This window comes from Gopherus evgoodei, chromosome 5 (assembly GCF_007399415.2).
Source record: "Gopherus evgoodei ecotype Sinaloan lineage chromosome 5, rGopEvg1_v1.p, whole genome shotgun sequence".
NCBI lineage: Eukaryota > Metazoa > Chordata > Testudines > Testudinidae > Gopherus > Gopherus evgoodei.
The window spans coordinates 127,388,672-127,496,461 of record NC_044326.1 but is presented as its reverse complement, the minus strand read 5'-3'; the positions used below and the strand labels follow the sequence as shown (position 1 = coordinate 127,496,461).

Sequence of the window (107,790 nt, the reverse complement as noted above, 5' to 3'; positions counted from 1 at the left end):
TCTTCTCTTCTGCAGACTAAATAATTCAAGTTCCCTCAGCCTCTCCTCATAAAAGTCATGTGCTCCAGCCCCCTAATCATTTTTGTTGCCCTCTACTGGACTCTTTCCAATTTTTCCACATCCTTCTTGTTGTGTGAGGCCCAAAACTGGACACAGTACTCCAGATGCGGCCTCACCAATGCCGAACAGAAGGGAATGATCACGTCCCTTGATTGGCCAGCAATGCTCCTACTTATACAGCCCAAAATACTATTAGTCTTCTTGGCAACAAGGGCACACAGTTGACTCATATCCAGCCTGTTGTTCACCATAACCCCTAGGGTCAGGGGAAGGCAAACTTTTTGGCCTGAGGGCCGCATTGGGTTTTGTAAATTGTATGGAGGGCCAGTTAGGGGAGGGGGGTGACAGCGAGCGAGCTGAGGCTGTGGGGGAGGAGGGCGCCTGAGGGAATGGGCCGGGGGCTAGCCTCCCAGGTCAAGAGCTTGGGGGCCAGGCAGGACAATCCCGTGAGCCAGATGTGGCCTGTGGGCTGTAGTTTGCCCACCCCTGCCCTAGGTCCTTTTCTGCAGAACTGCTGTCTAGCCATTCAGTCCCTAGTGTGAAGCAGTGCATGGGATTCTTCCACCTTAAGTGCAGACTCTGCACTTGTCCTTGTTGAACCTCAGATTTCTTTTGGCCCAATCCTCTAAATTTGTCTAGGTCCCTCCGGACCCTATGCCTACCCTCCAGTTTAGTGTCATCTGCAAACTTGCTGAGAGTGCAATTCATGCCATCCTCCAGATGATTAATGAAGATATTGAACAAAACCAGCCCCAGGACTGACCCTTGGGGCACTCCACTTGATACCAGCTGCCAGCTAGACATGGAGCCATTGATCACTACCTGTTGAGCCCGACAATGTAGCCAGCTCTATCCACCTTATAGTGCAATACTACATGCATTTTCAGTAGGGAGCAACACACGAATGAAGCAGTCAACCTTCTATTTAAATTGCTTCCCTTTGCCAAGATCAGAAGTTTTCTTTTTTGCTCTGCACTTCAGACACAGCTTCTTCTCCCATTTCCTATCACAGCCAGAAATGGGAAAGTAGCTCACTCCCAAAGACCTAAGATTTGATACAAGCCAAAGGCGGGTCCATCCACAGTCACTCATCTAGCAGTTGTGTGCGCTGAACATTAACCAGGACAATGCTAGAATGCAACCTTCGTGGAATAAAGGGATCAATGAACACCCACTCAAAATCATTCTTTAAGATCTTTGATAGGACAGAGAAGTTACTTACCAGTAACTGCTATTCTTCAAGAATCACCACTATGCATTCACACTTGTGGGATATGGCACCTATGACACTGAGTTGTGGAACTGCCTTGAAAAGCAGTGTCTACTGAGGGGATAACAGAAGAGATCTCAGGTCAGTGACAGTTGTCATCCTAACTCTAGAGAAGTGCAGCACCTCAGTTTCTTCTCTTAAAGGACACAGTTCTGAAGTTACACAGAATTCTGAGGCAGAGGGAAAGGCAGCAGATAGTGTGAACGCACAGAGAACTCTCAAAGAACAGTTACTAGTAAGTATCCTCTCTCTCTTTTCTTGTAGGACCTGTGCGCATTCCCCAGTTGTGGGATTAGAAAGGAGTACTGTACCAGGTGAACAGTGGTCAAGGAGTTCTAAGCTAAATGTTCTGTAATACTGCTATCCCAAACTGGGCATCACAGCATAATGCTAACTCTAAGCGCAGGCCTATACTACTCGCCGGATCGGCAGGTAGTGTTCAATGTATCAGGGATCGATTTATCGCATCTGGACGTGATAAATCGATCCGCTAATAGATGCCCATACTCCACCTCAGCAGGAGGAGAAAGTGCAGTCAACGGGGACGCTGCGGCAGTCGGCTTGCCTCTGTGAGGACGGCCAGATAAGTTGAACTAAGGTACTTCAACTTCAGTGACACAAATATCATAGCTGAAGTTGCGTCACAAATATCATAGCTGAAGTTGCATATCTTAGTTCGAACCCTCCTGCTAGTGTAGCCCAGGCCTTAGGAGCAGAACCTAGTGGAAGCATGCACCAAACTCCACTTTGCAAATCTCCACTAGGGGAGCATGTCTAAGGGCTAGCACTGATATTACAGTGGCTATCATGGCATGGGTTTTTAAATCAGGAAAACATTAACTTCCTAGCTAAGATGCAGCAATGTTTTCTACTGTTCCTAAACCAGTGTGAAAGTCTGGCTGGTGATGGGTTCTCCCTGGCATCTCCTCCTATATGTTAGGGGGGAAAAAAAAAAAAAATCAAATAGGTTAAGAGCTTAGAGTTTTCCAGCTAAAAACAGAGCACCCTTTCTGCATCTAGGCCATGCCTCCCCTGGACGGAAATGATGTCTCAACACAACTGACAGGAGGGATATGCATTGAGAGAGATGGAAACCAGAGACCTAAGGCATGAAGCTGGGATGGGGCCTAGCTGACCACAGTACAAGGTGGTGCAGCCACCAAAACACTAAGCAGACATATTTGCTATCAAGAAAGTAGTTTAGATGGATAGATGCTTGAGAGAGGCTTGAGTAGGGGGTTCTCAAACTGGGGGTCGGGACCCCTCAGGGGGTCATGAGGCTATTACATGGGGGGGGTCGCAAGCTGTCAGCCTCCACCCCAAACCCCACATTGCCTCCAGTACTTATAATGGTGTCAAATATATAATGAAGTGTTTTTAAATTTATACTGGGGGGTCAGGAGGAGGGTGTCAGAGGCTTGCTATGTGAAAGGGATCACCAGTACAAAAGTTTGAGAACCACTGGGCTTGAGCAAAAGGCCCATAAGGAAGGCCCATTAGCTTCATTAGGAAAAGATTTAAGTTCCATGAGGGCAGAGATTCCCTAATGGGGGGAGGGAAGAAGCGGTGAATGCATTTACCATGCCCTTAAGGAACCTGGAGACTGTAGGGTTTGTCCTTAATACAGAAGAGGCAGATGACAAAAGCCCACAGGTAAGGTTAAGAAAGGCAACCTTGACAAGGGTTAGATGATGGGGAGGAAAGGTGGGGAGAAGAGACAGAAAATTACAATAGGATCATAGGAACAGCAAGAGGGAAATCAGTGGAAGAATCTGCTCATTGTATAGATATTTATACACAAATGCAAGTACAGGTATTAGTACATAAGCTAAATTACTCAACTGACGTCAGAGACTTCGGGGATAAATCTCATGACTGGAATACTGCTATTGAGGGGTATAGCTTGTTCAAGAAGAACAAGCAGGGGAAAAGGGAGGAGGTATTGCATTACACATCAGAACACATACACTTGTTGTGAGGTGCAGGAGGTTAGAGGCAGACCAGTTGGAAGTCTCTGGGTAAAAATAAAGAGGGGGGGAAAGGAAATAGAGATCAAATTAGGAAGGGGAGTGGATTAGGCATTTCAAGAACAGAAATATCCAAAACAACACACCTGCTAGTAAGGGAGGACTAATTACTCAGACATTTATTGAAAAAATAATAGTGCAAACCACAAAATTTCCAGTAAGTTTTTGCAATGTATTGGGGAAAACTTTGTTTCAGAAAGTAGAGGCAGTAACCGGGGAAACAGCCATTTTAGACTTGGACTGTGACCTACAAGGAGGAACTGGTTGCAAATCTGAAGTTGGAAGGTAGCTTGGGTGAAAGTGATGATGAAATGACAGATTTCACAATTCTAAGAAATGGAACAAGTGAGCACAGCAGAATAAGGACAAAGGATGTCAAAAAGGCAGGCTAAAAAACTTTCAACTTCATTCTTCTGATGGTTAGAAACCTTTGTCTAATTACAAGCCTAAACTTATTGATGGCCAGTTTATACCAGCTTGTTCTTTTGCGGGAAAGCAAGCATTAAGCTGGCTAGTAGTATTAACAAGTGGACCCCACTCCAACTAAGATGGCAGCAGTTATGGGGAATTAAACTGCAAGGAGTCCAAGTTAATTGATGCTGGAGCATCTAGCTCCAGAGGAGTGTGCAGAAGAGGTGACAGTGGCGCTCAACAATCTTCAAGCGACTGATGGGTCAGAGTACAAAAAAAGGGAAACTATCTTGGCAATGGTGTCAAGCATGGAACAGGTACTGAGGTTGGCACCTCCTGAGTTAGTGACAAGGCTATTGAGGTCTTGGTAGAAGGCACTGATCTTGTCTTCAGTGCCACTTTGGATACATTCAATGCTAAATGAGGGATCTGCTCCCAGTAGAGCACAGAGAAAATTATAACCTTGAATCTATGGTAGAACGTGTCATTAAGGCTGAAATGACACAGTGCATCTTGGGTCCAACATCTTGGCTCTAATGTCAGAGGATCTCAGCACAGAGGCTGGTCTTGGTAGCCTTCATGGGCCCATCAAGGTATCAGGCTGTAGGGCAGTGAGAAGCCAGATGAGCTTGGAACCTCATGTCTCCCACATCTGGTGCATGAAATGAATGTGCAACAGACCATAATGGCTTTACCAAATGGGCTTCACCCAGGCACAGGAGGCACCAAAAGTGAGTAAAAATCTTAAAGCCTCTGCAGGGATTAGGGCCCAACACATTTACAACAAAGGATAAGGAAAGGGTCATGTACACTGTACTAGCTTTTAGTGTGGTGTAGGTTAGTTAAGAAAGATTGAAGGTAGGCTATATGAAGATTTAGTGTGAGGACACAAAAGTAAGTTCCATTTGCTCTCTGTGGTGACAGATAATCGAAGGCAATTGGGAGGTTGACTCCCCATAAAATAGGACGAGCTCTCTTGTGAATCTTCCAGTGGGCACAGCTTTTCAAGGCGTTTCACAGTTCAACACCAGAGGTGGCATATAACAGAAGAGAAAATGTACAGAAGCCATCAAAATGAAGGGATAGTCACTGAAAAAACCTGCATATCCCAAGTGTGTACCAGCAACACGTATGGTCAACTGCTGCCATGAATACTAAATGTCAGAAACTCAAGATCAAGCCAAAAACCAGGTTTCTATGAGATCAGGGGAGTGAGCACAAGTATGGATATATTTTTGATTCCGGCTTCCAAGAGCTTAAACACTAAACATGATTTAAAATACCCGTGTAGGGCACTTTAAGTCATCTGATATCCCTTCTCACTGTACAAGTTTAAAACAGAAGTCTGGTAACACTTTGTATACAAAGCTCAGTACTTACTGCTATAGTCACCATATCCATAGTAGTTGTTGTAACCAGTGTAGTCATATCCTCCATAGCCACCGTACCCTGGGCTGTTGTAGCCATAGTTGCCATATCCCTGATTCCAGTAGTTGCTATATCCCTGGTTCCAGTTTTGACTGGGGCCTGAAGCACAGTAGTACATGGCCAAAAAATCAGAATACTGAAAGAGTATAGACACCTTTCTAAAATTAGTAAGAAGTTAAGTACAAACTTACCACCACCTCTTCCACGGGCTCTCCCAACAAATCCTCCTCTACTTCCCCATTGCTGTTGCTGCTGATACTGTTCCTTTGACATGGCTACTTTTATTTCACACTAGAAGACCAAAAGTTAAAATCAAACCTAATTGGGAAAAAAGCAGTCTTTAAAGTAATTTATAGCCAAATGATTGTAAGTCAGTACTTTAGTTAAGAGATGAACGTAGAATACAAAAATAGTCACACTGGAGACTTAGGAAAAACAACAAATAACTTCAAGCTAAACAGTTACCTACTCTAGTTCATAACATGTGAAAATTCAGTGTTTCATCACTTCTGGCATAGACACTAATTCTTAAAGGAACTGTTGAAAATAAAATTGAATCTAATCTTTCAGCTTTTCCTCTGGTTTACTGACTGTATAGCCTTAGAAAGTTTGGACCAGATTTGAATTATGAAAGCATCAGTAGTTTTATTCAGTTATGTTTTGAAAGCTCAATTCAGCTGTCAGTATATAAACAAACATGTAAAACTTAAGCTTTCATTTTTACATTATTTTTGCTATTGGCGATACTTACACAAGTGATGCAATTTCTGAACTATATAGTCCACGATTTGCTAGTAAGCATGTTTCCATTTTGCTTTAGTACCAGTTCGAGACAATTTTCACCGGCTTATACTCCACTTAAGTATTTTACTAACAAGAAAGCATTTGCAAGTGGTTGAACAGTTAAACCAGGATGCAAGTATGATATTGAGTCAAAGAAACAATCCATTCCAAAATTATAGACAAAGTATATGTGGTAGAAGAGGGCAGAGAAGGCTGTGGAAAGGAGAGAGATTCCAAGGTTCTTAAAGGAGGCTCTGGTGGGCCCTGAAGAAGATGAGGGGTAAGTCTCACCCTGAGGGGGGAGAGGGGAGGGAGAGGAGAGGAGAGAAGTTGGTGCACGGAGCCCTACCAGTGGGAATTCAGGGCTCTGGGGATAAGTGAGTGTGCTGAATGAAAAGGATGACAAAGCGTCTAAGGCCAAAACCTTGTTGGAAGCAAGACTGGCATAGGGCCCAGAGTCTCTGTTCCAGAGGAAGACATGAACAGTGGTCATGTCATCAAAAAAAATCTAGGCACACTTGGAGCTTATATAATACAAACACTGATGAGCTAAATACTTTGTATAGCTAGACCATACATGTCCAGGATACTATCACAAATAAAATGGAGGCAGCTCTTAATGTACTCCACACACAGGAAATTATTTGCTCTGTTACAACAAGCAATTTAAAATTCCTCTAGTAAGACTTTAACATACTTTACTAAGACCGACGTTGTGGTATTTTTTTTCCATTATTTTCTTCACTGGTTCTTCATCCTTGAAAGTAATAAAGCAGAATCCACGCCTTTTGTTGGTTTTGTTGTCCATAGGAAGCTCTATAGATTCCACCTGGTGAAAACAAGTTAGCATATTTCAATGTCAGTCTTTACCAAATAACCCTCCATACTTTGTTTAAAATCAGATAATCACATAAAGTTACATCTGCATAGCTCATATTAGTTAACTGAATATATTTAACCAATATATGCAGGTATCAAGTTTCCAGGCACAGGCATTTTGCTCTCACCATATATGGAAACTGAAAGTAATATATACCTATATATTTCATGTTCACATTCAAATTTAAGTTACATGTTTAAAGAGTCTTTAATAATTACAATCAGCATGATTTGCTTCACCATATTTTTCAATCAAGTATTTCTAATTTCCAGGAGATGTCGTTCCAGTTTCATGGCACCTATCCTGGCACTAAAACTATATTATAAAGAACAATTTTAGATCCTGAGTTTAAGAACTTGACTGCAAATATACCAGTGTAAGTAAGGAAATGTCCAACATATCTCCTTACCCAAGTTACAAAGTAGGTTCCAATTTAACACAGACCAGTTAAGGTCCACAGTACATTACAAAGTGAAACTACATTTGTAATCAGGGTAGAGCACAACTAGTTGGTGACCAGGTTTCTTGACTGTTGTGTTGATGTGGGCTGAAGGGTTCATGTTAGCAGGATATGCCAGGTCAGTGGGGAATAGGCAGCCATTTAAGCCAGCTTTATAGAATTTATGGAGGTTCACCAGCACAAAAGATACTTTTGCCTACATTTACCATGAAGATAAAGTTAGAAACTAAAGCAGAAGTATTTTACTCCCCTTTCAAAAAAAGGTCTTAGCCCACTGGGTGAACAGCATTTTCAAGGCAAATCTGAACTGCTTTAGAAACCAAGATTAGATTCCCACTTAGTCTGAAAAATTTCAAACACTCTGTAGTTAGGTCTAGAGTATACATTGGCCAGGCAAATGATGTTAAGCCTCAACATTTTAAAAACATGCTTTAAAGCAGTACCACTGTCAAAATTAGAATGTTTCAATGTCAGAAGCGACTCAAAATGGAAATGGATTAAACAGCTTTTGTCACATACCTCACCAAAACCTCCAAAATACTCCCTTATTTTCTCCTCAGGCGTATCTGGAGATAGTCCACCAACAAAAATCTTTTTAACAGGTTCTTTTGTTTTCATGGCTTTAGCTCTTTTTGGATCAATCACTTTTCCATTCAGTTTATGTTCTTTTTGGTCCATGACCTACAAAATTTGAAGTTAACAGCATTTTGACTTTTCAAACTAACTAAATACTTTACTGCAGTTTTTGGTGAAGTGTAATGCTAAAGATACAGCATTAACTAAAGATGGGCATAAACTGAGCACTTTTACAAGTGCATAACCAAGTAACAGGTCTGCAATATTGGCCAATATACACTATGTGTTTCCTCCCCAAACTCTTAATCTAAGCACTTATCACTTCAGAGCCGAGTGTCATAAAAGAAAGTTGAAGGCACCCTAAAAGGAAGTTTGAAAAAGATCAAACAACTTTCTTCTACCTTTATAGTTTGCGAACTACTATCTGGATCTGTTTAGACCACGTAAGCTCCAATATTCTTGCTGAGCACACGGTTCCACAGTACTGGATATTCAAGGCCCTTTGTTTTTTATATTGTCAAAAATTTCCCAGATCTCGATCAGTTTTATTACAAAAAATTAAAAATGGGTGAAAATTGGTGCAAAAAGTTGACTCACTTTCTGGGTAAATTTGAGTGTAAACATTGTGGGACCAGGTAGGCAACAAACAGAGAAAATAAGAGTACTGAAAGAGTCCAAACACAGTATAAAACTGTGGTTTATTTCAGGAACAGTGCATTAATAGTACATACACATGTGCGTATATTTTTCACAACATTAAATTACATTGCTTTAACAGAGCCTTGCATTTAGACTTAAGACTAATTTATTATCATTCGCGGTGTTGCTGTAGCCACGTTAGTCCCAGGATATTAAGAGAGAAATGCCAATAGACAGAGAAGCTCAAAAACTTGCCTTTCAGGAACAGAAACTGGCCAAATAAAAGATGTTAGCTCACTCACCTTGTCTTTTAAATTTATTATTAGCAAATACATCTACCTAACAATGTATTGGATTTTCTTAGTCATATATTCAGGTACTTGAATGATCCAATATTCAGGTTAAAATTAGTACACCTCTACCCCAATATAACACGAATTCGGATATAACACGGTAAAGCAGCGCTCCGGGGAGGGTGGGGCTGCGTGCTCCGGCGGCTCAAAGCAAGTTCAATATAATGCGGTTTCACCTATAACGCGGTAAGATTTTTTGGCTCCCGAGAACAGCGTTATATCGAGGCAGATGTGTATAAACCAAACAGTTTTTGTAAAATCCAGGACATTTTTGGTAAAAACCAGAAATGAAGGGCCGTATCAATATCTAAGGTTTTTTCAACAGCATTTAATACTGTAATGTCTGAGGTCTTGTCTACACTACAAAATTATGTCAACCTAAGTTACGTTGGCATACAGCAACTGCAGTTATTAAATCGTTTGCGCGCACACACACACTTTGCTCCTTGTGTCGGCAGTGTGTCCCCTCATCAGGAGCGTTGTAACAATTGTATTGTAAGTGTGGGATGGTTCCTGAAAGCCAGTAACAGTTGAGGTAAGCAATGCAGTGTCTACACTGACACTGCTTCAACTTAATTACATTGACTGTGACTCTACACTGCTCAGGGAGGTGGTGCTACTAAATCGGCGTAAAGAGGCACTTAGGTCAGTGGACACCAAATGTAAGTGAAGACACTTCCATAGCTAGGTCGATGTAAAGCAGATTACATCAACCTACCACTGTAGTGTACACAAGGACTAAGGTCTGACATGCTGAGAGAGATTTCCTTGCCATGAAGGACATGAGACCATGCTTCAAGAAATGCTGTTCATTGCCAATGAATTGGACAGGTCAGCTAGATGGCTGAAGTAAAATCATTTCAAAAAGCAGTCTCTGGAAAAATATTGCTTCGCAAAGCCATATCTTTCTAATAGATCATGTAGACAAGATGCACACATGAGCTTTATTACTAAGTTTCTTTACTGTTCATTTAAAGGTTAAATGAATTAATTAGATTAGAGAATAACACTACCTTATCTACACTCTCAGACTCTTTAAAAAGTACAAAGCCAAAACCCCTTGATCGCCCTGTGATAGGATCTAACTTCAGAGTGCAGTCTACGACTTCACCAAATTTGGAAAAGTAGTCCTTCAGATCTTTCTTTGTTGTGTCCCAGCTAAGGCCTCCAATGAACATTTTCCTGTAAAGACAAGATTAATAATTTGTTAATATCTATTCTAAAATTTGACATACAGGATTTCCCCCCCCCCATAAGAGCTCATTTTTCAAATTAGGGAACTTTGGTAGGATACTATCAGCAATACCCCTTTATACATCTGATCATCCTTCTACATTTCAGAAAGTGGTCCTGGTCAAATTTGTCACAAGTGCAAATATACCCTGAAAAAAATCTATGTAAAAGTGACATTTTGAGTTCCATATTTGTGTCTGTCATTTATTTAGGTTTACAAATAAGCCTTATTAAGCTGCCAGCCCTACAAAACTCAACGTGGGGGCTGAAAAGACAATGAGGATACTTCCTACTTCACATCACCACCACTAAAGATATTAACCACATTCTGTTCTCAGTTGCACTCACTCAGCCTCACAGGGGATCAAATTTTGATTAAGTTGTCATTATTCCATAGTTACTATTCAAAATAAATGCACAAAGTGAGTGCAGATTACCCACTGAGCCGTATGCGCCAGTCTGGGCTGGACAGGCACAAATGTGTCTGGTTTGCCATTACTTAAGTGGCTAGACAAAAACTCTACCAGGTTGGGGACAAATTACTCTACTCACACAGAAGAGAAGTAAGCAGTATTGGAACATGACTGTAAAGTTACGTGCTCAGACCAAGACCAATACTAATACTAAATTTATAAAATTTATACTGATGAGGCCATGTGTTTTTTCCCAAAATGTGTGCCCAAACAGGTTGTAAATCGATTGTTTTCCCAATCACACAGGCCATGCAACGTAATGTGAGTAGGCTCATCTAAGTTTGAGTTTCATTTTAATTGTCAATATGAGGTGGTACACTAGATAGTTTGGAATCAAGTCACTCTCTCTATGCAAAGAGTTGGGAAATGAGGGGTGAAAAGGCCAAACATCTTACCTCCTCAAAAAGGGAGCATTTTATTATTTTTGTCAACCTAAATTAACCAAGTGAAATTGTAAATGGAGTCTTTCTTAAAGCTATTAGACAAATGTTATTTGTACCTATTCAAGTGAAGAATCGTTTTTAAATAATTTTGCTTTATTTTGGCTCCAAAAGTCACAAGAGAAAACAAGATCCAGCCAGATCTGCAAAGACATTTCCTACAAGACCCGCTTCTCTTCACTGCCTCAACTAAAATGTACTTCCACAAGTTGGTATTCATTCTAGAAATCCCTAGAACAGGGGTGGGCATACTACAGCCCGCGGGCCGGATCCGGCCCAACAGGGCTTTGGATTGCTGGCCCTGTGTCACTGCTGGATGTGGCTGGCATCACATCCCTGCGGCCCCTGGAGAAGGAGGAGCAGAGGACTCTGTGCGCTGCCCTCGCCTCCAAGCACTCTGCCGCAGCTCCCACTGGCCAGGAACAGGGAACTGCAGCCAATGGGAGCTTCAGGGGAGAGTAGCGCACGGAGCCCTCTGAACCCCTCCTGTACCCTACACCCCAACCCCCTACCCTGAGCCCCTGCTGCACTCCACAACACCTGCGCCCCAACCCCCTGCCCTGAGCCACTTCCTGCACACCTGTACCCTCTTTCACACCCCGCACTCCCTCCCACACCCCAACCCCCTGCCCCAGCCCTACATTTATGGCCCTGCATGCAATTTTCCCACCCAGATGTGGCCCTCAGGCCAAAAAGTTTGCTCACCCCTGCCTAGAATGTTCCTCTGCACACAATATATATCCAAACTCCTCTGTTACACATGTGGAGAAAGTCACTTCAAAAAAATATATACCAGCACATCTATAGCATAAGTTATGTCACATCACTATATGCCAGACGACCTCTTTAAATCAAAGCTGCACATACAGATCGGAACATCAAGGCTACTCACTTCCAGGTCTTGCTACGTTAGTCATGGCCTTAGGAATGCATAGACTTTTGACATATTTATCTAATCCTTATGCACTCTGTGTCCACTGCAGTTGGCTTCAGCCTGCAGATGTTACATGCGTAACATCAGTGACTACACCATATCCCCCTGCCTCCCCCAACCAAAAAAAAATTCTGAATTAATCTCCAGCAGACCCACTCCTCTCCATCCATTCACATAGTATTCCAATAGCCTTTGCTCTCTACTACAGAGTACTAGAAGCTCTTCCCAGGATTAGTGCTTTCAAGACAAATATGAAGGGATTAGTTGGGCAACTGAGTGCTGCACCACCACATTAGTGGTGACAGACACTCAGAAGAGCTCTACACTCCAGAGATGCTTTAAAACACTGATATTCAGACTTTGGTGGTTCAGGAGTCAATTAGCAACCAACATTACCTAAAACAGGCCCAGTAGCATGACCTCTCTATTTTCCATTTTTATATATATTATTTTCACTGCAAAATGACTGACCAAGTATAATTATTTTATCAACTATAACAGGTTAATAAAAGCATCCTTATTGGTTAATAATCAAATCCTACGTGTTTTAATACGTGCTGCAAAGAGCCTCAGGAGACGCATTAAAGAGCCACTTACAGCTCGCAACCCTCAGTCTGAGTAGCACTGATTTAGGAGGACACATTTATGGGATAATTTCTTCAAGTTTTCAAGGTTTTCATAACAAAAGAAAAGGCTTAGTGTTTTACTCCTCAACATGCCACAGATATATGACTTCCCGACAAACTATTTGGGGAACTTTTTGCTGTATGAAGCAAGAAAAGAAAAAGACAACATGTTTACAGGACTCAATAAATGAGCAAATTATAGCAATGCAAACTTACCAAAACCTTCCCTTATATCATTATGCCCATGAAAAGGCTAAATAACTGGAAAACTTAAAGTACAAATCAAACATTTTATGTTTACTTCCATAAAATAAGCATAGCAATACTGTTTAGATTAAGACAGGCTATTAGCATGACTGGCAGTTTTAGCTCTTAAAGATGTTAAAGTACTCTAACCTACTGTAATATCTTTAAACTAGGGCTGTCAAGCAATTAAATTAATTGTGATTAATTTGTTTAACTGTATGATTAATCAAGATTAGTCACACGGTTAAACATAATACCATTTATTTTAAATATTTGTGGATGTTTACTACATTTTCAAATATATTAATGTCAATTACAACACAGAATACAAAGTGTACAGTGCTCACTTTATATTTATTTGATTAAAAATACTTGCAGTGTAAAAAACAAAAACATTGCGTTTTTCAATTCACCTCATCCAAGTACTGTAGTGTAATCTATACCATGAAAGTTGAATTTATAAATGTAGAATGATGTACAAAAAACTGCATTCAAATATGAGAATGTAAAACTTTAGAGTCCACTCAGTCCTACTTCTTGGTTAGCCAATCACTCAGACAAACAAGACTGCTTACAATTTGCAGGAGATAATGCTGCCCGCTTCTTGTTTACTAGGTCATCTGAAAGTGAGAACACATGTTTGCATGGAATTGTTGCAGCTGGTGTTGCAAGATATTTACGTGCCAGATGCGCTAAAGATTCATATATCCCTTCATGCTTCAACCATTATTCCAGAGGACATACTTCCATGCTGATGATGGGTTCTGCTTGATAATGATCTAAAGCAGTGTGGATTGATGCATGTTCATTTTCATCATCTGAGTCAGATGCCACCAGCAGGCTGATTCTCTTTTTTGGTGGTTTGGGTTCTGTAGTTTCCGCATCACAGTGTTGCTTTTTTAAGACTTCTAAGAGCATGCTCCACACCTTGTCCGTCCCAGATTTTGGATGGCACTTCAGATTCTTAAACCTAGGGTCAAGCGCTGTAGCTATTTTTAGAAATCTCACATCGATACCTTCTTTGCATTTTGTCAAATCTGCTGTGAAAGTGTTCTTAAAATGAACGTGCTGGGTCATCATCAGAGACTGCTATAACATTAAATATATGCAAAATGCAGGTAAATCAGAATAGGAGACATACAGTTCTCCTCCGTAACAAGTACAGTCACTAATTTAATTAACTTTTTTTTAAAAAAAGTGAGTATCAGCATGGAAGCACGTCCTCTGGAATGGTGGCTGACACGAGAGGGGGCATTTAGCATACCTGGCATGTAAATATCTTGCACCGCCGGCTACAAAAGTGCCATGCAAACACCTGTTCTCACTTTCAGGTGATACTGTAAATAAGAAGCAGGCAGCAGTATCTCCTGTCAGTGTAAAAACTTGTCTCTCTTAGCAATTGGCAGAATAAGAAGTAGGACTGAGTGAACTTGTAGGCTCTAACATTTTACAGTTTTGTTTTTGAGTGCAGTTATTTAACCAAAAAAAAAATTCTGCATTTGTAAGTTACACTTTCAGGATAAAGAGACTGCACTTCAGTACTTGTATGAGGTGAAATTTCTTTGATCATTTTTATAGTACATATATTTGTAATCAGAAATAGTAATATAAAGTGAGCACTGTGCACTTTGTATTGTGTGTTCTAATTGAAATCAATATTGAAAATGTAGAAAAACATCCAAAAATATTTAATAAATTTCAATTGGTATTCCACTGTTATAAGTGTGATTAATTGCAATTTATTTTTTTAACTCTGTGTGTGAGTTAACGGCAATTAATTGACAGCTCTACTTTAAACATTAAAAAGTTGTAAGAAAAGACTGTCTACTTGACAAAATGCATTGTACACCTCTACCCCAATATAATGTGACCCGATATAACACGAATTCAGATATAAAGCAGTAAAGTACCGCTCGGGGGGGGGGCGGGGGAGGGGAGGCACTCCAGAGAATGAAAGCAAGTTCGATATAACACAGTAAGATTTTTTGGCTCCCGAGGACAGCGTTATATTGGGGCAGAGGTGTATGTCTACTGAAGACTGAAGTTAACATGGTATTTACTCTTTTATATAAGAATAGCAATTTGGGTTTTTAATTTCCCACTTTCAAAGGAGTGTTTTACTTTTGGATTCCCTAGAATCTGGGCTTTTGTATTTCTCTCAGTGTTTAAATATTATGTTTGATGAGCAGTGAAAATACCCAGATCTTCCTTATTTTTGCCACTGTGAGGATTCCCTTTGGCTACACAGGATATCAGATGAATACTACACATCTCCCCCCATCCTACTATTTTTAAATTAATTTAAAGTTAGATGTTTGAATTTAAAAGATTTTAACTGTGTACACTCATTTAAAAGTGTATTTCACTTGAGATCCATCTTAAGGCCTCAAACAGTTTAAGTTAGTTATTAAAATGATTTTCAAGCGTTGGAATGGATAATTATGCTATGCATTACATGTTAATTTTGTAATAAAAAAAGCAGCAAAAAATCCTGTGGCACCTTATAGACTAACAGATGTTTTGGAGCATGAGTTTTCGTGGGTGAATACCCACTTCGTCAGATGTAATAAAAAGTTACTGAATTATTGATACAGAAATACACTGTATGAAATGCTCCATTTAAAACAGGTTAAATATGGGAAGCCTTGGGAAAAATCCACTAATGACATGAACTTGATGCTGCTGGTACAACCCAGCCCAGTCACTAATGTTATTTGAATAAGCAAGAGATCATGTCAATCTACCCAGCAAAATCAACCAACTTCCAACTCAAGTGCTAATAGCCATCTATTCTAGGATTTTATACTGCTGCGCATCGCTGTAGTATCTAAAAATCTTCCACTTAAAATCAACAGCAACAATAAATTCCCTAGCGGACTTCTTGTGGGCTATGGGTCCTTTCCCTTGGTGTAAAAACTCTGTTAAAAAGAAAAACAGCCCAAAACTTATTTGTAAAGATTATTAATTTTCTTTTTAAAATAGGCATTTAGTGGCAGTGCCGGATGTCCATGTTGTGTCATAACACTCATGCCCAGAACCATCAAGTGCCCCATCGAGTCCCTTCTCTTCAGGAGTATGAGGAAGCAGAGAGACTTTACACTGTGCCTCAAAAGCGAGGCTAGCTCTATCATCCAAACTGAGAGAGAAGTACTACGACAACCAGCTTGAGCACCTGAACTGATCTTAACTGTGGTGATTCACAGGTGGTATCTGGTAGGAATACAACTGGAACAGTTCACAGGATTTTTCTAAAAAAAGAGAGTACATTATTCCCACCAGCCAAAGTCCAGGAAATTTCATATTTGTAAAAATTATCCCAGTTACACAACACTGGGTTTTAGAAGTGGCAACTTGCATGTTGAAGTTTCAGATAAACAGGGTTTTTTTGGTATTTTTTAAAACACACACATACTGAGTACCCACACTACCAACTGAAGTCAATGGGTGCTAAAGGTGTTTAGCATCTCCAGGGGAAATGAGGCCTTCATAAACCCAGATGTTAAAGTTGAGTGGAATTAGCACCACAGAGTTTAAAAGACCTTATGCTAGCTATGGCATGGACTTCTGTATAACCACCCTGATGTACGGTGGGTATATATAGGTAGCCAGTAATGTATATAGTAGCCTGTGATGCAGTAATGTAAGAATGCAACAATTTCATAAGACTAATAAAGGCAGAAAAGCCTTCACTGCCAATGAAAGAGACTGCAGGAATATATTTTACAGGTACAATAAATAAGGTTAAGATTTTGTCATGGTTATTTTTAGTAAAAAAGCCACAGACATGTCACGGATAATAAATAAAAATTCACAGAAACTGTGACCTGTCTGTAACTTTTGCTGCTGTGGCTTCATGGTTTCTCCCACCACCATGGTGGCTGGGAGCTGTGGGGTTCCCCCTCTGGCCACGGCAGCTGGAAACTGCAGGGGGCCCCTCCTCCACCCATGGAAGCTGGGAGCTGCAGGGTGACCATATTTCCCAAAAAGAAAACAGAACATCCCCAGCCACTCGCCCGACGCATCCGCCTTGTGTGCGCACGAGGCTATTCCCTGTTGCTGGAACCCCGAGGCAGGCCTCCTCAGGAGTCTATCACCGGAACACTGCAAGGGGTTCCCTGTTGCCTGTCACTGCTGACGCCCGTTGCTGGAACCCTGCCAGGGTCCCGCTGGCTGCCAGCTCGAGTCCAATAACCCCTGAGGCTGAAGCAGAGTCATGGAGGTTTCTGGAAATCACAGCTTCCCTGACTTCTATGACCACCATGATAAACATAGCCTTAACAATGAACAATGTTAGCAATATGGCCTCTGGAAAAGTGGAGTCTCTTCAGAAGAGCATTGCCTAGGCAAATTACTAGAGAAAAATGCAGTATCAAACCAACTCACTAATGCACACAACACAAATTCTCTGGATATGCTGAATAAAGCCAAACTGACAATGTCTGACCAATGAACAAGAAAGAATCAAACTCCCTAAAAAAAACCCTTCAAAATACCTTTAGGAAGAATGACAGTATCAATAGTTTCCTCAGTACAGAGCATTTCCTATGTAATCAGTATGGCCCTACCAAATGCACAGTCCATTTTGGTCAATTTCACAGTCATAAGATTTTAAAAAAATAATAAATTTCCTTATTTCAGCTATTTAAAACTTAAATTTCAGTGTTGTAATTGGAAGGGTCCTGAGCCAAAAGAGTTGTGGGGTGGTCACAACGTTATTGTGGTGGAGAGCAGTGGCTGCTGGCCAGAAGCCCAGCTTTGAAGGGAGTACCACCAGGAGCAGAAGCACAGAAGTAAGGATGGCATGGTGTGGTATTGCCACCTTTACTTCACTGCTGCTGCCTGCACAACTGAGTCCTCAATCAGCAGCTGCCACTATCAGGCAGTGCAGAAGGGTGGCATGGTATTGCTACCCTTATTCTGTGCTGCTGCTGGCAGGGCACTGCCTTCAGAACCGGGCAGCTGGCCAACAGCTGCCACTCTCCAGCCACCCAGCTCTGAAAGCAGCGCAGAAGTAAGGGTAGCAATACTATGCCCCCCTAAAATAACCCTGCAACTCTGCTGCAACTCCCTTTTGGGTGAGGATCCCCCAATTTGAGAAACGCTGGTCTCTCCCATGAAATCTGTATAGTATAGGGTAAAAGCATACAAAAGAGCAGATTTCACGGGCCTTGACATGTTTTTCATGGTTGTGAATTTGGTAGGGCCCTAGTAATCAACTTGTGGTTTGGTGTTACCAATCCTCTGTAGAAACTTGGACCATCACCTCTTCCTACATAGTCACTAATTCCCAAGTAATGCACCCTCACAGTAGTGGTTCGGTGGATAACATGAGGCATGCTCAGAGACCTTGACTACAAATCAAGACTATACTCTGAATTTAGACTTCAGGAGCTTACTTTCAATATGAATTGAAATGAGAAAGCTATAACAACAAACATTTTGGGGGCCAGTCAATTCACATGGGTGGGAACCACTGCAGCCAGTCACTGTTGAATGTATCATAGAATCACAGAATATTAGAGTTGGAAGGGACCTCAGTAGGTCATCTAGTCCAACCCCCTGCTCAAAGCAGGACCAATCTCCAGATAGATTTTTACCCCAGTTCCCTAAATGACCCCCTCGAGGTTTGAACTCACAACCCTGGGTTTAACCAGCCAATGCTCAAACCACTGAGCACTCCCTCCCATAAACTTTCAGATGGCAGAAGCAGCATTTACAGGACAGACAGGAAGCCATGTCTTTCCAGCTCTCAGAAGAAGGGTTACAATGTCATGAAACTTTTACAAAGAAGAGATCTTGGAAACATCCCAGAAAACATAAGGATTGGAGACTCAAAACTGTACAGAAGTAGAAAAAAGGCAGAAAATACTGAGCAAATCACTAGAAAAAGGGTGGGGGGGGGGAAGAGACAGAGCTAAGAAGGTGACGGGTCTACCTTTAAAAGGCTGAGTTTATGACGGTCAATCAGTAGCCAAATAATTCAGAACATACTCAAACTTCAAAACTCTAGGGTAAGAAAAGCATAGTCACTAAGGCAGTTAAGTTTACAAACCAAGATTTCTAACATACACAGGCAAATAGGTAAGAAGATATACATTTTCATGATTACACCACATGATAAAGTGTAAGCAAGCCTTAACCAAAATATTTCAACATACATAGCACCCACTGAAATCTGATGTATGCGCTATATTTTTGCCAGGGACTGTTCCTGACCTCTTCTTGGAAGGAGGGTTTTTCTTTTTTAAAGATTAATCACTTCTGACTAGTGGAGCCTTATAAATTTAAAGATGCTGGAAGGGAAATCAGTTGGTCTCTACTCCCACCTCAGCAGCAGGTGTGTCTGTGGCAGATTCGGTCTCTGCTACTCTAACTTCACCAACCCCAGCGTTTCCCCTTGGATCATTCTCCCATACGAATATATCCACAATGCTTGCCTCTGCTGTTGCTCTGATCTTGCCCAAGCAGTAATGTGAAGATGACATGCTACCCGAGAGCTTCAGTGCTGTATACAAGGTTTTGAGTATCAGTAGAACTGAAGACTCTTGTTAAAGGAATAGTCATCTTGGGGAAAAAATCTCAGGAAGTCTTTAAACCTACTAGTTATTTGGAATGCTTTAATTTACGTAAAAAAGTTAGAACGCATTTTTTGATTAAATAACTTGGTGCATCTGACAGAACTTGTTTATGGACAATTTCTCCTCTGTGTATCCTTGCTGGAAAAAAGGCAGCTGTGTAAATGGGGGAGCAGAAGAACCCTTCTGAAGATTTATTTTTATTTACTATTTAAAGAAAGTTCTATCAGGAAGTGAAATTTTGGGAATGTAGTGAATTTCAAAATTTGAAGTTTACAAGCTCCCTTTAATTGTGCCTACAGACTTGGTAAAAAATACACTTCATCAGTTTACAACCAGATGACATTTGGAAGGTTACTGTCACAACTGCAAGAGCTTAAAACTGAGGCCAGATCTATATTACAAACTTTTGCAAGAATAACTATGGTGGTGAGAGATTTGATTTGCGAGTGACACACAACAATACTGGCAAAAACCCTTAATACACACATGGTTATGCTGGCAAAACTGCACTTTTGACCGATAACTAATTTTGCTCAGCGGAAGTGAGGGACTGGAATATGTTTACCAACAAAGCCTTCCATGTGTATAACTGGTTTAGAGGAAAGCTTAAATTCTGCAGAAACTGTTGGTGCTCGGATCCTCCTCTGTTCTGGGAGATTAGATCAACAACATCCTGAGGCTGAGGGAATTAATGCGATGTTACGGTGCAAGCATTACCTAGTACGTTCTGACACCACTCAGAAAAGTTACTCTTAAAGTCTAGGCTGAAAATCACGACCCTCCACAAAACCTCATCCACAACCTAGTCCCAACCCTCAACTGAGCATGCATTAGACAGCAAGGACATGGCAGAAACAACAGTTGCGAACTTTTAAGTCAAAGGAAAACAGGAAGATACTGTATGTAAATATTTACTTTGCCAATGCCAATGTGTTTGAAGTTTGTTTGTTTTTTTTTAAAAGAGGAAAAATATTTTTTCTGATTTGTCTCCCTGCTCTCAGTCAAGCCATTGTGGAAGCAGGGAGGGAAATCAGAAGGCTTCCAAGCATGTTTGCAGAGGGCAGGGAGACACATCTGCCATATGGAAGTTATCATCATCCAACAGGCCTGTCTTCTACTCTACCATTTGACTGGTATGTCACCCCCAGGAGGGGAGGGACTATTCTTAAGAGTAAGGGTACTTAAGAGAAAAGTATCTTGCTGCAGAGTCCGACTGTACTGGAGATCAAACATATTTAGGACTAAGCTTCAATGAATCCTGGTCTATTGCTATTGTGTTGTGTACAGAAACAGAAAGAAGGGTAATAGAAGGGTGAGTACTCAGTGCCTGATCTAAAAAGATCAGCATATTTAACATTCCTGGAAGGTATACTTAAACTGTTTACTTTAAAGGTACTTTGGATGCATTTAATTTCAATTACTAGGTAAGGTAAACTTTAATGAGATACTTAGCATACCTTATATTACTAATTCAAGGAAAGCTTTTAACTAACATTTCATTTCAAAATCGGTAGATTTGCTCATCTCACACCAAGCATTAGCAGTTGTCTTCTGAAGATTAAGGGCTAATTTTACTAAGAATATTTTCACGTAAGCAATCTAAGACAACCTTTGGTTACAGTAAATTCACTAAGATCTTTGCCTGTTCCAAGAGGATGGCCCTTATAATCCAACACTTTCTACTATTTAAAACAAAAGATTTACTTTCAGTAAACCTCACTTCATTTTACTTGGAAATGAAAAATGTAAATGCATTAGGATTAAAATCAGAAGGACATTACATCCATTTAACAACACTCAGTCAATATTTAGATATTCCTCCATTAATATAAAGGAACACTAATACAGTGCATCTTGTTTGACTAACTAGTAGTTACATACTCATAGAACACAAGCCATTTAAGTAACACAATTTTTTAAGCCTATACATTAGACCCTGCACATACAAAATTTTAGTTTCGCAGGTCATATATCCTATTATATATATATATAAGCAATAACCACCGGGAATTTGTCCTGGGGATTAAAAGTTGCCAGTTAGTGGCACAAGCTAGACAGGTGCCCCCCAAAATGCTTTTCAATTTATTGCTATCAGAGCCCTTGAGCATTTAGAAATAAATGTAAAGTTTTACCATTCTTCCCGCTGTGGCGCTGCCGCTTCAGAAAGCCATGGGGAGGAGTTTGAATTGCTAGAGAACAACCAACCAATACAGTAACTGATCAAAATTCAATTTTCAGCATTTGTTAGGATTACAATTTTAACTTATTTATACTTTTGATAAGCTTTAGTGTAATCACTGTAGCTAACTATCAAGCACAGATGTTTAAGTGTCTAAACAACTTGAAGATGAGCAAGAGCCCAGAGCAGCCATTAAAATGATACCAGCAAAGGGGCCAAAAACATTACAGGGAAAAACAAGCTAAAACAGCAATTGGCAGAGTACCCTATCAATAAGCTATAGATGGATGTTCACAGCTCAAGACTGCATCTCAGTAATAAATTATGCGCATGCCATAGTATCACACTTGGTAATACAACTAAAAATCTTGCACTTCTGTTATGGTTTAGTTTCTTGATGTTTATATCACCTTCCCAAAGACTAATTTTTTGTTCACCAACTAGAATCATTGGCTAAATTTTTCCAACATCAATGTCTATCTACAGTTAGGTACCTAAACAGAAGCAGCCTGATTTTCCAGAGCTACTAAGCAGATGCTCTCCAACAAGAGCAGCAATGGGCTCCCTGTTCTGAAATACAGGCCATTGATTTACAAGCCAAATATGGATTTAAAGATTTGTCTTGATTAGGAAAAGTTACGGTTATTTAATAAGTGTTACCTAACCACAACCAAATCTCAACCACTCAATCCACACAGACCCTAAATCTAGATTTAGGTATAGGTTTGAACACTCTTAACTTAAGTGTTCTGAACGGTATAAATTTTGGAGTGCAATTCTATTCTGAAAAATAGATAATGGCATTGTAAGGTTCCATATTACAAGTCCCGTAAAATCAATTAAAAAACAAAATAAAAACTATGTTCTTTTTGGCTTATGTACCATCACCAACAATAAAGATGGTGCAATTAGAATTTAGCAAATACTCCTGTCAAAACACAAGGAGAAATATAATCCATCTAACTTTTACTGGGTTGCCTATGTATGGCTTACAAGTGAAAAAAAGCAGTGAATGTTTATTTCAGGCAGCAATGAAAAGCAGATGTAACTGAAGGATAGACAACAGATTGGCTAAGTTAAGATGCCATTTCTGTTTCCTAAAAAGTGAGAATAAAAGCCTAAAAACAAACAAACAAAAATACTCTAGGCAGAGTTTTTATCCTGAGAAGAGTCAGAATCCATGAAATCCACTAAAGACTTTACTGTTGCTATTAATTTTTCGTAGAAGGCACTACAATGATAAGCAGAGCATAAAACCCTAAAATAGGGATTCAATTTATACTTCACACTAGATACTATAATTACCTCCTTTAAAGCTAAAGGCAGCAATAAATGTGAAAATACCACATTTTGAGCTGGGTGAGATCAGGGAAGAAGAGGTTTTCAGAAGAAGGAGACTGGGAGCTGTTGATGGCTCAAGTGTAGCTTACCTGGCAGAGTATAAGCTAACATGAAGGTGTGGGGAAGATGGGTTAGAGCAAGGGTTCTCAAACTGGTGGACAGGACCCCTCAGGGGGTCACGAGATTATTACATGGGCGGAGGATCATGAGCTGTCAGCCTCCACCCTAAACCCTGCTTTGCCTCCAGCATTTATAATAGTGTTAAATACATTAAAAAGATGGTTTTAATTTATAAGGGGGGGGTGTCGCACGCAGAGATTTGCTATGTGAAAGGAGTCACCAGTACAAAAGTTTGAGAACCACTGGGTTAGAGGAATACCAATAGTTCACAACACTAGCTGAGAGAGCACATTAAGTAGCAACTCCTGGATTCCATTCTGCCAGTACCTAACGGTGGGACCCTGAACAGTCACGTAAACACTGTCAACCTGAGATTAGTCAATTTTATTAAGGTATCATCCACAAGTGCAACAAGACTCAGGTACAGCGGCACTGCATTATCTAACCCAGCTCACAGCAGAACTAGCCGGTAACTGATGCAGTCAATGCACAAAGTAAACTGGAAACCAGAAGTATGCCTGATAGCTTTTCTGTTATAGCAATCTTAGGCGTCATCTGCCAGAGTAAAAAGTCCTCAGACAGAAGTGTGTCTAAATGCCTTTAGCGGTTGCGGGACGGAAAAAGCCTGCTGGGCCTATGGGGTTGAGGATTAGGGGCTCGATCCTGCAACCCGTGGGAGTGAAGTTATGGGGAACACTCGCCTCGGCAACAGCAGAGTGAGCGGGAGCTGGGAGCGGTCTGGCTAGTCAGTAGCTCAACTACTGGACTTTCCTGGGGCGGCCCGCAGCGCCCCAGCCAGCCTCGTTTCCCACTTGCACACGCACTAAGCCGCTGTCTCCCCGCACCGCTCTGCGGGGGAGCCAGCCGAGCAGGGGCGGTGACAATCGCGCGGCATCTCCTGACGCGGCCCGAGGCGCTTTACTGCTGCCAAGCTGCGGGCGGGCGGGGGCGGAGACAGGCAGCCCCGCCACAGGCACACAGGGCTCCCGCGCAAACTGCCCCCGGGCCGGGCTGTCACTGCGGGCCTCGGCGGGAAACCCCACCGCGCGGCCGGGGAACAGGCCGGGAGCCGCCTCCCCGCCCAGAGCGGCCGTTACTCACCCTTCATCCTCCTCGTTCTTGCTCGCGTCTATCTTGGCGCCCTCCGACTCGGCGCCGCCGCCACCGCCGCCTCCTCCTCCGCCGCCGCCTCCCCCTTCCGCTCCGCCCGCCCCAGCCATCCCCTCCTGCTGCTCCGCCTGCTCCGCCGAGCCGCCTCCCGCTCCGGCCGCCGAGTCCCCCCCGAACTGCTGCTCCGACATGACGCTGCCGCGCCCGAGGAGCCGCGGCGAGCACGAGACCGGCGCGCGCGGATGCCCGCTTCCGCCTGCCGGCTAAGACCGCGAGGGCTCGTACCCCAGCCGGCGGACCTAGCTACTGTGCTTCCTTCTCCCGCTTTAATGGCGCCGCCGCGAACCCCAACGTAAAATGGCGGGCGGAAAGAACGCAGGGTGATCACGTGACCCCGGTCCCTTCTCCATCCCGCCTTCCTCCCATTGTGTACACACTGTAGACACAGAGAGAGAGGAAGTGAGCGGGTAGAGCGGCTCAAGAGCATAGAGACGACAGAAAGAGAGTAGTCAACAGGATACTGTATCCCGCCCCCCCGTAGTACAGACGGGCGCTAAGCCACCCTGGGGATGGGGTCCCGCGAGGCAGCGGCGGTAGCGAGTCCCTGTGGCCGGTGACAACGGAACTGCGGGGCAGCAGCTGCCCTGGCTGAGGCAGCTTGGGCGGCAGCGAGCAGAGGTGGCGGAGGGAAGCTTAGTTACGCCCCTTCCCTGAGCTACCGGGTCGGGCTGCGCCCAGTGCAGGGCCGCCCTGTCTAAACGCTGGGTGGAGTCTAGCGGACCCCCACCAGGCCTGCGCAGCCCGAGGCTGACCAGATAGCAGGTGTGAGAAATCAGGACAGAGCTGGGGTAATAGGAGCCTATATAAGAAAAAGACCCAAATATTAGGACTGGTCCCTATAAAATCGGGACATCTCGTCCCCAGCCATTGTATAGTTGCTGATTGGCATGGCCCTAGTGTCCCTTACACACACAAGTAATGGTCCCTCAGCCCAGTCCTAAGAGGCAGGAAAAGCCCCCTCCCCCCCACAGCTCAGCCTTGGAGGTGGATTGTGCTCAATGCTTTAGGGCAGGAAGTGAAGAGTAGCAGCTCTAGACACCTTTCTTTTGAAAGGTGAACAATGAACTTACCTGTCCAGCCAGTCCTCCTCCTATGGCTAATGGAGAAGAGGTAAAAGGATTGCTTTAGAGAGGAAGAAAAATGCCTACCCCCTTCAAAAGGGAATGTTAGTCCTGGAAGGAGGAAGAGGTCCTTAGGAAAGCTGGTAGGAAAAAGGGTAAGTAGGTTTTGAAAAACTATTGCATTCAGTTTCATAAAGTTCTGTTAGCTGAAACACACCACTCATGACTTAGAACTTGCTTCCCCCTTTTCCACTGACTTTTTAAAAACATTTCAAAGTTGTTACTCTTTTCTTGAGACAGTGTCAAAAAACCAATTCATTGTTAAAACCCCCATCTTAAAACAAAAAGAAAATTGGTCAGGTGTTGGGCTATAGGAGTCCTTAGGTTTGGAGGACCATACGCTCTTTGGACCAAGAAATGTCATCTGGGGTTAAGTGTTAAAGACTGGGTGAAATCTTGGGTCCATAAACCAATAGCTGGGCTCTCATGATAAATTTCCTATTACTTGAATGGAGAGAGAGAATGAAATGCTATGTTCAATTGAATGTGGACTATTGCGACTAAGTGTAGCATCTGCAAGAAATCAGGTGAGGGTTGCAAATAACTCCACCCCAGCAGGTGTAGATTATCTTTTCTGAAGTCTGGACCACAGGGTAACAGTCCTTGTTTACCTTCAATTTATGTCTCTTGTGACCCTTCAGGAGCTCTTTTTTTTTTTTCAATGACTAAGAGGTTGCCTACTGTGGGCAGTCCTTATGAATAATCACATCCCATTTAAAAATTCATTTACTGTAATTTTTTTATATCTGACATTTCATTTCCCTCCCCCTCCCCTGTGCACCTAAACAGGTTCATTTTTGTATATAATAATTTAATACTAGCACATAATCAGAGAAGCACGTAAAAACGTTTTGATTCAAGAAAATCTCTACGTAAGATGAGAGATTTTAAAATCAAATTTGGTTCCACTAACTTCTGCTATTTCCCTTCAGTTAAAGTGTAAATACTCGAGAATAGAAAGTCTTAGCTGTTTACCAACTATACATTAGCAGAGATGCTGACTGCAATCCTAAAAAAAAAAAAATTAAAAAAAAATAGGATTAGTTAGTTGCCTTGATTTTTCAGCATTTGTCAAAAACTTTAGCCATCAGCATAGGTCAAGTGATTCAATGTCATTTTTTAAACTCCATAGAATCATAGATTAAAGTCAGAAGGGACCATTATGATCATCTAGTCTGAGCTCCTGCACAATGCAGGCCACAGAATCTCATCCACCCACTCCTGTATCAGACCTGTGTCTGAGCCACTGAAGTCCTCAAATCATGGTTTAAAGACTTCAGGGTGCAGAGAATCTTCCAGCAAGTGACTCGTGCCCCACACTGCAGAGGAAGGAGAAAAATCCCCAGGGCTTCTGCCAATCTGCCCTGGAGGAAAATTCCTTCCCAACCTCAAATATGGCAATCAGCTAAACCCCGAGCAAGACTCACCAGCCAGACACCCAGGAAAGAACTCCCTGTAGTAACTCAGATCCCACCCCATCTAACATCCCATTGGGCACATTTTCTACTAGACTAATTAACTGCCAAAATTAGGCTATCCCATTGTACCGTCCCCTCCATAAACGTATCAGGCTCAGTCTTGAAGCCAGATATGTCTTTTGCCCCCACTACTTCCCTTGGAAGGCTATTCCAGAACTTCACTCCTCTGATGGTTAGAAACCTTCATCTAATTTCAAGTCTAAACTTCCGGATGGCCAGTTTATATCCATTTGTTTTTGTGTCCACCTTGGTACTGAGCTTAAATAATTCCTCTCTCCCCCTGGTATTTATTCCTCTGATGTATTTATAGAGAACAATCATAGCACCCCTCTGCCTGCTTTTGGTAAGGCTAAACAAGCCAAGCTCTTTGAGTCTCTTCATATGATAGGTTTTCCATTCCTCAGATCATCCTAGTAGCCCTTCTCTGAACCTGTTCTAGTTTGAATTCATCCTTCTTAAGCATGGGAAACCAGAACTGCACACAGTATTCCAGATGAGGTCTCACCAGTGCCTTGTATAATAGTACTAACACCTCCTTATCTCTACTGGAAATACCTCACCTGATGCATCCCAAGACCATATTAGCTTTTTTCATGGCCATATCACATTGGCCTCAGTCATCCTGTGATCAACCAATACTTCGAGGTCCTTCTCCTCCTCTGTTACTTTCAACCGATGCCTCCCCAGCTTATAATAATAGTTCTTATTAATCCCTAAATGCATGACCTTGCACTTTTCACTATTAAAATTTCATCCTATTATTATTACTTCAGTTTACAAGGTCATCCAGATCTTCCTGTATGATATCCCAGTCCTTCTCTATATTGGCAATACCTCCCAGCTTTGTGTCATCCGCCAACTTGATTAGCGCATTCCCACTTTTTGTGCAAGGTCAGTAATAAAAAGATTAATTAAGATTGGTCCCCAAACCCATCCCTGAGGAACTCCACTAGTAACCTTGCTCCAGCTTGACAATTAACCTTTCAGTATGACCCTCTGTAGTCTCCCCTTTAAACAGTTCCTTATCCACCTTTCAATTTTCATATTGAGCCCCATCTTTTCCAATTTAGCTAATAATTCACCATATGGAACCATATCAAATGTTTTACTGAAATTGAGGTAGATTAGATCCACTGCATTTCCTTTGTCTAAAGAAAATTACCTTCTCAAAAAGGAGATCAGGTTGGTTTGGCATGGTCTACCTTTTGTAAAACCATGTTGTATTTTGTCCCAATTACCCTTGACCTCAATGTCCTTGACTACTTTTTACTTCAAAAATTTTTCTAAGACCTTGCATACTACAGATGTCAAACTGCCAGGCCTGTAATTGCCCAGATCACTTTTACCCCCCCCTTTCCTTAAAAGATAGGAACTATGTTAGCAATTCTCCAGTCATACAGTACCACCCTTGAGTTTACAGATTCATTAAAAATTCTTGCTAATGGGCTTGCAATTTCATGCACCAGTTCCTTTAAAATTCTTGGATGAAGATTATCTGGGCTCCCTGATTTTGTTCCATTAAGCTGTTCGAGTTTGGCTTCTACCTCTGATGTGGTAATATCTACTTCAGTATCCTCATTCCTAATTGTCATTCTACCATTATCCCTAAGCTCCTCATTAAAGACTGAGGCAAAGTATTTGTTTAGATATTGGGCCATGCCTAGATTATCCTTAACCTCCACTTCATCCTGTGTTTAGTGGTCCCACTTCTTTGTTTTTTTATTTATATGGCTATAGAACCTTTTACTATTGGTTTTAATTCCCTTTGCAAGGTCCAACTCTACATGGCTTTTGGCCCCTTTCACTTTATCCCTAAATGTATTGACCTCAATAAGTAGCTTTCCTTGCTGATCACTCTCATCTTCCATTCCTTGTAGGCTTTCTGCTTTTTCTTAATCACCTCTCAGATGCTTGCTCATCCAGCTTGGTCTACAACTCAGGCCTATATTTGTGTGGCTGCCTTCTGCTGGAGCACAACCACCACAGCTGAATGGATAAGTCAAAACCTACATTTAGTACAATGTAAAACTGCAGAAAGAAATCTAGATAGATACAACCAAAGAAAAATTAAGTGAAAAGGCTTACTTGGAGGGCAAGCAACTGTAAGGGAAAAAAAAGGCATAAAACTAGAACAAAAAGCAAAATGCTAACAAAATACCTCAAATAAGAGAGATGGGATGGGGGGCAAGTGAGACACATCACACTACAGCATACTAAAGGAAAGCTACAGTTGAACCTTACAAAAAAGAGAAACAGCTAAGACTACCTGGATGATGCAGTTTATACTTTTTCAAAGTGAGCATGATGATTGAGTTCATGTTCTTCAGACAGAGGCTAGCTGATTTTACTAATTGTTTTGTTCCACCCCCCCAGAAATGTCCATTAACATTGTTTGGAATCAACCTGTAAGTAACCCTGGGCCAGAGACAATCTTTTTATTTGGATTATGTATGAAGAACATATAATCAATGCTTAAAAATAATAAAGAGGGAAAAATAGGCCCCCCTTTTTATAATGGCTAGCCTCCTCTTTAGAAGAGCAAAACATCTGACCCAAACAGATCCACAGGAACTGCCAATTAAGTAGTCTGTAAACCTTGTAAAGCTATAGATTTTAGATGTACGATTCCCACTGACATTGTCTTAATTCTTGCTAAACACCCATGTTTCCAAGATCTGGCTCTTAAGTAACCCATATACTGGAGTAACAACTTCAAGCAGACTACTAGTCTAAGTTTACAGGATCAGTCCCCTAGAAAGAAGATACTTGCATTTCATGTGTCTGAAGTATTGATATAGCCAAGTACATTCTATAGCATCTTTCAACCAAAGGTGTTAATAGCCTTTTAAAAAAAAAGAAAGCCTTTTAAAATCCATTAGATGGGCGAAAAAATTTCTCATTTAGAGAGCAAACTGAGGCAGAGGATGAGTAATTTCCCAAAGGTCATACAAGAAGGGTATAGCCAGTTAACTACACATAATTGAAGATCTTGGATAATAGAGCAAGTTAAAGAAAGCCTTTAGATTGTAGGCCATTTTGGACTGTAGAATGACAAAGTAACAGAGCAAAAAAAAAAAAAAAGTGTCTTGAAAAATATGTTCACTTTAAAAATCCACTGAGAGGTACAATAGGGAGTAAACAGCTCTCTACCAGCCACCAGGTGTTAATTCAATTGCCAGCTTCATCAAGGTGAAGTTCAGCTGGGCCTTATTTTTAATGAGACTTTTTTCACACTATTGGTTTACCAGTGCACCAGGAGCAATTCTCTTAGTGGTAGTATACACTAGCTGAAATTACTTTTTCACCATGTGCAACATTAGATGTAGATAACTTACAGGCATCTTTACTACCATTCCTCCAACATTGCCAGCTCTGCTCGAGCTGCACCAGTGCTTGACCAACCAAAGGAGAATGTCTAAGTGACTCATTTTAGCATGGTATATCCACAGGAGAGAGATAAGATGGACAAGTGCAATGAGCAAATACATAGAAAAATAATACATCAAATGACATATGGATAGAACAGTACAGAAATGGAAAGGTTTATACTGCTATGGATAAAGTGCTCTCAGCTGTCTTCTAAATAAGGGTTTATTTTAGATCCATGATTGGACATATGAATGCACGTGTGCATGGCCATATTGAAAGAACAATGGAGAGCTGCAAAGCAAAGCCACACTGGAGGCTATGGTGACTGCCCAAGCATTCAGAACATGGACTCAAGTCTGTTCTACACTAATAAATTGACTTGTTACTAAAAAACAGTTGTTGGGAGCAGATCTCCTTGAACTGATGCTTTCCATATTGGGGCTGCAGTTATATGCTAGCCATTAAACCATTTTCAGCACTGGTTTAGAGGAATCTGTTAGTAAGTCATCTTTAGCAATGGGTAAAACACCAACCTCGAGGTAAAACTCACTCAAGAGTTGACTGCTTGGAATTCCCATTAAGTAACTATTTTAAATTTAACCAAGTGATACTGACCATCAATACACAGATGTAATGCATTATAGATTTTGGGAACACAAACCACAACTGAAAATGAAATATTTCTCCAAACTGTTTCAGGCACTATAGTAAGGTGAATTTTTAGAAGAAGTATTTGTTAACTGCTACATACAATAAAAGATGGGATTTTGACTTTTTGCTTTGTGGTGTCAAAATTCACTAGTTCCAAACTTGTCCCGTTATTCAGACTAAGCAATATAATGTAAAATCCTCAGGCTCTCTATACACATAGTAAACCCCCACCAGCTCAAAGTAATACATAGTAACCCCACCATGCCCCCAACAGGCCCAAACTGGAAAGTCAGTAAGCAACAACATACAACAGCAAGAAATATATGAAACGCTAACAAAAGATATTTGCCCCCCCCCCCAAAAAAAAGTTACTTGGGGGTGCATGGCAGGAAGAGGTAGCAAAGGTTGATTTCTAACATGTCTAAGGTAATCTTTGCATTTCTCTTACTGCAACTAGGAGCCACCACATTTAACAGCAGATTTTAAGTCTGGTGATAACACTTCAAAAAATAACCTCAGGCTCAGGGCAGATCTAGCAAGTTAGTGACCAGAGGGCATTCAAGGCACTATTCCAATACTGGCCATCTTTCCTCCCAATTGGAAAGATTGCTGTCCTTGTTATTGCTCAATTAAAAATTAAGCAGCAGACACAGGAAGACAGACTCACATACGTAAGCATTTATTCAAGAATCACTTAACATGAAATTATACAAATAAAATTTGTATAAAACAAATCCACATTGTGTCATAACACAGATGGCAAAAAGGAAAAAGTAAAAACCATAAAGAAAACTAATCAGCCGCTATATACAGTTGGACACTTGTGTCATACTCTAAAAAGTCTTTTGTAAAAGTCATCTCATGTCATGAGGACCACCCTCCATTCAATCCTGATGTTCTGCAAGATGACTTCGCTGTGGTATCTCCACCTAAAAACAAGACAAAACAACAATCAGATCTGTGCAACTTTTATAAGAATCGTTAAAAGGTCCATTTTCATGAACTGCTTTAAGTCCTCTATTTATTCCTTTCTTCACTGTTAAAGATCATATGCATATTTAACAAATTATCATCGAGTAACTAAAAATCTTTCATCTCCCCAAATATAGCAGTTCAGCCCATTCAGGAAGCTGTTTCAAAACAATGATTCTCCAAATTAGGCAAGAAGTTGCAAGGTCTGTGTCACAAACTGGGTTGTGGAAAAAGTTTCCATTAGAAACGCTGTTATGTAAGAAAACAATTTGTCTGCAACTTAATTCTTAAATGAATGAATATTGCCAAAAACGTGATTAGCCTGATATAGTTTGTGTGCATATGATCTTTAATTTTTTCCAGATTTAAAAGTTCGTTTTGGTTTGCAGATTTCACTATTAGCTATAAAAAGAAAAAGCAAGCATTAAATCTTAATGAATGCACACTTAAAATGAGGCTCCACAATTGAAATACAACACTAAACAGAAGACCAAAATGATTAAGCTGTAAAGGCATTTATGTACTTTAACTCCTGTAAAAAACCATTTAAGTTAAGACACTTAATCTTCAAAAAGATTAAAAAGAAGCCAAAGTCTGAAGTTTTCCACTTTAATCTTTACGCTGGTACATGAAGTTGGAAGAGACCATACCACAGGACAGCGTTTTCTGGTGTATGCCTTGCGCTCTGCCTGCAACGTGCGACCCCCAGAGATAGACGTGGTCAGGGTGACACACGGCCTGCAATGAAGTTCCCGCTGGCGGGTACAAACAAGGTATAATGTCAGAGTTAGAAGACAACATTCTTGTTTTCCTTAAGTTGTACCCATTTCAGTACTTTACCTGTTAATACTTCTAATAAGTTTAATTATTCCTCTAGACCACCTGGTACACAACGCAAACAGAAAAACTTTTAAGTTTTTCTGAAGTACTAAAGAAGATGAAATCACATTTTACAAAGTTAAAGATCTATAGACACTTCAGGCAAAGCATGTTTTAAAAAAAAATTTTAAGTTAACAAAGTTCAGTTAAAAAAGTCAGACTACACAAGAAAAATGTTTTTACTCATTTTAATTTGTCTATTGATCTTTAAATTAGATTAGACATACTGAAAGTGGTCCTTGCACTCATATACACACCTGCTGCCCCCCCGAGTACTATGTACTGCTTTAATATGGCTGGTAGTTGTTTTGGTGATTGCCGCCACCTCGGGATGCCTTTCCATATGTGCTTTGCTGACCTGTTGAGAGAATGGAAAATTAGTTTTCATAGGAAGTTTTGACTAGGATACAAGCCTCCCATGAGCCACCCCCGCAGTACACGGCATAGTAGTTTACAGCTTTATGCAATACTTTAATGTTTATCCACACTTACTTGTGGCATGCATCAATGAAATTTACTATACACTAGAATATTAGTCAGATTTTATTTTTAGTGTTCTACATCAATACTTATGTGGAGTTAAGTCAAACATTCTTACCACTGTAGTCTGCATATCCCTGTCCATATCCATAGCTTGGATAATTATAACCGGAATAATCATAGCCGCCATAACCACTGTAGCTTGGATCACTGTAAGTGCTGTTGTAATTTCCATATCCTTGATCATAATAGTTATTAAATCCTTGGTTCCAGTTTTGTCCCTGACCTGAAATAAAGCATAGCAATTAAGTTCCATCCCTCTTAAAAAAACAGGTATGTGAACTGTATGAAATGTGATCTGTACTGTAATGGCTAGAGAAAAAAGACTCCCATCACTCTGCAAGCATACAATGGTTTAAAAAAAAAAAAAAAAAGACAAACCAAGACATCTAATTTCAAAACATCACATGGGATGCAAATCTTGGGGTCTCTTTTCTTAATTTACTGTAATATGTTTCATCTTTCATTTATGTCACTGTCCTATTAATAAAAGTGCATGCGAACCGCACAAAGGGCAAGCACAACTTGCCTTTTGTCTGAAGACATTCCCATTTCCTTTAGAGTTCTTTTAATATGAATTTTAGTATCCTACATTATCTTAACGTTTAATTACAACATGAAGACTAGTTTTGTTCTGTTCCATTAACAGTGACTACATCTCAATACTTATCATTGCAAAGAAACAAACAAACAGTCTATGTATTCGTGATGTTGGCAAAACTGCTTTCCTTTCACAGGATTACTTATAATGCAGGATTGAAGATATCTGGCTTTCCTCTATTTGGCAACTATTTAAGAACTGTCAAAAAGACAATATTGCTCCCTTCCTCTATTTCAACAGAATGAATACATGCAACTTTCAAGTAAGTCTCAGACACATAAATTATGCATTTTAAAGAATAGCTTTTAAACTGAGGAATGTGCAACCTGTTGGCATTTTTAAACATAAGTAAAAAGGTGCACTACTAAATCAGTGCACTGTCAAGATTACAGTTTTTAAATGAGTTTTGGTTAAGTCAGCACAGAGCAATCCAGCTTATTTTCCACTCATTGGTTAGCCATAATCATATTTATTTTAAAAAAGGCTCCAAAACACAGAAACTAGAACTTAGAAATAAATACTCATATCCATACACATACAAGTGACAGAACACACTCACCCCTGCCACGCCCCCTGCCACCACCTCGGCCACCAGAAGAAGTGCCTCTTCCACCTTTCTGTTGTTGCTGCTGCTGCTGTCTATACACTTCTTTGGGCTGTGCTACTTTGATCTCACACTGTAAAAAAGACGACATTGTTTTAACTGTATGCAAGGACTGACAGGCACCATCAAAAAAAAAAAAAAAAAGACACTCTTGCTCTCAGGAACCCATACAAAAACCTAAAAGAACCATCAGCATTAACTTTCTAAAGAGAAACCAAATATCCATACATACCTTGCCAGAACCGATTTGATGGTATCTGCTTTCTAATAATTTTTTTACTGGCTCTTCATCTGTATATGTGATGAAACAAAAACCCCTCCTTTCATTTGTCTTTGTGTCCATGGGAAGTTCAATATTTTCAATCTGTAAACAAAGTTAAATATAAACCATATCTGCATTATACATCCCACATAAACACTGCAGTGGAAGTCAATGGTCAAAAGTTAAACGCCAACAGTAGAACCGTAATGGGGTTTTTTAAAAATAAACCATCCCACCTCCATTTATAAACTATCAAAATATTACAGAGCTATTTATACATTAATAAGGAACAGTTTTAGCACAACTCTGTTAGGCTAAGATGGCCCACCAGGATCCCAAGTTGCTCCTAATTACTTATTCTACTGCAGTATAACTTGTGCATCTTGTCCCAACAAAGCAGCTTTACAAACTTGCAGTTAACAAGGAAGCAGCCTTCTCACAACCACCATCTTTTCACATTTCAAATGAGACTGCCCTTTCTTTAATACCCTGCCACACTACCTCCTCCACGCCAAGACTGAACTTTAATGTCCAATACATATATGAAAGTATTACGAATGCAGTCATACCATACCTCTCCAAAAGCACCAAAATATTCTTTAATTTGTTCTTCAGATGTATCTGGACTCAGTCCACCAACAAACACTTTTTTGGGTGGCTCTTTTCCCTTCAGTGCTTTTGCCCTTTTAGGATCAATTAACTTGCCATCCAGTTTGTGTTCCTTCAGTTCTAATACCTAGAAAACCCACAGGACACAAGTGTTTCAGAAAGCCATGAAAAAACAAATGCATACAAGAACCAACTACACAGACCCTACATACCTTGTCAACACTGGCAGCATCTTTGAAGAGCACAAAGCCAAATCCCCTGGACCGCCCAGTCACTGGATCTGTTTTAATTGTGCAGTCCACAACCTCTCCAAACCGAGATAAATATTCTGTCAAGTCTTTCTTGCTTGTGTCCCAGCTGAGGCCTCCTATAAACATTTTACTACAATAGAAAAAGCATATAGTTAATTAAGAGCAGAATATTTTGCTAATCACTTCAAGTATCAAAAAAACTATAATACCCAAGTGGTAATTTTTCCAGCAAGATCAGCATCATGAATTGAAGAGACCCCACTCTCTGTTCACTAAACTGATTTTCAGGGCCTCAAAGCTGATCTTTACATAATTATACGAAACTAGATACATGTTATCAAGTTCCCCGACCCCGCAAAACGTTTGCGTGTCCGCTTAACTTTAATCCCATAAATCAGTTACACGGTAGTGAGACGAATCATGCCCACAAGCTTTTGCAGGGTGGGAGCTAGTTACGAAGTGACCCGAGTACCTCTGCTCTAATACCATCCACACACGAGGTTCTGGGCAGCCCGACTCGGCCCATTGCTAACGCACTCAGAGGCAGTGGCTCAGCTCCTCCCGGCCCTGATCTCCCCAGGGCGCCCGACAAGCTCCCGCCCGCTCCCCGCAGACACTGTCAGCCAGCGAGCTCCGCCCAGAGGCCCGGCCGCCCGCCCGCCCGCGCGACTCAGGAACGGGACTCGGGAGCAGCGTGGCATCGGCGCGCGCGCAGTCTGCCCCCAGCCCGCCCCAGGCAGCCCGCTCGCGCTCTGCCCCGCCTCCGATTGGCTCCCGGTTACGTCATGGCCCGGTGATTGACAACATCCCGCCCTTCGGAAAGCAGCTCGACGCGGAGACACAAAGACAACGCGAAACGTGCCCGAGTGGGACCCCCCGCAGGGAGGGGGGCGGGAAGGGCACCAGCGCCCCCCGGGCTGGGGCTGCAAGGCGGGGAAGGGGCGCCCTCCTCCCCCGCCGCCCGGCCCTTACCCATCGTCCTGCTGGTTCTTGCTGGCGTTGATCTTGGAGCCCTCGGCGAACTCCTCCAGGCCGCCGCTGTACTCGGTCATGTCCTCCATAGCGGGGGCAGGCTACGAGGGCTGGAGACGCGATAGAAAGCTGCGACCAGAAAGCGGGACAAAAAAATGGCGGCGGAAGAGATCCGGACACCGCCTGCGCTGCCTTTATATACCGTTTCCGGCAGCCAATCAGCGCAGGCCGGCAGCGCAGGCGCGATAGCGACTGCCGGAGGCCCAGGCGCCCGGGCTGCGGGGGGGCCGCACATTACCCCGTCTGATGGAGCAAGGCCGGGGAAAAGCGAAGGCAATGGCGGCTGCACGTGGGCTTAGGTGACCCGGGAGCGGAGTGGGTGACACCAGTCATCCCAGCCTCCCCGCTTGGCAGGGCATATGAGCACTCCACCCCCTGGAATCCCCTTGGCATTACACTCATCTCCCTAGCAGGCTGCAGTGCCTGTCTGTGCATCACTTGCCAGCGAGCCAGCCACGCTAAGCCCTGCGCTCCCTTCGCCAGCTGCTGCGACTATTGCAGGGAGCGTCTAGTGCATAACGAAATTCCTGTGTGTGCTTCAAAGAGACCCATCGCCCTCCTTCCCCATAGACCAACCCGCAAAGTCCAACCCCTTCCCCCGAGATGCGATATTCCTTCTCCCCTGTATACACACAGAGGGGGAGGTGATAGATGAAGACAGGCAGCAAATGCCCTCGGGCGCCTATCTCCACAGTTTAAGTAGCCGAGCAATCTAGGCAACCTCTCCCATCCCGCCCTCATTATTGCGGTAGCGGTCAGTTGGAGTGGGAAGCATCAGTCAGGAAGCCATGGCTGCAGCCAGCTGCTTCCCTGCCTTTCAGATCCTACTTTCTGATAAGGTGGAAATACAAACCTCTCATTATGCAACCATCGCTGTATTTCGACACAGCTGTGCAACTGGGAACCTACAACCTAGCAATCCATTTAATACAACCACCACGTCACTTCTGCCTAAAAGAAATTAAATCCACTAGAAAGGGATCTCCACGGGGCAGGAGACATTCAAGACCAAGTTTAGCCCCCGCGTTTGCGTGAAGAGCCGTCTGCACCTGCAAAGCCACAGACTGAACAAGAGCCAGCTCTTAGGTTGACGAGATAGGCTCCTCTTAATGATGCTTACTGGGCGTACAGCAGAAGGATAAGTATGGAGGAGAGGCCCGGCTTTATATGATTGCATGAGGTAGCCTTGAGCCCTATATACTACCTTTCCCCCGGGTATCAAGCATTTTATGCAACTCACCTTGTACTCGGCACCATGCACCCGATAGCTAATGCCATGCAATTTATTTGCACCCTATGTACCATACACCCCACATACTGTCCCTTTCTCGAAGCTGTTAGCCTTTCCCGCCCCACTTTTTTACGGCACTCTACAGATCATGCGATAAGCAGCTTCCCACACCGCACCCCAACACACCCCCCTCCCTCTCTTTCTCGCCGCCGCCCTACAGGCGCATTATGACGGCCAAGCCCCGCCCTTCTTTTCTGACCTGCCAATCAGACGGCAGTCAGTCCCTGGATTGGCGCAGCAGCTCCCCCTTCCACCCACGTGGGGCTGCCCGGGCTGCGCGCAGGTTCGGCCCGCGGCTCGCGCTCTCTGCCTTCCGCGCCTGCAGAGCCGAGCGGAGCTGCGGGGTGTCCGGCCGGGGGCGCGCGGCGCGGGCAGGGGCCTTGCCCACGGGTGGCAATGGTGGTGTTCGCGGTGCCTGCAGAAGTCGCTGTGATCCTGCTGGATATCGAAGGCACCACCACGCCTATTACCTATGTCAAGGTGAGCGCTCGCTGCGCGGGGAGGGCAGGCAACGGGGTCTGCAGTGGTCAGCAGAGACAGCGGGCAAACCAGTCCAAAGACCGGGCGAGTTTTTACAGGCTGGTGCTGGCTGCTGGAATCAGAGAGATGGGGGAGGTGGTGGGCTTGAGGCTGGCTCATTTCCTGGCTATCCGGCTGTTCATGTTAAATCGTGTTAGCAGGGTGACGCTGGGCGGACTGGAGGCAGCTTTCCCACAGTTGGCCCAATTAGAGCAGTTCTCTGATAGTTTTGCCTTTGCTGCTTGAGGGAACTGTAGCATGTGTAGGGTCTGTCTGAAGTGTTCATTTATTTTGCAACTTCACTAAACATTAAACTGAAGCAATTTGATATCACTGCCACGTCTACCCACATTAAATGTAAATATAGACACATTTAGAGAGACCACTAAATCTAGTCCACCCCTTGCTTCTCACAGAACACTTTCGTTTTAGGAATAACATCTTAATAGACTTTTGCCATCCAGCCACTGTTCTGCACCCTGCTACATAAATGCAATTTGTCGAATGTGAGTAGATTACTTTAACTAGAGTGCTAGCCTGCCACATCAGGTATTCAAGAAACCAGGTCATTTGAACATGCCTCAGGCCCAGTCTTGTTTGCTAAGCTCTACTGTGGCTTAGCATACAGAACAAGAATAGTGAATTGAAAATATTTTAGTGGTTTGGGGTGACTAGTATGGAATTCCTGCACAGCTGGTGGATATGTATTTTAGTTTATTTGATTGAGTTTTTAATATAAATGTTTGGATGTAGCATTAATCAGGTCATTTTAAGAACGTTGTCACTTTGGATCATAGTTCTAGTTCAAGGTTATTATGCATGCTACTCTGTCAGGCTAGTGCTCAGAACATAGATGTCTGCAAAATACATTAATTAAAAATGAAACAACCCTACTGTATATACAAGCCAAGATTTCTTCCTTGTTATTTTAACTGCTGCTGGCATGCACTGACAACACCATGATCAGAATTCTGATTCTAGAGCGTTACTTGCCGGCAAATCAGGACCTTATGAATGACATGAAGGCAAAACAGTTTAGTTTCAAAACACCTAAATAAAATGTACACCATTGTAAATGCAAAATAACTTCAGACTAATTAAAAATCCACCTTCTTATTCAGCAAAAGAAGGGCAGCCCTTGCTTATTAGAGGGGGTTTTAACATACCTGTATGCTAGTTTCAGTCAATCAAAATACTGAGTGGTTCCTTTTTTGTCCCGGTGTGCTTGTCTCTGCTGTTTGTGAAGCTGGCCCTTCATTATCAATCGTAACATAAAATACTCGTTTTTAAAGAAAACAGAATCAAGTTTCATCAGTCTTCTGACTGATTACCCCATCACCAGCACCACCTTTCACCCACTGGCTTTCATGTAGGTCACTCTCCTAAGATAATATAGGTTTATATGTTGGTATCTTTGTTTTTTACCATATGTAACATTTTTCTTCTCTGTAATTATGATTTTGATAGATTACTGGTATACAAGGTCAAAACCTTGGGTCTTTAAAAGGAAACTAACTTTCTAAATCTTAGATTATTAGGATTGGAAGGGACCTCAAGAAATCATCTAGTCCAACCCCTGCTCAAAGCAGAACCAATCCCTAAATGGCCCTCTCAAGGATTGAGCTCACAACCCTGGGTTTAGTAGACCAATGCTCAAACCATTGAGCTAGCCCTTCCTCCGAGTCTTGCTTGTGGGGACTATAGGTAGCAGCCTACTCTTTATTAGGCCTGGTCTGTACTTACAAATTTTGCTGACATAGGGCTTGGCTACACTGGAGAGTTGCAGCGCTGGTGGTGGCTTTACGGCGCTGCAGCTTACTCACCATCCACACTTGCAAGGCACACACAGTGCTGTATCTCCCTGGCTACAGCGCTGCATGTACTCCACATCTGCCTGGGGAATAACGACTGCAGTGCTGTGATGCAGCGCTGCTCCGCCAATGTGGCCACCAAAAGCGCTGTTGTTGGCCTCCAGAGGTATTTGGAGGTATCCCAGAATGCCTGTTCAGCCACTCTGCTCATCAGTTCGAACTCTACTGCCCTGGCCTCAGGTGACCCGCCCTTTAAATGCCCCAGGAATTTTAAAAATCCCCTTCCTGTTTGCTCAGCCAGGTGTGGAGTGCAATCAGTGAATCTTTCCAGGTGACCATGCCTCCACGCGCCAAATGAGCCCCAACATGGAGCAATGGCGAGTTGCTGGACCTCAGTGTTTGGGGGGAGGAAGCTGTGCAGTCCCAGCTGCGCTCCAGCCGTAGGAATTATGATAGCTATGGGCAGATATCAGGGGCCATGCTGGAAAGGGGCCATGACCGGGATGCACTGCAGTGCAGGGTTAAAATGAAGGAGCTGCGGAGTGCCTACTGCAAAGCCCATGAGGGAAACCGTCGCTGCCCCCACGACCTGCCATTTTTACAAAGAGCTGGACGCGATACTTGGGGGTGACCCCACCGCCAATCCGAGGACAACGATGGACACTTCAGAGTGGGGGGAGGAGGAAACTGAGAGTGAGGGTAGTGGGGTAGGGGGAGACACCCTGGAGTCCTAGGGGGCATGCAGCCAGGAGCTCTTCTCAAGCCAGGAGGAAGGCAGCCAGTCGCAGCAGCCGGTACTTGGTGAAGGACAAGCAGAGGAACGGGTTCTCGGTAAGCGGCTTTTATTTTCAGGATGGAAATGTTTCGGGAGAGGAGGGAGGATTAGGGCTGCATGCATGCCTAGATGTGGAATAGCCCATTGATGTGGTCTGTCATGTTGCGGTAATCTCTTCAAAAGTTTCAGCCAGAGTGTGGGCAATGCGCTTGTGCAAGTTTATAGGGAGAGCCACTGTGGTCTTTGTCCCCGTCAGGCTAACGCATCTGCGCCACTGTGCCGCAAGGGGTGGGGGGACCATTGCTGCGCACAGGCAAGCTGCATAGGGGCCAGGGTGGAATCCGCATTGCTGTAGAAGACCCTCCCGCTCTTCCCAGGTGACCCGCAGCAGCGAGATATCTTCCAGGATCAACTCCTGTGGAAAATGTTGGCAGAGTTTAGAAACCCCAGTACAGCCCTGAAGCAATTAGTCCCCCTTACTCACCATTTCGGGGCTCCTGTGGGTTATGTGTGCTCTCTTTGGTATGCGAAAATTATGCTAAAGTGAAGACTGTAAACTCCTTCACTGTGTGGGAATAACTGTCTGAGATATAAACAATGCTGTCTCTATTAAGTGTTGCCTTTTTGGCCTTTCCACAAGCAACCTTGTGTTCTCGGCTGCCCGTGTTATCAACAGCTCAAAGACTTCAAAATCTCCGGAAGAAGCCGCGAGAAAGCAAAGATGACCTGCTGCAAGCAATTATGGATCACTCTGCCAGAGAGAATCAAAAAGTGCAGGACTGGAGGGAAAGGGAAAGCAGGATCCGCCAGAGAAACGCAGCGGCCAGGAAGAAAAGCACAAAGCAGCTGATAAGCATCCTGGCACACCAAGCGGACTCTATCCAGGCGCTCGTAGCCATGCAGGCAGAGCACTACCGCGCCGCCGCCCCCCCCATCCCAAAGCTCTTTCCCTTGTGCCCCAATGTCAGCTCAAAACCCCCTTCCCCAGCATCTAGGTTCTTACTACCACCAGCTGCCTCCAACACCTATATGCTCACCAACCAGCCCTGAGAACTACGACTCTTACCCTTTGCACTCAACCCCCATCACCATGCAGTATTTTCATCCTGAAGTGCAGCAGTCATTGCACAGCACTCCAGACAGGACATATTCAAACCTGTGACTGTACAGTTCACCACCCCACCCCCCTGCCCTTTTAGGTTCCCAAAATGTTGTGTGTCTGTCAAGAAAGTTATTTTATTTTCAATAAATGAATTCTTGGCTTTGAAAACAGTCTTTATTATTGCAGAAAGTCAAAGATACCTTAGCCTAGGAAAGAAACAGGCACTGCAAATCAGCTTAGGAAAAACAGATTCCTACTAACATTGTAACCACTGCACTTCACTCCCATGCAAGGCTCCAAACATTACTGTTGGTTTTCAGCCTCAAATTCCTCCCTCAAGGCATCCCTAATCTTTGAAGCCCTGTGCTGGGCCTCTGTAGTAGCCCAGCTCTCTGGCTGTGCAAATTCAGCCTCCAGGCGTTGAACCTTGGAGGTCCATGCCCGATTGAATGTTTCACCCTTCCCTTCACAAATATTATGGAGGGTGCAGCACGTGGATATAACCGCAGGGATGCTGCTTTCCCCCAAGTCTAGCTTCCCATAAAGAGATAGCCTGCACCCTTTCAAATGGCCAAAAGCACACTCCACAGTCATTCGGCACCAGCTGAGCCTGTAGTTGAACCAGTCCTTGCACCTGTCAAGCTTCCCTGTAAACGGTTTCATGAGCCAAGGCATTAACGGGTAAGCGGGGTCTACAAGAATCACAATGGGCATTTCGACGTCCCCTACTGTGATCTTCCAGTCTGGGGAAAAAATCCCTACCTGCAGCTTCCTGAACAGGCCAGTGTTCCAAAAGATGTGTGCATCATGCACCTTTCCAGGCCAGCCTGTGTTAATGTCAATGAAATGCCCACGGTGATCCACAAGCGCCTGGAGAACCACAGAGAAATACCCCTACCAATTAACGTACTCGGATGCTAGGTGGGGTGGTGCCAGAATAGGAATATGCGTCCCATCTTTCTCCCCTCCACAGTTAGGGAAACCCATTTGTGCAAAGCCATCCACAATGTCCTGCACGTTCCCCAGAGTCACAGTTCTTCTTAGCAGGATGCGATTAATGGCCCTGCAAACTTGCATCAAAACGATTCCAGTGGTCGACTTTTCCACTCCAAACGGGTTCCCGACCGATTGGTAGCTGTCTGGAGTTGTCAGCTTCCAGATTGCAATAGCCACCCGCTTCTCCACTGGCAGGGCAACTCTCAATCTCGTGTCCTTGCGCCACAGGGTGGGGGCGAGTTCCACACACAGTCCCATGAAAGTGGCTTTTCTCATCCGAAAGTTCTGCAGCCACTGCTTGTCATCCCAGACATCCAGGACGATGTGATCCCACCACTCAGTGCTTGTTTCCCGAGCCCAAAAGCGGCGTTCCATGTTGCTGAGCATTTCCGTGAATGCCAGAAACAATTTCGTGTCGTACGCGTCAGGCAACTCGCTGTCATCGTCGGACTCCTCATCACTTTGGATCTTAAGGAACAGCTCAACTGCCAAACGTGATGTGCTGGTGAGACTTGTCAGCATACTCCTCAGCAGTTCAGGCTCCATTTCCCACAGAAATTGCACTGCACAGAAACCGTTGAGAGGGTCAAGATGGTGCCAATTGTGGACAGAAAAACAGGGATTGCTGGGATGTGAAGCGATGCATCACGAGGCGTTGGGACAGGAAGCAGAATGACCCACCCCCTCCCCACAACCCACGGTGCCAGAATGGGACGAGGTACTCTGTGGGATAACTGCCGACAATGCACCGCTCCCAACACCGCTGCAAGTGTGGCCACACTCCAGCGCTTTCCCTACACAGCTGTACGAAGACAGCTGTAACTCCCAGCGCTGCACACCTGCAAGTGTAGCCAAGCCCATAGTTATGTTGGTTGTGGTAATGGGTGTAGGTGTTCCTTACAACACAGGTATGCTGTCAAAAGGAAACCCTCCTACTGGAGTTACACTGGCAAAAGGCATTTTTGGCTGTCATAACTACATCTGTACAAGGATGGTTTTCTGGTATAGTTTTCAAAAGCTATTTTAACCACATTATATTTTCTATTCATCAGGGCAAGAGTGTTCCAAGAGAAACATTTTAAAAAGTATTCTGAGCATGTTGGCGGTTGGTTGGTTTGTTTCTCTCTGCGAGTGGTGGTGTAGGAGAGGGTTAACAAACACATGGAGGGCCCAAATTAGGTCTTTTCCCTAAGGGGGTTCAGCTTTCAAAAATTTGGTAAATGTTGATTAGGCCCTAAACCAAATAATAATAGAATATGAGATCTCCCATGTTTAGTTTGCCAGTTTTAAATCCCATCCAGGTTATCAGGAACCTGAAAATTACTTTTAAGGTGACTTATATGAACTGAATTACTGGTCTCTCTTCACTTTTTACCAGACAAGTGTCCACACGATAATTGAAAAAAGCCCTCCTTCTGTTAATCAAACAAACATTGTTATTCTAAGACCGCTCGTGAAAAGGGCCTGTGGAAAATAATTGCAGATTCAAAGATTTGGGATACTGTTTTCGTTATCTAACTTCACCTAACAGATTTACAGTCACACTGTAATATAAATAGTTTAACTATTCAAATATCTTAGTCACTTCTTAACATGTTAATCAATTATAAGAGTCTAACAGGTGAGTAGGTTGCTTAAGTTATAACCATTTAGAATGTATTTTGGTGATGTGTTAGTTACCATCAATAATATATGTGACTCAAGTCTCCTGACATGCCTGTAACCTCTACTGGCTCATTAACTAACCATTTATAAATCAAACCTTAATATACAGTGGGATTAGATTTTCTAGAATTTTCAATGAAAACTCAGCATGCTGGAAAGCTTCCAAATATTTTAAACAACTTATTTTATTCTGTCTTTCACTTGATTTGTATTATCTTTTAGTATCTCCTCAGTAGGTTCTATATTGCCCCTAACTATTCTCCCTCCCCCCCCAAGATTGGCTGTATTTTGTTACAATTTAAGCTGCACAGAAGTTACCCAGACTTTACTCTTTTCAGCTCCTCTCACCAGTCAGCAACTCCGAACCCAGCGTATATAACTTGTTTGTTTGGGCCTTCGTCCTTCAGCTCTCTGGGCCTTCATCCTCCAGCAACACATCAGGCAATGCAGAGTCTTTGTGAACATCTTGTGGAAATATTATTCTCTGAAAATGGGATAGCTCCCCAAATTTTCCAAGAATGCACCAATGCAAACATACTTGGGCCATGTAGTGGGTGTGGAGATGCACATTTGGTCAACAGTGGGTCCTGCTCTCTGGCTGCCACTTGGTTTTTATAGACAGGTCAGATAAGTGTCACAAATTGATTATTACAAATACAGCTGTAGTCTGCATGGGCACTTACACTGCTGAAGAATTGTAGGCCTGAGCCCTTATGATAGGAATTACTATTGAGCTTAGTGGCAGTTTTGCTTGGGAAGGAGTACAAAATTTGACCCCCCCCCCCCCCCCGGTGTTGTATGTCTCACAAACACTAAACAAAAGGCATTACTTTAGGGCCCACTGACACTACAAATACAGCCATGTTTGTTTTATAACTGATTTGACATTCATCTGACCTGGTTACAAACCACAAATGCTGTTGAGTTGTGTTCACACAACAGCTTTTTTCTTAACACAACCATTTTATTGCATCCACACCATAGGCCAGTGGTCCCCAACCTTGGGATCACTCTCAAGGACCGTAGTGGAAGACGAGCCTCCGCCAAAATGCCGCTGAAATTAGGCGGCATTTTGGCGGCAATGCCTCTGGATGACATTGGGGATCCCTGCCATAGTTGCTGGAACTGGGAGTGCAGAAGCACCCCCTGGCTTGAAGTGGATTCCATTATATACAGGATCCTCAGCACCACCACTGTAAAAAGTGTTTCAGCATCACTGGTCCACACCCACCGTGTTACCTAATTGTGTTTCTATCAGTGCACTTTTGGAAAAATCAGAGCAGTATCCCAAAATACTTCAGCAGGTGCCCAAAAGATGTGCACACGGAGCAGCACCATCCTCACATTGATCAATGCACTCTGGAAGTCTTACTGCACGGAGAGCTGGGAAGAAAGAGGGCCAGACAAACGTGTTATACGGATACAGTTAGGGTTACCTGCCAGATAAGCAAAATGATTATGAACTGGTTACAGGAAGACAGTTCGTTCCAGCTTAGGCCATTGACAAGGGTAAAATATAGTTAGCTACCCCTGTTACTTGAGCCTGGTCTACACTTAACCGACATAACTGGGCCGGCAAAAGCTCCAGTGCAGACTCGGGGCATGTCTACACTATAGACTTAAGTCATTATGTTAGGTCCACTTACAGCCCCCTCAGTAATTACGGATGTCCACACTACCCTCCTCCTGTCAGTGGTGTGCATCCTCGCCAGGGCTTCTCACCTCCGGTGGGGAGATTTGTGCCCAGAGTCCAGTCAGCTGCCGCTCTCTACACAGACACTGTGTCACCGCAGCTACATCGACTTAAGCCCCACGCCTCTCGTGCAGGTGGAGTTATGATGTTAGTGTAGTTGGGCACTTACGTCTGCGGGAGCAAGGCTGTCGTGTAGATATTGCCATAGTTCTCTTTTGCCAGTATACGCTGCATCTCTGTTAGGAAGGTTTGCCGGTATAACTGGTATAGTTATACCGGCAAACCCTTTCAAGCGTAGACAAGGCTATAGCCCTAACTACATGAAGTGCGGACACAATCTGTATCAACAGTTAACCAGGTTACTAATGGGCTACAAACCCAGCAGCGATCTGTTGCACCAGCAGGGTGAAGGTAACCATACTGATTTCCTGAAGAATAGAACAGTGGAATCTTTTACAAAAATTGCTTCCTGAGAGGTAATCTTCATTGAATGAAACGAGAATTGCCCCCAACAAAGTTGCTGCCTTTTAGGTTCAAGAAATGATATAGTGGGATCACTCTCAAGAAGCGTAAACCCATTTCTTCCTCATCCTGCCACTCATTCTTCTAGCTCTCCAAGGGCTTGTCTACATCACAAAGTTGCAGCGCTGGTGAGGGGGTTACAGCGCTGCAACTTAGGAGGTGTACACATCTGCAGGGCATCACCAGCGCTGCAACTCCCTGTTTGCAGCGCTGGCCGTACTCCCGTTTTGTCTCGGGTGTAGAGGATCCAGCGCTGGTGATCCAGCGCTGGTAATCAAATGTGGACACTTACCAGCGCTTTTCTTGACCTCCGTGGAATAAGCAGGTATCCCAGCATACCTGAGGAAGCCTCTGGTAATCAAGCTGGTCTCCTTCCCCGGTTTGCTCTCGCGTTCCCCGAACCCCAAGCAAGCAGGTCTCCTTCCCTGCGGTTTGCCCTGGGGTTCGGGGAACGCGAGAGCAAACCGCGGGGAAGCTGGTCTCCTTCCCTGGTTTGCTCTCGCGTTCCCCGAACAAGCAGGTCTCCTTCCCTGCGGTTTGCAGGGGGGTTCGGGGAACGCGAGAGCAAACCGCGGCAAAGCTGGTTTCCTTCCCCGGTTTGCTCTCGCGTTCCCCGAACAAGCAGGTCTCCTTCCCTGCGGTTTGCAGGGGGGTTCGGGGAACGCGAGAGCAAACCGCGGCGAAGCTGGTCTCCTTCCCCGGTTTGCTCTCGCGTTCCCCGAACCTCCGTGCAAGCAGGTCTCCTTCCCTGCGGTTTGCAGGGGGGTTCGGGGAACGCGAGAGCAAACCGCGGCGAAGCTGGTCTCCTTCCCCGGTTTGCTCTCGCGTTCCCCGAACCTCCGTGCAAGCAGGTCTCCTTCCCTGCGGTTTGCAGGGGGGTTCGGGGAACGCGAGAGCAAACCGCGGCGAAGCTGGTCTCCTTCCCCGGTTTGCTCTCGCGTTCCCCGAACCCTCCTTGAAGCCGCCCAACAGCGCTGCAGTATGGCCACATCTAACACCACTTGCAGCGCTGGTTGCTGTAAGTGTGGCCACTCTGCCGCGTTGGCCCTATACAGCTGTACTAATACAGCTGTAACAACCAGCGCTGCAAAATTGTAGATGTAGACATGGCCCAATTTTCCAAATGCCTGTATTGTATCTTTGGCCTTAGCTCATCCAGTGTGCCAGTACTACTTTTAAATGGTTTGTTTTCTTCTACTGCGTGTATTTTTAAAATCAAATAAATCTGCCACATGAAGTACACTTTGGATCTAATAAAGCTTCCTTTAATGGCTTTATTATGTTAATTATTGCAATATGGCACACATTACTCATTTTCCTCAAAGAAGCTTCTAAGCTGCATCTCCTTGCAACTTTAAGAATGGTTGCCACTACTCACTTATTCAATTCCATTCGCTTCCACTTCACTGATTAATTCATAGCTGGCCACTATAAATAGCTGCAAGAAGATTTTTTTCTGGTCTCAGTTGGATTCTCCAAAGAGTATTTTATTATAGAGTATCTAAGGAGTAAGCCATTTATATGTCCCATCATAGACTTCCCAATCTCCTTAGAGAATATTCAGATTCCTCTTGTGCTGTAATTTCAGCCGATGATATAAGTAATCTGCCTCCACTTCCATCACTTAATTCTCCAAACTCTTTTAATCTACAGAGAGTTTTCTAATCTTCTCTCATATTAGAATCCCATTAGTAAGGAGCTGAGCATTTCAGCATGCTTTAGGGATTTAGGATTTTTGCATGTCCTAGGGCAGGGTTGTCAGATTTATCCTCTGCATAGGGCTGACTTCAGATTTTAAATTCTGGTTCATGGGACATGGTATGAATTTGGGGTTATGCACTGTCCTCCACCCACAGCAGAACTTTAATTGATGTTATGAGAGGTTTGCATAAAGATCAAGGGTAGAATTTGCTCTTTATGTAATAACTAAGCATCTAATTTTAGTATTTTGTTTCTACTTTTGTTGTCCCATTCAATAGGAAGATAGTCTGCTAGTTTTGAGTTCTTTTTCTCTACCCTCCAAGTCTGTTCTCTCACTCTCTCTTTATATGTTGTCTTCATTCCCTTCGCTGCAACAACTAACCCTAGTTCTCAACCCCTTGAGCATCCTCCCATCCACTAGAATGATCAGCAGTGAATTAATCAATGCTAGCATTCACGTGTCACTGGACTTAAGGTAGCACCCCAATTAGATGAATGGGGTGTGGGGAATCATATTGATCATTGTTTCAGGCAGACTGCAGAATCAGGAAGACAGAACTGCAGTGTTCAATTTCTGTTTATATTTGGAAACCTTTCTTTGCAATCATGAGGGCTAGACACTTTAAAAAAAAAAAGCAGAGAGTTGAGATTTTGCATCATACAAATGTCATGGGGGATGCATAAAAACATCAAGCCACCTGCATCTTTGATACATCTGTCACAAAAGATACTTTTTATCCTGTTTTCCCTGTTGAATTTAAGTGGACATCAATTTGAAATCTAATCACTTTCTAAAAATGAGCTAAGTAGCTTCAGATATTACTCCTGACCAGATTCCCTTGGACATTTTTGTGATTTATAATATTTTTCTCTCACTTGCTGCTTGGAAAAACACACAATAGGGGAAATTGATTAGACAAAAGTTCTGTCCATTACAAAGTACTTTCAAGGGCACAGAGTAATCAAACTGAAGTTTCTTTCTTTTTTTTTTTTAGTTGTAGTAATCTTATAACAATAGTAAATAAAATAAATCAGACAAGGATTTTTTTTAATTGATAGTTTTGTTTTGTTTTGTTCTTAATTAAAACTTGAAAAGCTTCTTACTCACCTGGCTGTAAAGAGAATCTTCAGAGTATAATCCGATCCAATGTAGTCTAGATCAGTGGTTCTCAGCCTTTCCAGACTATTGTACCCCTATCAAGAGTCTGATTTGTCTTGTGTACCCCAAGTTTCAGCTCACTTAAACTTACAAAAATCAACATAAAAATACAAATGTGTCACAGCACGCTATTGCTGAAAAATTGCTTACTTTCTCTATTTTACCATGTAATTATAAAATAAATAATTGGAAAATAAAAAATATTGTACTTACACTTCAGTGTATAGTATACAGAGCAGTATAAACAAGCCATTGTCTGTATGCCATTTTAATTTGTACTGACTTCACTATTGCTTTTTACGTAACCTGTTGTAAAACTAGGCAAATATGTAGATGAGTTTATGTACCGCCTGGAAGACCTCCGAGTACCCCCAGGGGTACATGACCCCTGGTTGAGAACCACTGGTCTAGATACTGTCTGACTGAAACAGTTGCACCAAGAAATTAAGTCAACACTGATGACTAGTGATAAGAGTTTGAACAACATTGAAAGGGACATAAAAAGGAGGAATAATAATGGGCTTGGGCCCTCTTCTGCTGCTTCGATACATAAAGGCCTGAAAAGTTTAGTTAAAAATAAACTTTTTAAATAGTATCTCTGTACAACCACCAAAGACTCTCAGTGGTGATTGGAGAATGACAGACATAACTTGAGCCTGAAAGCAGAACCGTGGAGAAGGGAAGTTGTTCTTAGTCACACTCCTCAGAAAGCACTTGAGAGAGAGAGTGAGTTACTTTAAAGATAGAACACTCTCCCCATTCACAACAAACATCCCTGGCATACTCCTCTCTCCTCAGTCATCAATCACCCTGTGGTCTTTTAGCAAAATCAGGGTAGACCAGACTAGACTTTTGACATTCCTGACTTTTCCAAGGTAAAAACAAGCAGAAAAACCCACTTTCAGGCACTCCTCGTGAGGAAGGAAAGGAGCAAAACCTCATTTTAATTTTTTTTTCTGCATGTCACCTTTAACAACTTCACTGCTGATCATCGTATCAACAGTTTATTCAGCCAGTGCGCTTTTCTGTTGTTTTTGGCTCTTCCGTTCATTAAATGGACATTAACACAGGAATAAGGTTGAAGCGCTAACTATGCGATGTTGTGTCCAGTATGTTTCTCTCTCCCCAATTCTGTGCAAATTGGCCAGAGGTCCTTGTTTGTCAGGACCATGTTGGTTCTCTGGAGACACCATAAGGTCTTAGCAGATTGTATGAAACACACATTGTGCTTTGGTTGTAATAAGCCTCCCTTGCTCTTTGGGCCTTGCCTCCATTCTCTGTACTGCTCCCTCCCTATGTAGAAACAATTCAGGTCCCAACTTCCTCTACACTGGCCCCAGGGTCATACTCAAAAGGGAGGTAATGCTTGAAGAGAGTTCTGTAACCCAGTTGGGAGCCAAAAGAGGTCCCGTCTAGCCTTCCAAGATCAATGCAAGTGACCATTGTGCAGGCAGGTTGCAGGTGGTTTGTTCTGGGTAATGAGAGACTTTTAGAGTGAGGTACTGCATTGGGAGTGAAATAAACTACGGGAAGAACTTGGAAGCCAGAACGATGTGTTAAATAGGGAATTAATAGATGGGTTGTTGGGATGGGGGAGGTGTCATTTGCTTACTAGACCCTAGGCTTCCTGCTTTCCCTGCTAATTCATCTGGTGACCCATTATTGCATTAGTGAGGATTTTATAGTCCACTACTCTTCCCTTACAATAGTTAATGGGATGGTAAAGTCCAACTAGCTTTTGATCTGACATGTATTTCTTTCCTTAAGCCACCCTGGCTTAATGAATTTGTTTCTTCAACAGAGACAAGTGAAATGTTCTCAGTTCATACAGAATTTCAGGTATATTACCTTACATTCAGCCTTTCAATTGAAGTCAAGTATGGATATCTACTCAGGCCATGTCCAGACTAGATATTAAAATTGATTTTAGATACGCAACTTCAGCTACGGGAATAATGTAGCTGAAGTCGAATTTCTAAAATCGAGGTACTCACCCGTCTGGACGGCGCTGCATCGATGTCCGCGGGTCTCCGTGTCGATTCCGGAACTCCGTTCGGGTTGATGGAGTTCCGGAATCGATGTAAGCGTGCTCGGGAATCGATACACCGCGTCCAGACTAGACGCGATATATTGATCCCCGAGCAATCGATGTTAACCCGCCGATGCCGCGGGTTAGTCTGGACGAGGGCTCAGGCTGGCTCAGATTAATCAGTGTGCACTCAGTGCACTTATACAGGGCCCCTGATCACTAGGTGTGTGGGGAGGAAGCCATACACATACCCAAGCCCACCTGGGAAGGGTGGAGGGTCCACCTGTGGGCTGTGGTGAGAGCCAAGAGGCTGGAGCAGAGAGCCTCACAGGACGAACCACTGCAGGGTGAGTGCAGAGCGGGCTCACACTCCAAATCCAGGGATGCAACCACCCCTTCACCGGGGCAGAGAAAGTGGGGGGGGGACCCAATTGCCATAGTGCACTGCACAGAAGTCCAAAAATTCTTTAATCCATTATGGTACCCACGTGTCTCAGAGCCACAGATTTTTTGTTTGACACAAACATCACATAACTGAGATGTCACTTTCACCAGAACAAAGTACAGTAATCTGTCCAGCTGTTAGACATTGTGTGTTTAGATTATAATCTGACAGGGCGGGCACCATTTTTGTTGTATAGTTGTGCAGTGCCTAGCTCAGTGGGAGTGAAACCTCTAGATGTTACGCTACGGCAATACAAATAATAGTCTTAATGGTTTATTTGATGTGGAATTGGTATCATGATAGAGAAAGAAAAATGGTGGCAGTCAGCAAGGTCTTTTCTTTAAAAGTTAATGTTTGTAACAGGAAGGTGAAATAACTTAAACAGGGATAAACTTCCTGCTCCATCCAAGGACATTCTCTCCTCATCCCCATAGTCCTAACTGGGGTCTGTTGGTGCTACTGTAATAACATGATCAGTGATGAGAAGGCTCACTTGTGTTTCTGCTCACCCTTTAGATCCGATATGATGGCTGCAGTTCTCCTCTCACATTTTTTCTAAGCTTGCTTTATTTCACTTAGAATTCGAAATACTGTCCAGTAGAGCTCAATTGAAAGCCTAAATATATGGTGATGCAAGACTTTCTTAAAAGACTTGTTTAAAAATAGTATAATTCTCTAGCTCAAATCACAAGTTAAGTTTCATTTCTAGAATGACCTAAGAACAAGGGCCCCCTTTAAAATAGAAAAATAAATTCGTATAACTTGTTAGTTCTGAGCGTACGAGCAGTCAGCCTTGGACTCCTGTGCTTAGGAGTTGAAAGTCATGTCGTGTTATTTGAAAGATCTTCTCTGGGCATGCACTAAGATGTCAAATATGACACATCTTTTCATTTTCAGAATAGCTTGGCCATTATTAGCATAGCTGTATTTTAACTGGTCCCTCTGCTAATATTAAGTGATTGTGGGTACATAAGCACCTTTTTGATAAATCTGTATTCACCAGCTTGCTTAAGGGGGCACCATCAATTTGGAAAAGAAAAAAAAAAATCACATTTCTGCCAGAAAGATTTGTACCCACTAGTACTAGTGTTACATGTAACACCTGAGATCACTACAAGATAAAAAGATCAGCGAGGAAAAAAAAAAAAGTTATGCATCTTTTCAGTTCACTGCCTTTGTGCATTTGACAGAACAGCTTGATTCTCTATTCCCTTGTACAGTCAGCTATCCCATGGTGAAAAGACCCTTCTAAACATCAGCAAGAGATCAGAAAAAAACATTATGCTTTTTTACCCTTTAAAAAAAAAATTAGGACATATTGTTGGAAAGCAGCTCTATCAGAAATTGGATCAACTTCTGTTTTTGAAGTCTCTTCATTGTTAATAAAACAAGAATATCCATGTACATAATGCTTTCACTTGGTTTTCAATGACCTATCTAGTTCTAAGCACTTACTCGGATCACCTTGAGCCACACAGCACTTTGTGGTTCTGTTGGGTTCCTCTGTGCCATCTGGGTTGGTGTTTGTTTTAGTCATCGTTAACAATAGTTACCGAGCATTTTTATCCCTTTCATAGAGCTTTAATTGTTCAGTAATGCCTATGGTACACAAGGTGACTAATTATTTAAATCATATGTGCAGTATCGCAGTAAGGGAAACTTACATGACTGTAAGAGCACAACGTTAAATGAGTCCTGTGTGTTTGTGTTACCAGGACACACTATTTCCGTACATCAGAGATAATGTTCAAGAGTATCTGCGTGCGCACTGGGAAGAGGAGGAGTGCCAGCAGGACGTCAGCCTTTTGAGGAAACAGGTGAGCGATTGGAACCATGTTATGTCTTGCTAGAGTTTACTGCCTGTCAGGGACTTCAGGTCACTCACAGAGCTGTGGCTGTTTTTACTAATCGCATCATAGATTTGTGAAGTAGGAGAAGGAGTTATCACTTGTTTTTGAGGAGCACTTTCCTTCTTTCTGAGCGTATTTGTTTTTGAACTTACAGAGTGTGTCTGTCCCTCAGACATTCCATGGATGTATTTACCTAAAGTACACGTCTGCTGACCGATGCCAGCCATAAAGAGCTTCAAATCCCCACTTCCAGGGTACAGTAATGTGAACACAAACTAAACACACATTTTCCATCCCCATTCCTTAAAATGCCACACTGGCTCTGTTGGGCCAACACAGGAGTAAGGTCCAGAGCCTAGAGTCATCCACTGAGAGTCAGTGGTGCTCACATTGTACTGCGGTGGGTACAGTATAAAAACCTACATAGGTTGAACCAGCTGCCTCAAGCCCCCAGATGTTTAAATTCAAGGGCTGTTAGCTGATCTCTGTCACAACAGTTCACTGGTGGAGATGTAGTCTTCACCTCTGAAATTCAGCTGTACTGGAGCAGAACAGGAAGGCTAGCTCAATTCTAATCAGAGGCTGTGTGCTGTGAATCTGTTCTCGCTGAGAACGTTCTTTCTGTGAAAGCTCTTTGTGGAGATCTGGCTGTATATTTAGCAGCTGATCTAAGCAGATAAAATTTAAGGACTTATTTTGAAGGGTGCTGGGCATGCTGGCTCTGATCCAGTAAAGTTTAAGCACAGGAGTAGTCCCATGATGGGACTTCTTGTGCTAAAAGTTAAGCACGTGTTTAAGTGCTTTGCTGGATTGGGACCAGAGAGCTCAGCACTTAGTTTTGATAGGGCTCAATCCTGTGACCTTCCATTTGCAGCTGGTTATGATAATCGAGTCAGAAAATCTACCTCTATATCTAAGCTCACAGAGGAAATCAGTAACAGAGCTGAGATCTGACCCCAAAAGTTCCTGGCTCCTGGTCCTGTGCTTTGACCACTAGACAAGACTTCTCTCTCAAATTTGATACAGGGAGCACATAAATAGAATATTAACATCTGTTTGTCCAGGGCCAACATAACAGTAACTTTTTAGTTTTGTTTTTAAATGGTAGTGGTTAAATGTAGAATCTGAATGTATTTCTCACTACCCTGTAACTATTTTAAAATCTAATTTGAGGCTTTATGTATGAAACGTCTATTAAATATACACAGTCTTTATGCCACATTTTATGCATTCTCTTATTTTATTAAAGCTTGGAGAGGACTATATATTTCCCACAAATCATTGTGTTAATACTAATTTATATTTAGTATTAAAGCAGTGTTGAAAGCATTTAATGTGCAGTTCAAATGGTAAGTGTTGTTCTTTTTTTTAGAACCCATCTTATTAATAGATTCAGGAAATCTGACTTTGTCTAGCTGCTTAATGTAGGATTTAGGTGAAGCCATTTTATTCTAGCTCTTTGTTGGTGTACACTGAAATTTGTCCAGCTGGGACAGTATCTTATAGATGGAAAAAGGCTCCATATTTAGATGCAAGACCAAGATGTTTAACTAACGTCCAAAATGGTTTTGGTCAGTCAGTTATAAATACTTGGGGCCTTTATTTCACATTTTAAAAAATGAAGAATGTAAGATTAAATTTAAGTGTTTGAACTTAACTTATGTGCAACCTTACGTAGTAGGTGTTCAGATTAGGCTAGTGCAATTTACAATTAAAGTGCATGCTTCTAGACCCCAATTCTGGTAAAATTCCCTATTCAGGAAAGCTGTTAAGCACCTGTGTAAGCCTGATTGACTTCACGTTTGTAAAATTAAGGACGTATTCAAGTACTGTCCTGAATCGGGATGGGCTTATGTTCAACTGGTTTCCTGAAGCGGGGCCCTATTTAGCAATCTTGAGTCACCTTTTTTGTTCATAATTTCAAGGCTGAAGAGGATTCCAACTTGGATGGCGTTGTACCTATTCCTTTAGAAACTGGAAATGGAGAAGATGAAGTGGAACAGGTCATCCAGGCTGTAGTAGACAATGTGCACTGGCAGATGTCCCTGGACAGAAAGACCACAGCATTGAAACAGCTGCAGGGTCACATGTGGAGGGCAGCCTATGCAACTGGACACATGAAGGGAGAGTAAGTAACTCCTGGTCCTGAAAGTTTCCTTGAAGTAGATCTTTTATATTTTGCTGAGCTAAGTTTCTAGGGCATACGTTGGAGCCAAGTAATTACGTAGGGGCTGAAAAGTGACTAGTCGTAGCAGTGTAGTGCTATATAAAAATATAATCCAATTACTTCTTAGCTGAACAGTAAGCATGGATTACTATGGGGACTTGAGCACGGTCATGGAACCAAATTCAGTCAGTTTCACCTTTCACCTCGAATGCACAATGCAAAGCTAATTCATGATTTGTGGTTGATTTGACTGGTGGGATCTAGGGAGCAATATTGTAAATTGACTTTGGGAAATTGTCAGACCCTGGGATTCAGCTTAGTTTACAGTAGTCTTCCCAGTGAGTCATGGGAAAACTTGAGGGGCCAGGGAGTGCGATTTCCCACCTCTCCTCCCCCTCCCCCCCTGTAAAATGATCACTATGTTCAGCAGGTATGTGCTTACACATTTGAGCTCTTTGCTTTTGTCATCACCAGTAAACTGAAACCAAGGCAAGATGGCAGACACTAACTCTCAGGCTCTATGGGAAATACAGAACCTGAGCAATAGAAACTGTGAGAATACACATCATGAGGAAAGTGGAGCACGCAGTTCTGCTCACGTGATTAAGAGGGCTGTCTCGTTATGTTTGCAAAAATATGTAAGCTATATATCATATTCTTCAGCTGGTAAAACTGACTCATTCATTTAGCAAGGGAGATAGAAAGCACAAGTTTGTAATTCTCACAGTTTAGAGAACAGCCCTCCTTATTTCAAACCATTTATCTAACAGTTACAATTAACTCTGGGACAAGGTGGATAGACAAACCTAAACAAGAAACTGGAGAGGAGCTGGGGGAAGAGCATGAAAAGTGAGATTAACTCCCATCAGTCTTTGGGACAGGTACTTTCATTCCTAGGCATCTCACAGTTGCTGGGAGTGGAATGGCAAGTTGAGCTCTCCATCTCCACGGATACCTGTTGGTTTTTCCAGCAAACAGGTTGCTAAAATACTTCTGAAGTTCTGTGAAGAGTCAGGATAGCCTTTCAGTTGCAGTTCAGTATAGATATTTGACTACACTTAGTGTTTCAGTTCCATGGCCGAGTGAGAACGACCAGTCTCCAGGTGTTTTGGGTGTTCCTTGCACAGAGAAGAAGAGAAGGGAAAGAGAGCGCTCAAGGGAAAGGTAGAAATCTAGAAGACAAAGGAAAAGTATTGTAGTAAAAAGGAGGATGGGAAACAGGAAGAGACAGTGCAAGTCTGTGAAAGTGTTGAGATGGTTAACAAAGGACAAAACCCATTCAGCTGTTTATGAACTCTGCAGCATACCAGACTTTGTTTTGGTACAGTCACCTAATAAACACTTTCATTCAGGATCATGCTGAAAACTGGCTTTTGATTGACTGCCAAGATAAAGGCTAGGCACCACAATCCACAGAGGAGCCATTGTGGAGCAGACACTCACACCTTGCACACAGCCATCTTGTCCCCCGTCGTGTTAGCTATTACTGGTACCAAAGTTGAAGTTGCTGTACTTAAATGCCTTCTAATTAACCAGCAAATATTTTGTATAAACCCTCAAGTCATGTGGCGTATTGAGCATACGGTAGCAAAGAACTGGGAAGAAGAGGGAGCTACGCTCCTGTTAACGTAAACAAATGTTCAGAAGGAAAGTGTATTCCTTTCTGTCAGCTCAAAGTCCTCTATTTCTTCAGCTACCTAGCTCCCATTCCTGGGCGTGATATTGCCCTGTCTCGCATGCTGGGCAGTCGTTTGCACCTGTACCGTGTGGCTGTCAAGTGCTGTCATACTGACTCGAGACATTTTACAGCTGCACTGCACAGATATAAACCCAGTCCAAATGCAGCTGTACAGATCACTTTCCTCGCTCTTTGCTGCCACTAAATCATGCTGCTCTGTATCCCCCTCCCTCGATTCGTCTCCTTCATCCTATCAAACACACATTCTCTCTCTCTCCTGGGCTTAATTTGTAAGGGCCTTCCTGGCCCATCCCTGCCCTCTCTGGCATCTCCCATACACTATCAAGCTGTTGACCACACTCTGCCAGTAACACCAGCCATCTTCATCCACTTTACGTTTTTCCAACTTGCACCTTCGTGCTCTCTCACTGGCCACCTTCAACACGGAATGAGCTCCTCATCCACATCTGCAAAGCCACCTCATCACCCTCCTTCAAACTCTCTTCTGCTGCCATGCCGACAAAGAAAAAACTCTACAGTTATTGGGCAGCTGCTGGGCCGAGACCCCTGCTTATGCCAACCAGTAGAGTGTGGTTCCTTTTGCTCCACAAGTCAGTTTGTTGTATCCATCTGTCGTCTTGTACTCAGAGTGTAAGTGTTTGTACTGCACCCAGCACAATGGGGCCCAAACCTGTACCTTGCTATACATTATAATGATGTAAGGCAGCGGAGAAAGAGGCTATTGTCGAAGTCCTACCTGCATCATTAGTGGTTTTTTTCTGTTAATCTTAAAACTGATTATTCCGTTAACAACCTAAAAATCCAGTCACACAAGGCTGAAAGCTAACTCTGTTAAACTATCCCCTTTAACAAAACCTGCACTGATTTCGCCGTTTTCTTTTACCAAACTGATACAAAGCACCTTCTGATCATCAGACTAGGGAACTGATTGTAAAACAAAGCTTGGAGCTCTGCTGTGTGTCGCTCTTTGGAGAAGAGCGGATGTCGAATAAACACCGTTACAAAGGTGTGATACGGGAATACTTTGTCACCTACTGGTTGGTCAGATGGGCTCCACTCTCCTGTTGCTGTCGGTGTGGCTGTGATGATGGAAACACCATTGCATTTTTCAACCGTCCACAAAGCTGGAGTTTTGGGGCGGGGTTTTGGTGCTTAACTATCAATAGATATTCTGTCATTTCATCCCTGATGTAACTTTTGTCTTCAGTGGAGTTAAGCCAGGGATGAAATTGATCCATGATTATTACTGTAAAACGAAAGAACAAGTCCCCATAAATGGAGTAGGTCTGATCTGCATTTTTTTCCCTGATTTGTTTTTAACCCTGGACATTTCATAGGAGCTGCATCAACAGATCCCAGGGGGCTGCATTCTCATTTCATTTCCACTTTTGCCCCCCAACCTTTCCTGCTGCAAGTGTTCAGAACCAGGAAACTAAGCTGCTCTTTAATGGGTGGGAATGAGAGGGGGTTGCGCCTACTAATTACTACTTGAACGGGAATGAAAACTATTTTATGGGACAATCAGGCTTCATACTGTGAGAGGTCTGTTAACTTCCTTAATCCCTCCAAAGGTCAGGCTGGTGGGTGCAGAACATCTCTTTCCTCTAACATGTAATGAGCTGGAGAAGCCTCACCCAAGTGTCTGAAACAGATGTTTGTAGCTACTTGCTGTTCAGTGATCAGAATAGATTGCTCAATCATTTGGAGTTAAGAGTATATTATTTGTTACGGAAATAACTTCCCCAGTGGAGAAGCGCTGAGCAGCTTTTAAAACCACCACCCAAAAAAATCCATCTGGTAATAGAAATTTTTGCATGGGGCAGCACTATGTTTGTTAATACTGCAATTATTAATAATTATCCGCAAGTTGTTAATACTGCAATTATCCTTCACTGCAGATTCTTCCAGGACGTGGTTCCAGCCATTAGGAAGTGGAGGGAAGCAGGAATGAAAGTGTATATCTATTCTTCAGGGAGTGTGGAGGCCCAGAAGCTTCTGTTTGGATACTCGACAGAAGGTGATATTCTAGAGGTAGATAAGATTATATCCTTCTTTACAGCTTCTCCATCTGCAAAACAGGGATGGTAGCTACCCTCCCCGAGCTGGGGTGAGGATACACTGGTTCGTGCTGGCGATGTGCTAGCCATTAATATTCTTTGATGCTGCAATAAGTTACAGAAAAATTAGAAATGTATGAGGGGCGAAGAGAAAGTGGCTTGAGCTACAGTTGTCATGGCTGCTACAATTTCAGAGACTGCATTCCCATATTTGCTTTTTCAGTTGATATTGTGCACGGATATCGGCACAAGCCTTTCCAGTGTGATAGTGTCAACACAACAAAAAGATCTCGCTTTTCCCTGCTCCCCTCTTAAAAAGAAAGAGAATCCCCCCTAATTAAGCCACCTCTCCAGAAGAGCCTGGATACACTCACTGCAAGCCTTAGGCACTGTGCAAAGCCTATCTCCACAGCTTGTAAATTGATTTCTTTAGCCATTTTTAAGGAAAGGCGCTAAGAAAACTATGCAACTAATGGGGGCCCCCCGTGCTCTGGAGGCTCTTTCTGTTTGTTGTATCATTGAAAATGGTGCGTATTCTCTGGCTGTCCCGTGATCAGAGCCTTGTTTGTTAAATTCCCCTCACCGCATTGGTAGGAAGTGGGGATACCGATTAGGGTTCTGTAGTTCATTCTCTGGGTTCTAGAATTAGTATCTTCCTCCAAAAGCCATGCTGTCTTCCATCTTTCAGCTCTTCGATGGCCACTTCGATACCAAAATAGGTCACAAAGTAGAGAGTGAGAGTTACAGGAGGATTGCGTCCAGCATCGGGTGTTCAACTAACAATGTTCTCTTCCTGACGGATGTCACTCGAGGTAGGAGGTCTGGCTTTCCTGCTTTTCCCCACCTTGCAGCAGAGGTGGGATGTGCTCTCTAACTGTACAGCGTTAAGCACTTATCCCCTCCAGGGTCGGAATGTCTGCACGTCCATTAAACTTTCATCCCATCAGATAGCCTCACTTGGTGTGTAGGCTGTGTCAAGCCAAGGGAAATAGGGCAACTATTTAACCTGGGGCTTGTCTACGTGAACATTTGGTTTGTGGCAAGCTGGAGTATAAAGGGAGTAGATCAAAGTAGGCTAGGGAACTTTTAGTGCGCAGCAGCAGGGTCCAGATGGACACTTACTAGGGAGTAGATTTACACCCCAGCTTGCCACAATCTAGGTGTTCGGGTAGACAAACCCAGTCTATCACCAGGAGCCTAGCACAGGTCACTAAAACTGGGGTGCAAAGTAGTAAATCCGTGTCTATGTGCAGTTGACGAGTGTCTACAGGTGCACCGGCAGCCTAAAACTAAGAATGAGGGTTACTGTATTTTATGCTGCCGTTACAAGCACCCTCTTCAGAGGACCTGATTGCCTACAGTGCAGAGCAGAGAATCATTAACAACTGGTGACCTCACCCATCGTGAGGCAGTAGAACTGGGATCAGCAACCTTTGGCACGCAGCCCGTCAGGGAAAGCCACTGGTGGACCGGGACGGTTTGTTTACCTGTAGCATCTGCAGGTTTGGCCAATCGCAGCTCCCACTGGCTAGCACATCCCTTGGCCCATGCCGCTTCCTGCAGCCTCCATTGGCCTGGAATGGCAAACCGTGGCCAGTGGGAGTTGTGATCTGCCAAAGCTGCGGATGCTGCAGGTAAACAAACCATCCTCGCCCACCAGTGGATTTCCCTGATGGGCCATGTGCCAAAAGTTGCCGATTCCCTGCAGTAGAAAGTCAGGTCCAGAGAGCTTTTTTCACTTGCCTTTTTCCTTATATAAATATAGCATAGTTTCTAATGTTATATCAGCATAACCCCCCAAGTAACTTGGTTCAGAACATACCCCTTAGTATGTTTCAAAGGTAGCCCTAGATTAGGCCTCTAAGCAATGTATTCATTGTGGAACAAGTGAGTATATTTGTCAGTCAGAGAAAAGTACACTGAGGGGGGACCTGATAAGTCTTTTAAGGACTGTTACAAAGAGGACTATGATTAATTGTTCTCCTTGTCCAGCAAAGGTAGGATAAAAAGTAATGGGCTTAATCTGCAGCAAGGGAGGTTTAGGGGAGATATTAGGAAACCTTTCTAACTCTCAGGATAATTAAGCTCTGGGATAGGCTTCCAAGGGAGGTTGTGGAATCCCCACCATTGGAGGTTTTTAGGAACAGGTAGGACAAACCTGTCAGAGAGGGTCTAGGCTTACTTGGTCCTGCCTCAGCAGAGGGAGTTAGATTTTATGACTTTGAGGTCCCTGCCAGCGCTACACTTAAATAAAATTGCATTGCTGTATGGAGACCCAGTTTGATTCTCAACCTCCAGTCCCCTTATGCGTTCTAAGATGCCTCCCAAACCTGGGGAGGCAGAGGGGTTCAAGGAGGCACATTCTGACTTGCACACCAACATGAAACACCAAACTAACTGCATAAACCTTCTTGTTTCCTAAACTCTGGTCTTTCCACAGAGGCAAATGCTGCAGAAGAAGCAGACATGCACGTGGCTGTGGTCGTGAGGCCAGGCAATGCAGGGCTAACAGATGATGAGAAGTCGTATTACAGTCTGATCACATCTTTCAATGAACTGTTCCTGCCTTCCTCCACTTAGAACTTGTGCACCTGCACAAAAGACCAAACTACACCCACTGGAATGGTCCTTGCATAATCGTTAATTATATTGGTAATAATTTTAAAAAAGATATGTACAGGATCCATGACTGGCTGCAGAAATTGATTTAAGTATTTTGGAGGAGATTTTTAATGCAGTGAAATTAAGGCCTGTCAAAGTCTGTTGGAGTGGTGTGAGAAGCAGCATCCATGAAGCCTGTGTTTGATTAGCTTTCCTATCAGGGAATTTATTACTACAGGGTGACTGTTCTGCCAGCCAACCACTAGGTAATCTAGTTGTGAAAATCCACGTGACAATGTTTGTCACTTAAAAACAAAATATTCTGTGAACAAAGAACTTCTCATACTCCCACAGACTTGAAAGGAAATATGAATTTTCCCCTTCCAATAAGATCTGTAGCTCTCATGCTGGAAGTTAAATTAAGCAATATTAATTTCTTAAGAGGTTAGGACATGTATGTTGGGGATAGCCAAAGGTAAATATCAAATGTGGACCATGAAGTTTGGATACTGCAGCTTAGATCTGCCACAGAGGCCAAGTTAAATGTAAACCTGCTTGTGATATTGGGCTATACGCTCCAGGACCTGCTGCATGCTAAAGCCAGATTTCCATTCATTTCAGGAATGTAGCACTCCTAGCAATAATCCCTGAAATTTTCCTTAAGCAGCCAAGAAAAGGTTTCACTAACTCGTAATTCAGCTCAGCTATAACTAGACATTACAAAAGACAGTTCATGGCTTTAGCACTACCTGCTGCATTTGATATCAGTGAATGATTACAAAAATACAAACCATGTAACAGCACCACTTAACCTATGCCACTTTATATTATGTGGTAAATAAAAGTACAATTGTCTTCTGCCTAAAATTCCAGTATTTACATTATCCCACCAGTGGCCAGCCTCCAGCAGTGGTGGAAGGGTTTTCTTACCTGTAACCTGCTAGCTCTTTCCTTCAGTGCTGCAACGCCCTTCCCCATTGTTTCCTGCAGGCCATGTGAGCCCTCCTCTTGGAGAGGAATTAGTGTGTTACAATCAAAACCTTCCTTTGCTTTCAGTTGGAGTTCCATCCGTGTTAGGAGAGCAGGAGCAGGAAGTAGGCTACCTGTTGTTAACAGAAGTCAGCACAGATGTAGCACAGTGCCTAAGGGTCTGATTCATCACTACCTTTTACTTGTTATAGGTCCCTTGCACCTGTGGGTATAGAGCACTATCCAATCAGAATGGTGGTATCTACAGATGTGAAGAATGGGTGTAAAATAGCTTAAAGTGCAAGGCACTGGAGAATGGCATATAGGGGATCCTTTAACTCAAGGAAATCAAGCATTCCCAGTAAAATGTACACAAACCCCAGCGTCTCTTGCTTGTGCAGAAAGGGTAGCGATGGATGCTACTGCCTATTTGGGCATGTGCTTGTCTTTGTCCCTCACTGTGCATGTTTTACCAGCACAACTGGACTGCTTACGTTTTTTCTAGCTAATGGTCTGAAACATGTCAAGTTTAACAACTCTGTCTACTTAAACACTGTACGAGGAAACTACAGAAACACAGGCTTAAAGAAGCCAGAAATCCTTACCATCCTAGCAGCCCGTGCAAATTCATGAGCTGAACAGGAAGGAAGGAATTTTTTCATAGCGAATCTGTCTAACTCCCGGATTCCACATTGTCCGGGATCCTTTCTGCCTGTCTGGGATCAAAGAACATGTCTCTACCTAGCCTGTGTGTGGAGTGCCCCCCGCAGGGGAGAAAGTGACAGTTCTGATACCATGAGCCAGTGCTGGGGGCATTTGATTCTACCAGGACATGCTCCCTACAGGGAAGGGGAAAGATGCCATGTTCTGCCCTTAGGGACCTCCCATCCCAGAGAAAAACAGAAAGCAGCTATTCACTCTCTACAGCCTCCATGAATAGATCCAACAGCAGGACTAGGCCTTAAATGGAATGCCAAGATTAAGTCAACATTATAAATGCCCAAATCCATTTGTAAAATGCTGTGGCAGGTCAGTGTTACTAGTAACACAGAGATGGTCTTTGCAAAAAAATAAAATGCATCTTGACAGCACCTCCTTTTTAAACTGGGCTGGCACATCCTTCGGGAAGTAGCTGCCCAGCCTCGAGAGGGAGACCCAGCTAATCTGAACACATCTGTGGCCCACTGCTTAGTTAGAGTGATCTGAGCACACTACAGAACTGTACCAGATTCACAACCATACTGCTATAGCCGTAGCTGCATGACTGACTGGGCACTGGATTTAGGTAAAGTGGATGTATACCATTGTAGCACAATGCAAACTGAGTATCTGCTCACATCTTGTTCCATTTATCATAATGAAACTGTATATGGGGAAGAGAATAAAACTCACTATTTCCGTAAAAGAAGTTTATTTAGTGGTCATGTTTCAGTGTATATTAGTAATTGTTCAGCTGTACTGAAATGTGCTATTAGAAATACATTAAGAAATGTACAGTACATCACCAGAAGCCTGAAATTCAGCTCAGATTGCATATTGTCAGTGGAAAAAAAATTCACAAACTTCAATTTTTTCTTTGATAAAATTTCAAAATATAAAATGATAAAACAAAAGCATTATTTGATTTTAAAAAAATGTCTCAGTGGACTATTTACAGTAAACACTTTTTAAACAAAAACTTACTACTCTCTGCTCAATATGCACATGTGTGTGAGACTCTCCATTTATATGCGTTCCTACCAGTCTCACCTTCCCCTGGCAGTGAAGAAAAGGAAAAGATACGTGGATTGGCTTTGTTACTTCGAGTCTTCCCACCACTATTTCCATTTTAATGACTAACACACGCACACATTCCCTTCCCTGAAAGTGTCCTGCTAACTTTTTCATATTCTTAGATAATGTTTTCACCTCTTAGCTGAGAAGCGAGAAGGCCCAAATTCTGCAGCCAGGTGTAAACTCTGCATTCAGTGGAGTTACTCTGGAATTACACCAGGGTAACCAAGTGTAGAATCCGCCCCAAAGTAATCAGTTTCATAGGGCTGGTTGAAAATTTTCCATCAAAACTGTTTTTCAGTGGAAAATTGGGTTTTTGTCAAAATGAAATTGTTCGTGAAGCATGTCCTTTCTGCAGAAAATCTAGACTTTTCCTCAAAAAACAACTCCTCAAAGCCAAACAATTTTGATTTGGAAATGCTGGATTTTCAACCTGCTCTATAATTTGAGCTGTATTTATTTAACATTATGAACAGTCTCCTAGTTTTGGCCATTGACTCAAGATCATTGGCAGTTTAGCACTGTTCCTTTTAGGAATGGAATGAACGCTCTTCTGAGTTCTGTTGGGGTTTTTGTCTGGCCATCTCTACCTGTAGCTATTACTTTACTAGCCTGAACTTTCGAGGTGAATTCAGCCCCACATAGAGGGCCAGAGCTTGGCCAGTCCACCATTTAAGTCACACTTAAGCCCTATGATCCTGATCCTTCCACAAAGTCTGCACAGGTGGATTCCAGCGGCCATTGGCTTCAATGGGGCTCTGCAGGGATCCGACCCATCGGAGTCCGTTGCTGAATTGGGCACATAGGTAGGTAAGTTGAGGCAAAGGCCTCTGCAAAGGGTGAATTTCACCGTTAGTGCATAAGCAGTAAAATAAACCTGTATCCAGTAAAATCTGCCTGAATTTATGATATTCTGATCAGACATGAGCCAGAGTCTTCACTCAGACTAAGCTCAGACAAGGTTTCCCTTGTCAATGAGAAATGGTGATAAAAGCAGCTTTCTAAATATTATACACAGTATTTTATGGAAGCACTACAAATAAAAAAACCCCACCCTCTTGATCCCCACTGTGCAGAAGAAACATTCACATTTTAACCCAGTGCTGTTTGTGCCCGTGGGTCACAGCTGCTCAGACTATACCACACTGAGATGTAGCCCAGCCCCACCCATGCTGCGTTGGGATGCGTTTTCTATTTTCGCTTTGGTGCAGGTGGGCTGCCTCAGTACCACAACAAGGTGGGAAGTTGCTGACCACCACTGTCTGTTTCACTGCCTTTTTAGTTATCTAGTTTTTCCCAAACCAGGCCTCACCTTTACCTGCTTTCCAAACGGGAAGTAGTGCCTATCCTTAAGCAAGGGCCAGTATGTTTGTGCTCTCTTCTTCCACTGACTGATTCCAAGTCCAGCAGCCATGAAATCAGCTGGTAATTCTTCCTCACTTCACAACCAAGCTACCCCTGTCCAACAACGAGGCAATAAAAACCAGTTGAAACCTGAGAAAGTGCAGTCTAGTGGTCTGATTGCAGGAGAAGTCGTCTCCCCAGCTGTATAATGGGGATAATACGACCTACGTGACAGCGGCCTTGTGAGAATTAGGATGTTTCTAAGATGAATGGGACGGGTTGAGGGGAGAGACAGCTCTAGCACGAACTTAGCAGTCGGCCTTTCTTTACACATACATGGGTGTTTTCAGATTTGATCAGAAAGGTCCTTGCATTTTTGCCCTGCTGTTAAGCACCTGCCCTCAGAGCCCTTTGGCAATACATCTGTGACTGTACATGGAAAATGAACTTGTAAAAAAAAATGTAATGAGGTCGTGGGTTAAATCTCGTGACCATGCCAGCCCACCTGCCATGTAATGAGGGCAGGGCTACACCTGATCTGTTTGATACTCGGAGGCTTCAGATGGGCTTTCGGAGAAGCTCAGAAAGTTTTCCTGGTACTCGGAGCAAATGATCTCAAATCTGTAGTGTCTGAACTCCACAGCAAAGGTGCCGAAGTAGCAGAGGAAGCACATCACCAAGCCCCACTGGATCCTGGCTGCGTGCATATGGATTCCCTGTATCATCAGGATGAAGTCTGGAGAAGAGCTGTCAAGGAGAACATGTCGGAGCAGACTCAGTCCTGGATGAGAGGAGGTAGGGCAGCTCTGGGTTGTTTTTCAAATGCGTGAGGTGATAAAATCTTGCCTTCCTTTTACAATTAAATATAATCCACTGGATAGTGGCAACCAATGTGCAATTAATTAACGGTATTTAATAGAGAATCAGGGACAGGGTGAATGTCAACTATCTAGTTCAGCAGGAAACTGGACAAACCAGGGACATTTGCAAGCCTGTTACATGTGGCAACACTTCCATGTGGATCATGAACATGCTTCTATTTCCACTAAACTGTGCTTAGCTCTTGCACAGCACTGTTCACCTGTACATCTCAAAGCATTTGATAAAGAAGGGGAAGTATCATCCTCATGATGAAAAGGGCACAGAGAGATAAAGTCACTTGCTCAAGGCCAAACAGCCACTCAGTGGCAGAGCTGGGAACAGAACCCACTTCTGGGTCTCAGTTCAGTACCCTAGCCACAGACCATGCTGCCTCTCAGTGAGAACAGGATTAGTCCCATTCTGGGCTAAGGCTAAACCCACTTATTTCTCCTACCACCCTTTCCAGATCCTCCGCAAAACCAACCATTTTGGGGAAGCTTAGAAACACTGACCTACACCAGTAAAAATACCATCACTCACCCATTATACTGAAGAAGAAACAAAACAGTCTGAAATCAAACCTTCCTCCGAGTCTCCTAAGGTTTTTGGTGTTGTCTGCCTATTTGGACTCAACTCCATGGGACAGGGACTGCATCTTTGTATCTCATGCTGTGCCGAGCACATTGATGGCATTTAACAAAACACTGACCTCACACTCCACTGTTACTCTTTTGTCTTATCTACGGTATTAAAATGACCATGCTGGGGACCCAGTTCCAACAGAAACTTCCCTAACATGGTTAATACAATTGGACTTCGCAGGGCTGGAACACGGTTAAAGCAAGATTCAGCTCCTTTCTACAGTCCAAGACCTGGCCAAACTGGGGGACCTCCATGCGGTAACTGGGTCCCTCAACGCAGTGTAGATGTGACCTTTGACTCTGTTACAGGACCCACTTATCCGCCTACCTTTTCTAGAAGATTGTTGTTTAACCTGCACCCTGAGAAGAAAGGATCACACACCTTTACAGCTAAAAAAACGAACAGCCTCCCACATAGCTTCATGCTCAGGATTGGATTTATCACAAAACAGGCCATTAGAATCTGCTCCTTTGGGCCATATTCAGCCATCACGTAAGCAGTTCCAGTGCCCACTGCAGTGAATGGGAGTTGCGACCGTATGGCTGAATTTGGCTCTAAAGATCTCCTATTTCCTCCACATTTTCAGGGTTGTTCTCAGGTTGTGCCCAAGAGTGAAATTCACCTCATGCAAAGGGCCAGGTAAAGGCTTCTACCCCATGTAAGGCCTGTTTGGAGAGTTTATATGGGACTTCAGTGTTGTGGCCCTTTGCACAGGGTGAATATCACCTGGGGTGAGTAACCAGAAACCAGGGCACTGATGATAGGGTTTTGCCAGTAACATTCAGCACATTCGTTCGTGAGCTTCTTTAGAGGTAAAGAGAAGGACTGAACACTGACTTGCTGGATTTCCAGCTAGAGCAACCTTTCCCAAACCTCTCAAGGTGATGTCCTTTTGCCAGACCCAACTTGCTGCAGCTCTTTATGCAGAATCTTACAGCAACCTTTTTAGAGCCGAAGTTGCTGGTAGAAAAGCATGAAAGGATACAGACCTGGCAAATTACCAGTGATACATAAAGCAAAATCATGAGATAAACCTCTCCGAAAACAAACTTTTGTAGCTGGAAACGGGGGATGCCGCTATATGTTTACATTAGACTGGTGTATTTCCTGACATCGGGTGAAAGTTTTAAGAGCACCTAAGTCACTTAGGAACTTAATTCCCATTCTGAAAATGAGAATTAGGTGCTTTTTAAAAATTTTACCCAAATAAACCTTCAAAACACTTCTGATCTTAAGAAGCTCGACTTCTTTTGTTTTCCAAGTTTTTCTCCTAAAATATTTCATGGTCCTACACAAGAGTTGATAATATGCCCAATGGTGTAATAGCAATTTAGTCACATAGCTTTATTTCTTGGGATTTAGATACTGCTCTATGTTATAATAACCTCTGACATGCTATAGTAGTACTTTTAAACCCACTGCTGACAATCACAGTGAATGATCAGAATTTAAATGTTTGTGTAAAGAGACCTGAAAGAAACTTCCAGAAGCGGCAGCTTTTCCTGGCTCTGTTTCTTGACAGGAATGTGATGATGACAAAAGGCAATTTTCTCCTGTTATGTCCATTACTACAGTGAGAGATGGATAATAGTTCTATAAAGTGCCCATTACAATGCATCTGATACTGAACTAAGTTAAAACAGAGCTGGGCCCCATGGCTCAGAGGGGAAAAACCACTCTGCTGACAAGAATTACAATGAAAAGTAAAATGGGCAACAGAACAAGCACAACAGGAAAAGCTGACGAAAAAGGGAGACCAAATGATCACTGGTGAAAGGACCCAAATCCTGAAGAGAAAACCCAGATACCAGGGGACTCTAGCAGACAGGCTCAGGCTGAAAAGCACTAAGGCTTCAATTCCAAGAAACATCTCTTATTCAGGATAATATTTAAGCATGTGCTTTCCTAAATCTGTCCATTAACAATAACAGTACTTAGCATTTCTACACCATTTTCTAGCTAGAGGTCTCAATGAGGGGTAAGGATTGTTCTCCTCCTTCTAACAGATGGGAAGTCTGAGACACAGAATAATTCAGTGACCAGCCCAGGTCACAGCAGGTCAGGGGCAGATCCAGAAATTGCTCTGAGGTCTCCCGTGGGGCTGATTTTCAAAAAGCCTGCACAAATACCTGTGTACGCACTTCCAGCACTATCACCCGCACATGCAAATGGCAGAGTCTAACAGGTGCACATGCAAGTGACAGAATCAAACCCACTGGGGAGGTGGGCTTTGCATGTGTAAATTCTATCACAACCGATGCAGGTGTCAGAATTTGCTGACTGTACAGGCCCGACTAGAGGGCAGGCAAGGCACAGTGAGAGAACTGAAGACCAGGCCCAAAGGGGTAACTTCTTCACTCCTTGGTTAGTCAAATCCAAGTGATTAGGGAGGGTGGGTTTGTGGTGTGGGCAAAGGACAGGGACACAAGTGATGGGGGTTCTGTTCCTGGGCCTGCTGCATAGTGCTGCTGTGCAAATGACCTAGGACAGGGTACCATCTCTCTGTGTCTCAGTACCCTCGCCTGTAAAACAGGGATAACAATATTAACCTACCTCGGGGTAAACGTGAGGCTAAATTCATTAGTGGCCATAAATGTTTTGAGGTCCTAGAACAGACAGCGCTATAAAGGGGAAAGCGGTTTTATACCATACATTACTTTTTAAATCCCCTCCTTCCATGATAAGCAGGCGTGTTATTTTAGGTGCTTGCAGGTCCAGCAAGCAAGGCAAAAGGATACAAAGGACCACACACAGGGTTATAGTGGCTGACAAGACAACTCTTGGAATCCCAGCTTTTCTTCCTTCATTCTTTAGGTTTATTTTGAGTGTCAAGGCAGCCTGAATCCAGCAGGCCAGGGTCCCAAAACCGAACGTCAGGGAGGTGCCGACATTATGGATTTCTTCATCACTGGACAGCTACCAAAAAAAAAAAAAAAAAAAGGAACTTGTGATTGCTTTGATACGTCCCAAAGAAACAAACATCTATACAATTCCTCAATGTGATCCTACTTTCGGGAAGAGGGAAGGAGGGGTGTAATATTAAAGCAGAATCATTTGTTGCAAAATACACAGCCAATGCTGCCTTCCTACCCCAGCTGCAACATAAAACAACACAGGCGTATGGGAGGTCCTGCTGTTTATAGCCTAGCTGCTGCTGCAAGCAGAATTTCCTCTCAAACCAAAGAGCAGTGGACCAAGTGATGTCCTGCAAACATCCCCGCCAGCTCGCTGGCAAGGCCGCTGGAAAAAACAGCCAAGAGATTTTTCCTGCAGAAAATCCTTTGCTGGTTCTCCATCGAGGCCAATGCATGCTGGGACAATTCTTTGGCCCTTGGTCAGTGCTGTTCTGTGGACATGAACACGGACGCTCATAATCCTGCAGTGAATGAGCTCCGTGCAGATAGAGCCCCACTGACTTCAAGGGGGGATTCCATTAGGACACAGGCGTCCTCTTACTCTGAGCTTGTAGCACTGGGACTGTAGTTGCATACTAGCTATCCAGTCACAGTGACTTCATTTAGGGGAGGCCAAGTCACTTGGGAAGTAACAAGCAAGACAAGGGCATCACAAGCCTGGCTTGGACTCTGACAAAGGGAAGCTTTTGGGGTGAGATTCTCAAAGCCACCTAGGGGATTTGGACGCACAGTTCCCATTCCAATCAAAAGGAAGTGTATCCAATTTGTCTGGGAAGCTTTGAAAATCTCAGATTTTATCTATAAATAAAAATTCACCTAGAAAAAAGCAACCCTGTTGGGAGTGTCTGCTGCTATTTCACTGGGATCAGAGCAAGTCAAATGCAGCCTTTGTCAGTGAAGTCAATGGAGGCTTACCGGGAGGGATTTGGGACCATGACCCTGTCTGATTCAGACTCTGAAGGCAACATGATACATACAGCATTGTGCCTTTTGTTCAAAAAGGCAGGGGCAGACCCTTTCTTTAAGCACCTTGCACACTTTGGAAGCAGGTATAAATAATAGATTTGCTTGGTCTTGTCTTTCAGTTTTCCAGCTTGTCCTTGACACAGCTAGTGAAATTCACTCCACTCACAAAACGCCTGAGTATTACAGGGCTCTATGTAGGTGGCATGCAGGGAGCTGAAAGCCATCCATCCACCCCTAGCCCAGGGGCAGGGAGTGGGGCTGCCACTCAGCCAGCAACAAGTTTAGACTTGAAATTAGATGGAGGAGTGAAGTTTTGGAATGGCCTTGCAAGGGAAGCAGAGGGGCAAAATAACCTAACTGGTTTCAAGACGGAGCTGGCTAAGTGTATAGAGGGGATGGTATGATGAGACTGCCTACATTGGCATCTGCTAGTAACAAATATTTCCAATGGCCAGAGATGGGGCGCTCGATGGGGAGCACTCTTGAGTTACTACAGGGAATTCTTTCCCAGGTGTCTGGCTGGTGGGTCTTCCGCACATGCTCAGAGTCTAGCTGATCGCCATATTTGGGGTCAGGAAGGAATTTCCCTGCAGGTCAGATTGGCAGAGACCATGGGAGGGTTTCACCTTCCTCTGCAGCGTGGGACACAGGTCACTTGCACGTTTAAACTAGGATAAATGGTGGATTCTCTGTAACTTGAAGTTTTTAAATCATGATGTGAGGACTTCAGTAACTCAGCCAGAGGCTAGGGATCTATTACAGGAGTGGGTGGGTGAGGTTCTGTGGCCGGCGATGTGCAAGAGGTCTGACTACATGATCATGATGGTTCTGGCCTCAAAGTCTGAGAGTCGTTATACCAGCCTATGACCTGGAATAGCAGCAACAGCCCCTCTGCACTAGTTGCACGTGGTACAAGATCCATGTGCAATGTTGAATCCGTGGCCTGGCCTCAGACCTCTCTTACCTCCCGTCAGCACTGCCTTCTACATTATGTGGGACAATTTCCACAGTACACACATCCCTTTGCATGGCTGCACAGCCTCCCCACTCCCATCTATATCTATATTCATTCTCAGCTGACATAACTCCGCCATTACTAAAATGTCAGAAAAATCAACAAGAAATTAGCTCTTGGATGAAGACCGGCTCTCACAAGCTGAAGTGATAGTCGTTTGAAAGGGGAAATGCTTAGAAGAGCTGACCCAGACACTCTCTCCACCTTCCACTGAAGGTGCACAGTCCTCATTGTCATGTTTGACTCCTCCATACGCCTGGATTACCAGGTGGCACCAGTTTCTAGAAACACCTGTTTTCACCTCCAGCTTGCAAGGAAACCTCATCCCTTCCTGCCAGACAGAGACCTGGCCACAGGGATCCATGCATTTGTTCTCTCCAGCCTGAATCACGGTAACTCACTGGGCCTGGAGCTGAATGGGAAGACAATGCCCAGGCTCCAGCTGGTTCGGAATGTAACTGCCCAACTTCTCCATGGCTCAAGCCACCGTCAGCACATCAGCCCTCTGCTCAAGTCCCTCCACTGGCTCCAGTCAGCTTCCGAGGCCAGTTTAAGGCTTTGGTCCTAGCTTCCAAAGCAATTAATGGATCAAGCCCCAGAGTTACATTAGAGACCGAATTTCCATCTCTGAACCACCGTCATATCTAAGCTTCTCTGGGATAACCCAGATCATAAAGCCCAGGACGAAGCATGTGAGAGCTAGTGAAAAGTCACTCTCTGTCAAATGGATCTGGCTACAGAACAAGCCTCCAGAGGAGGCCAAGAAATTCCTGACTCTGACCACCTCTAGGAAAAGCTGTGAAACCTTCCTCTTTGAGAAATCGTTTCCACCATAATGACGACAATCTTAACATGGATCCCTCTTTTAACCAATAAACACTAAGCAACCAAAACAAACAAAAAAAGGGGAGGAGGGGAATTAATAAAATCTAAAATAATAAAAAGTCTACCCCCAGAAAAGTGTTTACTCCCAAAAAGGGAGAAGAGCCAGAGATTCTGTACAGTCCACTAAGGGTCTAGCTACTGATTTCATGTGGAAGGCATACAGATACTATGGTGATGGGTGGAAATATAAAACAGATAGATGGTGTGAGCCAACAAGGGACCACGTTACCCTTGCTGGGGTAGCTTTTAGTGAGTTAAGCTCTCCCTCTCAACATCCCCCAGAGAACAGATCTTGTCCAGAGATACTATTGCAAGCCATCTATTATATTTTGTGGCGTTCGCACTAAGCAATAAGGAAGCAAAGACATGTACTATGGTCTAACATTGACACGCCTTGGTGGTGGCTTCGCACAAGACTAAAGAAGGGCGCTGTTAACCAGCACGGTGTGGCTTTATTAAACCAGAATATATAGACTACAGTAATTCACTGTAACAGCTTCTAAAGATCCAGCCTTCACTAGCAAGGAAAATGCTGGAAAGAAGGAAGGAGAACTTTGAGATTTGGTTTCCTAAAGCCAGTCCCACCTCTCGCAGATTCCCCTTCATGCAGCTGGACAAGTATCGGGCTAGCTCTTACAACTTGGGGGTTCACAGGCAAAACCAAGGCCACAAGCTGCTAGACAGGAGAATTGGGCAGTGATGTCAATGAAGCTACAACGAACTGGTGACCACTAGCTGAGGATCTGGCCTAAAGTATCTGATTGGCTCATCCTTAATAAAAAGTCAGACTGGAACATGTTACAAGAAGACATATGATTACTGCCAACAGGTCACACACAGAGATAGTTTTCTTTAAAAAAAAAAAAATTGAAACAGACATATTTTTCCAGTTCAATAAAACTAATGGGCCAAATTCTCTACTGTCATGATACCACGAACTTCTATAGAGCTATGCCTGCAGAGAATTTGGCCCAGCACAATTTCTCATACTCGCACAGCAGTTACCAGTCAGAGCTGCATTGCTAGCAATCCCATAGGGGGAGGCTTTCAAAGACATGTAGGGGATTTAGGAACACAACCTCTATTGACTTTAAATACTTTTGAAAACCTCCCCCTAAGATTTCATGACAGGTTTCAGAGTAGTAGCCGTGTTAGTTTGTATCCGCAAAAAAAACAGGAGTACTTGTAGCACCTTAGAGACTAACTAAGGGCTTGTCTACATCAGAAAGTTGCAGCGCTGGTGAGGGAGTTACAGCGCTGCAACTTAGGAGGTGTACACATCTGCACGGCACCACCAGCGCTGCAACTCCCTGTTTGCAGCGCTGGCCGTACTCCCGTTTTGTCTTGGGTGTAGAGGATCCAGCGCTGGTGATCCAGCGCTGGTAATCAAGTATAGACACTTACCAGCGCTTTTCTTGACCTCCGTGGAATAAGCAGGTATTCCAGCATACCTGAGGAAGCCTCTGGTAATCAAACTGGTCTCCTTCCCCAGCTTGCTCTCGCGTTCCCCGAACCCCGAGCAAGCAGGTCTCCTTCCCTGAGGTTTGCTGGGTGGTTCCGGGAACGCGAGAGCAAACCGCGGCGAAGCTGGTCTCCTTCCCCGGTTTGCTCTCGCGTTCCCCGAACAAGCAGGTCTCCCTTCCCTACGGTTTGCAGGGTGGTTCGGGGAACGCAAGAGCAAACCGCGGCGAAGCTGGTCTCCTTTCCCGGTTTGCTCTCTTGTTCCCCGAACCCCCGAGCAAGCAGGTCTCCTTCCCTGCGGTTTGCAGGGTGGTTCGGGGAACGCGAGAGCAAACCGGGAAAGGAGACCAGCTTCGCCGCGGTTTGCTCTCGCGTTCCCCGAACCACCCTGCAAACCGCAGGGAAGGAGACCTGCTTGCTCGGGGTTCCGGGAACGAGAGAGCAAACCGGGAAAGGAGACCAGCTTCGCCGCGGTTTGCTCTCGCATTCCCCGAACCCCCCTGCAAACCGCAGGGAAGGAGACCTGCTTGCTCGGGTTCTGGGAACGAGAGAGCAAACCGGGAAAGGAGACCAGCTTCGCCGCGGTTTGCTCTCGCGTTCCCCGAACCACCCTGCAAACCGCAGGGAAGGAGACCTGCTTGCTCGGGGGTTCGGGGAACGAGAGAGCAAACCGGGAAAGGAGACCAGCTTCGCCGCGGTTTGCTCTCGCGTTCCCCGAACAAGCAGGTCTCCTTCCCTGCGGTTTGCAGGGTGGTTCGGGGAACGCGAGAGCAAACCGCGGCGAAGCTGGTCTCCTTTCCCGGTTTGCTCTCGCGTTCCCCGAACCCCCCTTGAAGCCGCCCAACAGCGCTGCAGTGTGGCCACATCTAACACCACTTGCAGCGCTGGTTGCTGTAAGTGTGACCACTCTGCAGCGCTGGCCTTATACAGCTGTACTAATACAGCTGTAACAACCAGCGCTGCAAAATTTTAGATGTAGACATGGCCTAATTTATTTGAGCAGAAGCTTTCGTGAGCTACAGCTCACTAGCTCACGAAAGCTTACGCTGAAATAAATTTGTTAGTCTCTAAGGTGCCACAAGTACTCCTGTTCTTTTTGCTAAGATTTCACGTTCACCGAAGAGACAAGCAGACACATGAGTGCAGTGGACACATTCCCACTCTAGAGCAAGCTTATGGTGTCTCAGAATGACAGCTGACAGCTTGTTTGTAACAATAACGCAGGCAGAACAGACTCAGAATTGAAAGAACTACAGCCCAGGCAATGACTCACAGCAGGAAATGCCTTCAGTGTTTATATATAAAATCCCTCTTGTGGCCAGTCTAAGGATAGGCAGGAGGTAAAACACCGACATACATTCTAATCATAGGTTTCAGAGTAGCAGCCGTGTTAGTCTGTATCTGCAAAAAGAACAGGAGTACTTGTGGCACCTTAGAGACTAACAAATTTATTTGAGCATAAGCGTTCGTGGGCTAAAGCCCACTTCATCGGACGCATAGAATGGAACATATAGTGAGGAGATATATATACATACAGAGAACATGAAAAGGTGGAAGTTGCCACACCAACTCTAAGAGGCTAATTAATTAAGATGAGCTATTATCAGCAGGAGAAAAAAAACTTTTGTAGTGATAATCAAGATGGCCCATTTCAGACAGTTGTCAAGGCTGTGTTGGCAGCCCTGCTATTAGCATAGAAGTGTGTGCAAGCTCCCAGAGCTGGTCACCCTCCAGTGCAGTCCCCATGCCTAGGCACTTGTCTGTCAAGCCCAGCGCCTGCCCAGGGGTAAGGCAGGCTCCCAGCTGCTGTTGGGTGCCAGGAGATGGAACACCAGATGTCACAGTTTCAAATTTTAAAGTTTATTAGGAATAATCAATCATCAGTGCTACTAATGGCAGTTGCCACCTTCCCTTTGCCACCAGGGAAGCAATTTAAGAGGCAATAGCAGGAGGGTATGAGGAGGCCGAGAGCATTAGGGTGACCAGATGTCCTGATTTTATAGGGACAGGCCTGATTTTTGGGTCTTTTTCTTATATAGGCTCCTATTACCCCTCCACCCCATGTCCCGATTTTTCATATTTGCTGTCTGGTCACCCTAGAGAGCATCGACAACCATGATGGCAGTTGTACTCCTGCCACAGGCAGCTCCAGGAGCCGCAAGATCTGTGCTCACAGCAGGTAGGACTGATAGATAATGGATGCAGCTCTCTTGACATGCCCATGGAAATCCAGAAAAGACTGACATCTCAGTTACCAATAAGCTGGAGGGAGGGGGAAGTGGGAGTGGGGTACCTGAAAGTTGCCAAGTAAGGTCATTCCAAATGAGGCCAAGCATAACGCAATCAGTCCGCTGACATTCAGCCAGGGGTTTAGTGCTTTTGGCTTCAACTGTATAAAGCGGAGAACGGCAACGACAAGTGCTGAAAAAGGAAACAAAATGCCAGACGCACAGTTATAAACCCACACAGCACAAATCTAGTGGGTGGGATTTCCAAAAGCACTTAATCCTGCTCCTGGTAAAACTCGCATGAGCTGCCATGGGAGCAGAGATAGGCCAGTGCCACGTCCTTTTGAACATTCCACCTTGCATTTACTTGCAGAAGATGCAATAGCACAGTAAGTAACTTGGGTAATTCCTTCTCTTCCCTCCCTGCCCCATTCTTTATTGCTGTCACTTATCGCATCTTGTCTAAAACCTAGACAGAAACTGTACTGGACAAGGACTGTCTCTTTATTATTGGTCTGTAAAGCATTTGACACAGTTTGGACATTATGTACATCACTGTATGAAGTTTTATTCCATTAGCTACATTTGTGATGAGTTCGATTTGATGATACAGCCGCTTTCAGAAGCACACAGCAGGGACCCAATCGAAAGCTTGGATCAGGCCCTCTCCCTTCGCATTGTTTTATAAAACAAACATTTGAAAAGCGTCCTTGCAAATGTAGGGCACACAACAGGGACAGCACAGAAAGCTTCTTCTCACTGCCCTGTCAACTTATCACAATTCTGACCTAGAGGGATCAGCCTCTAGAGGTGAGAGTACAGGTCACTTTGCAGGACTATTCCATCCTCAGCCCATCTACTAAGACTGCCAGCAAGGGGAAAAACAAAGACAGGTAGGTGGGAACCTGTCCACTGGGAACTGGACTAAGTCTTCCATGCTCCTTGCCCATAGCACAAGGCATTTTAGGTAGCTAACGCTGCATTTCATACAGGTTTCAATATCATCAGTGTCATTCTCAGCACACTCCTAACCAGATCAGTACTGGTCAGACCAAGGCAGGGAACTGCCACTTGTAAGCGAGAAGTCAGTTTCCTAATGGGAAAGGAGCTAAGGGAGACATGATAGCTTTAAGAAGTCACAGAATCTCCTTCCTGGACCAGGAATGGTGACGGGCAGCAAGGCACGGGGAAGAAGAATTAACACATCTAGACAAACCCAAATAGGAATTATGGGAGTCTAAGAGACTGAGGTGCCTAAATGTAAATGAAATCTAGTGGGAGTTGGACATAACATTTCCCTTATGTTTCTTTTGAAAATCCACTTTAATGTCCTTCAGCCTCCTGCACATACAACCCTATTGTACAACGACTGCAGGGTTTGACTAGACCTTCTGTTTTAACAGATATCCATCAAGAATGAAATTCACCTCAGCACAAAGGGCCCAGCACCTGCCTTATGGTCCCTATTTTAAGGTGTTATGGGTGCACAAGACCTTGTTCATGCTCTCTGTGCTAAGGTGAATTTCTCTCCTAAGTAGGTTCCATTGATTTAGTTCAGTACATTAAAACACGTTAATTTAGCATTATTTTTTTTTTTAAATAATAGGTCAGATTTTTTTATATAAGACAGATGACAGGAGATAGAGCCCTGCACTTCTAGGTCACAGGTTGAAAACCAAACCACATCAGTAGAGACACAAAATAACCACCACTTGGTGGACAGTCATGTAAAAATGAACTGCTGCTCTCAGTCTAGCTCTCCTGGAGCACTGTCCATTTCACAGGTAGAATTTTGCTAGCAGCCTCTGTAGAGAGACCAAGAATTAAGCAGATATCCAGAATGAGAACTGGGCTACTGAATCTATTATTGAATTCAGTCCAAGCTGGCAAATAGTTCCAGCCACATTTTAAAAAAAATGAAGAATTTGTTGGGGGGGAAATTTTTAGAAAGTGTTGATTTCATTGACCGTAAACATTTTTTTTCAGAGTTTTCATTTTGATGAGAAAAACTAAAAACATTAAGTTAAGGTTCAAAATGAACCAATTTTTCAGTTCAGCCACTGAACCGAAAAATGAATGATTTGTTCACCTCTATTCAGCACAAGCTCCACTCTCACCCCTACATGGTCCCTACAGATCATGCCTGAGACATAGGGGTAGGGCAGTGTTGGGATAATGGCATTGCTGATGTTCATACTGGACTTGGTCCATGCATACAGGATTTGGTCCTAAGCCATTGAAGTCAATGAGAGTTTTGCCATGGACTTAAATGGGATCAGGATCAGGCATAAAATGAGTTTCCAGGGATTTCAGCTCAACGTGTTGCCCAAGCAATACATTTACCAGGTATTATCCTGAAAGTGTTCAATTGTATCTGTTTGACATGATGCAGAGAAAATGTATTCTTAAAGTGGGCTCTAATGAGTGTCAGTCACCCTGGACAAAATGCCAACATCAGCAGCCACCCAGTCAACACAGGGGCCTGACTTTTTCATCTTAATCATTTACACTTTCTGTTTTGTAACTCCAACATAACGTGACAGTCTATTTTGGAGGATGGCATCAGCCATTATATAGGTGCTTAAATTACACAACCTTCATCTTCACAATGCACCCCAAGGCAGTAATATGATTCAATTAACTGCCTTTCTGCGCTGTTGTCTCATTATTGTCAGAATATATGGAAGAGGGAGAATCCTAGCTCATTCACAAGTCATGTGAATGTAAATGTTCAACTATGTTTTGAATCAATCTGTTTAAAAGATAAAGAATCTTAAAATGTTAATTTCAATACACACATTGATCCTGTTCTTAGGATTCTGCCACTGATTGGAAGACAAACTGGGCACTATCCAACTCTGTGGTATAAACTAACAAGATCTACTGGGCCAACATTTTCAAAAGTTACTAGTGATTTTGGGTCCCTCAGTTTTTGGATGACAGTTGAGACATCTTAAAGGTGCCAGATTTTCAAAGATGAGAACTCAGTACTTTCTGAAAATTAGGTTCCTGTAAACACGTCTCAAACTAGGCACCCAAAAATTTGAGTACTCCCAAAATCACTAGTCACTTTTGAAAATTTCAGCAACTGATGTTGTTATCAGTGATTAAGAGTATTCAAAAATAAGGCAGCAAGGGACCAAGAGAAAAACAGCAACGTTCTCAACAACAAAAAGTGTTCCTTCTCCATATTAAAATGGAGAGACGAACATTGATGGTATCCTTTGCTGAGCACTGATGTTAATTTTTTTTGCATGTACCAGATGGTACCACCCCAGATGAAAGATCAAAGCACCACTGAATCTTGTAGTGTCTCTGAGCTAAAACTAGTAAATCTCAATCTCATTAATTATTCCTTAGAATCATGGGAGAGAGTAGGGAGGGGAGATATAGATGATAAAGGATTAGCAGAAAGAGCTAGATATGATCTGAAAGAGGGAAAATATTTTGGTAATTAACTAGCTTCAAAACTAAGTAGAGCTTGTCAGGAATTTTCTTCTTAATCTTTTTTCAATAGAAAATACTGATTCATCCAAACCAAAACAGTTTGCCGGAAAGGCTTGGTTTTGATGATTTTTCAATGAAAAATAAAACCAAAAAAAGTTTTCAAAAATTGTTGAAATATTTTATCTGCAAAATTTTAAATTAAAAATTCCAGTTTTGTTTTAACTTTTCACTTTGAAATGTAAGAATTATATTTGTAGTAAAAATTAAAAAATAGTTGAAATCACAATGAAATTATGGAAACAAAATAGTTTCAATTGACCCAAACCAAGATTTTGATTTTTCATCCCAATTCAGGGCAGAATTTCCCACCCTCAATATCTCTGAAGTACTTACAGCATGAGAAAAACATTTCCTGCCCACCTCTAGAACCAAACAGCTGCATAACTGTCATGTGGAATGCTCAGACAGGGCTATAAAGAAGGCTGGAAAATATAACTCATTTTGTTGATCAAAGTGTTGAGCACCCAGCCTCTGAAAATCAGGCCCCTTTGAGATATCTCAAATAGAACACCCAAAAAGTTGCCCACAATCACTAGTCACTGTAGAAAATCTAAGCCCTATATGTACTATTCCAGCCAATTCTGTCAGTCTGTAATGACATTACTACAGATACTGCTGGATTTGTCCCAGATTTGTCCCTCATTGAAGTCAACAGCAAAATTCTCAGGACTGGACTCCATGAATGTATTGAAATTAGTATCCCAAGATCCTCCATATTTTACTCAGGCAGATTAAAAAAAATTGAACATTACATTAATTTCCCTTCAAGAATGAACGAGGGGCCCTCCTACCCTAAAATTCTGGCAATAATGGTGAAATAGGACATGAAAGGCAGTATATTTTAAGGGGAATATTACTGCATGGTCGGGGAGGTGTTGAAGGGAACAAGGCTGAAGGCTAGGTAACCTGAGCACCAGAACGGTGGCTGAAGTGGACATCTGACATAGCCTGACAAAGGCAATATGTTTCAGGGGGAATATTTTGCTGCTAATGTTGTGTAGCTTTTTATCCCTGCATCCATCTCTGAAGTGATCAGTAACAGAGCTGGTCAACATTTTTAACTGAAAAAACAGCCTTTTCAAAGAATGAAAATTTTCATGAAAAATTGTATGACATTTAAAAATTGGTAACTTCTACTGAAATGCTTTCCAAAATGTTTTACTTACTAAAACCAGCAAAGGGGGGAGGAGGTTGTAAATTAAAAATTACAATAATTTATTTTGAAAAAAATAAAAACTGGGTCCATTTTGACCTCTTTAAAATAAAAGCAGTTTTTACCTTCCCCTGAGATTGAGTGATCCCTTTAACACATGTGGTACTGCTGTAGTGCTAATGGGAGTTAGGCAGGAAAACAAGAAGAGTGCACTACTGTGTCTACAAAAGGTCAACAACCTCAGCACCAAAGCAACATTTAAACACTGTGCCTCCCTGAACTTTCACTTTCAGTGTGGTTAAGGTCAATAATGGTACAAGCTGGAAGTAGCCCCCATAAGCATCCAATGTAACAGACATTCAGCCTGCTCAAACGAGCTCTGCTTTATCCCGATAGGGTAATGCCCATAGACATCATAATAAATGTGTTGTTGTTGGTGGTTTCCAGCCTTGGGCTTCCATAGCTATAGTTTTCATTGCAATACTGGGAGAGGGTCAAAGAGAAAATGCTGAAGACATGTAGTAGGTTTCAGCCTCAACACCTTGTTCGTTTGATCCTTCATCACAACTGCATAAATAACTTTCACTCATTCTCATACACATAAGATCAGATCATGAAATCGACTGCACGCAGGCAGACTTCTGCACCCACATAGAAGCCCATAGATTTCAATGGGGCTTTGTGTGGGTGCAAAGTCTACAGGTCTGATTGTAGGAGTGGAGCTTTAAATTTCAGTAGCTTAACAGGGAGATGTGTATTACTCATGTCAAACACTGGAATCTGACAAGAAGTTTCCTACATACATATTGTTATATTTGGTTTTGAGGGCAGAGACGGCGATTGCGTGTATAGAATTGTATTTAGCCTTCTCTGTAAGTGTCAGGCACATACACATGTTATGACCAAGGACCACAGATAATGTAAACTTGTGCAGTTCCGTCAAGTCAGTGGAGGAAGATTGATTTATACTAGCTGAGGTTCTGGTCCAATATATATCCATAAATATCAGTGTGTCTAGATACTGATATTCCCCTTTTCAAAATCTACTCTCAACTTTCACTCCATCTTAATACACATATCAGTAATTCAGGGTACAGTACATTAGTAATAATAATACTTTGCTGTTATATAGCACTTTTCATCAGTAGATCTCTTAATAAACGAGGTGAGTATCATTACTGAGGCACAAGGAGGTGAAGTGACTTGCCCAAGGACACACAGCAGGCTCATGTAGAGCTCGATGTTGCAATTTACCCGCAAGCTTTAACTCTGCCTTGGAATGATACTATGAAATAACCATATGAAGATGATGAAGGCATTATAGTGTTTGTGGTTAAACTTATTTTTACAGTCAATAGATTCCCCCTATCACTATCTTTATATCATCACTCCAGGGCAAAGTTAAGTCTGTTTGGATGCCCTAACTATACCTTTCCATCCTTAACATCATTTAAGTGTCACCTGAACTCTGAATTTCCTGGGTTTGGGGGAAAATATGCTGTACTTTTTATATTTAATAAAATGGTTCCCCGCTTTAAGTGTAAAACTCAGCTCAGCCTCGACTACGGAACTCTGAGTGGTGCTTCTATAATATACACAGCCACACTGGCAAAGACAGACTCAGTAACAACAATGGAGCACTAACTCAGCATTATCATTTGCCTATGTAGCTTCAGGAGAAAATACTTGAGGTATCTCAGGTATAATAAGTTTTATTTACAAAAACAATGAAACATTTTTTTCAAGCATTATAACCAAAGTGTTCCTCCCAACTATGTTAGTTTGAAGCTTCGCCCTATCAGAAGCAACCTGTGAACGTCCATATTTTCACTAATGGAATTTTTAAAAAAACCACCTCAGAAATAACATTTTGTCAAATGTGATGACCAATTACACAATGTTTCCATGCAGGATTTTATAGCAACAATAAACCAAAAATACCATTCCATGCACCGAAAACACAGTCATACGAACTTAAGGCTAAGGTGTGATGATAAAAGAAGAGAATAAAATGGAAAGTATGAAGGTCAAACATATCCAGCTTTGTTCTGTCCTTTTACAAACAGTTACAAAATAATACTAGCAGCACCTCTTTAAAAGGTTTCAAATAATCAGCTTTGACAGCAACATCTACTGGATTTTACTCATGTTCCAATGACTCGTTAAAGTGAATTAAGAGAGAGGAAAAAAAAAAATTCCCCATGCGGTTCCTACCTAGAAATGCTGCCATGTTCATGACTTGGCTAAATACACAGCTTGCAGGGGGTGCATCACCTGCAATACTTCAAAAATATAAAGTGTATCATTGTAACTCTACTAAGACAGCTACAGAGAGAAAGAAAGAACGAACATCCATTGATCAGAATTATATGTGGGGAATGGGAGTTGGGGAGGAGATCCAGTTACCTTATGTAAGGGGGACTTTTGGAACCAGGTTTCCTAAGTGACATAAAAACACAGGAGCCAGCATTAAAGATTTTGCTGTTTTGTGTCTCTAATAATATTTGTTAGAAGTTAGAAGTTACTGATTTAAAACAAAACAAAAACCACCACCACCACCACCACGATCACCTCTTACCGATCTGGCACGTTTAATGGAATAATTTTGTTATCTTCCACAGCTATAAAATATCTGTCAAAAGAGGAAAGAAGCAGTTTAGAAAACACAAACAATGCCAATATAAGACCAAGACAACCATGTTTTTTAATTTATAAATTCATGTGGGGCCCAATTCAGGAAAGCACTTTGAAGTGTCTAATATCCATTCATATTCAAGAAAGCATTCAAACATGGGCTTAATTTTAAGTATGTGCTAAAATTGCATTGAAATCAGTCATACTTGTTTAGCTTTAAGCATGTGCTGAAGGGCTTTTATAGATTTGGGCCTTGATTAGTAATGATAATCAAAGCCCCTTGTTTTCCTGAAAACAATTCTTTTCTACCACAGACCACAACACTATTTGCTACCAGCTGATTCTACTGATATCAATGCTCAAGCTATTGTATAAAGGAAAATATGGCTGTCCAGGCTTCTGCAGGAGAGAGCCATCAATGGGAGAAAGCATGGAAGCAATCTAAAGGACACTTTTGGAGATAGGTTTTGTACCTTTTGGTCACATAGATCATATGATGTAATTGAAATGCAAACAGGCAGTGCCATTGTGGGTCCTGTGACCAGATAACTAAGGTTTCCGTCCATCTAATAATAGGATAATTGCCATTTATCCTTATTTTATTTCTATAGTGTCAATGGCTTGTAATTTAAAGATTACCTTAAGGCAAGAGTTCTAATAATGACCACCTGCCCTACTGAATGATATCCCCCTCAATGTATACTGTATCCTGTATAAGCCACTTTCCACCTTTCAAAGTAGCTCTTCTCTCTTTTTTTACATCCAGGGTGAAATCCTGGCCCCACTGAAGTTAATGGGAGTTGTCACTGACTTCAATGGAGAGAGAATTCTACCTCAGCATGCTGCAGTAATACAAGTGTGAGATGTAGGAGAGCTGATAAGAGACGAGCCCTTATTTTCTGACTCCAATCATCTGACATGGGGCAGGATTAAAAAGGTTAATTCCCTGTCACGTGACAGAGGTCAGGATCCAGCGGTTACTGTTACAACTGTGACCACAACGTACATACTCGTCAGTCAGGCTATCATTAACGCATGGTTCCCGGACAGTGGCCAACAGTGAATTCCTGTAGGTCTGTGGAGAGCTGGTCGCTTCTCCTCATTTCCAGCTGCTAAATCATATTTTTTAAAAGAAGTTAAGGTACATAATGACTGGCTTAATATTATTTTATAGTTATGCATGAGATGGCCCACGCACATGTACAGGTGATTTTGGAGCCATAAAATGCCCCTTTACTTCCCTGGGTACATCCCCTGCATTGCAGGCCACACTGCGTGAGAGGAGAGAAGCCTCTCTGGGCTGCTGCTCCCAGTCCCACACAATGAGTGAGGAGTGGATGGGCCAGGGTAGGGGGCGGGTGGCAACTTGCCAACACAAAGGAAGAAGGAAGTCGTGCCAGGAAAAGGAGCAAGAGTGAAGCAGGGACCAAAACATGTCTGCTAATCATGAGTCGGTCACTGCTCTGCTCCTGGGCAACGCAGCTCCATGCTGCCCCTTGCTGGAAGCAGATTACCCGCTGCCAATCCAGCCTGATGAAAGCAGTTGCTGGAGTTGCCTCAGTGAGCACGGAGAGGTCAGCTAGCAACTCTCTCTATTCAGATGTGGTCCGTTCTATTGCAACATTTGGGAATGTCTGATTTACCTCAGTCCCCTCACACACACACCCCAAAACCCAAGTGGAAGATCACTTACACTATCCACAGCCCAGCGGAAGTGAACAGCGTGAACACAAGTGGTAAAAACATCCACACGCTGCATTTCTTCCCATCCATGCCTGCTAGAAACAAAGACAATAAAGTGTAATGCAAAAGACAACAGGGGTAAGAGCTACTGGAGACATCACATCCTTTCCCCCTTCAATACGTAAAACAAGTCTGACTAGGGTATGTGAAACTGAGAACCTGGTAATGCAGAATGATCACTGTTGCTCCTGGCTCATGCAGAGTGATCCTGGTACTCCCAGAGAAACTCCCCTGCAATTCAGGGAGAGCACTCATGCAGTAAGGTACTATTCAATGCATGGAAGGGTCACAGAATCCAGCCCTGATGACCGTCAGCCCAAGAATGAAAAGCAGTCTCTAATCCTTGTTAAAACATTAGTTACATTTCCCCAGGCCCCAATGGGATAGGTATTATTTTCATTTTGCAAAAAGGAGAAACTGAGGCACAGAAAAATCACATTGGGGGAAGATTTTCAAATAGGAATTTAGTAGCAGGCATTTTTTTAAAGCCTTTCCCTGAGTGATCAACCCAAGAACACACAGCTAGGAATAGAGCCTGTAGCGGGGCGGACTGCCCAACTCCCTGGGAGGATGGGCTGTGGCAGGCCAGGGAGCCTGCGCAGCCCGAGAGCCAATCAGAAAAGGGCTTATGGGGAGTCAATCAGGGCCCAGATTGGAGGGAACCAATTAGGGCCAGGCTCACCCATATATAAAGGCTGCCCAGAACAGGAGCAGGCAGTCTATCCCAGGCCTTTCACAGGGGAAGGTCAGTCTCCAAGGGAGAAGACTAGCATCGTGGACAGCGCAGTGCTGGGCAGGCTCAGGGAAGCTAGAAGGCTCTAGCCCATAGCTGCCAGGCTGCAGGCCCTGAAGGGAAGGGCCTAGCGGGTGCAAGGGACCGTAGGGGAAGCGTCCCAGGGAAACAGACAGAGGAGGGGAAAGAGAGAGGACAGCAAGGCTGACGCCAGAGGCTCCCTGGGTCCCCCCCCACCTCCTTGCAGTACATCCAGCCATTGGCCGTGGGGAGCGGCCATTATAGACTATGCCCGATCCCTGACAAGAGGGATTAGACATTGGGGTATATGGTTGCACATGGTGGCTGGAGTGGAGGACTGCTGATCACCGATCCCTGGAAGGGGGTCCAGATAGACTAAGGAACACTGCCGGAGGGCGGTAGCCTCGAAGAGGACGCTGCCGAGCAGGGAGCAACGCGGGTCCAGCAACAGCAGCGGAGAGCAGAGGGCAGAACAACGGACGGGACACCACCAGGAGGGGGCGCTCCACTGGAATCGAGCTAATTCCCAGAGTCACCAGCAGGAGGTGCCGTGGGTAGTGAGTCCCAACCTGTCTACACGTGGTGGAGAATACGGGCACGAGCGGTCCGTCCCTGATACAAGGGGCATGAGCGAGCCCTAGGCAGATTGTGGCAGATTGAGAGACTGAGAGACAGAGATGGTGGAGAAACGAGACTTGTACTGGAGGGCCTGGGTGGCTCGGCTTGCCGAGCAGCAGAGTGATGTGCTCTGGCTGCTGCGGGGGTGGGCACCCAGACCATATAAGAGACCAGGCGCCCAGGGCAGGAGGCCAGGGCCTGGCTCTAAGAAATGTTACGCCTGTGGGCGAAAGGGCCACTTCAGGAGGGAGTGTCCCCACTGGGAGAGGGCAGAGAGGCCCCACCCAGACAAGGCTCCCCCTGTGAAGATAACAGGGGGGCCCCCAGCTTGTTGGGTCTGTGAGGAGCAGGGACACGTAAGGAGAGAGTGCCCCTACAGGGATCCCAGGGCCTGGGCCAGCCCAGAAGCAAGGGCTAGGGCCTACACAAGCAGGACTAGGGCCATGGCGGGGGGAAGGCACCGAGGGTGCTTCCATTGCCACACCAAGGGCCACATACAGAGGCATTGCCCCCTGAGGCAGAGAGGGGGAGTGTCAGAAGCTAAGGCTCGGTCTGGGACTAGCCGCCAGGAAGGGGTAGTGCAGGCTGAAGCCCCCAGAGAGAAGCGGGCTGGGGTAGAGAGGCCCCACCTTAACAAGGGAATCCACACAAGGGCCAAGAGGGCTGAGGTGGGAACCCAAATAGATATGGGAACCCCTGTAGGACCAGAGAGGTCTACGGTGGGGACCCAAACAACTGAGGAAGAAGTGGGCAGGCTGCTCCAAACACTAGAGAGCCTGCAGCAAGAGAGAGATTCCCTGCGGGCACAGTTGCGAGGAGCACTGGGGCGCTAGGGAATTTCGGGTCCCCCCCCCCGGTAGATTCGTAAGGGGGAGGGTGTGTAGTGGGGTGGACTGCCCCACTCCCTGGGAGGATGGGCTGTGGCAGGCCAGGGAGCCTGCGCAGCCCAGGAGCCAATCAGAAAAGGGCTTATGGGGAGCCAATCAGGGCCCAGATTGGATGGAACCAATTAGGGCCAGGCTCACCATATATAAAGGCTGCCCGGAGCAGGCAGTCTCTCCCAGGCCTTTGACAGGGGAAGGTCAGTCTCCAAGGGAGGAGACTAGCACCACGGACAGTGCAGGGCAGGCTCAGGGAGGCTAGGAGGCTCTAGCCCATAGCCGCCAGGCTGCAAGCCCTGAAGGGAAGGGCCTAGTGGGTGCAAGGGGCCGTAGGGGAAGCGTCCCAGGGGAACAGACAGAGGAGGGGAAAGAAAGAGGACAGCGAGGCTGACGCCAAAGGCTCCCTGGGCCAGGACCCAGAGTAGAGGGCGGGCCTGGGTTCCCCCCTTCCTCCTTGCAGTACATCCAGCCATTGGCCATAGGGAGTGGCCATTATAGACTACGCCCGATCCCTGACAAGAGGGATTAGACATTGGGGTATATGGTTGCACATGGTGGCTGGAGTGGAGGACTGTTGATCACTGATCCCCGAAAGGGGGTCCAGATGGACTAAGGGACACTGCTGGAGGGCAGTAGCCTCGAAGAGGACGCCACCGAGCAGGGAGCAATGCGGGTCCAGCGACAGCAGCGGAGAGCAGAGGGCAGAACAACGGATGGGAAACCACCAGGAGGGGGCGCTCCACTGGAATCGAGCTAATTCCCAGAGTCACCAGCAGGAGGCACCACGGGTGGTGAGTCCCTACCCGTTTACAGAGCCCAACAGTCCTAGCTCCCAGTTCTCTGCACTAACCAGCAGGACACACACTCCCTTAAAAATGGCAACCTAGCTTCCCATCAAAACATGCTTGTTACTAAAACCTACATGTGCTTTCTTAGTGATGCCCACAGCTCAAATAAAGGTTGCCAAGCCAGAAAACTTCCCCCAAATAATTCCTGGTGAGTGAGTGCTCTTTCTCCCCACTTCCCTAGTTCTCATCCTCAGCTCACACACTGTGCACAGCAACAAACTAATCTGAGCACTCAGCTGAATTCAAAGGTTCTGCATTCAAATGCTGCCATCCTGAATGTCGATGAGACTAGGAATTGTTACAAAACTGAATTCTTGACATTTAGGTTTAAAGAAGCTATATGTGGGTGCACAGATTTTTGATAAATTAAAACAGGCAGAACAGCTCAATTCCATAGGGAAACACTATCCAGAGGAAAACATGCAAGATGAAGACTTGAAATAACAGGACAGGAATGGGGGCTTGCTATTGCTACAATGTATGTCATTTAGAAATGCTAATATATGTCACAAAGCTCTTGAAATATGTACATCCTCATTCTGTGTATGTGTGCGCGTAGTTGTCTATTACATGCACATTTCCTTCAAGCTTGAATAAAGATTAAGAGATACAAATTGGAAAAAACAAGGCTAAAACATCAACTTTCCTTTCAGTACGATACCAGCACCTCTTTCACTCCCTCCTGTCTTCCCACTATTCACTCACTACCAGTTGTTGAGTTGATATTTCTTTGGGAGACTGAGGATCACCCAGTATCTCAGTGATGATCTGAGGCAGGTTTTAGGATCACTGATTTATTGGCTGAGTTTGCCATCAGCTTGATGGCATTTCTTTGTCTGTCATGTGATAGGATTTGACATTCAAAAGTTATCAATTCCAAAATCTCAGAGAATGTCATATGCATCAATGGCCAGAACCATCTTGATTTCGGGGGAAAGCAGAAAACCAGAAGGGGGAAAATTGGGGACACATGGAGCCCCTGCCATCTGATTAGCCGAGGCACAGCTTCAAGAGATGTTTGATCGATTGACAACTAGTTGATGGCACCTATTAATGCCTCCCAGCATAACAATACCCCATCTCATCTCTACTCATCCTCCCAATAGAGTTTACTGTGTTGACATCCTGAATGACTTATCTCCCAGACTAACAGTGGGGAGGGGAAGGGGAGTGTACACACAGCCTTGGGCATGGCAGAGAGAATGGGGGACCCTCGAATGGGGGTCAAAGATGCTGGTGCAGGGAAGGTAAGAATGGGGGCACACAGAGCCCCTGCCATATGGGGGAGACTAGAGGACCTGGGAATTGGGGGCATACAGAACCCTTGGCAGGGAGACTCTGAACAGAAGAGGATGGGAAGGTGGCATACAGGCTGCTTGCGAGAGGGATGGGAGGAAGGCAAAGAGTCCCTGGTGCATGCCATTATCTCAGCCTACCTAAGCTATGAAGTATGCAACCACCTCAGTTAGGGCTAGATTGTAATATTACAGTCTGTTTTGACTAAGGGGCAATGTGTAGCCACACCGCTCCACAACTAGCCTCAGGAGACGTTACATGATTCCTTCCTGGGTTCCCTTTGCTCCAGGGAGGAAATAACCCATAATCCTACCAAGTTACTTCCTCCTCAGCTGTGTCATGCGGGAGGCTGCTCTCCCTGTTGCACTGTGACCTGCAATGCAGGTAGCCTACAAAGTCAGTAAGGGGACTGCTTGCATCCCAAGACCCCCGTCACAGTCCTGCCCATAGCTGATGACAGGCAGTAATGAAGTAAAGACAGCACTAATGCTGCTGCTGTGATATAGCCTGGCTCCATTCTCCGCAGCTGGCTTCTGTTCTGTTGTGTGTGAGGCAGAGACTGGGGGAGTCCATGGGAAAGGAGGCATTGCACTGTAAGATGCATGGCAGCTTCGCACTCTCTGCTGAACCTCAGCCCCCAAATGCTCTGCTCTGCCCTACGGGTATCCAGGCCTTGGCTCCTATCTCTCACTCCCCAACCCAGCAGAAGCTGGGATCAACCAGCCTCTGAGGAATAGGGTGAATGTTTCACATAACTCTGCCCTACTTCTCCCCAGCCCCAGATGGTTAAGGAGTGGACAGTGTGGACAGATGACTGGACAGAATATGACAGTCCTCCACGGGCAAAAGGATAGGGATTGCATCATCACTCCTCAAGGCTGGAGGTGGATAGCAGGCAGTATCAGGCCTGACTAGGACACAGAGGACCCATAAAGGTAGAAAACAAAATGAGAACACCCATAGATTCTTTGGGCCTATCTGTACCATGAAACTAACTATGTTTATGCATAGTTGGGTGATCAACATGTTATAACAGGGTTTGGTGCTGTCTGCATGGATGACACCAAACTGCCCTGTAACAACAAAGTTAAAAAACAAACAAACCAGGCTTTAGCCCAGGGCTAGATGGTCTTTCACACATTGTGACCACACAGTGTTATAGCCATCCACACAGGCAGCACTGAACCATGTTACAACATGGTTAGTCCCCAAGGACATTACACATCAGTATTTAAAGGCAATCAATCAGTTTCATAGCATACCCAAGCCCCTTGCACACCAAGCAGAGAGAGGTGTTATTTTGGACTACACTGGAACTGGAAGTAATGTGACGCAGTTAAGAAAAGGAAACTTCTGTGTGACATATCACAAAAATCTTGCTGCTAGAGAGATCTACTAGGGAGTTGAGGAGAGTCCCTAAGGAAGCAGTGGAAACCCCAGTCTCAGGAAACACAAAACTATCTGAACAAAGCATTAGTAAGTGTATAGTAGGGAAATGTACGGGAGGATGGACTAGACATAGGTCTTTTCCATCTGTAATTTTTATTGCTGCATTTCCACAAACACCACATGAAGAATTCTATAGTGCAGTTCTAGCTCGCAGCCTCTGCTGCAGCAAGCTGCAGATCTGTCTGGGACACAGTTCTCTCATTTTTTCCCCCTGCAGCCCACAAGAAAAAGGCGACATCCAGGAGCATTAGTGGAAGCTGTCACTCCAGTATCTAGACACCCTCACTCGTACTGACAAGAGTCAGTCCCACTGTGCTGCTGGCTCACCCACAACAAAACTCTGTCCATGCCAGTGTTTGATGCATCAGTGTGTACCAAAGGCTGGCTCAATGCTACGAGACCATGGTAACAGATTTCCTCACTCCCTTCCTCGCGTTAAGCGAGCAGGTGGCCATGTGCCATGTCCTACCCACACACCCATCATTGCCAAGTCTCCTGTAACTACTGCTTACATTTCTTTACTCTGTTGGTTCCAAGCATTCCTTGTAACTAAGCCATGAGAATATAACTCTTGTATGACAGGGGACGCCAGCGTTTTCTCATGTGTTTTCCTCTCTGAAACAATACTGCAAAAGATCGAGGTCTCACTGATACAATAAATTAATAATAAAAATACTGTTGATTATTATTGCCTTTTTTTAGCCCCTGGCATTTCTACGGTTCTTTTCACACATAGGAACTTTACAAGCTATTTTGATATCAGACATTCTACAGATGAGGAAACTAAGGAAAGAGAAGTTTGTGTGATTTCCCCAAAGTCAGGCAGCATCTCAGGAGCTGAAGTTCTTCAGCCCCTGTTCTACCCACTAGACACCACAGGGAAGCAAAGAAAGATGATGTTCCCTGCGGAAGTTCTGCATCACTGCAGTTGGAAGGAACATTTGAAAAGGTGAACATGGTATCCTCTTAAATGGCCTCCTGCTGCAGATCTTTTCCTTTTTGGGGACAAATAAAGGTCTGATCCAGTATCCACTAAAGTCAGCAGAAAGACCTCCCTTGACTTCACTGGAAGAGGCGCTCAGTAAACAGTGCTCAATTTAACATTCCCTATGCCATATAGAGTTCAGCCTCGACTGATTGTTACCAGAAAATGACATTTGAAATTGTAACTAAAGAGATCAGATCGAAAGGGAGAATCCCACTGGGAAGCCAGATTTTGAGAAATAAAATAATTATTCAGTTTGTGAAAAGATCAAGAGTAAACAATGTGAGGATTCCTCTAAGAACATCCATTAGACGTGTAGTGACGAAAACCAGCACTACTTATAAATACAGAACAGTCAGCTAAAGCCAGGTTTTCAAAGAGCTCGGTACATCAAGGGCTGGATTTATTTTAAAAACACAAAACCACACAGCCTGGCCACAGGCATCTCACTGGGAACAACTGGGTGCTGAGCTTTTGAAAATCTGGCCCTTGGGTCCAATATTAGTGGCAGCACAACACCCAGTTACCGTTTGCAGAGGGACCAGAGGCTGCTAGAGAAGGTTATGATTTGCTGCCGGCTGCTGAATTTCTAGTGCTCAACTTTAATACTAAACACCTGGTTTTGGGGGAATGAATGGCTCAGGGGACTGGTAATGGGTAAATATATATCTGAACTGGTAAAACAGGTGAAAGAGGTTCTAGGAGTGGCCTGAATTTCAGAGGAGCTGAGCACCTGCAGTTCCCTCTTATAACAATAGAAATGGAGGTCAGTCATCACCTCTGAAAATCAGGCCAAACGATAACAGGAGGCTCAGGAGCTGACAAAAGGGGTAGCGCAGATACAATATGAACATGTAGCCACATGAGAAATTAACATATGTACTTTGAGGGCTACACAGTTTGGGCTTTTTTTCAGTTGTTGGGTTGAGTGTGCAGTGCTGGGTGGGCTTGGGGCCCGTGTTATCCTGGAGGTCAGACTACATGATCTGGTAGTTCTGCTTGGCCTTAAGCTGTCTGACTCCTTGACTCCAATTCTGTATGCACTTAAAATATTAGGTTATTCCTGCCTTGTCTTACAGCTTGATCCTACAAACACTTAGTACTAAATGTACCACTTATTGCCAGAAGTAGCCCCCTTGTCTTCAGTAGAATTGTTCACACTACTAAGTACTACACCTAGTATCACATTTTTGCAGGATCAGACCCTTAGACTACAAACTCTTCAAGGCACATCTTGGAGCCTGTATAATTAATAAATAACAACAAATAGCAGAGCCTTTATCGCCAGGTTGCTACATCAGAAGTGCCCAAAGGTTGTTGCCCTCAGATGGCTGGTCTGTGAAATCTCAGTGGTCTGAGTCTAGTTCCAGCAAACAGGTATCCACACCACAACACACTCCTGAGGGGATTCTACACCAAAAAATTAAAATTTCTGTGCACAATATTTTTAAAAATTCTGCAAATTTTATTTGTCAAATAAATGTGGAGGCTCCAGCATGGCACTGGGGAGCACAGCCCACTGGCCGCACAGAGGTGGGAGATCACTCTGCAGCTTCTCCCCTCCGCCACCCCAGGACATGGATTCAGCGGTGACGCTGCACCCGACCCTGACACAGCACAAGGACCAGGCCTGCCCCAGAAACACCCCAGGACCCTGCCCCTCCATGCCAGGTGCACCACGTGTGGACAGGCAGGCTCAGGCAGGCAGGATCCAGTGTGGAGGAGCTTAGTGGGAGGGGGATCCAAAGGTGAGCTGAGAGGGTTCTGTGTTGGGCAATCTGGGTGCAGGCAACTCAGCAGAAGATCTGGGTGTGTGTGCGTGGGGTTCTTGATGCACAAGGGCTTGTTGTGCAGGTTCTGAGTGCAACAGTAATGGGATTCTGCGGGGGGGGGTCCAGATGAAGGTGGTTGGGGCTCAATGGGGGTTCCAGATGCTGGGGGAGTGGGGCTCAACGGGGTAGGGATCCAGGTGCAGCTGGTTGGGGCTCTGTACGGTGGGGATCCGGGTGCAGGTGGCTCACTGGGGTGGTCCAGGTGCCAGGGGAGTACGGTTTGTCTGGGGAGCTCTGGGTGGGGATGGGGGTGGTGAGGCTCAGCATGAGGGTCTGCATGCACAAGGGTTGGGTGGATGTGGGAGAAGATCTCTGTACAGTGATTCCCTCCCCCTGCAGCTGAAAAGCAATGATGCAGGAAGCACGTGGGGGGGGGGGAGTTTTCAGAGCTTCCAACAGCCGGGAGAGAAATCTGTGTGTGTGTCTGACACAGCCCCGGATGCTGTGCAGGGGAAGAGGAAGACCTGTCCTCCCATGCCCATCCGGGACTAGCAGCTGAGCTTGGCACAGGGTAGGCGATACCAGCTGGGTCTTCCCCCGTCCCACCCCATGCTCCACATTGATTTACCTCTTTGCTGGCTGCCTTGGGCACCCAAAACTGCTGGGGAGGATCACATGACTGCTCTGCTGGCTTCCCTTTGCTTCCCCATCAGAAAGTAATTTTTCTGCAGGGAAGCAAAGAAATCTTGGAGGGCAAAGGGGCGGGTGTGGAATAAATTCTGCACATGCACAGTGGCATAGAATTCCCCCAGGAGCGACCGTAACTGGCATCCCATCAGAAAAGTTAAAGGTTGACTATGGATGGAGACAGCCCCCTATCCTCACCATAAAGACACTCCCTCTGACTCAGGATTGAGGCACAACTGCAGGGCAGTTTGTGGAAGCCTGTACTGCTTCTGTCTGCATTGCTCCCATTCTGTGGCTAGACCAGGGGTAGGCAACCTATGGCACTAGTGCTAAAGGCGGCATGTGAGCTGATTTTCAGTGGCACTCACACTACCCGGGTCCTGGCCATTAGTCCAGGGGACTCTGCATTTTAATTTAATTTTAAATGAAGCTTCTTAAACATTTTAAAAACCTTATTTACTTTACATAGAACAATAGTTTAGTTACATATTATAGACTTAGAGAAAGAGACCTTCTAGAAACGTTAAAATGTATTACTGGCACGCGAAACCTTAAATTAGAGTGAATAAATGAAGACTCGGCACACCACTTCTGAAAGGTTGCCAACCCCTGGGCTAGACAGAAGACTGTGCTCTCTGGAGCTGTCCACCAGCACCTCTGACTGACTGACTGTGTCACACACACAGGGTTAGTTTGCACCTGAAAGATGAAACAGTGAATGTGGGAGGGAAAATTTTCCTTCACTCACATCGTCATGACACCCAGAAAGATACTTTGATTGATATTCAGGAAGGAGAGAGGGAAAGTGTTTAAAATGTATTACATTCAGACTGCTTATTTCCATCTCTTCTTTTGATGAGATGCCCACATGCTGCCATCTTCTAGCGGGTTTCTGTCAGCACCTCCAACGTAGTCAGTCAATCACTACCTCAGTCATTATAAAACATTTGTATAATTTACATGGCAATTTACATTTGTGTGCTTCCTGTCCTCTGGAGATATTTTTCCCTATTCTCCCTTGGCCACTCCAGACTAACGAAGACAGACAAAGGGTGAGAGGGGAGACAGGCACAGATAAGAGATGTGAATTACCCAAGGTCACACAGCACAGCAGTGAGAAAAGGAGGAACAGAACTCAAGGTCTTGTGACTCCTAATCTAGTGCCCTCTCCACAGGACCATACAGGAAATTCGGCTTCTCTTTTTAATCTTTCCCAGTTTAATAACCCTCCTCCTCTTCCTCCTCCATCTCCATCAGCTGGAACTTCTGGTCAAGAAGGGGCTCGGGCAAATAGGATGAAGTTAAGTAAATGCCAAAGCAGCTGTTAGATTATTAGGTACAACTGGGCTCAAATAAAAATCCCAGGTGTGACCATCCCAGACTTCAGGGGCATTCAAAGTCAGGATTCAGATCAGAATTTCATAGCTCGGTGCATTTCTAATTCACCTATCACTGTATTAGCTAGGTGCCAGATGCAAAATTCAGAGCTCATTTCCCTCCAAAGAAAGGACTGCATCTTCCAGCTCTTCCTAGCTTAGTGCCGCTTTCCTAAGGTCATCAGCCCTGGTGCTTGCCTTCGAGGACAGCCTCCATTACCGAGCGAACAAGCACAGAGTGAGAAGAGTCTTTCATCACACCCTGAAGGTGACAAGGCATAAGCTCACCCTGGGACCTGCAGCTGTGGGGAATGGCACCACTTGAGGCCTGCCATTAATAACATCCTGTCCCTGGACCTCAGGGGTGAAAACAGAGGGAGTTCTGTCAAGAGCTGACAAGGTATCGCATCCTCTCTGGCTTTTACTATCTACTGAGGGGCAAAGCTGCATGTTGCCTGTGCTGTTATAGGGAAGTTCTGAAATCACTGAAAGCATGTCTAAGGCTCCCACCTAAAGCCCTTTGAGATAAACAAAGACTTTCATTGAGTTCAATGGGCTTTGGGTCAGGCGCTGTGTGCCATTGGGACAGCCATTCTCTGCACCGACTTCCTCCTCAGCGTCAGACATTTTTTGTCAGGCAAAGAAGATGAAAGGTCATTGTCCTTATCTTACTTTACAGTGTGTGTTATTAGTCATAAATGTAACCAACCCTTTAAAAAAAAAATCCAGCTACAATATTTGGCTCTTTTCAGTTCAGGATTTTTCTTTTCAGCAGTTTTGATAGAAATTTTTCAATTTGCCCTGGAAAGGTGGTGTGGGGAGAGAAAATGTGGTATTTTGAAAGCAGTTGATCCAGTATGTAACACTCAACTGGCTCTGTGTGCAGACCACATAGTCAGGAGTGGGGAAATGTCATTTTGCAGGCTAGTGCAAATTCAGGGGCACAGTGGCATGAGCAGCAGTGCTTTTTTAGAGGAACAATTTTCTTGGCGCTTCCTTCCACGTGCAGCTAACTGACATCTTCTTCACCCCTGTGCTACTCTCCAAATTCCTAGAACAGCAGTGATGAGACCAGTTCAAGAATTACCATAATCCAACTGCTGCAGATTAGGGAATGAATACGGGGGAATGGGAATACGGTTGCAAGGCCCACCCCTCTTGACCCAAAGAAGCTCCCATCTGTACCCTAACCATCTACTGCATAACCACTAGCAAATCAGGATGGCATAATTTACTTACCCCAGGATTACATGCAAGAGTGCATCTGCAGAGCTCACTGGACATATGCAACCCAAAAATGAAGCCCTACACTTCCTCACACTCTGTATATCAATATGCCATATATATTCTGAATGGCACGTTTACATGAGGGAGTGCAAATACCATGAGAATTAACCATTTACACACTTCTGAGAGTTAAGATGAGAGAAAAGGAGTCAAAAGACCAATGTTCCTAGCTCCGCTCAGGCTTTCTGGGTGACCGTACACCAGTCACTTAACTCCTCTTTGTCATTAAATAATCATTACTTATAAGCATTTCTGTGGTGTTCATCACAATAGTATTAGCCTTATTAATGGAGATTGGATGTATTTATCAGCCTCACAGAGGTACTGTAACCCTAAATTTATTAATGTCTGTATAGTGCTTTCCAATCTTCAGATGGACGGTGTGACAACTATATGCAGCCTCAGCAGCCTTGTATGAGAGCACGCTTGAGAGATCAATGGTGAAGCGTCAAGAACAGCTGTGAGAATGGAACACCCTCTCTCTCTGCTTTCATTAACAGAGGTCTGCTGTAACCCTTCTCATTCAGCTACTTCCAGAGAGCTTAGAGCATTTGTTCCCTTAAAACATATTAGAGATTATGGTTTCCACTACCGATTGGCCCACAGCGAGCCTCCAGATCTGGAATCCCCCAGGATCTCGGTCATTCTTTCCTCACTGACTCAGTAATACTGTTTCCTTTTCTAAACACACCCACCATTTGTGTTACAAAAACCAATGGGCCTGTCCTTCCCTCACTCATGCTAAATCAGGAGTTCCTCTCCATAAATCACTAGAATTACTCAGGTTTAACACATGAGGAGAATCAGGCCCCACCTTCGGAGACTTGCACAGATACACCGATCAGAATTAACCCATGTGATGCAGAGAAAATAACTAGTATGGTAGTGATCTGGATTTTTTCGGTAGAGTCTTCCATTCTCCCAACATACAGAAGAAGCCACAGAAAAAGTCCCTAAAAGCCTTGTAAGATAAAACCAATACTCACTGCACTTCATCTTTGTGTCTTCTTTCACACTTTTTTTATAGTATACACCTCTACCCTGATATAAAGTGACCTGATATAACACAGGTTTGCATACAACACGGTAAAGCAACACTCCAGCGGATCAGCACATCAGCTCCCAGCCACGGCACTCCGCTTCTCGCCACCAGCGAGTGCAGGGAGGATGGGGAAAGGACACCCCTGTACCCACCTGCGGTGGGAAGCGCAGCGCCGCAGCTGGGAGATGGCGACATGGCTGGGGCAAGGAAAGCAGAGCAGGCTGGGGCTGCGATGATCCACTTCCCGCCACCAGTGAGTACAGGGAGTATCCTTTCTCCAACCTCCCTGCATTCACCAGCGGGAAGTGCAGCACCGCAGCTGGGAGATGGCGGAGTGGAATGGGCTGGGGCCAGGCTGCTCCGCTTCCGCCACTGCCAGTGAATGTGGGACCTTTCCCCAACCCTCCCCTCCCAGCGACACAGCTGGGACCAGGGCAAGGAAAGTGAAGAAGGCTGGGGCCACGTCGCTCCGCTTCCCGACACAAGTGAGTACGAGAAGCGTCCTTTCCCCAACCTCCCTGCACACACCAGCAGCAGGAAGTGGAGCGCTGCAGCTAGGAGGTGGCAGAGTGGAGCAGGCTGAGGCCGCATCGCTCCGCTTCCCGCCACAGGTGAGTACGGGGGGCGTCCTTTCCCCAACCTCCCTGCACTCATCGAGCACCGTGGCTGGGAGCTGGCGGAGTGGAGCAGGCTGAGGCTGGGCTGCTCCGCTTCCCGCTGCTAAGTGCCTGTCAGGAGGGCGGAGGGGTGTGGATAGGGGGCGTGGCAGTCAGAGGACAGGGAGCAGGAGGGTTTGGTAAGGAGTGGTACTGGGGGTGATTAGGGATGGGGGTCTCTGGAAGGGATAGTCAGGGCACAAGGAGCAGGGGGGCCAAAGTAAGTTCGATATAATGTGGTTTCAGCTATAGCACAGTAAGATTTTTGGCTCCGGAGGACTGCGTTATATCGGGGTAGAGGTGTATAGTAGAAGTTGCTAAAGAGCCAGTGTCAAATTCACAGCTTTTAACCCCCTGTAAAATGACACTTAGTCCCATGGCTCTAAATGTGTCTCCATTAAGGTAGATTTAAGCAAGTCCTCTCAGTTCCCATAAACATAGAGAGGACTTGAAAAGGACTCAGCACCTCACAGAACTAGCCCATTAAAAAGGCCACGTAGCCACAGTAAGACCCAGTAGACAGCTCCCTTCCAGGAGGAGACATTCCCCTCCCTCCAAGAATGATCTATCATCAGCTCAGGAAATCTGAGATAGGAGCACCACTCCCTCTCCACCATTGTTGTGACAAGGGCAGGAGTCTCCCATGCTTCTGTTCCTTTCACAGCACCTCTCCTGCTACAGGCCAGGCCAAGGAGCAGGTCTGTCTCTAGTTCTCCAATCGTAGTTGCACCGAGGAGGTGTTACAGCCTTATCACTAGTGTAATGTTGTCCCCAGAATAGGAAGCAGTGGTGCCCAGGAGCCGACCCTCATTTACAAGCATTCCTGCTTCCCAAGCAACTCCATGCCTGAAGACAGCACAGCTGACAAGCTAGATCAGCCTGTCAGTGGAATGGGTCTGCAAGGACACTCCAACCATTTACGGGATGATCTGCTCCTTAATAGAGAGGGAGTCTCATCAGGGACAACCCCCCTCACATCCGCAGTTGTATCAGCCCTGTGGCAGCCACAGCCATGGGAAGGTGATAGTAGGGGCCTCAGTGCCTTCTATCTGCGTTTAATACTATAAATAAGAGGGAGGGGATAATTATATTGCAATCTTTTGCTTTTTGTTTCATTATGTTCTTCTCTCTCCATCTTCCACTTATTCTCCCCCTTCTACTTTCCCCCTGTACATTCTTCCCTGCTACTAGGTTGTCCTCTTCTAATTAGGATTTGTAGCATCCAAGGTGCTAAGCACTGTACATATGGAGTAAGAGACAGTCTCACTGTCATGCAGCCCCCCTCAAAAAAATTTTTTTCCAGTCTAAACAGAAGCAATATTATCACCCCCATTTTATAGAACTGAGGCACAGAGATTAAGTGATTTGCCCAAGTCTCACTCAGGAAGGCTGTGGCAGAGCAAGGAATTGAACCCACACTGAGTCCCAATCCAAGCCTTAGCCATAAACCCATCCTCCCTTCTCACCTGCTAGCTATGTTTTCCTGTCACCTCATCTTCTTCTCCCCCTGTTTCCCTGGACTTACTACCTAACTTCATCAGTTTCTTTTCCTCTTTTTCTCTTCTGCTTGGAGTTGGCAGCTTTAGTTCCATTAGTAGCTCTGATCCCTAGCGGAGGCTCCTGTTTCAAATCTGATTACAGGATCTGGGCCTTAACGAATCACTGTTCACTTACATTTGGGCCAAACTTTAAATGCTACAAAAGTCAAGCTGCTTATGAAGCCTAACGCCAAAAGGGATTATGTCATAATATATGTTTCTTCCAAGGAGGGAAAACAAGTCAACTGAAAACAGTTGTGTTTATACAAGTACACATTCCCATGCAGTGTCAGAAACAAAAACATTGCAGCACTAAAGGACCTAAAAGTGAAACTGACTTAATTGATTTTCACTGTCCCAACTGAGCAACACTAAAAATAAACACAGAATACAAACAACAAGCTTTCAAAAAATTTTCACTTCTAATAATCTAAAGGTTAACAAGAACATAACTAATATTTGTTCACAAAATATAAGGCCTTATTATCTAATCTATTACACCAGTATAAAAATAAGTTGCTACCGTCCCTTTAAATAAATTGTTATAGGCATTCTCATAAATATGCATTTTTACGGTTCTTACAACATTTTCTCCGAAAACAAGTAGTTATTAAAAATTTCCTGTATACCTATATTGTTGTAACAACATGATGACACAAATGCTAGTCAGATAATGCTTTTAAATCTCTTGCAATAGAACCTTTTGTTAATCAAAATCAAAACCAAACAGAAGGAACCATAAGCATGGAAAAGCTTAACATTGATAACTTGAGGATTTTAAATGCATGATGAGATGTAAACTCTGGGCTATGAGCAAGAGCTAAAGGTTGTCATATCTTTGAATAAGGTCATCCATATCAGCAACCTCTACTGAGGTAAATCTATCAATTAGTCTGGCTCTTTTCTGCAGTTTCAAGGCCAGATCCCACCCTGCCCTGAAAAAGGAGTGGGTTCAAGGGATAAGAGGATTGCTTGATGTGGTTCACCTCATGGAATTCTCTGAAAGCCATCCCCTCAAAGGTATGGGAGTAGAGGAAGACAAATGATTGTTTGCAAGGGGAGAGGGTGAGTGTCATGCATTCAAACCCCACATCCCTGTGGGAAAAGGACATTCCACTTCAAATCTGGAAGGAAGTGATAAAATCATCAATATATCTAGACACTTATTCACACCGAGATCTTGGGGGGAAAGGACGAGGTAGTCCAGTGGATACATTACCTCCAAGCACAGCTACTTCCGAGCTCCCATCCCTTTCAAATAAAGCCTAGCAGAGAGGCTGCCACAGGGAAGCGAGTGTGGGGGCCTGGAGATTGCACTTTCACCTTTTTATAGAGAAGGACAATTCATTATATGGAGATAAACATCTAGATCCTTTGGGAAAACTCTTTTGAGTCCTCTTTTTACACCGAATGCCATATATCTTGTTTGTCAGGTAGCTCCAACAGCACAATAGAACAGGATTAATCAAATCAGCATCTGTCTTAATGTAGAGGCTGAGAGTGCCAAGAAATGCAATGTCAACTCACCTTGATGTGTACAAATATTGCAGCATATATGGGGCTGTATGTAGGCTCACCTCTTGCTCTCAGCCTCCTTGATAGAGGACCATATATCAGTTGCAACACCTAAGCACATCACAGCAAATTAATGCAGGATGAAATATGGTAAGATAATGGCATAAGCAGGTAGTTTCCTAGACCCTGATCCTGGAATCTGTTCCCTGCAGGTAGGTTTCAGCACCCACACAAAACCTCAGTAAGATTTTGCACAAGTCTCACATGGAACAACTTGCAGGATTGGGGCTTTAATGACTCATCTCTCTCTCTCTCTTCTCCACTAATGTAACTAAAATTGCACACCTGAAGCCTCCAAACTGTATGTTCTGCTACTAACATACGCAGACTTGTGTGCCAAATCACCGACACCTCCCCCTCTTGCATCTTGTCCTTGTTTTCATTGTAAGCTTTTAGACTGTGTGTGTTTGCACAGCACAACGAAACTAAGAATCTTCAGATGTTACTGTGATAAAAATCAGCATCCCCATGGTTTCCCCTCCCAGTTTAATGAAGATCCCTGGGCTTAACCAGCCGGTGGGCAAGGAAGACTCTTTGATAAGTCGATAGGCACTCTAGTGTTGGCAATATTTCCCATTTAACCTTTTAAAGAGATGGGGATGCAAGGGATGAGGGTGGGCTGTTACAAACTGATCCCCCAAGACCTATCACTGTAACCATGTGGGAACAGAACAAGCTACATTCTCCATGCATTTGCCAATGTCCTGGTCAGTAACAATTTGACACAACCCCCATTTTTAAATGTAAAACCCAGGGGCTAGATGAGGGGAGGAGAAAGCCCCTGGTTGAAATCCTAGCAGCCTGTCGCGCTGCAATGTCTGCTGTGGCAGCTGGTCTGCCAGAAGCAGGGGGGAAAGGAGATGTCCCTGTTCCCACCCTAGACACCCACCTCCTTCGCAGGCCGCCCTCCTCCGCCCCAGCCACAGGCAGCCCCACACCCGCGGCGCGCAAAGGGGGACGAGGCTCGGGGAGGGAAGATGGCTGGGGCCGGGCCAGGCGCTGCGGCAGCGGGGCGCGCTGGGGCTGCACAGGAAGCAGGACAGAGGCGGGGGACACACCGAGATCCCAGCAGGGGCTGGCGGAGGGGAAGCGGCGCGAGACAATAGCAGCAGGAAGGGGAGGGCGGCGGGAGGCTGCTGCTTCTAAGCCCCGGAGAGGCCGCCCGCGCGCCACCAGCCCGGCGCCCCTCCCCGGGCACAGCCCGCGGCGCTGCAGCCAGTCACCTACCTGCTGCCGGCTCCGGGCGGGCGGGCGGGCGCCAGCACCTGCAGCAGGCGGCTGTGGCAGCGGCGGGCGAGGCTGGGCAGCAGGGGGCGGGTTTCTGTCAGAAGGGGCGGGGTTGCCTCTGCCTCCGCGGCCCCCAGGCAAAGGGAGCGGACTCCTCCCCCAGCGGAGCCGGAGCCCGCCTGCTACCCCGGGGGGGCCTTTGCAAGCGGCAGCGGGTTTTGCCTGCGCGGTTCTTTTTAGTGACACGGGTGTTAACGCATCGACTTCCCTTATTTACATAAGGCGTGTTTGCCCGGGGCAGAGCGAGCAGGTCAACACCCAGGTCATCCCGCCCTACCTCCAGGAAGGACAGCGGGGCACCCGCACAGCTGCCTCTCCAAGGGCTGGCCTCTCTGTCATGCCCTCAGCCCACTCCGGAGCCCTCTGACTGAGGGCTGCAGAACAGCCACAGCGCGGCATGGGCCGGCCCCTTCCTTCCAAAAACAGTCCCTGAAATGTTGGAGTTGGTCAAATGAGAAATTTTTTAAAAGTTAGTACCTTACATTCAGCCAGCCAAAGAGAAGTGGCAGGAGGTTGAGAGAAGGGCCTTGTTTTCTTCAGCTAATTAAAAAGAAACAGAAAAAGAAAAGCAGTCGGTACTTTTGTACGCACAGGGAATTGCCCACACTATCTTGAGATAAAATTTCCCTCAATGCTGTTGTGTAATTGATGGTTCTGTTTTCTGGGTGTGCAGTGCTTTTAAAAGTCTACAAGTCCCTGGTGTTTAACTGCCCTTTTACAGTCAGGCCAGCTGTTCCAGAGGAGGAAGAATGTTCTCCCTCATGCAGGAAACTTTGTTATTGCTCTGTGTGTTCTTTTAACCTAAAGATAATCGTTTAGACTGGAAACGCACTAGGTCTATAGAAAGATATAACATGCACTATAAAGTTACAGCTAGAAGCAGTTGCCCCCTTCCCCCTGAGAGTAGGCTGGATTTCACTTGTGTAGAGCATTTTGGAATGGAAAGGTCCTACGCTACAAATTTAGGTGTAATCGTAGCACCAGTAGGCATACCTGTGCTAGCTTTAATCTGGCTAGCACAGGTAACAGTGGCAGTGAAGACATGGCAACACAGGCATCAGTGTGAGCTAGCCTCGGCATCTACTCAGCCCCAGGGTCCATGACACCACACCTTCACTGCTATCATTGCCCACACTCACTAGATTAAAGTTAGCATGTGTAGCCATACCTGCACAACAATTACACCTTGATTTGTGATGTAGACATACCCCTGGAAGAGGAAAGCCCTTTGGGCAGCATTGATTATTCTTTGTGTGGGTTCCACCACATTTGTTCACCAGATATTGTGATCCTGTGGCAGGCCAGCATGGCAACTACCTAAACTTGGGGGAAACCTGCACAGTTTAATCCCAGCCTAAAATATATTCACCTGGGTTCAAAAAGAAACACAGAGAGCTTGCAGCCAATAGGATGTTTCCGTCAGCGCCTTTTATGCAGCCCCACCTTGAGCTTCTAGCAGAAGCAACCAGTCCTCTCACTAATGGACTTGTATCATAACCTAGTCCCAGATTTGGACCTTAGCGTCCAAAATATGGGGGTTAGCATGAAAACCTCCAAGCTTAGTTACCAGCTTGGACCCGGTAAAGCTGCCACCACCCAAAAATTAGAGTTTTGGGGCACTCTGGTCCCCCAAAAAACCTTCCCTGGGGACCCCAAAACCCAAATCCCTTGAGTCTCACAACAAAGGGAAATAAACCTTTTCCCTTCCCCCCTCCAGGTGTTCCTGGAGAGATACACAGAAGCAAACTCCGTGAATCTAAACAGAGGGAGTCCACCCTCTCTATTTCCAGTCCTGGAAACACAAGCACTTCCCTCTTCACCCAGAGGGAATGCAAAGTCAGGCTAGTAAATCTAACACACACAGATTTCCCCCTGACTTCTTCCTCCCACCAATTCCCTGGTGAGTACAGACTCAATTCCCTGGAGTTCCCCCCTAAAGAAAAACTCCAACAGGTCTTAAAAAGAAAGCTTTATATAAAAAGAAAGAAAAATACATAAAAATGGTTTCTCTGTATTAAGGTGACAAATTCAGGGTCATTTGCTTAAAAGAATATTGAATAAATAGCCTTATTAAAAAAGAATACAATTCAAAGCACTCCAGCAACTATAGACATGTAAATACAAAAGAAAAAAAACAATAACCCTTATTGTTTTTATGAACTCTGTACTCATAACTTGGAAACAGAAGATTAGAAAGCAGGAAATAGAAATCCTCTCATAGCTGAGAGAGCATACAGGCAGAAGACCAAGAACAAAGGACTCACACACAAACTTCCCTCCACCCAGAGTTGAAAAAATCCTGTTTCCTGATTGGTCCTCTGGTCAGGTGCTTCAGATACTTCTTTCCAGGTGAAAGAGACGTTAACCCTTAGCTATCTGTTTATGACAACTTGAAGCTTTACATACCTAGCTGCCAGTTGTGTCAGCAGGAGGTTCCTGAGGTGCAGGGCTGTCCTTAGGCATACACAGCATACACATCTGCATAGGGCACCACTGGGACAGGAGGTAAGAGCAGGTTGGCTCCTGCACACCCAGCGTGTGCTGCAGTCTTCTGTGGCAGGGGCCATATTCACAGAGCTGAACGTGCCAGCACAGCGCATTCTGCATGAGGGAGAGTGTAAGGAACTGTGGCTTTCTGCTGCCATGAGGCAGGCTGGGCGGCTCAGTATTCTCTGCTGCCTCATCACTCCCCCTCTGGGCTGTGAGCCCGGATTGCTACAGCATCTGCTGCATATGAAGCTCAGTGTGTGTCAGCACTGGGGGGAAGGGTTTCCTGGGGGTCCATGGGCAGGGGTGATGGCTGTGCCCCCTTGACACACTAAGGTCAGTGGTCCTGGCTGGGGACCACCTTCAGTGGAGCCCCTGCTTTACCCTCCCCCATCCCTCAATATCCCCCTCAGGTAACTTGGGGGTATACAAAACAAATCAGACTCCTTAAAGGGGTACAGTAGTCTGGAAAGGTTGA

General features: G+C 44.4%; 4 protein-coding genes across 16 annotated transcripts in view; 1 reads left to right on the top strand and 3 right to left on the bottom strand.

Moving 5' to 3' along the window:
- HNRNPD (heterogeneous nuclear ribonucleoprotein D) overlaps positions 1-24,446 on the bottom strand; it is a 30,624-nt gene extending 6,178 nt beyond the window's left edge. For 2 of the 5 annotated variants that reach the window (XR_004000709.1, XM_030565054.1), the window contains exons 1-7: positions 24,159-24,446; positions 21,550-21,606; positions 9,901-10,069; positions 7,839-8,000; positions 6,677-6,808; positions 5,388-5,487; positions 5,149-5,295 (exon numbers count right to left, since the gene is read on the bottom strand). Coding sequence is in view for 4 of the 5 variants with exons in the window: in XM_030565054.1 (XP_030420914.1) it covers positions 5,149-5,295; positions 5,388-5,487; positions 6,677-6,808; positions 7,839-8,000; positions 9,901-10,069; positions 21,550-21,606; positions 24,159-24,358 (967 nt within the window). In the remaining variant the exon portion in view is untranslated. The remainder of the gene's footprint in view (positions 1-5,148; positions 5,296-5,387; positions 5,488-6,676; positions 6,809-7,838; positions 8,001-9,900; positions 10,070-21,549; positions 21,607-24,158) is intronic. The other 3 variants (XM_030565057.1, XM_030565056.1, XM_030565058.1) reach the window with 3 other exon arrangements.
- Positions 24,447-31,502: 7,056 nt separating this feature from the next.
- HNRNPDL (heterogeneous nuclear ribonucleoprotein D like) lies at positions 31,503-37,962 on the bottom strand. 3 transcript variants are annotated; one of them, XR_004000708.1, is made up of 9 exons: positions 36,537-36,734; positions 35,526-35,694; positions 35,279-35,440; positions 34,675-34,806; positions 34,398-34,515; positions 33,296-33,463; positions 32,955-33,055; positions 32,469-32,573; positions 31,503-31,775 (listed from the first exon to the last, which is right to left on the bottom strand). XR_004000708.1 is itself a non-coding variant. In XM_030565053.1 (9 exons), exons 2-8 carry the CDS (start codon positions 36,623-36,625, stop codon positions 32,985-32,987), a joined length of 909 nt encoding a protein of 302 aa, XP_030420913.1. In that variant the 5' UTR covers positions 36,626-36,665; positions 37,837-37,962; the 3' UTR covers positions 31,503-31,775; positions 32,955-32,984. The 3 variants fall into 3 exon arrangements, 2 of the variants coding, with proteins under 2 accessions (XP_030420913.1, XP_030420912.1); XM_030565053.1 differs by lacking the exon at positions 32,469-32,573 and adding an exon at positions 37,837-37,962 and having other exon boundaries at positions 36,537-36,665; XM_030565052.1 differs by lacking the exon at positions 32,469-32,573 and having other exon boundaries at positions 36,537-36,733.
- Positions 37,963-38,193: 231 nt separating this feature from the next.
- ENOPH1 (enolase-phosphatase 1) lies at positions 38,194-65,055 on the top strand. Its single transcript, XM_030565043.1, has 6 exons — positions 38,194-38,367; positions 54,020-54,121; positions 56,080-56,282; positions 59,919-60,051; positions 60,766-60,889; positions 62,518-65,055. The coding sequence occupies exons 1-6, from the start codon at positions 38,284-38,286 to the stop codon at positions 62,655-62,657; spliced, it is 786 nt and encodes a 261-aa protein (XP_030420903.1). The 5' UTR covers positions 38,194-38,283; the 3' UTR covers positions 62,658-65,055.
- A 196-nt stretch (positions 65,056-65,251) lies between these two features.
- On the bottom strand, positions 65,252-107,455 carry TMEM150C (transmembrane protein 150C). 7 transcript variants are annotated; one of them, XM_030565049.1, is made up of 9 exons: positions 107,232-107,455; positions 105,303-105,365; positions 86,725-86,809; positions 84,976-85,029; positions 84,804-84,836; positions 84,612-84,679; positions 77,803-77,930; positions 71,006-71,183; positions 65,252-67,500 (listed from the first exon to the last, which is right to left on the bottom strand). In XM_030565049.1, the coding sequence occupies exons 3-9, from the start codon at positions 86,802-86,804 to the stop codon at positions 67,292-67,294; spliced, it is 750 nt and encodes a 249-aa protein (XP_030420909.1). In that variant the 5' UTR covers positions 86,805-86,809; positions 105,303-105,365; positions 107,232-107,455; the 3' UTR covers positions 65,252-67,291. The 7 variants fall into 7 exon arrangements, with proteins under 7 accessions (XP_030420909.1, XP_030420904.1, XP_030420906.1 ...); XM_030565044.1 differs by lacking the exons at positions 105,303-105,365; positions 107,232-107,455 and adding exons at positions 103,491-103,589; positions 104,766-104,864; XM_030565046.1 differs by lacking the exons at positions 105,303-105,365; positions 107,232-107,455 and adding exons at positions 103,491-103,589; positions 104,766-104,864 and having other exon boundaries at positions 86,725-86,806.
- Positions 107,456-107,790: the final 335 nt, after the last annotated feature.

Coding starts and splice junctions, on each gene's coding strand:
- ENOPH1 (XM_030565043.1), top strand. CDS start 38,284: ATGGTGGTGTTCGCGGTGCCTGCAGAAGTCGCTGTGATCCTGCTGGAT. Junction 38,368..54,019: donor CGCCTATTACCTATGTCAAG/GTGAGCGCTCGC, acceptor TTGTGTTACCAG/GACACACTATTTCCGTACAT. Junction 60,052..60,765: donor CAGAAGGTGATATTCTAGAG/GTAGATAAGATT, acceptor TCCATCTTTCAG/CTCTTCGATGGCCACTTCGA.
- TMEM150C (XM_030565049.1), bottom strand. CDS start 86,804: ATGGATGGGAAGAAATGCAGCGTGTGGATGTTTTTACCACTTGTGTTC. Junction 84,837..84,975: donor CCATTAAACGTGCCAGATCG/GTAAGAGGTGAT, acceptor TATGTCACTTAG/GAAACCTGGTTCCAAAAGTC. Junction 84,680..84,803: donor AAAAGTCCCCCTTACATAAG/GTAACTGGATCT, acceptor ATATTTTTGAAG/TATTGCAGGTGATGCACCCC.
- HNRNPDL (XM_030565053.1), bottom strand. CDS start 36,625: ATGGAGGACATGACCGAGTACAGCGGCGGCCTGGAGGAGTTCGCCGAG. Junction 34,516..34,674: donor ATCAAATCGGTTCTGGCAAG/GTATGTATGGAT, acceptor TCTTTTTTACAG/TGTGAGATCAAAGTAGCACA. Junction 33,056..33,295: donor GGGATATGCAGACTACAGTG/GTAAGAATGTTT, acceptor TTCTCTCAACAG/GTCAGCAAAGCACATATGGA.